The sequence below is a fragment of the Salvia hispanica genome, chromosome 5, assembly GCF_029641045.1.
Source record: "Salvia hispanica isolate PSC_SH4W2 chromosome 5, Shi_PSC_v1, whole genome shotgun sequence".
Taxonomy (NCBI): Eukaryota; Viridiplantae; Streptophyta; class Magnoliopsida; order Lamiales; family Lamiaceae; genus Salvia; species Salvia hispanica.
This window is the reverse complement of record NC_142696.1, coordinates 41,680,784-41,824,063: the sequence shown is the minus strand read 5'-3', so window position 1 is coordinate 41,824,063 and position 143,280 is coordinate 41,680,784. Positions and strand designations below refer to the sequence as shown.

The window sequence follows — 143,280 nt, the reverse complement described above, 5'->3', positions numbered from 1 at the left end:
GTTTGGGCTTAAAGTGTATTTATTTGTTATGGAAATAAGTGTAGATATCATTTTATGATTTTCTATTTGATGAGGGACCGAATAGAAAATAAAGAGGTTTATATTTTATATAAATATAAACTAGGGTTATGGTCCCCAGACGTCAGAAGAACATTTGATATCTCTGTATTCTCTCGGCAGACTATTGCGAAGAATGTCTCTGATCGTTTGGAAGATCCATAGCCGCTGCAAAGCAATTCCGCCCTTCAATTCATCATGAATCAAGGTATGCTTCCGCTTTACAGTTTCTGCTCCTTCTCCGTCGTTCTCGGTTAATCATCATAGAGAGCTTTATATAATTGTTCACTCAATTATTCTAAAAAAAAACATAAAATAATACCGTGCCCCTTTGTTCTTTGTTCGAAGCCATATCCAATCTTAGTATCTTACACCTCCACACGCCGTCACACAGACTCCCAATTTCCCATATTAAGTATAAGAGTTTATTAAAATAAAAATTTCCCGTATATAAAACTGTAGTGAAATAAAAAATAAAATATCGAAATTTAATGGTGCATTTTGCCTCAAGCACTCATGATATTATACCATATATACCAATGATACTGATGGAAAATATTCATATTATTTGAATATAAATGAAAAATATTTCAAAAAAATAGTAAGTACTCCATATGATGGTAGCTAGACTCAATTAATCTAAAGACCTTTTGCCTTAGATACTAACCACGCTATTACAAGAGATTAACATACCTGATACCATTAAACAAATACACCCACACACGTAGGCTGAGTTGCTCATTTTGTTTAATTTCGTTGGCACGGCATTTTAATCATAGTACTAATTACTTATATTATATATGTGTAACGACCCGCCCATCTAGGGTATAATAAATGCGGCGATCGTTAACTAGGCGGACTTAAATGCATCAAAGATCATGGGCTAGGGTTCCATTTTAAAAGGGATTTAGCCAAAGCATTTAATGAACAATTGAGTAGAAGAAGAAATAATGTCTTAGCAGTGAAATCCAAAAAGACTATCACAATAAATGCTCCAAAATAGCAAAGGTTCCAAAATAGACTCATCTGTTTCATGTTCAAAAATATTCCCACGTCCTAAAAGAGTTTATACCCAACCAAAGATCACAAGTTTTCATAATATAGCGGAAGCGATCAAGAGAGAAGTGAGGCCATGTATGGAGACACAACGACACTTTAAGTACCAACAGATCATCTTATTATTTCCTACTCAACACCGCCGCCCGCTCGCCACCGCTCAACCTGCACATAGGGAAAACACATGCAGGGCTGAGTACTTATAATCATACTCAGTGGACTCATTGCCGAAAACAGTTTTATCACAATTATAGTTATCATGCCATTCTCAAGTGTCCATCGGGATTTTAACTTTAGAAAGACCCGAGGCACCAAAATATTTTCTTTATCAAATATCACGGTCGCGCAACCATTTTTCTCATCGACGTTTACCATATCCTCATTCTACATGACAAGGACTGCGGCCGCAATCCAGGTCACTAGACCGGCCGACCCGTACGCCAGCACTCGGTCTAACATTGGTGTACACTAACCCAAGTAGAGTTTGCGGCTCTACAAGGATCCGAATTCGATTAAATCAATAGTGGCATAGCCACGAGGGATAGGCACGACAAAACAATTCAAGGCATGATAACACATATCTCATTCTCATCAATATCAGTTTAGGACAATGTCCTTATTTTAAAAGAAAGCCCACCTCGTCGGCTTATCTCGAAAGTAGTCTCTTCTCCTCGTTTATCACGCTGAGAGCGCGAAGTATCACCTTTAAATTAGGCGTATCACAAATCAGTTTCACTCATTGACTTCAAAATATGCATGTTTCCCATATTTCCCTTTTTCCCATCGATTACTTTCAAAATCATCAATCAAAATCAAAGTATGATTAGCATATCATTTTTATTCAAATAACAACTCCAATTCACCATTAAATCGTGTCACGCATGAGTGTTCCACACACACAACACACGCACACGAACACCACACTTGTGCACGCCGACCGAGGCGTGCACACACACACACACGGTCACATACACACACACATCCATGCATCCCAAAATTCATCAATTTATTTCCCCTTCACTCGATCTAAATGCATGTGGAAACAAGAACACCGATTGATCGGTAGAAGAAGAGGAGATCAATAATTAAAGTACCTTTTCCAAAAGAACGAACGGTAGAAACAAGGAATTAGTCTTGATTCTTCAATAATCTCTTGAATTTCACTTGAATTCTTCTCAATTGATGAAGAAATCTTGTAGAAAACTTGAAGAAAATATGGAGAAAGTGGGAGAGAGATTTTCGAAATTGTTGAGGAGTGGGGCGCCGGTTTTTGGTGTGCTAGGGTTTGATCTCTTTCTCATATTTATAGAGTGCCAATAATAATATCCCAATAATTAAATAAATAAAAGATTTGGGAGAGATATTGGGGAAGTGGCGTTAATTAGTTGAGAAGTAAGAGGATTTTCGAATTTTGTAGGCTATATTAATAGCCTATAATTAATTCAAATATTTCACGGAGTAGAATAATATATCACGGAGCATGAATAAAATAAAATACTCCCCAATTTAATATCAAAAGTGGCGTGTGATTTTCAATCTCAAAAAGGGATTTAATAATAATCCTAATTAAATTAGGATATGGTAAGATCTCCTTAGATTTGGCAAGATATGCTAGGATATTCTAGCATATTTATATTTATTCATGGAATAGAATAAATAAGGGATCAAATAAATAAATAATTCCCTCTTCTCCAATATATGAGATTTTCGAAAATCTCATGGGAAAAATCAAAGGTGGAGTTCGAAAATTCCATGTAGGAATTATAGAGTATTTGGACTTTGGATTTAATTTGGATAATTATCCCAAACAAATAATTAAATCCAAGAATAATATTATTTCTTCTCCAATAATCATGATGGCCGAAAATTCCACATGGTTTAAGAAATGCTCCTATTATTTTTCTCACTCATCCCTTAGCAAAATAAATAATAATTCCCCCACAATTATATTTCTCCGCATCAAATATTCACATATTCAGATCAATCATCTCTTCACTTCCACTCCCTTTTCTCAGTGTATTGACCTTTCAACGGCCACATCATTTTTTCCACATCTTTGACTATTCAATAGCCACGTCAACATTTCGACAAGTTGACTATTCAACTCAATCTCAATTCCCATACGCAATTAGGTCACATAGACACTATGCAATTAATCACTCATCAATTAATTCACATATCATAGCATTTAAGGCATTTAATGCAAAAATTTTATAACCCGAAAATTAGGGTTTAAAAAAGTGGGGCGTTACAATATGAATGCCGACTAAGTCAAAAAAATGTTATGTCACACATAGTGTTTGACAACCAACTTAAAGCAGTCTTCGAATAACTGATCAGTTAGCTAAGAGAATTTCCAAGATACACGAATTTGATTATTTGAGTTCGAAATCGAATATATGTCATGCATGTAGTATTTGATAACTAAATAAAAATTGTGGAATGCAATTTCTCAATATTAAGACGATATGATTCATGGATACGATAATTAGTTAAGGATGAGGTGAAGTGTTCAAATAAAAAAAATAATCAGACCAATTTCTTATTATTTTCCATCATATGCATATTGGGCAGGAGTAGTAATTTCTATAAGTCTACATTTATGTATTTCTTCAGTCCCTCCTTTAACCTTTCTATGTTGTCTACCTTCATATATAGAACTTGACTTATCTAAAGTTTAAAGAAGGTCCCGTTTGGATTTCATGGGGTTTTTGCAAGCAATAAAATACAAAAAGTAGAGGCGGAAATTGGAATAGACATATTCACATGGAAGATACTTCTTAATAATTAGACCTCATATTTCAAAGTTAATTAGTTGCTCAGAAGCTCAAGCATAATGCGAAAGACATTGCCTAAACAGGCACGTGAAATTTAAGTCGGCATTTAATTTAGTAGTTTTTTCATTCTTAAATTTTTTTTGTTTAGAAGGAAATTTTCAATGCTAGCCCTTAGTTGATTATTCAACCCCCTCATAATCCTTATACAAGTATATTCACCAAATCAACACACGCCACCTCATACAATTATACAAATGCATGACCTCACAATTACAACTACTACTACTACTACTACAATGTATCTGTGTGTGTGTGTGTGGGAAATCTCTTCAAACCTCCTAACCACACAGCCACCTCTTGACCTCAAAGAAATACACGCCCTCACAAAAACAACTAAAATGTGTCTGTGTGTGTGTGTGTCTCATAAGAGAGAGAGAGAGAGAGAGCCATGTGTATATTTGCATAATTAATACATCAATATAATACACCTCAACATAAGACCACAGTTTCCATGTTAAATTAGACCTTAATTTCTTAACATACTTCCTCTTTAAGTTCCACATTTGAAAAATAAATAGGTACTACTCCATAAACTCATCCTCTATAAATAGCAGGCACTTGAACCTATATCTCCCATCAACTATCCAATATTCACCATACAAACTATCAGTTAAATTAGCCGAATTTTGATACAAGGAACAATGGGAGACAAGAAACCAAAGAGCAGTTCAGTTATGGGTCATCCCATGGCCAATCAAAATGGTAGCAATAGCAAAACTAAGAAAAAAGGTGCAGCAGAGAACATCCTTCAGACAAGTCCAGCTTCATCATCAACAGCACCTTCCATCGACGCCAAAGATAATGATAAAAAAATCTTTGGAAGCACCAACAAGAACAAGAAGAAGTAATTATAGGAGTAATACCCATTTCTTATTACTATTTTCTTCCATATGCATGTTTGGTTTCCATTTGTTTGTGTTTCTTATTTTCACCTCTAATGTAACTTTTATTTCCTATTATTGTACATGTGATTATTATTCCCTGTGTTATTACAATTGTCTCTATCTCTCCCTATTTGTGTGTGTGTGTGTGTGTGGTGTTGGGGGATTTCACCAGAAGAAATACAAATTTAACAAGTAAAGTATTTGGTGAACAGAAAGATGACATGATGTGCATAAATTGAATGCATACAAAAAATAGCACCATGCTATATTATTTTTCAGTCATAGGATTCTTTGGATGGATTGACTTTGGGAATGATTTACAAAATATAATTTAGATTAAATTGGATCAAAATTGATGAATTTTATAATAAAGCATCAACTCTATACAATTTTGGCTGCCGATAATGTAGCTATCATCCATGAAGAACATTAGCATATACACAAAAGGTCGTTACTATATTTAGTTTGGGTGTCCCATTCCAAAAACGAAAAAAGGGAGTACCAAGTTTCCTAATTAGATATAGTGGTGGGGGCAGATCATTGATAAACATGTACTACCTATTATAAGACAAAATTATGAGATTAACCCTATTTTTAGTATGTTTCCAAATCTGAATCTCACATCCATTTTCATAAGACTCCTTCTGTAATAATCATTACTCAATCAATTTAATACTAATTGAGTACACGGTGTCATTAATTCGATTATATAATTAGTCCTAGTATATTACACGCCTTCCAAATCTATCTCTTACACTCTCTCTAGAAAATAAGTACACAACTACTAGTATAATCTTGGCTAGCAATTTTTCTCAGACCAATACAATGCTATCTGGTCATGTGAAGGGTGTTCAATACTATGTATGACATTTCAGACGTAAATATACAATGATCTTCAAACAAATTTACAATTTTTTTAAAAAAATAAACATTTCGTTAATAAGTTTCCATGCACGTGTATCATTAGCCATACAAATTGCGATATAGTAGCTAAAAGCACAATTAATAATTGCCTATAGCCCAACTAAAGTATTTTATTTCTAAGCCCAAATAATTTGAAGTTGAGCCCATACAGAATCCATCAACATGCACCCTCGGCCCTATCTTAGTGGTGGAGTAACTATTCCGGAAGTCTCAATTTTATATTTTAATAATGTCTCTATAAATTTAAATTTAAATATAGATACTAATTAATTGCAGGTTTCCATGAATAAAAAATACTATAGTGATATTTTTTGTAGATTTGAAGTGTGATTTTGGTTATTTAAAAAATAAATTTTATTCAAACTCAACATTTTATTATACATTAACTTAGCAATGAATTCCCCTTAGCTCAAAATTGAACTTTATAATGATTTTTTACATGAACTTCAAAATTTAACAAATACGCAGTTCTTTATTCTTCCTTTAGTAGCACCAATCAAAATGTCTTGCTAACTTCAAAGTGCTTACATTGGTTCTTCAATATTTTTAAAATGGCTTCAAAATGTTTGAAAGCATATCATCAATTTTTACGAATTAATTAGTGGTACTTGTCTACCTGATTCTTCTTAACCCCATTAAACTAAAATCTGAGTATATTCGATTTGTAATATTTTAATTTCATTGGTACTGTGTTTAATTAATTAATTGAATACTTGCTAACTAAAAAAAAAGTCATGTCGTAGAGTAATTTGAAAACCAACTCAATAGTTCACACCAAGTCAACACAATCTAACCACGTAAGGTCTTCGAATCTATGAAAGATGCACCAACAAATAATCAAACATACTGAAGTTTTATTATTCTGTATTTACTTCATTTCATCTCTTTTTCTCTGTCGTCTACCTTCAAAATAAATGTGAATTTTTCTAGCCCAACATCAAAATTAATCAATACTTTAAACATTAAAAAATAATTATACTGTATGATTTTGGCTAAGCAGAAATGGAGCTTCAAGAACATATACAGACAAAATGTCGTTACTTAGTTGGCTGGGACTTTTTTTATTGTTTAAAGTGGGTCCTATTTGGAATTTTACACACAATATAATAATACAAAGATTAAAAAATAGGATCTGACTCAAACTAATTTTTTACTAGGAAAAAAGACATCTTACTCGATTTATGGCTTCTAATTAATTTAATTGCAGGTTGTCTGGCACACTGATGGACCAAAATAACCAATAATATTGGAGTTAATATTTTTATTATAATTTAAGTAGTTGCTCAGAAGATCAAGCATACTATTAACGCAAAAGACATTGCCTAAACAGGCATGTGACATTTTAACTAAATCGGCATTTGTTTTTAAATTCTTTAAATTTTTCTTTTTCATTTAACAGGAAATTGACAATGCTACTTGTTGGAGTCCTATCTTGACTATTAAACTGGCTTATTATAACAAAATAGTACTAGTATTAGAGAAGTATATTTCAACATATACTCACGAAATTTCGTGTATTACTATATAACCTTATGAACTCCCTTCAAACCCCCAACCACTCAGCCACCTCATGGAAATGCATATCCTCACAAAAACAAAATGTATATTTGTCTCGTGTGTGTGTGCGTGGTGTGTGTGTTGGGGGGGGAGACCGCCATCTTTATATTTGCATAATTATACATTATATACTACACCACTACATAAGACCATAATTTCCATGTTAATTTCCTTATTTTCTTTAGATTCTTCCTCTTTAAGTTTCATAATACTAACCATTTAAAAATGAATAAGTACTACTACTACAATAAACTGGTCCTAACTAGATAGTATAAATAGCAAGACTAGAAACAACAATTCCCATCAATTACATATCCAATATTCATCGTCATATACTCATTAAATTAGCCGAATCTATAACTATCTAAAGGGGCAGTTGTTGAGAAATTAACAAAAATGTCATTGAAAAGTCATTTGGGCGGGAAAGTCACTTATTGGCCAAAAATAAGACGGATATTATTGGATGAAAAGTTGGTGCAGTGAAAGTGAAATGGTAGCTTCTCAGAGAAGATTAAACACTTATATATAGATATTATATATAGATACGTGATTAGGTAAATTTGGTATTGTTATGGAGTGATTTTGTAATTTCTTGATTGCAGCATAGGGACAGATGAGAGAGAAAGAAGGTGAGAAGAAGAAAAATTAGAGGAAGGAGGAAGAGAGCCAGCGACGCCGGTTTTGCGGTCACCAAAATCCTCTCCGCATCGCCGTCGGTGCGATTCCTACTCTTTGATATCCTTCAAAACCAAAATAACATGAGAGGATAATATAAATCCACAGCAACAATAAAATCGAAATTCCTTAAATCAATGGAAAAATCAACAAGGTTAAAAGATGAAAGCTTTATAAATGTGAGCTTACTGCTAATGCCTAATGGAGAGGAAAGGAAAGAGAAAGAGAGCAGATCCGGCGACGCGGCTGTGCAGGCGGGGCAGCGCGGCGATTGAGGCAGCGCGGGGGCGGAGTGGTGAGCACAGCGGCGGCCGGGTGGAGAAGAGATGTGGAGGCGTAGGTTTAGAGTATTAGGGCAGGAGGCTAATTTGTTGTATATCTAGGTTTAATTTTGGGCTTTTAGTACTCCCTCCGTCCCACTTAAAATGCAACATTTGGGAATCGGCACGGGATTTTATGTAGTGTTGTTTTGTGAGTTAATGAAGAAAGAGTAAAGTAAGAGAGATGAAAAAGTAGAGATATAATTGTTTCCATTTTAGGAAACGTTTCATTTTTAATGGGACAACCAAAAAAGGAAAACGTTGCATTTTTAATGGGACAGAGGGAGTATATTATACTAGGATTTAATTTACATTGTTGCTGTGTATTGTCCACATGTTTAAAAGTACATTTGTTAGTTAAATGTATTAATTAAAATAAATACGTTTAAATTACTAAGAGTAGTATACTCTCCGTATGGTTATAATTGAGTACATTTTGAGTTCTGTTTTATTTTAAGTTTATCAAAAATATTATGTTTATGAATATTATCACTTGAATTTAATTATGATGAAAGTAAACTTATTAATTGTGAAAAAAAAATATTATATTCATATGCTAATGTCCGCTTAATTCTAAAATACATGTTTTTAGCCGTGAACAATTATGTTGCAATTTCAAGAGTCACGAGAGTCTACGAAAGATTAAAAGTTTTAGTCTGTATAGATATTTAATGGTACTAACGATATGGAAAAGAAAATATTTAGAAAGTTTAACAAAAAGAACATATCTTAAACTGTTTATTATTGACTTAATTGGGACTAATGAAATTTTAAATTTGTGTTGAATAGGTAATCTTTCTAAGCACTCTCTTAGAAAGACCACCTACTCTATTTTTTTTAACGTGTACTGTACTACATAATAATTTTATTTTAATTATTTATAATTTGTGATCAAATATAAGTTTTTTCTACTTTTTTTTCTTATGCGCTTAAACGAGTAGTTCTCATGTATATGCTTAAATTTTTAAAATATTATATATATATATATATATATAAGGGTGCGTTAAAATGACAACACTTTTAAAATGACACTGTGACACCACGCTAGACTGCAATATTATAAACGTTAGACTGCAATATCCAATACACTAGACTGTAATCTATAGATTGCAGTCCAGCGTATTAGATATTGCAGGCGAGAAAAATTGCAGTCTTGCGTATTGGATATTGCAGTCCGCGAAAATTTACCCTTGAGCAATTTTTATGATTGCCACATAGCAGCTGATTATTCGTCCATGTGTACAAATGATTGGCTAGGATTGGTGGTATGGTGTTACCTTAAGGGGTGTTGTCATTTTTAACACAAACCTATATATATATATATAGGGATGTATTCATATCAAAACGCTAAGTATGAGTAAAACTTAAAACACTTGCAGTCCATTGGATCGTGTGATCTAACGGTCAGATTAATGTCACGTGTCATCTAATAATGTAGATTTTTAGCATAATAATGTACATATGATAATAATGTAACATTTTAGTCTAATAATGTACATTTCCATTCTAATAATGTACCTCGGCGAATAATGTACATTTTTAGTATAATAATGTAGCTTATCACAGCCATCCAATCTAAGGATCCAAGGGCTGTGATTTGTGCTGTGTTTTACACTGAGATGCTGTTATGACCCTAACATACCCCTATATATATATATATATAGGGAGATGTTAAAATGACAATGCTATTTGAGATGACACCATACCACCACTCTCAGTCGTTAGATCTTGGACAAGATGCATTTTTAACATGACACTTGGCAGACTCAATTTTCTTAAAAAAATAATTAAAAAAATGCAAAAGGTTATAACTGGGAATAACAATTCCAGCCGTTTCTCTCTTCACGCCAATTACGGTTTTTCTCTTCCTTCTCTCTTTCTTCTATTTTCAGCATTAATCCATCAAATCTTTAGCCAAAAACCGCCACCGCTATTTTCAGTCTCTGCAATTCTTTTTATCTTCTGCGCTATTTGCATTCTGTTCTCTGTTATTTTTCCTTCAATCTTCAGTCAGTAGTCAATCCATGGAGAAGATGTTCCCGCCGATATTCATTTCACCGATTTTGTAGACGATTAGTGTATTTACAGTTTTTGGTTTTCGATTTGTGATTCATTTTTATGCGATTGTGTAGTTGTGAATTTTTTATACCTGAACTCAAATTCACGAATTTGATATGTGGACTACCGAATATGCATCTTCCTAGTTGAACTCGTAAATGAAATTTATGAATTTTTCAGGGAGTTCACGAATTTGATGAAGTTTATGAATTTGTCATCAAATTCACGAATTTGATTTGTTATGCCACGTTGCTTTTTTTTTGTTTTTTTTTTTTTTTTTTTTTTGTTATGCCACATTGCTTGGTTAAGCATGTTGTGTTGCTTAGTTATGCCTAATTGCTTGGTTAAGCATGTTGTGTTGCTTGGTAAAGCATGTTGTGTTGCTTTGTTTTAAAATTTCGTTGCTTGGTTAAATATGGTGGGTTGCTTAATTATTGGGCTCCATTTGCACTTGATCGTTGTTAAAATATCTTTGGTTGCTTTCCTAAAATTAGTAGTAGATGACCAATTGCAATGCTTTAAATACCGTATTGCTTCTATGTTTGCATGGTAGTGCTTGTTGTGCTTTAATTCAACACAGATTTTGCATCGCATGTGCGCTTGACTGAATACCATGTATTGCTTGCCTCATTAGTAGCTATAGCTTTCTATATCCTACGCAGTTCCTTGTGTGCCCGATTGCGATGACAAATTAAAACCATTCGTTGGCAAGAAATTCTACACCTTGAACAACATAATTGCTTTCTATAACGCTTATGCTCGTGAATCGACACGCAAAAACATGGAACCAAATCTTTACATGAGTGTGTTACTTGGCGATATATTGTGTGTAACAGGGAAGGGCTGAAGTATGGGATTGAAATGGATCACATTTATGCACGTGAAGGATTCATTAAAAAGCGCAAACGACCACCTTGAAGAGGCACGGAAGAAGGGACCCGTTGATGTTGAAAAGATGGTGGCAGAGTCCCCAAACCTTGAATGGTGACTGTCATTGTTTTATAAAAATGATAATAACTTTGTTTTGATTTGGATGTGTTCAAAATATTGCTTTGTTTTGGTTTACGGATTGCTTGGTTTCAGAATTTGGTTTTCCGCTTTAGATGGTAAATATCAACTGCTTTATTTCAAGCATATTTATTGCTTGGTTGGCCATTTAAATTTGCTTATCTGTGGAGTATATACTGATTTTTGGTTGGTTGTACTTTTTTTCGTATTGAAAAATATGTTAAGACTTCAATATATGCAAGCAAAATAAATTAATGTTTTGCAAACCAAGCAAATCCATAAACATAGCCAACGGAAATAAACTTATAAATCCAAGGCAGTTGCAATGCTAACTCTATGTTAATTATGAAAGTACATCAAGAACTATTCGAATTGAAGTAATCACAGATGAGCATGCTATATTTGTAATGCTATTCTGGAATAAGAATCAAGCAATAAAATAAATGTAACCGAGCAATAGGTTATACATACTATCTAAAACCTTCTTCTAATACAGGTATTCCTTGGCACAAATTGTTTGTCTTAATCATAAAGCGGGATGAAGCAATAATGGCTAGTCAAAGTGTATCCATAGTATGCGACAAAAAATTATTGAAAAGCAATTCAGTATAAAATAGCATGCAATATGCGATCATTCATTTTGTATACACTCACTGCTAAGCAATTCTAAACGTCCAACCCACCAATAAATAAGCTTAAAGCAAAACAACTGATATTCTACATCCGAAATGAAATAATAAAATATACTAAAATACGATAACATTCTAGCGCAATAATATGCAACTGAGATCAGTGTTCAGCAATAAAAGTGAAGTAACACAACAAAATGAAATAAGTAGTTCCCTAGAATTACCAACTAATTTCCTATCCGACGGCGAGGTTCACCAGCTTGTCTTTTGGCATCCCTCTTCGGTTGTCTTTCTCACCATTGTATAATCGTGTCCTAAAATAAATAAGAAAAAAAAAGATTTTATTTTAGAACAAGCATATAATAACTTTTGACCAAGCAATTAGCCAGTCAGTAACAAGCAATCACAACAAATTAGGGCAACAACCAAGCAAAGATTTAGATTGAACAAAACACATCTCATCAGAATTACACACGGTGATGTATCTGTATCAAGACAAGCAAGAATTATATTAAAACAAAGCACTTACAAGGTAACAATGAGTCATTAATATGTATGAATCCCAATGGCACCCCGTTAATAAAATGTGTACAAAATCTTTTACCAACAAAATAACCAACACAATCAAAACAAGCAATTGTTTATGTTCATCACAACAATTCGCAGGAACCATGACTACAATGAAAGCAAGCAGTTCCTACTGCTCAACACAGCAATTCTTAATGCTCATCACAACAATTCGCATGAACCATGTCTACAATGAAAGCAAGCAATTCCTACTGCCCAACACAGCAATTCCTAATAACAAACAAACACCGATTCGTACAAATGCAATCTAGAAACAGATCAAGTATCAATCAGCAAAAGAACCCTAAGAAAACAGGGTCTATCATGAGACCAATCATTTTCTAACTCTAGAATAAGCAAAGAATTAATCTTCAATAAACAACAAAATGCATTTTAATAACACCCAGCATTTCCTAACTCTAGAATAAGCAAAATATCAATATTCAATAAGCAAACACGTACACTTTAATGATACCCAAGCAAACAACAACATAGAGAAAGCAACAAAAACAATAAAAACATGCAATTCTAAATTACCAAAAAAACGTAACAAAAACGTATGAAACAGGGTTTGTCATGAGAACAAGCATTTTCTAACTTTAGAATAAGCAAAGACTCAATCTTCGATAAGCAAACAAATACATTTTAATGACACTCAGCACTTCCTAACATTAGAATAAGCAAAATATTAATCTTCAATAAGCAAACAAATACATTTTAATGACACCCAAGCAAACAACAACATAGTACAAAGCAAAAAATAAACTAGATCAAAGCATCCAATAGAGTATTTCGGAAGATTAACCAAGCAAAAACCGATTCATACAAATGCATTCCAGCAACTGAGTACGATTCATTCAATTAAATAACTCAGAAAAAAATGAATATTCAACCCAGAATTTTGGAATAATGTTGGTGAAAACAGGTCCAAAATTAACCCAAACGAGGATAATCACTACTCAATAAACCCTCAGCCTTCAATAAGCAGTCAGACTAACCAATAATGAAACACAAAACGCTCGGATGGAGAAGACGGAGGTTGAAGAGACTGGCTGCAAACTTCAAGCGACGATTTTTGGGAAAAACCGCCGATGTGACAATCGCTCGCAGAGAAGAAGAGACACAAATCGCTGACGGAGAGTTTTGGTGAGATTTGGAGAGAGAAACCGTCGGTGTAACAATCACTCGAAGAGAAGAAGAGACACGAATCGCTTGCAGACTAGGGTTTGATTAAATATATGAAAAAAAATATGTAGATGATAGTATTTGGGAGATTTGAAGAGTGAAGCGATTCAATTTTTCACGCGTTATAGCTGAGTGGAAGAGAGAGAGATTAAATAAGCGCCAAAAAAACCGGGAGTTTCCTTTCTGTTTCGAATTTAATTCCAACAAAAAAAGACACAATTACCCTGGTAAGCAACACAATAATCACAACCAAGCAATCTAAACTCTATTTCTACAATCCAATCTAAGCCATCTATATAGGAGATCTGACGGTTAAGAATAGAGTTACATTGTCACTTTAATATAGGTGGCACCATAGTGTGCCCCTATATATATATATATATATATATATATATATATATATATGTATATATATATATATGACAACACTCTTAAAATGACACTGTGACACCATGCTAGACTGCAATATTATAAACGTTAGACTGCAATATCCAATACACTAGACTGCAATCTACAGATTGCAGATTGCAGTCCAACGTATTAGATATTGCAGGCGAGAAAAATTGCAGTCTTGCGTATTGGATATTGCAGTCCGCGAAAATTTACCCTTAAGCAATTTTTATGATTGCCACGTATATTATATATATATATATATATATATATAGAGTTGTGATCAATGTCGAACCAATTTTAAAGACCGAACTAGAGACCAAATCTGGGCTATTAGATCTAGTTTTTTGATGAGATGTGCTGCTGTGAAAATTTTTTCGGCTTCATTACAAGCCCATTTTACTTCATTATATAGGCCTATTACTTCATTCTGTACTTCAAATGCTTCTACACATACTTCATTCCAACAATTTATTACATTATTCCATGTGTTTATTAAACCATATTAGCGCCATGGCGTTGGTGATAGATATTGTAGAGAGAAAGAACGACACGTGACGGCGAAACCACATTTACGTACTGGAATGAAGTAAAAACCTACTGGAATGAAGTAAAAACCTACTAGAATGAAGTAATATATTCTGGAACGAAGTTAAATCTTCGTAACATGTTAGTATGACTTATTTACCTTCAGATGAATTAAAATAGGCTCGTGATGAAGGCGAAAATAATTTATAAATTTATGTATCTTATCCATAAAAAACTAGATCTAAAAGCCCTAATTTGGTAGGGTTCGGTGGTTCGGTCTTTAAGAGTGGATTTGTGGATAATAGGACTCTATATATATATATATATATATATATATATATATATAGGGATGTGATCAGGTCCATAACTGATTTTTTGTCAAATATCCAAGCAGATCTCATCCATTCAATTTATCAATCTAATGTCCTGTATTTTGCCATGTGGAATTGCTGGAAATTATTAAAAAAAAATAAAAAAGGGCATATATGGGAGATTACATATTGGACGGTTATTTGCAATCCCTTGAATCTCTCATTCTTTAAACCATGACGTGATTTTATTTTAGTTAACTTCTAGATTAGTTACCTTAATTAATTTATTCACATCATTTTATATATTTCAAATACAGATTGCAAAACATAGGCATTCTTTCATTTAATATTTCTTATCGTATTAATGAATTCTACATAATGATATTTTATACTGGTATCTTGTTATTCCATCATTGTTTAACCAAGTATATAATTCCACATGATTAAGTTGTAACGACTTACATTATTTATGAAGTAGGTTTACATTATTTAAGATAACAAACTTTTATACATGGTGAATAACATACTGAAACATAATTTGTTAAATAATGTAATATATTCCACGAATATTGTCAATATAGAAAATAATATATAGTACTACATTACATTTGCAATACTAAATGGAGTACAAAATTCTGATACACTGTTCATGTTCTCCTAAAATAGAGTACATCATCCCTTTTTCGACGACCTCCGTCCCGTACATCCTCTACATCCATCTCCTTAAAGTAATCATCAAAGTCATTTTTATAATCTACTCTTGTCCTCTTCGACCCTGTTTAAAAGTTCATAATAAAAGTGAGATTATAATCGTATGTTGGACAATATACGTCATATATGTGTTAAAATAAAGACATGCTAAAAATGAATAATGTTACATCACCAAATGAATAATGTATCTACATACCAACATGAGACTTGTGTCGTTTACATTATTGCCGTAGAGAGCATACATTACTACATAATGAATATGTTTTAATGTACCAAACTGGGGTAAATAATGTAAACTATAGCACAAATAATGTACACAACAATCCACAATAATGTAGTAGAAACATGGCCACTAATGTATGCTGACTATGAAATAATGTATACAACAACCTTGAATAATGTAACGACAACTACTACAAAAAATGAACATCAATAATGTACATAACCTTGCACATTTGTTTACATTATTGCTTTTATTATCATATATTACTGTCTAAGCACTGATTTAATGTACTGATTGGGCTTAATAATGTTACGTATAGCACAAACACCTTGCATTCCAGACCTTGTGCGGATGACAACAATGTTAACAAATATGCTATACATTATTCTGGATTGTGTACTGCATAATATATCAGTCTCTTATGAACAATGAAACAGAGCACATAAAAAAATATCACCACAATCCTTAATCTGTTACATTATTCAGAGTTCAAGATCACAATCCTTAACAGATAGACAAAGCTTACCATCTTCGGTGTTCGAATTGGTCTTGAATGGTCGCCCTCTTTTGACCATGTTCTTCCCTTTTTTCATCGATTAGAACTAAATGAACAAATCATTATGTTGGTATTAAAACATCACAATACTACAATTAATCTCAATAATGTAAAACAAAAATCCAATCTTGGTATTAACTCAGTCGAATCAATGGACTACAAAGCTATATAAAAAAAAACTCAATCCCCGCCGTCGTTTCAATTGTAAAGGCTAGGGTCGATTCTACCGCCGCCGCCGTGTCCCACCGTCGTCGTGGTCGTGCAAAGTGGAGAAGGATTCGCCTAGGGTCAGCGATGCTAAATTGAGAGTGAGGGAATGTAGTGACAAAGAAGACTAGGGTTGAATGTGTAGAGATTTTTAGAGAACTAGGTTTTGTAGTCAATTGGGCTGCTTTTGGAGTGAGAAATCGAGAGTGAGGAGAATGTGGGAGGTTGGTTGGAATGAATTGTAACAAATTTCGGAACTTCCATTTTGAAAACGTGTGATTTAGGTGATATTCCAAATATACCCCTATAATGTAATTCGGAATTGCCAATAATGTAACACGGAGAAGGATGTATATTATGAATCTCAACCATCCATCAAGTTAATCCTAAGGCTAAAAATACATTTGAACTTAACACTTAAGGTCCACTTGGACCATAATGCTCCCCTATATATATATATATATATATATATATATATATATATATATGGTCCTGTTAGGTTGAGATTTTTGGGCCTAATTGAGAATTGAGATGCAATCTCAGCCACCCATTCACAATCTTAGCGCGATGTCAACAACCTCTGGTTTATGTCAACAGGGGGGTATTTTTGTCATTTCAGCTCTAAAATGTTTCAGCTGTATTCAAAACACGCCGGCAAAACTCTCGAACATTTCTCTGAGTTCTCTCCCAAATTTCTTCTACAATTCTGCATCTTCTCTTCCCTTCGTCGCAATTCATCTCCTAATCTTAGACTTCGTTCAGTTTTCTACATCAATTAATTTCCAAAAATGGGGATCGAAGAAGTAGTTAGCACCGATTGTAGCTAGAAAAAGGCATTCCAAATCGGCGGTCGTTGAAGTGAATTCTACAGATTAAGAAATTGATTCAAATTTTAAGTATATTGCTTCGATTTTAGTGTATTAAAACAGATCTGGATTTGTTTTCTTCTGAATTCGATTTCTGCTAATTTTTTATTGTTGATTAGCGATGGTAGAATCGAAAGAGAGGAAAATCAACAAGGCTGCTGGAGAAAACGAAAGAGAACATGCATCTGCTTCCAGTTAAGGATTTGTTTAAATTTTTAAGATTATTGACATTTCATACAATAGCTATTGACATAGTTATGATAATAGACTTGTGTTTTCTATAAACAGCATATACTTGTCATTGAGATGATATTGTATACTGTTGACATAGTGTATGCTTGTTTGGATTGCTGTTGACATTATAAACTTTAACAATTAATATAAAAGTAATAAGATAATTATGTTTGCTTTAAACATGATATACTTGTTATTGACATAGTGTATACTTATTAGAATCGTTGTTGACATAGTCAAATTGACATAATAGTAACCAGATAATTATGTTTGCTATATATGAGATATACTTGTTATTGACATTGATTTATTATGTACTTTATCTATTGACATAATTTTAAGAATATACATGCACTTGCTGTCGATAGGGTATACTTGTTATTGACATAGATTTATTATGTACTTTATCTATTGACATAATCGTAAAAACATGCATGCACTTGTTGTCAACATGGTATACTTCTTATTGACATGATATCGTGTATAATTGATATTGATTTATTCTGCTTGATTTTAAAAATTTTAAGATTATTGACATTTTATATACTAGCTATTGACATAGCTATAATAATATATTGTTGACAGTAGTAGTGTATGTTTGTTTGAATATGTGTTGACATAATTATATTGACATAGTGTATGCTTGTTTGAATGGCTGTAGAAAACATACAAATGTTTCTAGGTCATGTTGTTGCTCATGGACCTTTTAGGGAGGAACGGCTCCCCTGTTTTGGTGTTGGTCTTGGATGGCTCTTGTAAGTTTATCTAGCAGTCATTGTCTACTTAATTATTTCAAAATTGCTTTTCTTAAGAGATAATGTATGCGGTGCAACTGATAGTTTCATGATAGTTGAATGATTTACCATCTTGTTCAGTGAAATAGGAACTTCTCTGATTTTGCTGCTTTTTTGCTAGGTTTATTACCAGTTTCTTTCTGGGTGCAATCCCTTGGTATATAGGAGCTTTTCTACTACTATGTGTTTGTATGGATGACAGGGAGAAGCCTGGACTCATTGCATGTGGCATAGCTGTAAGTCTTTTCAATCTCTACTAGAATCTCAAGTGTCAATTCATGGATGTTCCCAACAATTAGGGTCTTAGGGATGATGTGTAATCATATTTTGGTGTTTTATGCCTGTTTTTATCCAGTGGATTTTGTAATTTTATTGTCCCTGAATAAATATCTGAGGTTTCTCTTGTCGATCAATACCCCCTCCCACCAGTCATCATATGTGTTTTGCTTCTTGATGCAACTGCTTGAGTTGATCTGCACTTGAAAGCCAAACGACTTCACTTGAATCTATGGCCGACAAGTTTCTTCATTTGTCCAAGACGTTCCTTCAAGACAAGTCTGATACTTTTGATCACTGGAAAACAATATCTGAATCAATAGTTATTGCTGAAAAAGAAGAGGAAGTTCTTGAAGATTTGACTGAATTTCCAACTTTTAAATTTGGACATTTCTTTGATGAAGTAAGTACATCATTTTGTTTACATATGTTTCTCTGAGTTGACATTAGATTACTCCTACAGTTTATATACTAACATTGTAGAACTAATTTACAAGCAGTATGCAGAAGAAAGAAACAGAGAAAATATCCCTACATCGCCAGGTTATGATCCTAAAGGGGTGAGCCAATGAATCAGCCTCTCCTATCTCACCACCAACCGCAAGCCCAATGGATGACGCACAAGTTGAAGCGAACAAAGAAATGCAACAGGAGAAAAGAAAATAGAAAGTAGAGAATATTGTTAAAATAAAATAACTAAAACTAAGATTAAATAGTATATTGTTTTTATAAAATGACTGAATTGTTGTTGACATGGCTTGAAAGTGTAGTTGACATTTGGTTATAATTGTTGTTGACATGATTTGTACGTGTTGTTGACATGATTTATAATTGTTGTTGACATGGTTTCTATGTGTAGTTGACATGGCTTATAATTGTTGTTGACATGGTTCTATGTGTAGTTGACATGGCTTATAATTGTTGTTAACATGACTTATAATTGTTGTTAACATGGTTATATGTGTAGTTGACATAGTATGTAACATAGTTGACGTGGCTTGTACGTGTAGTTGACACGATATGTTCCGTAGTTGACATGACTTGTATGTGTCGTTGACACGATATGCACCATAGTTGACATAATTATATTAGTTGTTGACATGACTAGTATATATAGTTGACATGATTTTTAATTGTAACTAACCTTAAAAACATGAATTATGATTGAGCATAATTAAATTATATGTTTAAGTAATCTTAAATTATATGACTACATCTCCATGTGTAAGTAATCTTAAATTATATAGTTGGATGGGTTTTAAAACTATTATTGTGGATTCTGAAGTTTGAACTTAGCAGTTATATCAAATGTTAATCAGTTCAACAAATTGTATTGAAATGTCAACAACCTATAACCAAATGTCAACAGCTTGTATAAAGTGTTAACAACTCAGAAAACAAATATTATAATTAATAAAGAAAATTATAAGATAGATGTCATTAGAGAGCAGAATCAAATATCAACAACTAATAAGATAATGTCAATAACTTTTAGTATATGTTATCAACTAAGAAACAACTCTGATTGTTGTTGACATGGCTTGTATGTGTAGATGACATGACTTATAATTGTTGTTGACATGGTTTCTATGTATAGTTGACATGGCTTGTACGTGTAGTTGACATAGTATGTAACATAGTTGACATGGTTTGTACGTGTAGTAGACACGATATGTACCGTAGTTGACATGACTTGTATGTACCATTGACACGATATGCACCATAGTTGACATAATTATATTAGTTGTTGACATGGCTAGTATATATAGTTGACATAATTTTTTATTGTAATTAACCTTAAAAACATGAATTGTAATTGTAATTGAAATGTCAAGTCTGGACGCCCTCATCAGCGAGTAGCACGGAGGCAAGTCTGACTCCAACTTGTATTGAAATGTCAACAACTTATAACCAAATGTCAACAGCTTGTATAAAGAGTGTACAACTCAGAAAACAAATCTTAAAATTAAAAAAAAAACAAAATCATACAATAGATGTCAATAGAGAGCAAAATCAAATATCAACAACGGGTCTTGTTAGGTTGAGATTTTTTAGCTTAATTGAGAATTGAGATGCATTTTCAGCCACTCATTCACAATTTTCGCAATGTCAACTACTCAAACATTATGTCAACTAGGGGGCATAATTGTCATTTTCGCGATGTCAACTACGGAGACATTATGTCAACTACGATGTCAACAACAAATGTTATTTATGGGAACCACGATGTCAAAAGCAAATGTTATTTATGTCAACTATTATCTCAACAACAACATTTTACAAATAATTAATGTCAACAACGAATATTTTCATGTCAACGGCCTATATTATTTATGTCAACAACAACGTTTTACATATAATTCATGTCAACAACAATGTTTTACATATAATTCATGTCGTTGAAGCCAGATTTGACTGCAGAACAATACGGCAACGATCCAAGGGCTTTTGCTGCGAAGTCCACTATACGCTCCCTCACAGCTGCTTTAAACTTGTTAAATGTCACCTTCCCATAAAATAGCACCTGTCAACTACTCAAACATTATGTCAACTAGGGGGCATAATTGTCATTTTCGCGATGTCAACTACGGAGACATTATGTCAACAACAAATGTTATTTATGGGAACCACGATGTCAAAAGCAAATGTTATTTATGTCAACTATTATGTCAACAACAACATTTTACAAATAATTAATGTCAACAACGAATATTTTCATGTCAACGACCTATATTATTTATGTCAACAACAATGTTTTACAAATAATTCATGTCAACAACAATGTTTTACATATAATTTATGTCAACAACATTTTTCATAAAATTTATGCCAACGTCCTATAAAATTCATGTCAACAACAAACGTTATTATGTCAACGAGCTATATAATTCATGTAAAAAATAAACATTTTCATCAATTTAGTCAGTTGCAACTTCAAAACTGTCTACAGATATAGTATCTTACAAGATCCCAGACTTTCCATCGTTTGTGGAAGCAACAAAATCTATTCTAACAAAATCTATTCTAACAAAATTAGAAGAATATCTCAGTCGATTTTCAGTCAGATGCTAGTGAGTACTATTGTTCCAAAATTTCACAAACACAGATACAAGAAGTCATTCCAAAAGTTCCATCCAATAATTCGGTAACTACAAGTGAACAAAGATTCTAATGAATCAAACACCACATTAATCTGCATTTGTTAGAGCAAGGCAACATTTTCAAAATTGCAGTATACATAAGTAAAACAAACTATTGCAACGCATTTCCACATCAATCTGAAAAATCCAAAGCATCACACAAACAATTCGATTCATCTCCAACAAACTATCTTCCAATTCATGTTTCAACATCATTGAAGCAAGCCACGTTATCATAATAAATTAATACAAGAGTAAAATTGAAGCTTACGCAGTGGTCTCTTGTCCGCCCCCTTGAGTCCCGGTGCTGACAAAGAATCCGACAGGCTTGTGTAGTTGACATTATACGTGTGTAGTTGACATGAATTGTATATGTAGTTAGACATACATTATATATGTAGTTGACATGGATTGTACACATAGTTGACATTATATATGTAGTTGACATAGATTATATATGCAGTTGACATTAAAAAAGGAATATAGCTAAATCTTGAATCTATCTCTTAGCAACTAATTTGCATTTGGAGAATATCACAAAACACACCTGGAGTGCATTATAATTAACCTTAAATTTGAAGAAATGCTCATAAACCACATTGCTCTAATCAAAACAAAGCATCACATTCAACTTCAAAAAGGAACAAATTCAACCACAAAACCTGTACCAAGTTAGCGATTTCCAACCATATTATATTACAAATCCAAATTAATAGAGTAAAGATAAATGTTGCTAATATTCCCACATAGAACATCCAAATACTCTCATCTGATAAACAAATCGAAACAAATAAAAGCAGGCGTAATCAATCAATAATCAACACTGATTTAAATGTTAAATATCGAGATAAAAGTTCTGAGAATAAAAAGGAATTTCGGTGTATATAATTTATCAAAATAAAAATGCAGCAGCCGTTGCTGCGGTCAACCAAGACCATGAGATGCTATCTATCATCACTCTTGAATATCCTAATTTCCCCCAATTTTAATCGCCCTCTCCAAATTCTCAGCTCCAATTTTCTTTCTCACACATCTGTAAGCCAGGTAAGCATGTGCGGCTGTGTGGAAACAGATTTCTTCTCCTCAATTTTCGATCTCTGACTTCTTCTCACCAAATCTCCATCATTCTCGTTTCGACTGCGCTTCGATTAGGATACCGAGCCTTTGCGGATCGGCTGCATCAAGTAATTGGAGGGGATTCATTTCGAATCGACGTCGGAATTCAATTCGTTACCTCTCGAGGCCGATTTCGGTGAGACAGATCACTGAGACAGATCTGAAATTGAGAACAGCTGTTGCTCATGAAATTGAGATATAGTTAGATGGATTCAGTTGCTTCTAATCTCAATTAACAAATCCAGAGAGATCGAGATCGAGAAATCGGCTGTATTGAATAATTGGAGGAGCCTAGACAGCGGCGAGGGGAGGACGGCGCGGTGGGTGGAGTTCTGGAGCGAGGCAGCGGCGGAGGAGCTCGAATTCGTCGTCGCTGGAGAGGTGCATCAGATCGGATGCGCCAGAATCTGGTGGGAGAAGAATTGAAGAACGGAAGCGGCGAAGATGTTTGTTTTCATTTGTTTTCATTGAATTTACTATTATACCCTTTCATAATAAATTAATCTAAAAATATTTATTGTGTGGCAAAATCTGGACCACTCATTTAATAAAAATAAGTGGCTGTTATTGCATCTCATTTCTCAATTAGCCTAAATAATCTTAATTGATCACAATCCTATATATATATATATATATAAGTTTTACTCATACTTAGCGTTTTGATATGAATACATCCCTATATATATATATATATATATATATATATATATAAGGGATGTATTCAAATACTTTTCATATCTTTTGTCCTTTTTCCTTCTTAATCCTAGCCCCACGATTTTGTCATCTGACGGTTAGATTAATGCCACATGTCATTTAATAATGCACATTTTCATTCTAATAATGCACAGCGGCTAATAATGCAACATTATAGACTAATAATGCACATTTTTATTCTAATAATGCACAATGGCTAATAATGCAACATTATAGACTAATAATGCATTGATCACAACCATCCAATTCAAGGATCCAATGGCTGAGATTAAGAAGGAAATAGGACACTTAGGGTGCAAAGGAGCCTAACGCACCCCTATATATATATATATATAGGGTCTTGTTAGGTTGAGATTATTTAGCTAAATTGAGAAATGAGATGCAATATGGGCCACTAATCCACAAGATTAACAAAATGTCAACAAATACCACATTATGTCAACAAGGGGGTATAATTGTCTTTTCATTAAATTGTGTTTGAAATCATTTTCTAAAATTCTCTCTAAAATTCTAGCTACAAAGTCTTCAAATCTTCAACATTCAAATATTCAAATCTTCAAATCTTCAACATTCATATCTTCAAATCTTCAACATTCAAATATTCAAATCTTCAAATCTTCAATATTCATATCTTCAAATCTTCAAATCTTCAATATTCATATCTTCAAATCTTCAACATTCATATCTTCAAATCTTCAACATTCATATCTTCAAATCTTCGAATCTTCAAATCTTCAACATTCAAATCTTCAAATCTCTTCAATATTCAAATCATCAAATCTTCAAATCTTCAATATTCAATAAAATAACACTTATAATTCACATATCAATACCGAGAATATCGAATGTCAACAACTCGTATTAAAATGTCAACAACTAACAAATAACACTTACAATTCACATATCAATACCGAGAATATCGAATGTCAACAACTCGTATTAAAATGTCAACAACTAACAAATAACACTTACAATTCACATGTCAATACCGAGAATATCGAATGTCAACAACTCGTATTAAAATGTCAACAACTAACAAACAACACTTACAATTCACATGTCAATACCGAGAATATCGAATGTCAACGACTCGTATTAAAATGTCAACAACTAACAAATAACACTTACTATCCACATGTCAATATCGAGAATATCGAATGTCAACAACTCGTATTAAAATGTCAACAACTAACAAATAACACTTATAATTCACATATCAACAGCGAGAATATCGAATGTCAACAACAAACATTATTTATGTCAACTACAATGTCAACAACAAACTTTATTTATGTCAACTACGATGTCAACAACAACTTTATTTATGTCAACTATTATGTCAACAACAAATATTTTCATGTCAACGACGTATATTATTTATGTCAACAGCAATGTTTTACTTATAATTCATGTCAACAATAATGTTTTACATATAATTTATGTCAACAACATTTTTCATAAAATTTATACCAACGATCTATATAATTCATGTCAACAACAAACGTTATTATGTCAACGAGCTATATAATTCATGTAAAAAATAAACATTCTCATGTCAACAACTTATATAATCTATGTCAACAATACTATTTTAGGCAATATCACTAGGGGGTATAATTGTCATTTTCGCACGATGTCAACTACAGAGACATTATGTCAACTACAATGTCAACAACAAACGTTATTTATGTCAACTACAATGTCAACAACAAACTTTATTTATATCAACTACGCTGTCAACAACAAACTTTATTTATGTCAACTATTATGTCAACAATAACATTTTACAAATAATTAATGTCAACAACAAATATTTTCATGTCAACTACATATATTATGTATGTCAATAACAACGTTTTACATATAATTCATGTCAACAACAATGTTTTACATATAATTTATGTCAACAACATTTTTCATAAAATTTATGGCAACGTCCTATATAATTCATGTCAACAACAAACGTTATTATGTCAACGAGCTATATAATTCATGTCAAAGATAAACATTTTCATCAATTTAGTCAGTTGCAACTTCAAAACTGCAACATCTACAGATCTAGTGTGTTCTTCAAAATAATCATCAGTTTATAGAGACGGAGAATTGTAGTAATCAGCATCCTAATTCTATTGAGAAAACTAGCAGATGAAAACAAAACAAACAAATTGAATTGCAAAAACAATCTCAAAACTCACCAATTCATTTTTTAAACTTAAATCGAACAAACTTAAAGAATCATTTCTCTATCCAATTCAATCGAATATCATTCATATTCATAAATTATTCTTGTATTTCAACGACAATGCCAAGAGCAGAGGAATTCAAATGAAAACGTAACCTGAATTCGTAACAAATAAGAAAACAATCACCCTACATTGGTAACCACGAAATTCCTGGGGACAAACTCTTGATCATATTTAGCTATAACCAAATTTAAAAAGTAAATCTAGATTAACAAAATCCAATCTGAAGATCAATGGAGAGGAACCTCGACGTCTCCATCGGTGATCTCCTGCTGCAGATCCTTAGGATCCTGCAACAGTTGAGTATTCATAAGCAGTGTTAATTAGGTAGTAACAGTTGAGTATTCATAAGCATCCAAAGAGGCACAATCCGATGCATAAGCCCTAATTATGGTTGATAAACCACAATTACCAATTAGGCATAAATAAACAGGTAGATCGACCATCGTTGACAAAGGACCACCAAATATCCTCAACAAAACCAATCACAATCAAAGCAATCATACATCAAAACAAACCAAATCGAAAATTGAATACCTTGCTCTTGGTGACAGAGTCATTGACATTAATGGCAGGGAAAAGCAGAGTGCCATTAGCCTGCATCTGATACAGCCTCTTCACACCAGTCGTCGTCTCCTCCGAAATGCCAACCAATCTCTCATTCATCTTCCTGTACTTCGTCGGATCTCCCTTCAAGCCATCTCTGATCAGCGTCAGCACGATCTGAAACTCAGTATTGTCAGTTGAGCTCGGATCCGACAGCTTCCCCGTCTTCTCATACTCCAGCTCCGCCTTGAAGAGCTCCTTCGGCAGAAGCACCTCGTAGATCTTAAACACCGCGAGCGGATCGTCGATCAGAGTTCCGGTGATCGTCGCCGTCACGATCTTCGTCTTCAGCTTGACGTCGTCGCCGTCGTTCTGCACCGTGAAGTTGAACTTCTTCGTCCCTCCATCGCGAGAGTGTTCATCAATCCGTTGCTCGCTCTCAACATTTCGAGCGAGTTGTACACCGGCACGCCGCCGTGGTACAGCAGCAGCGACGATTTCCCCTCGACGGTGAGGTTTTTGTACCTAATTGTCAAAATCAGATCAGAAATCGAGTCGATTGAGCTAAATTAGGTCAATAAAATTGAAATTGAGGGAAAATTAAAGAAAAACCTAGGGCGGAAATCGTCGAGAGCTTCGTCGGAGGCGCAGAAGATGGTGAGGCCGCCTTGAACGCTACCGGAGGAGCTTCTCAAACAAAAACGATTTCAATTGAGGTCGCTTTCACTCACAAATTGTCCTTGACGGCGGGATTGAGCAGCGCGGCAAGCGCGGCGACGTTGGCGTCGGCGGATTGGCAGCAGAGCATTTGGACGAGCGGCGCGATGGAGACGGAGAACTGGCGTCGAGGAGCTCGTCGCCGACGGAGATTGTGGCAGAGATTTTTAGAGCGGCGGCAGATGGCTGGGATGGAAATCAGCTGCAGAGATTTGGGAAGGAGAGAAGAACGGAAGAACATAATTTAAACATGAAATTACCATTGTGCCCTTCTATAACTAATTAATCTGAAAATATTTTCTGCGTGGCAAATTATGGACCACTCATTTAATAAAAATGAGTGGCTAATATTGCATCTCATTTCTCATTTAGCCTAAAAAATCTCAATTGATCATGAACCTATATATATATATATATATATTTCCTCCGTCTCATAGAAAGATGTCATTTAGTTATAACGCAAGTTGTAATATGTAATTGGAAAAGTAAGAGAGAAGGAAGAAATGTAGTTGAAATTGTGTAATAGATGATGGAGTCCATAAATGATAAAGTAAAATAAAAGGAGAAAAAGATTGCCATAAATAAATATTGACTGTTTGTATAGGACAGACGAAAAGAAATACTCCCTCCGTCCCGCTTTAAGAGTCTCGATCGGGATAAATTAATAAAAAAATACCTATAAAGTGTTAAAAGTGGGTCCCAACATCCACTACAACTAATAAAAAAGTGTTAAAAGTGGGTCTCAACATCCACTAAAACATTTATTTATTGAACATTCAATTAAAAGTGGGTCCCAACATCCACTACAATATTTATTTATTACACACTTAAATATTTTTTTCTTAAAACATGTGCCCGACTCAACCGGGACTCCTAAAGCGGGACGGAGGGAGTATGAGATATTTCTATGGGACAGAAATAGTATATAATAATGTGTCGGTATATAAATTGGATATGTTTTATTCTAATTAACACATTTTCTGAAATGGAAGCAATTATTTTTACTTTATCGTATGTCTTACTTTATTCCTTATCCACTCAACTCAAAAAAAATAAAAGCGTTTAAAATCTTGTGTTGAATGAGTAGGAAGAAGTTCATTTTTCTAAAATGTACGTAGTGATATTAGTTTTTATTTTGTTGAATTATTCAGAATTTATAATCATTAAGTGCAAATCATATGTTCCGTGCATAGCACGGGTGTTAATACTAGTTGGTATAAAGAGAATGGGAGAGAACCTATATGGGAATAATAAATTCGATTATTCAAACCCTGTTGAGTCCAAATAAACTTAGATAAGACTCTTCTCAACATTATTATTCTCTCTCTTACATTATCTTTTTTCCACTTTAACTATTTATTATCATTTTTACAAAATGAGTGTGCAAAAGTGACCAGGACTCCTAATGGTGGACGGAGGGAGTTACAGAACGAAGAAACAAGTTAAAAGGCGTCACTAATACGGTGGTGGCATATCATTTATAAACATGTAGTACTACTAATTTTATTTGACAAATTACAAGATTATTATTCCTATATTTAAGTTATAATAAAATATAAATGGAATCTCACATTCATTATTTCCCATAAGACTATTTCCGCAAGGAGTAGTGATAAATTAACAAAAAAATGTATACACAAAATTGAATATTTTAGGTATTTTACGTTTGCTATAAATTTATAATCATTAATTAATTTACTGCATTACGTTATTACCCTTATGTGATCCTTTAGGAAAAAATAAGCTTTCTATAATCAACATTTTCACATTTAGGCATCTTCATAATTAATGCATAATTTCTTCTTCCATTTCTTCATTCCATATCCACAAAATTTCAATTGCAGACAAAACGGTGAGAGAAACATATATAGGGCGGGTGGAGGGTGATTCATTTTCTTATTTTCTTTATTTTTTTTATAATATGTATACTTTTCTTATTTAATTATATATTGGTTGTTCAAAATAATTGGACAAATAAATTTTTAATCATAGAATTGAAATTAACAGTTTCTGAAAATTAAAATATAATTACAATTAATGGATATATTGGCGGATACTAATTAAAATGAATTTATCGGTTGGTAAACAGTAATGATTTCATAATTTCTAGAAGTCTATGATTTTTTATTTCATAATATTTTACCACATTTGATATCACAATATTTACTTTTCAGTGATAAAATGACTACATGTAAATATAATTAATTTCTTAGTTTTATCATTCAACAATATATGAAATAATCTTATCCATTCGCAACCAAGTATTTTATTATTAAGTAGTGATTTAGAGACATAATGTTTTCAAGCCATAATACTCTTATGTATTTTTTCTATACATATAATTTACATTGTGACTAATTTACCCTAACATTATAGTATTAAATAGATGTATACCTAATTAAGAAAAATTTAACCAAATTAGTTATTCTTATCTAAATGCATATATGTTAATTGGAGATAAACTTAATCATACACTAGAGTAATGAATTTAAAAAATTTTCAATCAAAATCATTCTTGTCGTATAAATTTTTAAAACAATTAATTAAAAAGTCAGTAATTTAGATTATCAGTATTAATTAACACACTACATAACTAAGTTATTATATTTAATTGTACAATAATTTGATAACTTAAATAGCATTATATGATTTTTCAAATAGATTTTTATTTAATCATTCAATAATTTAATTTGTAACCTTTTCTTTATTCATTGTGCTATTCTTTCTTAACTTATTTTTTTCGTTAAATTTTCTGTATTTTGTCAATGTAGTAACAATGAAATCATTCATTTAATAGTATATGAAAAAATATGTAAAATATTAAACATTTATCTTATTCAGATTGGTTTATATAATAAAATAATATACTATTTTTTCATTATCTTTTCAAATTTTTTGTTATTTTTCTTTGCTTTAATTAAATTTAATATATTTTATTTAATTAAGCGAGGGAGTCTAATATTTTTATATAACTATCTAGTTTTAAAATATTAAATAGATGAATTAAGAAAATACAATTAATTTTTATTCAGATTCGAATGTATCGTTTTAAATATTAAAAATCAAAGAAATTATTAATTTAATATGGAAATAATTGGATGAATCTACTTTTCTAATTTTAGATTATTTTAATGTATCACATATCAACTAATTGATTAAGAATTAAAAGGAATAAAAATCATAAACTCTACTAATATTATAAGATAGTACAGAGTATTATTTTTTTAGAGTTAGAAATTCTAATATTTGTAAAAAAAAGAGAGAGGAGATATTAAATATGTAGCTTTAAAATGTTAAATATATAAGTCAAGAACATGTGTTTATATTTTTAATCGAATTGTAATATTTTTTTAAAAAAATAAAATTTTGGAACGTAAAAAATTAATATCAAACTTATGAAAATTTTAAATCAAAACCACATACTCAATCAGTATTAACACGTTATAGATAAAATTTTACTTTGTTCCATGATATAGTGAATTTAGTTAAAAACTTTAATATTTTATAAAAAAAAAAGAGAAAATATGAACTATAGCATTAAAATATTAAAGAATTGAGCAAAGAGCTATAAAAAAGAAAATATCAATTATATATATTTAAATATTAAATGTAGATGAGTTAAGAATATATTTAAGGATATATATTTAATTTCAGTATACAAATTTAAATCGTTGTTCCCTAACATTTTGAAAGTAAATTTTGAAAGGATAAACAAGTTCTGCTTTTTGACACCATGCAAGAATTTAATTTCAGTATACAAATTTAAATCGTTATTCCCTAACATTTTGTGCATTAATAAAATAAAAGATGTATAAATTTTAAATTTTAATTTTGATGCTTTAAGAACTCATGCAATTAAATTGATTTGTTACTTTTATAAATATAAATTCCAGATTTAATAATATTTTGTAAAAATAAAATTAAGAGTGAGTATTAAATCTATTAAGTACCTATAAGTTTAGATATTAAAAGATATTGTATAAAGTATTATTTAAATAAAGGTTAATTCATTATATTAAATTAAATTTAAATAAACTAATATTACGTGATTGAAGTTAGAAAGAATAATTTAAAATTTAGCATTGTTGGAGTAATTAAAATTTGGAAATTTATGTACACTTCCTAAACAAAAAATAAAATTAGTTATTACTTTTGTTTGAAGAATATCTACTGTCACACCCACCTCTAACTAACGAAACTACTTATAGTAAATAAATTCAAAATTTAAAATAAGCAACCCACGCTTCAAGTACAAAAACACGCATATTATATCATTTCAAAAATCTACATTTATCAAATACATATTTCAAAACTTTCTGAAAAGCAGTGGGGCCCTCTCACCACTCTATATATAACACATTTATCTACATGCAAAAATGATGAGGAGAAGAAGGTTGCCAAAATTTGTCAGCCGCCGACCCTTATAATAACTGTAACTCACATCAACCCACGCATCATTGATATCTTATTCCTGAAAAATATTAGTGGTTTATATGAGCCACAACTCAGTGCATATAAATCTTACCTTTAATTTCACGGCCCAAAAATCAAACATATTCTTTAATCAATATATATAACAATAACCAACAAATATTAGAAACAATTTCATATACATATGCATATGCCACTCTGTTCAGTTTATTATTCTGTGACTGGTCAAGCCTGGTATCTGTCCGGGATTTCCAATATGCCAGTATGATTTGACCCGAAGGTCCCACTATGATTTGACCCGAAGGTCCCACTATGATTTGACCTGTAGGTCCCACTGTGAATTGACCCGTAGGTCCCAATATGATTTGACCCGAAGGTCCCAATATTATTGACCCGAATGTCCCATTATGTCCACTGTGATTTCAGATCCAGGACAAGACTATCACAGATCCTCTTTAATCAAATGATTCAGTTAATTCCAATGCCATATGCAAAACATATCTAATCACATATTCATATCATATTCCACTACATAATTCCAATATAATATACTATTAATATATTTATTGCACCAAGCATACATCCCGATCATCACAATTAAACACATATCATATCAATATCATATTTTATAGTCCAATTATTCACTTTATATAAATACCTAGCAAGAAGCACATAAAACATGTAAAATTAAAAGTGTGATTTATACACACCTAATTGTGATAGATAATCTGATTGAGTACTCGTTCGGGTGTCTCACTCATAGCCTTGATCCTCTAAGACTCACTAAATAATTGTTCAAGAGCTCTCTTCATCCGTCTCGACTATTTTCTCTACGCTCTTCCTTCTCTTTCTTTTCTTTTCTTTCTTTCTCTAACTCTCGATTTTATTTCCTCCCCCCTTTTTCCTATTGAAAATTAATATATACTCCCTCCTCACACTTATTATATTTAAATGTTTTGTAGGATTAATAAACCGACTTACTTTTAAAAAAGGACGTGTACTTTATATATAAATTCCACCACTTAACTAGTATATTCCACTATGTTTATATTTCTACACGTGTTACTCCATGTCCTTATCTCTAATTTCATATTATACATGCATATATATAACTATTATGCATATATGAATAAATAATACATGCAAAAATTCACTCGTTCACATGTACACACTTAATATTCTATTTACTAAAAATATTCAGGAGTATAAATCATATAATAATTAATTATGAAAGAATTTCAATTTGTTAATCTCTATAATATCCAATTAATTATGAAAATAAAATTAAAATAATGCATATTTTGGTCAAGGATGTTACATCTACTGCAAATCTGCAATTGGGATGGAATTTGGAACATTTTGGTAGGGACGAGAGATTGGTGAGAAGATTTGAGTATACATTTGCTTAAATCAAGCCATCCATAAATATACTCACAATTTTCCTAAGCAAGTAATACTTAAATACAAATAAATGTTTTATATGCATAAAGGTAGTATGGTATATGTACAAAACATAAATTTAAATAAAAATCTAAAACAATCTAAAATGACTATTTTAACCTCATTATGGCATTATGTCTTGGAGACATTATGTCTCTAAAATATTTTTCTTTATTATTAATTCATTTTTAAAAATCAAAGTTACAAAAACTATTGCATATGCATATACTTCATTTCTAAACGTTATCATCCAATGGAATATTAATAGTCATTTACATCCGATTATTATTTTTAATTACTAAATAATTCTTAAAATTTGAAGTTACAAAAATGATGCATGTACTTAATTTCTAAATGTTATCATACAATAGAATGTTTGGTTGACGGGAAAGTAAAGTTAGCAAGGAAAATGATTCCTGGGAAAATGAATCCCGGGAATATGATTCCTAGTAACTTTACTTTCCTGTGTTTGGAAAATATCAAGATTTTAAATTTATATTTAATTTAAACACCAAACTAAAAATATACTTATTATTTTTTATTTATAAAAAAGAATAATAACATAAATACTTAATAAAATATTAATTACAAATAATAATTATATTATTATATTTATTATTACAATGGATAGTTTAAATACGGATTATTTATCATAATATAAAATAATACATATAATTATAGTTTGAAATATTATACTCATTTATAATAATAATAATAATAATAATAATAATAATAATTAGTATTATAATTATAATATTTAAGGATGTTATAAGTGAATAAATTTAATAACTGAAAATTACACTATAACTTTATTGATTAATTATAAATTTATAATAATAATAATTATTATTTATCATACGATTTATATTATATAATTATATTTAAATTATTTAATAAATTATTAATTATTATTATGAATTATTATGAAATAAGTTATAATTATGATAATTTTAATCATAGTTATTTATTTTCTAAAATTAAGTAGTATGATTATATTAAATTATTTTTAAAATATTCTAAATAATAATAATAATAATAATAATAATAATAATAATAAAACTATACTATATTGCATTATATATGTAAGAATCCTAAAACTGGGAAAAAGAATAACTAAGAAAAGCTAGGATTCAGAATCCTGGAAAATTGTACTAACTTTCCTTGTTCTCGGATTCTGATTACTTTCCCAGTTTGATTAAAAACTAAAACAAACACAGGAATTTAAAATTTAAGGAATCAGATTACTTTCCCAGACAGAATCCTGACAACCAAACATGGCCGTAGTGATTCATATTCAATTATTTTATTATTATTAAATAATTCTTACAAAACTAAGTTATAAAAACGACGGCATGTGTATGTACTTTATTTTCTAAAATATTATCATCCAATGGTATAATAATAGTCATTCACATTCAATGAATTTTTATTACTACACTAAATAATTCTTAAAATTCTAAGTTATAAAACCGACTGCATGTGTATATACTAAATTTCTTCACACTATCATCTAATGAAATAATAATACTACTACTAGTTATTCACATCCAATTAATTTTTTATTCCTAAATAATTATTAGTAAAATTTTAAGTTATAAAAATGAGTACTTGTATATATAATTAATTTTTTTAATGCTATAATCCTATGAAATAATAATAATAATAACAATAATAATAATAATAATAATAACAATAATAATAATAATAATAACAACAATAATAATAACAATAATAATAATAATAATAATAATTATTATTATTATTATTATTATTATTATTATTATAATAATAATAATAATAATAATAATAATAATAATAATAATAATAATAATAATAATAATAATAATAATAATAGTAATAGTCATTCACATCCAATTCATTTTTTATTAGTAAAGAATTATTAAAATTCTAAGTTATAAAGCAACTGCAGGCATATATAATTAATTTCTTAGTGTTAGCATCCAACGAAATACAAAATAATCATATCCATTTGCATCCAATTATTTAATTATTAATTCATTTTTTAAAAAATTATAAATTATAAATACGACTGCATGTACATATAATAATTTCTTAATGTTGTCATCCAATAAAATAATAATAGTCATTCACATCCAATTAATTTTTTATTACTAAATAATTATTATAATTCCAAGTTATAAAATCATTTACATGCATATATAATTAATTTCTCAGTGTTATTATTCAAAGAAATATAAAATAATCATATTCATTCGCATCCAAATATTTTGCTATTAATTCATCTTTAAAACTCTAACTTATAAAAACGACTGAATGTACATATACTTAATTTCTAAACGTTATCTTCCAATAGAATATTAGAGCATCCGCAGCGGTTTGAAATTGGCGTCCGTCCGCCAATGAGAGTTGTCCGTCCGTGCCAGCGGCACGACGCTGCTCTTAGCTAAGAGCACATCTGTGCCGCTGAGCAGCCATACGTGGCGTCTTCTTATTGGCCAACGGCATAGCCGTTGGCAAATTCGATTTTTATTTTTTTAAAAAAAAATCATAAATAATTCAAAATAATACAAAAAAAAAATATTTTTGGATTCCCAAAAAAATAGAGTCGTTTATAGACGTTTTTTTTGGATTTTTGTGAATTTTTTTTTTATCCCAAAATCATCTATAAATACACACATTCATCATCCACTTTTCCCATCAAATTATCTCTCATTCATACTTTTTCATACTAAATCATCTACATCTTCCTCTCTCACCCAAACTCTCTCTAAAAAATTCAAAAATGGATTTCACCAATCTCATTGCAGAAGCGGAGCGCGAAGAACAAGAATATTATGAACAATATCATGCCGCCTATGAAGCCTATGTCGCCGCCAATACCCCCGCCCCTCCTCCTCAACCAACTAGAGCAAAATGTCGCTACATCCCTCGTGATCGAGAGGGAGCCCATGAAAGGCTCGTTGCCGACTATTTTTCCGACCAGCCGCGGTATCCAGAAGATTACTTTCGGCGCCGTTTTCGCATGTCAAAACGATTGTTTATGCGTATTGTCAACACATTGTCCACCCGCGTTGAATATTTTCAAGAAGGTGCAGACGCAACCTGTCGGCAAAGTCTCACGGCGTTGCAAAAGTGTACTTGTGCCATCCGACAACTTGCTACTGGGCAAACGGCTGACCTCTTCGACGAGTATTTGCATGTCGGTGAGTCAACTGGAATCCTATGCCTCAAGAGTTTTTGCGACGGCGTTCGTTCTACTTTCGGCGAGAAATTCCTTCGGGCACCCACCACCGACGATTGTCAACGGTTGCTTCGTCTTCACGAAACAGTCCACGGTTTTCCCGGTATGCTAGGCAGCATTGACTGCATGCATTGGAAGTGGAAGAATTGCCCGACTGCTTGGTGGGGGCAACACTTAAGCGACCACAAAAGAGGCGGCCCAACGCTTATCCTTGAAGCGGTCGCCGACTACCGCCTATGGATTTGGCATGCATATTTCGGTGTTGCCGGATCCAACAACGACTTGAACGTGTTATATTCTACACCACTCTTCAATGATGTTTTGAATGGTGTAGCACCGGCGATCGACTTCACCGTCAACGGAAATGCATACCACATGGGTTACTATCTCGCCGATGGTATCTACCCAAGGTGGTCGACTTTTGTGAATTCGTTCAGCAATCCACAAGAGCAAAGACGGATTCTTTTTGCGCAGCGTCAAGAGTCTGCTCGGAAAGACGTCGAAAGAGCTTTTGGTGTCCTTCAAGGCCGATTCAACATTGTGAAGTCCCCTTCTCGGCTTTGGTACGTTAAGAATATCGCCGACATCATGTACACGTGTATTATCTTGCACAACATGATTATAGCTGGCGAAGGACCGATGGCGGCTAACTTTTACGACAAGGATGAAGCCGGAAGCTCAACCGCGACGTCTCCCCCACGCCGAGGTGTGCATACGACGGTGAACGAGAGGATGGAAAGAAGACACACAATGCGCGATACAAGAGCCCACACTGAGCTACAAAAAGATCTAATCAATCACATTTAGGCGAAATTCGGCAACGAGTAGTGTAATTTTTAATTTTTAGGATTTTAATTGTGTAATTTTTAATTTTTAGGATTTTAATTATGTAATTTTTAATTATTTTGTAATTTGTAATAGTATTTCGGGTATTTTTAATGCATTTTAAAATTGTGGAAATGTTTTTATTTAAATTGAATAATAGAATGGTGGGACCCTTGAGCTTGTCCTTAGCAAAGAGCACGGATGTGGGTGTTGTGCTCTTAGCTAAGAACAAGCAGTAAAAGTGGGTCCGGGCCCACTTCCGTGCTCTTAGCTAAGAACACGGATGGGGATGCTCTTAGTAGTCATTCACATCCAATTTTTTTTATTACTAAATAATTTCTTAAAATTCTAAGTTATAACTAATATCTTAGTGTTATCGTTCAATGAAATAACTATATTCATTCACATCCAATTATTTTATTATCAATTCACCTTAAAAAATTTAAGTTATAGAAACAAAATGTTAACATCTAATAGAATATTAGTCGTCATTCATATCCAATTACTTTTTATTATTAATTAATTCTTAAATTTTTATTTATAAAAACGATTGCATGTGTATATACTTAATTTCTAAACGTTATTATTCAATGAAATATTAATAGTCATTCACATCCAATTATTTTTTACTACTAAATAATATTTACAATTATAAGTTATAGTACAATACCTAATTTCTAAATATTATCATCCAATTGGAATAATAATAGTCATTCACATCTAATTAATTTTTTAGTATTAAATAATTTTTAAAATTTTAAGTGATAAAAATAACGTAATTAATTTCTTAATGCTATGAAATCAAGCTAATTCCTATATTCATGTTCAGTCGATAATCATCATTTCCTTGGATGCTGAGAAAGCACAACTAATTCCTATATTCATGGAAGGATTTGTATTGCATTTATCATCCAAAAGCATACCATTTACATTTAAGGTAAGTGGGGAGTGATTGAACTTTACAAATATACAAGAAAAGGGTAATATAGTAAAGAAATAAGTAGTTTTTTTTATAAAAAGAACCGATTTAAATAAAAATCGGTTTAAAAATTAAGGGCGCTTTATATATACAATATTTGTTAATTTATCTTTATTCTTCCGAAGACTACTTCCATTATAAGAACATGCTAAAACTATGAATAAAACATTAAGAACATGCATCAATCTAAGCTCAACAGGTTTAGATAATTTCTTAAAGTAATCAATACCATTAAGAACATGCATTAATAACATCACATCACATGCTATTAATACCACTACCAAAGAAAGGAAAACAATTGAAACATATAGAAAATTACTATGTGAAAATTGGTGTTTATAAAATTTCAAACCTTGGAGGTTAAGCCAGCTTCTTTGCACAACGGATAATAGAATAGTTATTTGTATAACACAGCAGAAATCTGGTAAACATGACAGACTTTTTGCTTAGCGTTGGTTCTAATACTATACCTATAGGCTAAGAAAAATAAGAATTCTAATGGCAATTATAATTAGCTCAAAAACTCACCTAATTCTATATATTTAGGATCCCTACCCAAGATAGGCAAAAGTAAAAATGCATTTTATAAAAGAAAGTGTGTACGCATTGTATTTTCAATTCGTTAATCATGAACATCTACGGTTATTACTCTTTTAAATGAATTTGTGGTGTTGAATTCAAATCACATCGGTGACAAAATTAGTTTCAATTTTTAAATACAATCATTATCAAACCTTTAGAATAGATGCGGATGCGATTTTTTTTGGGGTAACAAAGGTCAATAGTCCAAGCTCGATCCGCGTAAGCCAATGTGCATAACCTTTTACCCCCCAACAACATCCCATTAATTGCATATGAATATATCACCAGGTTTGCCATTTACATATAACATGAAATTGTATGTGTGAATATAACACGCTGATGATGTGCAAAGTCAAAAAAATATTTATAAATTGGATGGTGTGTGTGAGAAAACAAACAAAATTATGTGTTCCACTTAATTATACTCACTCAATAAATTATGTAAATATTTCAAAATATTAAAAAATTGGAAAAAAGTTAAGAGTCCCATAAACATTTATTGAATCAATTATGTAAGTTTTTTAATTTTAAAATTGGATGCTGTAATGTGAAAAGAAAATATATAAGCGTGGGACAAAAACATAAGATAATACCGTGCCCTTGTTCTTGTTTGAAGTCATACTGTTGGAAAATAGTGATTTTAGTGTAAATGAACAAATGATTTATAGAAATCAATTAATCTAAGACATTTAATTGGTCTTAGAAAATATAGACGCGCTAATACTAGGATACGAAAATACGTTTGCATACCTCATACTACCATTAAACCCAGACACGTAGTACATGTTGACTTTAATCTTCTTAGCCCAATTAAATGAAAATTTATATTCGATTGTACACGGTTTATTTAATTAAAGGAATCCTACAGAGTCAAAACAAAAGAGATGTGACATTTAGGTATATTTGACAACCAACTCAAAAGTTTGCTTCATAGTCTTGGTAGCTAATTGATTTCGAAATCGAATGTAGTATTTATATATGTATGTCATGTAGTATATAAAAATTATGGAACGTAATTTGTCAATATTAAGATGGTATGATTCAAGAATACGATATATAAGAGCACTCCCAATGGTTAGGCGATACACTCGGCGATTTTTCGCCGAGTATCGCCGAGTTTTCGCCGGGCATTGGGGTGGTTTCGGCATTAATTCTACCGAATTAACGCCAACTCCCGATTCATCGCCGAATTATCGCCGACCACTGTGGGCGATAATTCGGCGATAAATATATATATATATATATATATATATATATATATATATATATATAGGGTTGTGATCAATTGAGAACTTTTAGCTTAATTGAGAATTGAGATTCATTTTCAGCCACTTATTTTTATTAAATGGGTGGTCCAAAATTTGCCACTTGGAAAATAATTTTAGATTAATTAATTATGAAAGGACAAAATGGTAATTTAAACAATATAACCGCAATTCCCAATCTCCCACACACAACTCCTTCCACCAAAAATCCTAATTCCTCCCCAATTTTTCCGCCATGGCAACGAATAGAAAGCGCAGTCCATCCTGAATCGTTTCATCACCATGAAAGAGGAGAAGAAGCCGCCTAAGCAGCGCCGCCCTTACCTGGCATCGGAGTGCCGCGATCTGGCGGAGGCCGATAAGTGGCGCTAGCAAATCATGCGCGAAATCGGACAGAGTGCGTTCTCCGATCATTCCAGAGTGCATTCTCCGATCATTGCCTGTTAATTTCCCGCGCCGATCTGAGCAATTGAAGGTAAAAATCGTATCAATTGATCAAAATTCAAGCTCTCCTCATTTCACAATTCACATTCTCGAATTTCATTGAATTCCGGTGATTAATAGCTTCTGTTTATCGAATCAGTGCTTTAATATCTATTTGGATTGGTAGATACCGGTGTTGACGGAATGAGTATGGTGTATGATTTTAAGAAACTAGAATCGGCTGGTAGTTTAAAATTTGATCGGATCTCTGGCGACGAATAAAATTTGAGAAATGAGAATCTGTAGTGTTTAGGATTATTTAATTAATTTTAGAATTGAGAATTGTTGTTGAGGATTGCAGGAGATTGATGAGGAGTTAAAGGATGAGTCAAGTATTTGAAGGTTATGAGCGGCAATACTGTGAGATATTCTGACATGGTTGGAGAAGCGGCGGCAGGATAGAATCTGGAACGAGAAGCGGCGGCGGAGGCTGGAGAATCTTCTCGACGCGGCGGAGCGGCCAGAATCTAATGACTTCATGGAGCTACCGCCTCGATCGGGAGAGAAAGAGGCGAATTTTTTCTGCATACTTACAAATTAGGCTATTCCGATGGCGAGAAGCTGCTGAGGAGTCGGAAGCTGAAGAAGGCACCGGTGAAGGCGAAATCAGCGGTGGTTTCGGCGTTGGAATTTGTCTGCGGCGGCGCGTTGAGATCCTGCAATTTCAGAGCAGCTATTCAGGCTGCGTCTCCTCATCGAGCTGCTAAGTTTGGTGGATGAGGATGAATTTTTGGGGATGAATTGAGAGTTGGATTTTGGATTTGTTTGATAAATTTCAGGATAGAGAGAACTTCGCGACGAAGACATGGTTGGGATATTTGACAATTCTAGTTAATTTTGGGGCTAATTCTTCGATTGAGTTTGAAATTGAAATTAAGATTGAGATTTGAGTTTATATTTGTGGAAATTGGGATGCGAGCTGGATTGAAGAATCAAGCTTAATCATGATACACTCTAGGTGTTTGGTGAAATTCTCCAGTTGGAAATTAGTTGCTAATAGTTAGTTACAATTCATGTCAACTACATACATATAATATCAACTATTATATGTAATACGTTGTTGTTGACATAAATAATATAGAACGTTAGACATGAAAATATTTGTTATTGACATTAATTATTTGTAAAATGTTGTTGTTGACATAATAGTTGACATAAATAACGTTTGTTGTTGACATCGTAGTTGACATGAATAATGTTTGTTGTTGACATCATAGTTGACATGAATAATATTTGCTTTTGACATCGTAGTTGATAAGTGAATTGTAAGTGTTATTTGTTAGTTGTTGACAATTTAATACGAGTTATTGACATTCGATATTCTCGGTATTGATATGTAAATTATAAGTGTTATTTGTTAGTTGTTGACATTTTAATAGGAGTTGTTGACATTCGATATTCTCGATATTGATATGTGAATTATAAGTATTATTTGTTAGTTGTTAAAATTTTAATAAGTGTTATTTTATTGAATGTTGAAGATTTGAAGATTTGAAGATATGAATGTTGAAGATTTGAAGATTTGAAGATTTGATTGTTGAAGATTTGAAAATTTGAAGATTTGAATATTTGAAGACTTTGCAGCTAGAGTTTTAGAGAGGATTTTAGAAAATGATTTCAAATACAATTTAATGAAAAGACAAGTATACCCCCGTGTTGACATAATGTGATAGTTGTTGACATTAAGTTAATCTTGTGAATTAGTGGCTGAGATTGCATCTCATTTCTCAATTATGCCAAAAAATCTCATCCTAACAAGACCCTATATATATATATATATATATATATATATATATACATACATATATATATATATATATATATTTTAATTTCCCCCCTATAAATACACACCTTCTCTTCATTCTCTCCCCATCCTCATCCCTTTTCTCTCTTCATTCTCTCCTCATCCTCATCCCTTTTCTCTCTTCATTTATTTTCTCTCTCTCCATCTATATTTAATGAATTCTGAATCATCTTCTCATTCTCGGTCCGACGAGGAGATATCTCATTCTTCTTCCGAAGAGAAGGTACCTCCCGCTCCCACCGGATGGGATGTCGCGGGTTTCGCCAACAACCCAGTCAACAACTATATCTCCCGTTTCATACAAAGCGAGCTTGCTCGAATGCAGCAGCCACCCCAACGGCCAATCCGCAGGCGGCGCTGATACATCCCCCGCGACCACGCTGGTGGGCACGATCGGCTGTTCGCCGATTGTTTTGCTGAGGAACCTCGTTATCCGGCAGATGTATTTCGTCGCCGATTCAGAATGCGCCGCTCCCTCTTCCTGCGCATTGTTAATGCGTTGTCCGCGCGTTACCCCGAGTTTTGGCTCCAGCGAGAAGCCACAGGGAAGCCCGGTCTATCGGCCCTGCAGAAATGCACTGTTGCCATCCGACAATTGGCATATGGAGGGTCCGCCGACATGTTCGATGAGTATCTGCAATGCGGCGAGACGACTGGCAACGAGTGCCTGAAGAATTTTTGTCAGGGCGTGCGAGAGATATTTGGGGAGCACTACCTTCGCTCGCTGGACGCAGCTGACTGCCAGTTCCTGCTGGATTGGCACTGGAGGAGCCACGGCTTTCCGGGGATGCTCGGCAGCATCGACTGTATGCACTGGCAGTGGAAGAACTGCCCAACCGCGTGGCGAGGCCAGTTCACTACCGGCTACAAAGGTACGCATCTCACCATCATTCTTGAAGCCGTTGCCGACCAACGGCTTTGGATTTGGCATGCTTATTTTGGTATAGCCGGATCGAACAACGACCTAAATGTTCTTAATTCCTCGCCCCTTTTCAACGAGCGGGTCAACGGGTTAGGCCCCTCCATCGAATTCACGGCCAATGGCAATGTGCATAACATAGGGTACTACCTGGCTGACGGCATCTATCCGCAATGGCCCGTGTTTTTGAAGACGATCAGATGCCCAATCGGAGATAGTAGAAAGTATTTTGCCCGAGCGCAAGAGTCTGCGCGCAAGGATGTGGAGAGGGCGTTTGGGGTGCTCCAATCACGATTTGCACTGGTAAAGGGCCCGACGCGCTTTTTCTACAGGGGGATATTGCCGACATCATGTATGCGTGCATCATCATGCATAACATGATCATCGATGATGAACACGAAGGCGTCCTCAACGTCACCAACGACACCAGTGTTGCATCATCGAGTTACGGTGTCTCAACCCAGTCCGAGTCCGCCCGCCGGGGTGTACCGTACAACGAACATGAACGGTTCAAGGCGTTCATGGACATACACCAAAAGGAGGCCCATCGAGCACTACAACACGATATGATCGAAGAATTATGGGCAAATAGAAACCGTGCCCACCGCCCTTGAATTTTTTTACTTTGAATTTTTTTTTCCATTCCTGTACTATTTTTTTTAATTAATTTTCGTCGTTGTAATGTTTACTCGTGTTTAATACAACGAACTTTATTACTATTATTTGTTTTGTCTTGTAAATTAAATTAGCTAGCTTTATTATATACAAAAATAAAACAATTAAATTAGTGATGATGTAAAAATGAAATGTTGAGTTAGGGAGAAATAAGGGAGAAACCATTGAAGCAGTTGGCTAAAAGTTGGCTAAAAACTGGGGATAAATTATGGTGCTGATGTGGCGGGATTTAGGGAGAAATAAGGGAGTTTTTAGCCGGACCGTTGGGAGTGCTCTAAGGATGAGATGTAGGTGTTCAAATAACAACAAATAATCATAGTATTATTTTTTGTCAAAAGCATATGATACGTCAACTTCTATGTTGACTTTCATATTTAGAAAGTTTAAGGGCCCCGTTTGGATTTGGCGGCTTTTTGCAAGCAATAAAATACAAAGAAAATGATATGAGGTGATTTTGACCAGAAAAGGACATATGCACACTTCTTAATCACATTATGACTGCTAAATAACTTAATTAGACCTCATATTTCAAAGTTAATTAGTTGCCCAGAAGCTCAAGCATAATGCGGAAGACAGGCACGTGAAATTTAAGTCGGCATTTAATTTAGTAGTTTTTTCATTCTTAAATTTTTTTTTCGTTTAGAAGGAAATTTTCAATGCTAGCCCTTGTCGATTATTCAACCCCCTCATAATAAAATACAACTCCTTATACAAGTATATTCACCAAATCAACACACGCCATGTATTCAAATTTCTTTATATTACTCTCTAACCGTGTGTAATCCCTCCCAACCACACCCACCTCATACAAATGCATGACCTCACAAATACAACTACTAGTCTACTACTACAATGTATCTGTGTGTGTGTAAATTTGTATGCGTGTGTGAAATCTCTTCAAACCTCCTAACCACAGCCACCTCATGACCTCAAGAAAATGTATGCCCTCACAAAAACACTTAAAATGTATTTGTGTGTATGCGTGTCAGAAAGAGAGAGAGCGCCATGTTTATATTTGCATAATTAATACATCAATATACTACACATCTACATAAGACCACACTTTCCATGTTAATTTACACTTAATTTCTTAAGATACCTCCTCTTTAATTTCCACAATTGAAAAATAAATAGGTACTCCATAAACTCATCCTAGCTATAAATAGCATACACTTGACCTATATTTCTCATCAACTATCCAATATTCATCATACAAACTACTATCAGTTAAATTAGCCGAATTTTGATACAAGGAACAATGGCCGGTAAGCACCTACTAGCGAAGAACAAAGTCAATTCTCCATACCCTGGTGAGTCCAACCCCGATGAGAAAAAAAAGAGCAATGCAGCTATGGGTCATCCCATGCCTCATCAAAATGGTAGCAATAGCAATAGTTATAATTATGGTGCAGGGAAGAAGATCCTTGAGACAGGTCAAGCTTCATCTTCACCAGCACCCTCCACCAATGCCAAAGATAATGCTCAAAAAATCTTTGGAAGCAGCACCAACAAGAAGAAGAAGTAATTATAGGAGTAATACCCATTTCTTATTACTATTTTCTTCCATATGCATATTTGGTTTCCATTCGTTTGTGTTTCTTGTTTTCACCTCTTTTTCAACCTCTATCTTTCCTATCTTCAAAACTAATGTAACTTTATTTTCTATTATTATATACTGTATATGTGATTGTTATTCCATGTGTTATTACAATTCTCTCTCTATATGTGTGTGTGATGTTGGGAGATTTCACAAGAAGAAATACAAATTTAACAAGTAAATTATTTGATGAACAGAAAGATGACATGACGTGCATAAATTGAATGCATACAAAAAATAGCACCATGCTATTATTTTTCAGTCATAGGATATTTTGGATGCATTGACTTTTGGAATGATTTACAAAATATAATTTAGATTTAAATTGGATCAAAATTGATGAAATTCATAATAAAGCATCAACTATACAATTTTGGCTGCCGCTAATGTAGCTATCCATGAAGAACAATAACATGTACACAAAAGGTAGTTACTATATTTAGTTTGGATGTCCCAATCCATAAAAAGAAAAAAGTACCAAGTTTGCTAAGATATAGTGGTGGGGGCAGATCATTGATAATTGATAATTGATAATTGATAATTGATAAACATGTACCTATTATACGACAAAATTATGAGATTAGCCCAATTTTTCGTATGTTTTAAAATCTGAGTCTCACAAGTCACATCCATTTTCATAAGACTTCTTCTATAATCATTACTCAATTAATTTAACAATTGAGTAAATGATGCCATTCGATTATATAATTAGTCGAGCTAGTAAGAGGTATTAAATGACCTTCCAAATCTATAGAAAATAAGTACTACTAGCTAGTATAATCTTGGCTAGCAATTTTTCTCATACCAATATACTGCTATCTGGTCATGTGAAGGGCGTTCAATACTATGTATGACATTTCAGACAAGTAAATATACAATGATCTTCAAACAAAGTAACAATTTTTTTTAAAACAAAATAAACATTTCATTAATAAGTTTCCATGCACGTGTATCATTAACCATACAAATTGCCATATAGCTAAAAGCACAATTATTAATTGCTTTCAGCCCAACTAAAGTATTTTATTTTAAGCCACAAATATTTCGAAGTTGAGCCCATTCAGAATCCATCAACATGCACCCTCGGCCCTATATTTCACCACTTGACTTGAATATGCAGTAATATTTTTTGAACTCTATAGAACTCTAACTTTAAATACAGATGCTAATTGCAGGTTTCCATGAATAAAAAATATTGTGATATTTTTATAGATATAATAGTGCGATAGTGTGATTTGAAGTGTATTTTGGTTATTTAAAAAATAAATTTTATACAAACTCGACATTTTCTTACTCATTAGCTTATCAATAAGTTCCATTTAGCTCAAAATTGGACCTTATAATGATATTTTAGATGAACTTAAAAATTTAACAAATATTTAGTGTCTTTATTTTTCCGTTAATAGCACAAATCAAAATGCCTTGCTCACTTAAAAGTGCTTATATTGGTTCTTCAGCATTTTAGAAATGGCTTCAAATGTTTGAAAGCATATCATTAATTTTGAACTTTTGATACTTGTTTTTTTTTATACATATCATCAATATATACTTGTTTTTTGAGAAGGGTAAATTTATTTCTATTAAATAAATTATAGAAATGAATATAAGCTATATTTTTAATTTATTTAAACTTGCCAAAATAATCACCATAAAATTAAGTTTGTGCTATAATATAAAATAATTGTTTCAATATTAATTAAAATTCTAGTTATGTTCTGAGTCTTATGACAATTGCCTATATATTCAAAAGTACAGCCGAAATTGGCCCACATAGTGCGACCCAACCAAAAACCCTTAGATCTGGCCCATTTACCTTCGTATGTAAAAATAGTAATACTCCGTAGTTACTTTTATATATATTAGTATTACTTTTATTTATAAAAATCTTACTTTTAAAAATACTCTACTTTCACCTAAACAAATAGTCTTGATTCCGACGGTATGAGTTTTATCACAAAATAATGCAATCCACCTCATTAGAGAAAAAATTACTATAACTAATTTTGGTAGACACCCAAAATGAAAAATAGGACTTTATGATAGTATGTAAGACCAAATATTGTATTACTTTTATTTAGTATAATAATATGAATTTGTAAGAGTTACAAGGCACTGGAATATACACCACTAAATTATACGCAGTACAAAATATTGGTGTGCATGTGATTTGCTGCTTTTATATTTTTGAGCTGACTTTATGACTTTAGCAGCATTTGCAAAAAATGAGATCTTCAATAAAAGCAACTTCTTCCTCATGAAGCAAACAACACATTCAACCCTACTTGAAGTCAAATTCCTTTCTTCATTGATTTCTTTTCCAAAAAGCACTCTACTTTTCCAGTCTTTGTCTTTTGCTTTCACCTAACTCAGTTTTAGCATACATTAGTCACAAATTACACTCCTATGAAGACCTATAGTTTGGACAAAAAGTACTACTAGTATAAAATTAGGAAAAACTACATCTTCACATATATATTGGGATGAAAATATATAGGTTAATTTGATGTGCTTTACTACAACCTGTCCTAATTGTTTTCAATATAAGAATTGAATAAAAGAATTGGTGTTGGAGCATTGAACTTTAGATGTCAGCACGTCAGTCCATAATTTAAAATGACTGATAAGAAAGCCATCCTCACACATGTATTAGATAAATGCACAAAGCAAACAGAAAAGGTTGAATTGTTGGAAATCAATACTTCTTTTTTGTAGAAAAAGGTGACCAATCAACATATATAGTACTACTACCATTATTTTTATCATCCAAAATCCACGCTCAATATCTTAAGTTACTTAGCCAAAAAGAAACCAGTAGTTTGAATTTTATGTAACACTAGTCTCTCAATTCCATCTCTATATATCCGTCCATGCAACATTGCAACCACACTACAAACACTCTCTCTATCTCTAATGGACAAGATGAATTTTGTTAGAGATGGAGGGAGAAAATTGCCTCCTGGATTTAGGTTTGAGCCTACGGAAGAAGAGATCGTGTTCCAGTACTTGTCGCGTAAAACATTCTCACATCCTCTCCCGGCTCTTGTCATTCCAGAAATCGACGTTTTTAGTCTGGATCCATGGCATCTTGCAGGTAATTTTTTTTTTAATTGCATTATTTGCATGCATATATGTTTTTATATACTAATTCAATTTTATTGTGAAGGTGATTCGGATTCGGAGGAGGATATGTATTTCTTCAGTAATGCTCATGGGTGCGAAGATGAGAGTGGGAGAGTAACACCTTCGGGTGTTTGGAAGGTGAATGGATCGTCTAAACAGATCGCTAATTCTTCGAAAAGAATGCCAATAGTTGGGACTAAGAAATCTCTGGTTTTCTACATGAGATCAAGCACCAAGAATGTTGCAACTCATTGGATCATGCATCAATACTGCATTGCCCTTCCACAACAGGAACAGGTTCATATACTATAAAAAAAATATTTCCCTTTATTTCTCGGGCAAATTAAAATTAATTGTGTTATGTTTTTTACTTTGTCAGAATAATTGTTTGGTTCGAATTGGAGAGTGGAGTTTGTGCCGTATATTTATGAAGAAAGGAGGCAGGCAAGTTGAGGGTGATGATGATGAAGCAGATTCTTATTCTGCTTCATCATCTTCTCCCAATTATGATTCTACTATTTTCAATGAGGTCTCTTCATCACATAATTATTAAGAAAGTTTACCGTTTTGTAATGTGCTGCAACTTTAGACTAGCAAAAAATAGCACTAGAGGAAAAGGTGGTCTCATCTGATTGAGCTGTGTCTGTGTAAAGCTTCATTTAATTATTTGCATTGACTAGCAAGTCAAGTTACACAAGCAATCAAATTTATTTTAATATATTTCCATCAGTATTAGTGGTTTGATGATAATGCGGTATTGTTATATGATATCCGATTTGGTTCTTCGGCTAGAGCGTTACTATTAATTTACTAGAGTTGCAACCACCTGGTCTTATATTACTATTAATCAGTGATTAATCTAGTCAAGTGCTGATTTGTTGTTTTATAGTACTATTTAGTTAGAGTGTTACTATTAATTTATTGGTTATATATCTAATGCACGTGTTAATTTCCTTTAAAATTAGTGCTTATGATTACATTATACATTCTATCTGTGTATGTACGCTCTAATTAACTACTCCCTCCGTATACAAATAAAAGTTTCGTTTTTCCATTTTAGTCCGTGCACTAATAAAAGTCTCAGCTCATTTTTACTATAAATGATAATAGGGTCTCATATTTCATCGACTCATTTCACCCGCGTTTCATTTAAAACTAATATGATACAATATTGGAAATTACTTGTTTTATTGTATCTCAGTATCCCCTCCAATTATATTCCAAACAAACATAAGTACCTACTTTTCTGTTTCAGCTGTGACTATATTATATTGGATGCGATGATTAGAGATAATGATTTATCATTAAAGACGACAAACTTAATTAAAAATGCTTTCGTGAGAGATCGGCCTTCTTCTCAATTCTTATAAATTTTATTTTAACTAATTATTAAATTTGATTCGAGACATAATAAACTCTAGCGAGGGGAGTGATCAATTGCTAACTCATCATTTAATTGCTAACTATAACTAATTTAAGGCCATATGATTTTAGAAAACGTGTGGTCTACAATTTGCCACATATAATTTTTATTTTTATTAATTAGGATTTTGGATGAAAATGTCAATATAGTGTTTCGAAAATATCAACACAATGATTTAAGAATGTCAACACAATGCTTTAAGAATGTTAACTCATTGCTTATATTGACATTTTATATGTATTATATTGACATATTTTATATAGTATGTTGACATTTCTGCTGTACGAAAAAATTAAAAAATTTCAAAAAAAATTTCAAATTTTGATATCGGAACATATGCATGTAGGATACCGTTGGAATCCTTATAAAATTATCTTTAATTTGATATATGTTATATGAATTTAAAGTTTTGGAATTTCTTTTAAAAATTAATTATAACTAATTTTGTAGTTAATTGACATTAATACCCCTATTGATATTATAACACACCCCTCTCTAGCTAATTGAGGAAATTATAAATCTAAATTAAAACTTAAAAATTTAATCAGAGTTAATTGAGTTTTTCAATTGGATTTATTGGGATCAATTTTGTCAAACCATGAGTTAATCTAAATTAGTACTCGTACAAATTATTTTACAAATCAAATATAGTTAATTTAACATGTGTCACACCAAACACGCAAAATAAATAAACAGAGAAATGTTAATGATTTAGTCCACTTATTTTAGTAGTCCACGTAACTACTCAAATCAAATGTACATCGCCATACGAAAAACACGTAGTTTCTGTTCTATCAGTTTGCATCACCAAGGAAAGTATACAACAACGGAATACACTTCTAATATTTGCCCTGCTTCCAAATTTCTCTTCTCAATACGGAAAACAAATCGATTCTTTTCTGGCCCCATTTCAGGTCTGTTGTATGGTTCAAGATTAGATTTTTATGATGGAAAATCTGATTTTTATTAATTTGTGATCGTTTTCTGTTTGACATGATCAGGCATTTGTGCTGAAGAGGTTTTAAAATGTTGGGAATTTTAAGGCAAAGGGTAGCCGCCAAACTCAATCATGCTCTGGTAATATGCTGCTTTTCTAAGTATTGATGATTCTGGTTATTGAGAGATACAAATGGAGGGTGTTTATCATTTGCTATTTTCCTTTGATTTAGATGTACAATTCTATTTCATTTTTCTGATTTTTTTTGTCATGAAAGAATTTTGAGCAAGGGATTGGAGCAGTTGCGTTGAGGGCCTATTCTTCTTCCTCGGCCAATAAGGTAATGAGACTTTCTACGACTTTGAAATAGTGTATTTGATGAAGCATTGATGAATGGCTGGTAACTTTGATTTTTCTGGCAAATCATCACACATTCTGCTGCATTCGGTGATTTACGACAATATAGAAGCAATTTTACTGTCAATGTTCTTTTAGTCACCTTCTAAGGCTAGAATCAGAAAGTTGAAATGTGTACTAATGATGTTGTGATTTGAGGCACCATGTTCTTGTCATGTTAAATGATGGAGTATACTGATTCTTTGCCTTTTTTTGTAGATGACAGTGCGCGATGCTATAAATTCTGCACTTGATGAAGAAATGTCTGCTGATCCCAAAGTGTTTATGATGGGTGAAGAGGTACCGTTGAAGTTTTAACGGGGTTTATTATGAGTGGAAGAGGATATATCTATGTTTTTGGTTTTTACCTTGCTTGTTGACTTCCTTGATACTGCTTTCAGGTTGGTGAATACCAGGGTGCATATAAGGTTAGCGCTCGTTTCATTATTGCCTTAATGTTTTATGAAGAATCTACATGTTACAAACTAGCTTTGATTTATTGTTCTCTGTATTAGATCACCAAAGGCCTTCTGGATAAATACGGCCCTGAGAGGGTTGTTGATACACCCATCACAGAGGTTGGATTTTGTCATGTAGTCAGGATTCCGTTTGTTTTGATTGTGTTGTCATTATATAATGCTCGACCATGTACTCTTGTCTTAGGCTGGGTTCACTGGGATTGGAGTTGGTGCAGCATATCATGGTCTAAGGCCTGTGATCGAGTTCATGACTTTTAACTTCTCAATGCAGGTTAGATCTTTCAACTGTATGTGTTATGATGGAAACTGTATTTTGTCATGTAGTTATGTTATTCTATCGGTTAGAATAGAGGAGTCCATCGACCGAGACGTTTTATTTTTTCAGTTCGATTAATTTGAGTGGCATTTGTTGACTGATATGTGGATGCATTTTAAGACTAGCAATGTTACTAGACCTTGAAAATGACTGAACAAAGATAATTGGTCAAACTGTCAAAGGTGAAACTAAGAATGTAACCATGTTTATTTCAGGCCATCGACCACATCATCAATTCTGCTGCAAAATCAAATTACATGTCTGCTGGGCAGATATCAGTTCCCATTGTTTTCAGGGGCCCGAATGGTGCTGCATCTGGTGTGGGTGCTCAACACTCTCAGGTATCAATTTGGCTACTGCCCACTGCAGCTATGCTAAATGTACACTATTTAGGTTCCTCTTCTCAATGAGATGTAAGTTATAAGTGGCTCTGTACCTATGTCTTAAACTTAACTTGGTGTCACTAATCAGGAAAGTGGCTATTGTAGCTGCTGAAATTGGCTTTCTCTTGGTGCCTATGACCTAAAATGCAAGAAGTAATGTTTAAGAAATGCAGGAATTGGATACTTTCCCTTCCTTTGACAAAACAAGCAAGGGTCCAAAATTTCGAAAAACAGTGACAAGGAAAAGAATGTACTCCCTCCGTCCCAGAGAAGTTGGCATACTTTGAAAATGGCACGGGATTTTAGGAGGTTTTGTTTTGTGTGTTAAATGGAGAGAGAAAATATAATTTTTATATTCATGTGAGAGAGAACTTTTTCCAAAAAGGGAAATGTGACATCTTTTGTGGGACAAACTAAAAAGGAAAGTGTGTCATCTTTTGTGGGACGGAGGGAGTACTACTTATCAAAAAGAGAAAATAAAAAGAAGTGAGAAATGAATACATTTTATGACATTACTGATTATTAGTTATGCTGCTAAGATATAAGCTATAATCACTCAAGTTATTCTATAATGGGCTGGAAGAGTGGGCGCTGAAGGTCTTCTTTCTTGGGTAATTTTTTTTGCATTTACGGGACAGAATGATAGACGGAAGAATTAGTTGTCGAGTAGGCCTCTTTCAGCATATCCTGGTTGTGGAGATAAAATTTGGCACACATTAGTTCTTTCATCACAAGCTGAGTCTTGCACCCCTTTCTTTCAGTGCTATGCAGCATGGTTTGGTTCATGCCCTGGACTAAAAGTCTTGGCTCCATATTCTGCCGAAGACGCTCGAGGCTTGCTTAAAGCTGCCATAAGGGACCCTGATCCTGTTGTATTCCTTGAAAATGAACTGCTGTAAGTCGCACTGCATCATATAGTTCGTGTCAATCATGATATATGTTCATACGAAATTGACAGATATTTTTACCAATTTTATAAATGTCTTGTTTTCCCTGCGGATATAACTTTTCAGATATGGTGAATCATTTCCTGTCTCAGCTGAAACGCTTGATTCCAGTTTCTGTGTGCCTATCGGGAAAGCTAAGGTATATCGTTGAAGTACATTCTGATTTCTTTATATGTCTTAGATATTAAAAATAAAAACTTCTTGCCTGTAAAACATTGGTAGATTGAACGTGAAGGAAAGGACATAACAATCGTTGCTTACTCGAAGATGGTCGGCTTTTCTCTTCAGGTTTGTCATATATGGAGTATCTGTCAATTATTGTTATGAATTGTTTATATGCTTGGGTATGAATATAACTCTAAAAATATTACAGTATAATTTGTTTTCATCTATAACCAAATTATGAAAAGAAAAATATTTAAGGATGTAAAATTTTGTCTATATACTTTTGCCTCTTGAAGTGATTTTTCCTTTATATGTTAGGCTGCTGATATTCTTGCAAAAGAAGGGATAAATGCTGAGGTAACTTGGCCTTAACCTGTTCATGATTCCATATGCAGAGTTATAAACAGAAGTTGTTTTATTGTAATCTTTTTCGATGGTACCATCTGTTATTGCAGGTGATAAATCTCCGGTCCATCCGCCCTCTTGACAGATCTGCTATAAATGCTTCTGTTAGGAAAACAAATAGGATTGTGACTGTCGAAGAAGGATTCCCTCAACATGGTGTCGGTGCTGAGATCTGGTCATTTTCCTTAATATATATCCATCCTCTTTCTTCTTCTCTTTAGCCAAGCTTCCTCCCTCTCCATCGGTTTGTATTCAATCATCGTCTTTATTTCTTCAGTGCTACTGTTGTGGAAGATAGCTTCGAGTATCTTGATGCACCTGTTGAGAGGATTGCCGGGGCTGATGTTCCCACGCCTTATGCTGCGAATATTGAGAGAATGGCTTTTCCACAGGTTTGTGCTTCTTCTTTTCCACTTTTTCTACTTTACTAAACAACTTTCCAACTCGAACTTAGCTCACAATTTTGTATGTTGTCAGGTCGAAGACATTGTTCGGGCAGCAAAAAGAGCCTGCTACAGGTCAAGATAATCAGCTACATAAGGATTCTGGTGTTCTTCTGTGAAGATCATTATTTTGGCACGCATCTCTTTCGCAGGGAAATGTTCGATGATTCCCCAGTGTCAGGGCTGACAAGATCGCGACACGGACTACCCACGAGAAATAAGTTTCTGAGCCATGCTTTTCTTTTTTAGCAATTTTGGGGCATGTTAATCTGTTGCAACAATTTAATTGAAGGAAGAGGCAGATGCTTCTGCACACTCTTTTATGTAGGGCTTTATTATATTTGGAGACATTCTCTTATCCTTTTTCTTTGGTTTGTGTGTGAGTGTGTGTTAAAGTTTTGTAAATGATTTTCTGGTATATGATTATGCTGAAAATGGAAATGTTTGTTAGTGGCTGAAAGGCTAATTCAATGGCAGCCTGAGTAGTGACTTTTGGATATTTTCAGAAATTAACAGAAAAGTATTTCCCACTGATCTTACCATTTAAAAGGTGAAAAAAAAAACATACATAAATGCACAAGAGTAGTACAAATGATTCTCAATGATATGGATTTGCTATGTTGCACTTTAATATACATAAATCAAATAATGCAAACAGATGACCTTGAATGGAACATGATGATTCTGACTACACAAAAACACACAACATTCAAAATTTTGTGTACAAACTGTGACCTTCCTCTAAATCTCTCTACCTTCGATCCCTGCTATTGTCCAAAACTACTCGCCTCCGACTGAACCCGAAATCCCAGGCAAAGGAGGAGGGATACAACGCGTTCATGAAGCTCCGAGCAGGAGCCCTATGTGGCTCCTCCTTATCGTTCCTGCTTCTTGAAGTCGCAGCTTTTGATATGGTACTCCGTAGAGATCTTGAAGACCTCCGGTCAAATATTGAGGAGGCGAAAGAAGTTTCAGCTGCACTGAACGATAAAGGGCCGTTTCGAGATGCATCAAGAGGATGATTGCCCACAGCTGCATCCTGATGAGGCGGAGGAAATTTGTCGCTCTTGCTTTTGGCTTTGGCATCAGACATCATTCTCAACCTCTGCACAATATGTCGATGAATTAAATTTACAACTATTTGTTGTTTAGCCCGCAAAGAAAGAAAGACGAGTGTTTTGACATACATCTAAGTTTGGTTGCAGCTCTGCATTTGCTTCTGGAACTGGAATTGCTCGACTGGATTTGTCACGTACTCTAGTTCGTTTATTTCCCTCTGTGATGTGAGGTTTTTCACCTAAACCACGTTGCCTGCTCAAGCAGAACGCAGATGGTTAAAACAGTGTGAACAGTGGCTACAGAAAGGGAAGAAAGTGAGAGTACCTTCTAGATTCTTCATCTCTCAATTTTATATCCATTTCCTTGCTTGGAGGGAATTTAGGCAAGCTTGACGGCTCACATGCATATGGTTCGGTGGTGAAAAACTGGCCATAGACGGAATATCAGTTACGACTGAGAGAAAATGCCAATTTTAAATGCAAAGAGGAGTAACGAAAGAAGCAAAGAGTATTATCTGAAGTAAACAAAACAAGTGGTTTTGCTTAGATTGTAATATATTGAGATACCTTAACATTGAAAAAGTTGAGGTTACAGAATTTAGCAGCAAAGATAAAGATAACCCTTTTTTCGTTTTTAACTTCTATAATATGGTTGAAGGTTGCTTACTTCAGTATTTAACGCTTCAGTGGCACTGCATCGTGCATCGGGATCAATGGCAAGAAGCGTTTCTGTGAGAGCGAGAGCAGATGGTGGAAAATCCTTGAAGGTTTCTGCTAAGCAACGCTTGTAAGGTTGCTGGGGTTTATAAAGCGTCGCATTCGGCAATTTAGATTTCCTCCAGTATTCCTCGGGTGGAGAACCACATAGTTTAAATATCTTGTGCAGTTGTTCAACCTAAGTGACAAAGACAAATATGAAACTCAGAGTAAAATCTATCATTCATTTAGAATATGAACAAAGCATTAGATTAAAGAGCCATAACATAGAAATGACTATTTAACAGCTCAATAAGAATCATCATGCAACTAACGTTGATACCTCTGTACGCCCCCGCATTATAGGTTTGCCGGCAAATAATTCTGCTAGAATACATCCAGCGCTCCACAAATCAACACCAACACCATAACGAGTGGCCCCAAGCAAAAGTTCAGGAGGACGATACCAAAGGGTCACAACACGGCTTGTCATGGGCCGCTTGCTTTCAGGATTGAAGAAAGAAGCTAGTCCGAAATCAGCTATTCTTAAGGTTCCTTCATTGTCAATAAGCAAGTTAGAGCACTTGATATCACGATGTAGGACACCATTGTTGTGGCAGTGCTCTAGACCAGAAAGCAATTGTTTCATATAGCATTTCACCTGCACTGGAAACGTAAGTGATCAATAATCATCTATCTGTGTGATTAAAGCAAGCTGAGATTGGTAGAGAACTTGAGGCAAAGATAACATCAGATGACGATAGTCTTTGTCAAGAAAATCAGGAGAAAGCTATCAAATTGGTACATGCTTTTCTCAAACTTAGAGAGGTTTTGACTACCATATAAATTGGCATCCATTTGATAATTCATGTTCTTCAATGCATTTTTTTTTTTGTAATCATAGAAACGAAAAAAGGGTTCCTTCCAGGTATAGCTCATTACTTCAGATTATTAATATAGTACTATGCTATATGCAGATTTTCATTCTAAATTAGACCAACACGAATTATTTTCTTATGCAGAATGCATGTCTTTTTATCCAAGAACTACAAATGCTTAGGGCTACAGTAATGGAAAACTTACAAGTATGTTTTAGAAGATGAATTGAAAGTCAAAACTTCTTTCCCAAGAACGCCTGCCTATGCCAAGTTCAAAAATATTCTCACAAATTTTTATGAAACAACAAGAGATAGGTACTAATATTAGCCACTTATCTTGTTTTCCTTTAAGAAAGGCAAATTACAGGTTATTAACTGTATCAAATTGTTAGAAGCACACAATCCCAACACCAGAAAAAGTTGCAGTATTAATTGTATTTGAATTTAACTCATACTGTTTAAGCCATGTCATACCCCTATGCTCTAATAACCACTAAAAAGGAACTCCAAGGATTGGGACCAGTGATGGAGAAAGGTTTATCAGTAGCATCCAAAAAGCACATGATTCAAACATACAAGACAAATATGAGCATATAATCCAATCACCAAGGTCACACCACAACCCAGTAGTACAAAATCATCTGTTACTAAAACTATGCATCCTATGTGAGCCTAAAGATCCAAGAACAAGAGAGCTGCCCATATAGGACCCTCGTTATAGACATTTACAGACATGCCTCAGTCATAACTAGAAACAACATGTATTATTCAAAAATGCCAACCAGACAATGCCATAACCCACAAAGACACACATTCACTAGACCTGCAACACGAACATGTCATGATGGCCAATCATTCAAAAGCATTGCACGCAGGCTAACTCAAAAAGGCATTCAACTTTTCCACAAAACTAACTTACCTGGGGCTCAGTGAACTTGGCATTTTGGAATGCAGTAAGACCGGCAAGATCATGCTCCATATACTCAAAAATAAGGTACAGACTGCTCGACATCCTAGAAATCGCCACACCTTCAAGCTTAATCACATTGGGGTGATCCAGCCTCCTCAACACGAGTATCTCTCGCGCCATGAACCTTACGGTCTCGGGCTCTAAGTTATCGAATCTTACTTTCTTCAAGGCCACAATCTTTCCAGTGACCAAGTCCTTAGCCTTATACACATTGCTATAGGTCCCCTGCCCTATCTGCACAATTTCACCTAACTCTTTAATTCATAATCTAAACCTAGAATTCATAAAGCAAGAAAACCAATTAAACTCAATCAATTTACACAGGTGTGTGTCCTTCTTCAAATTGTTGTACCTTGTCAGAGAAATTGAGCACTATTCTACATTGGTTGCATTACATAGTTGTACCTTATCAATCTTCTCGAAGGTGCTAGCGCGTCGAGGTTTCCAATCCTTGATAGCGTGGCCTGCGACGTCGTTTAGCCACGAAGGCCACTCCTCGCGGCCGGTGGAGACACCCCTCTTTAGCCGGAACTCCAGGGGGAACGGTGCCGCCGTCGACGTCTCAGCTGGAGCCTCCACGATCTTCTTATCCTTCCTCCTCTCCGCCACGGCGGCGGCGGTGGCGGTGGCGGCGGCGGCGGCTCCCGAATCCCGGCCCACATCACCGTTTTTCCTCCGGCGATCTTCTCTTTTCCTGGAAACTCCTTTAGCAAGAACACACCCCATAAATTCGGCCCCTTTTCAGCTCAATTATGTAAACTAGCGCTGCTCATTATACCAGAAGCCGCAGAGGCCCTGAGAATATTCCGGCAAAGAACAAAATAAAAATCGAATCTTTGTAGTTGTGGAATTACTGAAAAGTTGCAAAGAACTACTCCGCAATTAGTGCTCACTGAGGAGCCACAGAGAGAGAGAGAGAGAGAGAGAGGGGATTTTCGATTTAGAGCGATGGATTGAAATAGACAGGTAAAAAAGGAGACGAAGCATCAAAATTGAGAAAAAATAAGAATGGAATTGAGTAGTCAATTCGGTTGAGTAAGAAAAAAACAGAAACAATTAATAAAGAAGTATAGAAGGAACCAATTGTGTCGTGGCTGTCTGCAACTCTGCATTTATTGCGCTGTGTTGTTGAAAATTGAGCTTCGGTTTTCTTTCCCCTTTAAAAAACACGACTTAGTGTGTGTGATTTGAGAGAGAGAGAGGGGTGAATTGCAGGCGGGAGTGATGGAGGAACTAGGAAGGAAGGATCATGGAAAAAGGAAACTCATGTAAAAAGAAACGAATTTTCTTCTCTTCATTCATAAAGTAGATTATTTATTTTTCAAATTAAAATTAATTTGATTTAGTTATACGTATATATTCTAATAGTGGTCCCTAACTCTAATGCTAACATACTTAACAAATTACTCAAAATAAAAGATCTACTTACGAAAAGGGGGTTTGTTTCTTGACAATGAAAAAGCGAGTTGATTTTTTACCATGTTTTGATCGTTTTCACAATATATTAATGAGAAAAAAGGAAATACTGCGGTTGAATTTCTGTTTTAAAAAACCCAACTACAAAAGTTCTGCCAACTACGTACAAAGCATAAATAATTTTTTATTCTTTTTATTGAGTTGACATGAACAAGGATTACATGTATATCATGTCAACGCTCATAAATTTATTATACTATAATTGAACTATGCAATAGCGCGCCAACTCGGCTATTAATGAATTTTGCAATTAATGTATAATTTAAAATACGAGTTAAAATAATCAAAATCATTCATTTTTATATATAGTAAATGTTTGCAATAGCGCGCCAACCTCGACGACAAATGAATTATGCAATTAATTTGTTTTTAATGTACGTATAATAAAAGAAAAATATGAGTTAAAAATAATCAAAATCATTAAAAATAGTAGTCATTTTTATTAAAAGAACCAAATACCATCTACCACATGAAATAAAAGAAATCGTTTGCATATGATTCTTTAGATTTAACACACTATGTTGCTTTTATTGTATAATAAGTGGGGTATACAATAATCTAATAAAAAATCATTGTCTGAAGAAAATTTTTGTCGTACTAATAAGGTGAATACACTCGTCAACCGTCATAATTACCCTGTTGTGTTCACTGCCCCCCACTTTAATTTTTCTGCATAATCAATCATTTGATACTCTTAAAACTTATAGAAAAGAAAATTATTCACTTTCCAAAATTGTTTTAGTCCATGTGATGATCACTGGTATCTTCAATTTCCATCGGCCGTCATCATTATCTCTCTTTTTTTTTATGAATCTATTCAATATATGGGTGAGAGTTTAATTAATCAATACAGATTTCAATGTAAAATGATCGAAATATTAATATTGATTAACATAAACAAGTTCTAGGTAATCGAGCTAGGGCCGCAAATCTAGAGCGGTTAAATTATCGGCATAGTTATTTACTTTTTTCTTATCAAAACAGTATTAATCTAGTAGTGTACTAAATTACTAAATCATTTCTTCATAAATGAAAGAAGTGGTACTTAATCTACTAAATTAGTACTTAATCTTTTCATAATAAACCTTTGTTAGTGGTCCCAAGTTGAGCACGTGTTAATGGGCACAAAAGGTCTAATCACACTATAATCAACTTTTAACTTCATATCATTAATTTATTAAATGAGTGATGCCCTACGTTTCCTTTATCATGATAATATATCTCGTATAATTAGTGGGGAATATTTATTTTACCCTGGTAATTACAACAGATTAGGATCAAAGCAAAAATTATTAAACTATTCAAACTCATTGCCTCCATACCATGCACGGTGCACCTTGTGCGAACTTTAAAGAGTTTAATTTTCAAGCCACAAAAGATTTTGTATTTTGCCTGAAGCCATTTGATGGCTGATTCAAGTAAAATGGATTTATATGTTATTTGTCCACCAAAATGTAGTTAGTGAAGCAAAATGATCAATCATATTATAAGCATATGCGATGTGTATTTTCTCATTAAGTAATAAGTACATGTATAATTTGATGGAGAAAGAGAGAGAATATTAGCAATATCCTCATTTTTTCAGAAGTCAGCCCACGTGTGAAACTATGAACTCCAAAATTCAAATTTGGCGTCAAACTACACTTTCTACTCCTTTTTAGGTGCAAATAAAAACATGGTTCCTGCTCCAACAATTTTTATTTCTAGAATAACAACGAATTATTTTTACAAAATCTATATGTGAGACTTAATGGACCATATCTGAATAATGGTGTCTTGGGCTTGGATGTGTTCAGCCCAATGACTTATAATTTCTGGGCCCAAAGACTTGAGGCCCGGTTGGTCGATGCCTTACTCTCGAGAGTGGCTGGATTGCTGCCACGTTGCAACTCCACGCGGATTGCCCCTCCTAGCCGTTGGATATTGAGTGTGTTTGTTTTGTGAGTAATATCTGATGAGTCTCTTCGACTCTCTCATTCATTCGAGACTACACACTCTCTCTCTCTTCAACTCTCTCTCTCTCTCTCTGGCGATTTTCTAGGGTTTCCTTTCTTCGTTTGAGATCTTCTCTTCGAGTGTTTCTCTGAGTCTTTCAGAGTGTTTCAACCGGTGAAATCACTAGCAAAGGTTACCTCTTCGGTGGCCTTGCGAAGTCCAACGCTAGATCTAACTTGTTTGTTGGATCTGCTAAGTTGGGAGGCGATTTCATTGGGTTCTTGTGAGGATCTGTGAGTTCGCGAGTATTAGAGAGGTTCTCTTGGTGTAGAGGGGGTTGTGCGTGTTGAGACGGCAACGTTGGTAGCAATCAGTGAGGTCTTGGTAGATCTCTGATTCAGACGGTTTCACTACGCTCCTTTGGATGAATCAGTGTGATTGAGGAGGTCCTTGCCCCAGAGCATAGTCACATTGTGACCTGAGCCATATCCGCATATCTCTGATTTCTTGTCTCTTATTCTGATTTGATCTAGACTCCTTGAGTCTTGCGTTTGTTAACTGATCTATCTACTTGAGTGTGCAGGTACTAATTGGGCAATGACTTGGATTCAAGATTGGTTGAAATCTTGGAAGTGTTAGGGCCTCAATTAGGGTTTGATACCTGTAATTGTTAGATATCTCAGTGGGTTAGATTACTTGTAATCTTGTATCACCATTTGTACTTGGCTTGTAATTTCTGAGATTAGCCATCTCAGAGATCAATCAATAAAAGAGGTCCCGATAATTAGCGAATCCCGAGTGATCTGATCCCTACACTATACATTTCAAATAAAGTTTGAATTTGGAAATAATTAATACAGTATGGTGGAATAAATTGTTACTAGTATGGATCAATCTTTGCATTATCAATGGAGAAACTAAATGTAACTTGAGAATATAGTAGCAATTGGGCCTACAGCATTTTTGGGAAAGCCCAATATCATTACTATTATAGACTAAATCCAGCCAACTATATAAATTAAAAGTCGAAAACCTAAATTTAAAAATTATTCCAATTCCGTAATTTTCTTCCGTCGTCTCTCCCAATTTCTCCCTCTGTAATCCCTTCTTCTCAAATTTTCCGACGAAACTCGCCGACCTACAATCACTACCGACGCCTCCGCTCCCGTTTCCACCCCTTTCGCTCGTTCGGTATAATTAAATCACAATTTCTCCCGTTTCCACCCCAGCTGCCTTGGTGGAGTTGTGAAGCCCTAATTCTATCTGTTCATCAGGTAAACTTCTTCTTCGCTTATTTTGCATCTTCTTCTTTAGCGACGCTTCTTATTTGTAATGAGGTTTCTCTGAATTCGAGCTCATGAATAAATTTGCGAGGTATTGAAATTCGAAGCTGACTTGATTGGAACTTTATTGATGTATTCTGTTGGAAACTTTGTGATATATACTGAATTCAGGGGGTTTTCCATCCTTAGATGGTAGAAGTGAGTGATAAAGAAAGGGATTTTGATGTATTTTCTGGATTTCTCTACTTTGTCCATCTGATTCCTGGAGAGATAAACCTATTTCGAGATGAAAACGCTTCAATCAGTCAATGATAGTAGTATATGATTGTAATTATGCTCTCTCTGTTTTCTAAACTGAATTTAAAATGTGCTCTGTCTGCTGGAATAGATTGAATGGTGTGTATTTTAAAATTCAGTTGGAGATTTTAATGAGGAAAACGGAAATACTACTAAGAAATATGTCTAGTCCAAACCCTGTCATTTAGTTTAGTCACTAGGAAATCTGTTCATGTTGAATAATCTTCCAGTACTAAATGGCTAGCCTTTAATATCTTATTCTTTTCCAGTGTCATGGAGCACGGTTCATATCAGGATCAATCGCAAGCAACATTCACATTGACAGATGAGGACCATACTCTAGCAAACTCAATTAGATATATTCTTAATCAAGAGTAAGTTCTACAACTCTTATGTCTCGAATGAGTGAAGGGTGATATGGTGTATGCATTCTTCATGCTGGCATAATCAGTCATTTTTTAAATAAAATGATCATGTTTGATTGGCCTTTATTTTTCCTTATTCAATATCGGGTCAGAGCACTCTAACGAGCAATAAATGTCCTTGCAGCCCCAGAGTATCATTTGTCGGTTACAGCATACCACACCCTTCTGATGCTCGGGTGAACATAAGAGTGCAAACTACTGGTAAAGCTTGCTAACCTTTCTTTTTGGTGATATAAAGCACCCTTGCTTAATAATGCTAGCTAGAATTCACAAGTAATTGCATGCTTGAATAGTTCAAATAGATGCTTATAATGGTATAAAAATTCTCCCTTTCTATGTTCAAATTGTTAGGAAACTGCCACTCATCTATCCAATAAAGCATTTTTTTTTGTTCCTTTGTGTGTGAATATTCATATTTCTGCACAATGGCTGTGTAGGTGACCCAGCACGCGAGGTGTTGAAAGATTCGTGTGAGGATCTAATGCTTCTATGCAAGCATGTTACGAACACCTTTGATCAGGCTGTTGCGGAGTTCAAGAGTAGGCCAAAAAAGCCAGTCACAGAATCCATGGATACTTCACCTTAATACATAGAGTGATCTTTTAAGCAGATTTTTCTGTCTTTTATTTATGTTGTTTTCAGTTGCTACCTTTTGTGATTATTTCCAACTCTTCAATTTAGGAGGAGGTCATTTTCGGCAAACAGATTTTAATTGATCCAGTATTTTAGAACCATTGCAAAGTTGCATTCGATTATTTTGTGGTTGAAGTTGTAGTAACAAATAACAAAATCATTATTTGAGTAATATTTGTTTTTTAATTTATATTCTTATCTTTCCTCTATTGTCTTTTTTTATATGAAAATGAATTTTCTCTGTCTTTCTTTTTTATATAACCTCTTCAAAAAAACAAAAAATTGATGCTTTTTCTTTTGTAATATTCAAAAAATATCATGTTTACAAAGAGATATACACACCCACAGCCATATGATTTCGCGTATCTGATAAAAAAAGGTTAAATAGGTGGACAAAAATATAAGCTCATACAGTCATAGGGGTGTGATCAAGGTTAAATAGATGGTCAAAAATATACACTCCTATAGTCATAGGGGTGTGATCAATGACTAACTTTCTTAAGTTGCTAACTTGCTAACTCATCAACGCATTGTATTAAAAATGTCAACATTATGATATGAAAATGTCAACACATAATTTTGTTGAACTTCAATATAATAGGTTTGATATTATGTGTTGAGGGGGAGTGATCAATTGCTAACTCATCATTTAATTGCTAACTACAACTAATTTAAGGCCATAGGATTTTAGAAAACGTGTGGTCTACAATTTGCCACGTGTAATTTTTGTTTTTATTAATAAAATCAAAAAAGATAAAAAAAAACGCCAAATTAGGGTTTTAGATGAAAATGTCAATATAGTGTTTCGGAAATATCAACACAATGCTTTGAGAATGTCAACACGATGCTTTAAGAATGTTAACCCATTGCTTATATTGACATTCTATATGTATTATATTGACATATTATATATAGTATGTTGACATTTCTGCTTTACGAAAAAATTGAAAAATTTTCGATTTTTTTTTCAAATTTTGACGTCGGAACATATGCATATATGATATCGTTGGAATCCTTATAAAATTATCTTTAATTTGATATATGTTATATGAATTTAAAGTTTTGGGATTTCTTTTAAAAGTTAGTTATAACTAAACATGTAGTTAATTGACATTAATACCCCTATTAATATTTTATGGAATTAATCCTATGGCTTTATTGACGTTTTTTGTTGATCGTATTGATATTTCTTGGTTAATGATCTAGACTCTTAATTTGAATATCTAATGACTATTATTTAGTTGTAGTTAGCAATTAGTTATTGAGTTAGCAATATAACACTCCCCATGTGTTGAGATTTTAATGTCACTGTGCAACTTAAATAGTTATATTTAAATAGTTAGCAATATAACTCACCCCCTATAGTCATACATACTAATTTTATAATTGTGTTAATAGTAGTTGAATATTTACTTCAAATTCATTTTAGAAACATTTTAAGTATCATCTGGATAGTTTAGCTGAAAAATCCTTACACGTATTAGCAACAATAAAATTGTGTTAACGTTATGTAAATAAAACAAATAATGCTAACAATAATCAACTGCAACTTCTTCACCGTGGAATAGACATTAAAGTGTAAAATTTTTAGTTCACAATTTTGTTTTAGTAGTAGAGTAGTATAATATATAGATGCTGAATCAAGTGATCAGTAACTTATGGCGCAGCTTCTATTAACTGGAGCAGAGCTTCTCCAGAGCCAAGTTCTCGTCACCACCAACACTCTCGAGAGCACTTCTCACCAAAGCTTCAGAAAATCCCATCTCCACAAGCTTCTGCACCTGCGCAGATTGCAGCGAATTTGGAACTGTGTTCGTTTAATATGCGACAAGTATATCATCTAGAATATACATACCTTTTCCTCGACACCATATGTTCTGGCGAATGCGTTTGTCCAGTAATGAGCCGTCCCAACAAACGTCTGATAGTCTTTTAGATACTGAAGTGTGCAGAAGAATAACGACCAATAAACAAGTAGGGACGGTGAAAAAGAACTTGGTACCAAATCGGTGCTCGAGCAACACAAGGTTGCCATAAAATTGAAGTGTACATGGGAAGAGCAAGCACATGGTAAAATTTGTAACATAATATCACCAAGAATAAAGATGAAAGCACAATGACAGCACCTGTTGTGCTACAACAGCATCCTGGGGATCGTCAGGTTCGGGAGCAGATAATAATGCTTGAACAGAAAGAAGTGCTGTTTTCAAAGTCAGCGCTGGGCTCCATTGGTCTTTCAGGATATCAAGGCATATGGCACCACTTTGACTGCTAATATTTGGGTGCCTTTGTTGTAAACAAAGCCATTAAAGAAGTGAAAACATAAGTAACTACGCAAAGCATGATATCAAAACCTAAAATGCTACTGATAAACAATGGAAAATGAAATTGGCAGCCGCACAAAAACTATTTGCAAGAAAATTTATATATCAGATCCAACTCGTTAAAAGTCAGCCTTGAGTTAGTTATGAGACAAGTGTGAAGTTTCCGCAGCAAATAGAATTTGGTTTATAATGAAATGTGATTTGCATGCACTCTGGGGGGCCACATATAGTGACGGTAACGTGTTCAATTTAAAATAAGTTCAATCCTCATTTTAAAAAATTGAGACGCAACTCACTGAACCCAGACTCAAAATTGTGAAGATTTTGGGAACCCACTAAACATCAATCAGCTGAATTAGATTTCTCAATTCAAAATTGCAAAACAGAACCAAAAATATATTTTCCACAAAACATTACTCATAATAGTCTTGTGGATCAGATTTTCTAATACAGTCATTTTATGTATCTCCTAAAACACATGCCAAGACAAGCACAATATCTAAAGATAGTCTAGAAACTAAGAGCTGAGAAACAACTAAAAAATAACTCATTTAAATAAGCATAATTCCCACATAATACAAAATTTAATTAGATAATAGAGTGTCTAAATTGACACTCTCAGTTGTTTCTATTATGAGGGAATCACAATCACAGACTACCCTCACCATGAATGTAGTAGAAACAGACAAAGTACGTACTTGAGTCTTTTTTATAGCCTTCATTCATTTCATACTAGTATTTTATCATCAAGAAATAAATGTACATATCTAATTTATAATTTTACATTTGCTTATCTAATCCTACGTCAGCCTAACAGTTGTTTTTTTCCCTATGCCAAGGCACTACAAAGCAATTTATAATTTCACATTTGCTCATCATAGTTCAGCTTGAGGTCTAAGTATCTCTAATTTATGTTTGAGCCTAGAAAGTACATATACAAAATTACAAACTGAATTAGCCATGGTGAATATTGAATTTAAGGAAATCGAACTGGCAAATAAGATGGAAAACAATCCATACACAAGATGGGAGTCCTGCCCACACCATATTTTGAAAACTACCCATATGTTCCCAGTAGGTTTTTTTAGCTCCTAAATATGCTATCATTCATTACATTACATATCCTTGAAAGTTTAAGAAATCATTTGCTACCAGAAAGTTGAACTGGAAAGATCCAATAAGCATAACCTCAACCTATTCCATTAAAATGTGTATCCCCCTCAACAAGTTCAATGAAAGAAAACCTAGTAACTGAATGCATCATATCGTTTCACTTTCATAGAGACGTGATATTGTTATATGCATGGGTAGACCAGTACAGGTGGAAGATTCAGATGATCGTTCAAATTCAGTCGTTCCGTAACAAGTAAAACAGCAGTTCAGACTACATACTTTTACATGCAAACATTAGGGGTAGAAAGAGCACAAAATATAGGTTTCACCATACCACACTTTAGTTACAAACCGCATTTTGGGAGGCTCAAAAGGGTAACCATCTGCAAAGAGGAGGAAAAAGAATGAAATTGCAAATATTTGGTAATAAACTTAAGATCAAGAGTTACATTTCATGAAAACTTAAGAATGCAAAGAAGTTCCCTATTTCAAAGTTTCCAGCTATCATGAAGGATAGTATGTAACATACACCTAGGAAGTAGGAATAAGAAGATAGTATGTGTCACACTCTTGAAACTCAAGAGTTGATTCCAAAGATAATCAAACAATAGTACCATCTTTTATTTAATACGGAGTATTTCTCATTAATGTGAAATCTTCAAAGCATCAACCAGCCATTTAGAGACTCAGATTAAAGCTTTGAACAAGATACCTGTTCAAAGATTAAGATTTATGCATAATTATGCCAATCATGAATCAGAGTATAAGTCCATGAATTAGTCAACATTAAGCTACTTATCATGTGGACTAGGTAAAATAGAAATACTATGGCTGATCTATCCAGTTGTAGTTTGACATGAATCGTACACTGCTTTGCAGAGGAATCAATTAAACTTCCTGTTAGTTGTTTGTTTATAAAATCAAAATTCGGATCAACAAAGCTACTGTTGAAAGGTGAGCCATTTTTGCAAGAAAAACTAGTAATAGCTCTAATAGCTGTTAACTAGAATACGAGAAACGAGGAAGAGTGCTGGTCAGATGACAACTCGGTCGCATCCAACCCAAGTAATAAATACACATTGATACAGAATGAAGTTGCAAGGGACCAAAAAGAAGCAAGAAGGAATATTTCTTGCTTATATATGCACTCCAAGGGAGGGGAAAGTCACATTAGTATGTTTCATGATAGCAGGAAATCTCAACGGTCCAAGAGTTTTCCTGAAAACTTAAAACAGTTTATGGTTCGGAACGAAAGCGCAGTCCAAAGGGGTTGGACACAAAGTAAAACAAACCAAAATAGTCATCTGTAGTATTGTAAAAGAGTAAAGAAGGGCATCCCATCATTGGCTTCAAAATGACTTTAAAACAATTTCAACTAATTCACAGAATGTAGCAACTGCAATGGATTTCACCATGATCATAAACCAATTCCTAAATGAAGGAAAATTCTTGCATCACTTCATGTATTGAAAAACAATGAGGGGGCATTATGCAAATAGAATCAATTTAATGCATGCAACCATAGCGGGAACAATAGGTAATATGGACAAAACACAAAATAATATAATCACAGCACATGTTGATGTACTTGATTTAATAAAAAACAGAAACGTGATACAACATGAGCAAACACTTACCGATGTCAAAAACATAACAGCAATAAAGCAATTCAACAATTCGTTCCTAAATTCGATACACTCTAACAAAGGGTAGTGCAATATTACCAGGCAGAGTAATGTCTATCTTGAAGGTGCCGCCTTCATAAGGTGTAGCAACAGGACCAGTGATTGTACCAAGCAGGTGGGAGAGATTAGTGTCACCCTTAGGGCTGACCTTTATCCCACAAACCTCAAAGTCTTTATTGCATTCCTGCAATTCCTTCTGAACCCTACCGAAATCTACCATTTTCCGTAAAAAAAATTCCCCAAATCAAAATGAAAAATGAGAAATTGAGGCCCTAGAGAGGTGTTTTTGTGAAGGTTTTATGCTCCACCGCGGCTTCTATTAATATCCGCGGTTTTGGTTTATGTGCCTCTTTTTTAGTTAATTGAATTATTATATTCTTGATTATAGAGTACAATCCTTGTTTGAATATTCACAATATAAGAATCAAATGTTCCGATTTCTGTGTAGTAATTTAAATCAAACCTTATGCTATCATTTGATTACAAAAAAATTAATCCATCGTAGGAGTATTCATTATTGGCATGTACTTGACATTTGACAAAGTTATGGAGAAAATATTCGACGCAATGGCTAATATTGGTTTGGTTAGATTTAGCTTTAGAGGTTACTAACTTTTTCTTTTTTCATCGTATTTAAGAATATAAAATTAAAGTACAAATAAACATGGTCAAATCATCAAATAATGAATTGTCATACAAATACCTCTAGCAGCAAGAAAACATCATTCAAATTTGTAATTATGAATTGAACCCATAAGGATACAATTTGGTTGTAAAATTTTTAAATCCATGCACTTTGAGCTAAAGTAATGTTAAAACAGAAATCTTATACGACAATTGCTCTTAACACGATGATGAAACACAATTTACGTAGTACCACACTTTTTTTTTCATCCATGATTAGGTTAAAGGTTTGAGTTACTACGGGTTAAATGGACTAATGGAGTATTATTATTCATCCTCTTTAAATGAGAAAATGATACTCCTACTATTTTTTCAATTGTTTCTAAAGATATCAACACATGCAACCAAATTAAACCATGGTTTAATTATATCCAATTAAGGATCATATTAAGTTATACTATCCCTTTCTAGTAAACACAAATGAGAGAATCGAACAACTAAAATAGCTTCAATACATTTCAAAGCCTATACTCGTTAACCTATAGATTGTCCCATAGAATCGTAGTAGACGACAGCTTAACTTTGAACACAAATAAACACTATTGTTCACAAGAGATTAGGGTTTTAATCTCATCGTGTCAAACGTGCAACTACGAAAGGATGTATTTTTTTTTTAGTTTTAAGCAAAATATTAGTCAAATATTTTTATTATTAGATTTTCGGATATATTTGTGTACCTATTTGCTTAGTTTTAAAAAATAAAATAAGAAATTATTATTATGTCCAACAGCTACACCTTCTATAACAAGTAAAAAATTAATTTTCGAAGTTAAAATCACATATTTTATCCTTCAAATTTTTCGGATTGTTATAAAAGCAGACATAAATCACGTTTATACATACTTTAACCCTAGTAAAGTATTAAATAAAACATAATCTCATTGAGTTATGCTTGAATGTAATTACAAATGAATGCATATTACATTTATATATATATATATAAAATCGTTGAAAATGTGTGAAATTTATTTAGGGTTATCATTTTCGTCGAGACTTCGTAATATCTTGCTATTTAAAGGATTAAAATCACTGCTTTAAAAACCAGACCACACATGCCGTATGCTATATTTGGACACAAACTGACATGTTGTCGTCTATTCCACCTTGGCCATAGAAACAGTTACACTATTCGACCGGTGCGAATCGAAAAAACTAGCTGATTCAACTGAAAGTTGATTAAACTTATTTTTATTTTACAATGACTCGTTAATTTTTCTTATAGCTGTGATTACTCGAAATTTTAAATCTAATAAAATTTGAGCTTAATTTCTGATCTATAGAGTTGCATCTGAAATAAATAGAAAAATAAATTGATAAATACACATACATACGTCATTAGACAGTAGAAGTCTAGCTGTTGATACGGTGAGTTCCCATTTGGCAAGTTCAGGTGCGCGGACTATTTATAGGCAGACGTTTGGAATAAGAATACCCTTCGCCCCGCTTCGCTCATCTTTCAACTCCACCGCCCGCTCTACCGCTTCCGAGAAGACCTACAATGTTTGGTGCCGGAGGAGATCCACGGCAGATGTCCTTTGACATTGATCCAGTACATTCATTAACTTCAATTTTTTCCCCTCAACATCGGCTATATGTTTATTAATTTTTCCACTGATTTCATTTTTGGACCGTCTATACCAGTTATGCAACAACTGAGCTGACGAAACCCTGTCAATCTAGAGTGAAAATTGCTTTTCGGTTTGAATTGTGTGATTCTATGCTTTTTTTTCAACTTTTTCGAGTCATAATTCAATGTAGTTTTTTAGGGTGGTTTCACTAATAAGTTAAGTCGAGATGAGGAATGTTATCTGATGATTTTCCATTTATGTGTCTTAGGGATTGGCTTCATTCTCAGTGTGTTGTTTTAACATTTATTGAGAACTTTGTACTTGAGGAGTTTGAGTCGTCTTGAAGAATTTAATTGGTGGATTGTTAGGTCTCTCTAGGGCTCTCTGTGTCACTCCATTTTTTTTGTGTCAAATCTAAGGCTGTCATGATGTTGAATTTGTATATTGTTTGGTTGATACTTCAGCGGTATATGTTGAAACTCATGGTTATGTCGTATAGCAAACGGTTCACTAGGTTGGATCACTGATATGAGCTTGCGTAAATGTAGCTTGTACAAGTGTTGTTTTCTAGGAGTGTGTCTGTAGTTCATATGTTTGGGACAAACTTAATGCTCCTTTGTTTGTCATGTTATTATGATATTTGGTAAATCTGCAGTAATTTGTTTGTTAGAGTAATACTATCTAGCAACGCAAATTATCGTTGAGTTATCTATTTTTCTGATTTTTGTGGCCCCGATTTAAAACAACTGAGCAGAATCCGGGAACTATGTATTGAATTCATTATGAATATTTTCTTCCTTTCCTTAAATCTTAATCTTGACAGAAAATTTTTACTCATACACCCTATCCTACCTATCTTTGTGGACAGTGACAATTTGCATTGACGTTGGTAAGCTTGCACGTGTTATGAATTTATGATATTGAAGGTAAAAAATATTGTTTCCGTGACAGCTGTCAGTTGACTCAAATGCATTGCTGGTCACTTACCCGAAGCCTGACCCTGTTGGAGGGAATTTGCCTTTCCCAATGGAGGATGTACAGCAATATTCCCGTGAATCAAATGTTGAATTGGTTGTTCGCCATTCTAAGGTTTTCCAATAGCTTTCTTACTATGTGTGGATGTACCAATTAATTGTGACTGATTGACTTGCTTTTTTTGGGTTTAAAAATGAAAATACACTTGTTCAATTCTTTGTGTAGTTCCTGGAAAATAATTGCATGAGTGTATGTGACTTGTAGAAACTTGAAGATGATCTGCAGCAGCTGGGAGAAAAAATTAAGCATCAGGAGGAAAATGTCAGCTACTTGAAAACTTTGAGGAGTAAGTTGGAAGACTCAATTTTTGATATTCAAGGTATGTGTTCCTATTTTCCAATGTTTTCTTTCTAACAAACATGTAAATGCAGTGCCAAAAATCATGAAGTATTACCAAGCTTCTTCTTACCAATAATAATAATTACTTATTTAATATTCATATGAAAAACATGTGGTTCCTCTCCCTCAAGACTCAAATAGAATAATTATGAAAACAACTTTTGCAAAAGAGTGCATTGGTAATCTCTCCTCCAACCAAGATAGAGATACCATTAATGCGGGCAATCTCACGCATATATGGATATCTGGTCACAAAAATTGTGCAGTATCTCATGAGATCTCCTACTTGAAAATCCAAGAAACTCAAAGATCCGGTAGTACGATACTTAAATTATCCTAGTAACTGGCGATGCCACTGTAACTCTCATAAAAGAATAAAACCTACTCCCCACAATGTGCACAGTCAGGGGTTATATAACTAATAGAGTCATACTACTATTTAAAAGAAACCATAACAATAGGAAATATATCAAAACTAAATGAACTCCTAGAATTTGCATCCACCATCCCCTCATGCTCTTTCTCCAATCTCTGCTTCTGTTCCTTTTTCTTCTAGCATACACCTTGTTTGTTGGGTTCCGATTGTTATCCTAGCTACTCTAGGTGTATCATATAATCCCCCGGGAAAGTTTCTTAAATATACATAGATATTCGGTATCATCATCCATTCTAGGATATGTCGTAAGACCAATAAGCTGGTTCTAGATGCTGCTATGCTATCAAAAGAATTTATATAACACATTCACCAGGATGTACATGTTGCCTCTTCCTGTACCCTTAGAGCCTTTTGTTGTGAAGATTATTGGTGTTTCATGCATTATGGAATTGTTCAAGTGGGATCCTCTGGATACTTGCCCATGAAAAATGAAATAAATACTTTATTCAAGCTTCATCATGGGTTATTTACCATCTAACAAGAAACGAAGGGTTCAAGTGCAGCAGGAATAAACAATATTGGGTCAAGAGATTTTCATTCCTAGATAAATAAAAATTTTGGATCATAATCATCCACAATGGGGCATGTCCGTTGAGTCCCATGGTAGCTTTCTCCCACACTGTTTCTGATGAATTCGTACCACACATTCCTCTAATTTGGAATTAGTGTGGAATTGATTATACTATGGAATCATGAATAATCATTGCTTCAGCTGTCCATTGATATCACAACCTACATTATTGGTACACACTTACACTTTTACTTTTGTACTATCTTCTACTCATGCTTCACTTGATGGCTACGATATAGGTCCTGTTAAATAGTAAAGCATGCTCATTTTGGAATTTATTTTTTTACATGTGTTTTCCCCTTTATTGTCATGACAGTTTCTATAGGGAAACATCATCCAACTTTATATAAAGAGGAAAATGGAAAGGCTTCATGTGAAGAGAGTGAGGAAGAAACAACTCAGCATATTATGAAGTATGAGAACTCTGCAGCTGCCCTTTTGTGTAAGATTAAAACCGAAGTTCAGTTTTCTGACGATCTATTGATTAAAGATGTGGTTGGGATTGTTGCTACACTTGGAAAAGTTGATGATGCTAATCTTAGCAGGTGGGTTTAATATGTCCGAATGGTCTTTTTTCCTTCCAACCATATCATGCTGACATCATTCATCTGCAATTTCATGGGTCATTTTGCTTGCACCAGCTGAAGCTCATAAATGATGAACAAGGCTAGTCGATGTTTGTCATGTAGATTCTTGTACAAAAGTTGCTGGATACCATCACAGCAGTATTATCTTTTTAGGATCTAGGAAATCAGCATTTCTCAATAAAGAATGTGCATGAATCAATTCACTTGCTATAATTGAAAAAGGAAACATGAAATGGTTGACTTTTTTAATATTCAAATTTCAATGTGTTACTTAGGATTCTTTCGGAATACTTGGGCCTACAAACAATGCTAGCAGTGGTCTGCAAATCCTATGAAGGTGTTAAGAACCTGGAAACATACACCAAAGACGGACTGATGAATAAAGGCTCCGGCATCCATGAATTTGCAGCTTCTAAGGGCAGACACCTGGATGACCGATTTCATGTTATTTGTCTTGAAAATCTTAGGTATGTCCTTGTGTGCTTGATGTCGATGTCTTGAAATTTCTCCCTTAGCTTCCCATCATGAACCAACCTAACCTAACATTCTATGTTTTTTTTTTCCAATCTGGATTTCTGTTAGACCGTATGCAGGTGAATTGATAGCTGATGACCCTCAACGGAGGCTCAATCTTCTAAAGCCAAGGTTAATCAATGGTGAAACTCCTCCCGGGTTTCTTGGTTTTGCCGTAAACATGATTAAGATTGATAATAGTTACTTACACCCTATCTTCAAATCTGGGCACACTCTACGAGAGACACTCTTCTATAATCTCTTCTTGAATTTGCAAGTGTATATATCAAGAGAAGAGATGCGAAATGCACGGTCTTGTATAACAACTGGAGCCATATCTCTAGATGGAGGCTTGATTAAAAGTCCTGGCATATTCACCTTGGGCCATTATCGGTGAGAAGCTCCGCCTTCAAATCAGATCTGTCAAATTCTTTCCAGTAGTCTGCACTGTTCTCAATGCTGTTCATTCACATTACACAATGTTAACAAGTAACAATCATTATTTTGAAGCTTTCAATTTATTATTCTTCTATTGGTTAACTATAATTTCAAACAATCACTTTATTTCCTTCTTCAGCTTATTTTGTTTAAACTTTCATTTTTATCACTATAGGGGAGATATAGATGTCAAGTTTCCCTGTGATCCCAAAAAGTTTGTCAAGTCTGCAAACGATTCTGAGCCTCAAAATCGGCTGAAAGAGATGAAATGGAAGAAGGACCGGGCACTAGAAGATATGCAGAGAGAACAGGATTTATTGGACCAGGCAAAGTTCAAATATGAAATCAAGAAAAGAGAACTTGTCCGCTTTATTGCTGAAAGCTCATCATTAATGACTCAAGGTAATACTGAACTATGTACCATTATTTATTCAACGAGACTTTTTTTTCTTTAATTTCCTTTGTATGAGCTGCTCAAGTAACTGATTTTGCTTGTGCCTACACATTTTTTAACTGGTCACTGCTTGAAAAAACACGAAAACAATCCACCACGTAGAAATGAGCCCCAGCTTTCATGACTTCACTTGTTGGCTGTTTCGAAGCTCTAGTCATTGCAGCTCTTCAAGTCTCACATCTCTTATAACAGGGGCTTTATGCTTTGTTTTTTTAACCGGAATGCTCATAGCAATTGTTGCTTGGAGAAGATAATTGAATTTGAGAATTTTACATTATTTTTTCATGACTGCCACTTTGCCAGATATTTGCATTTCAAGTTCTAATCAAAGTTTACGCTTTTTTCAAAAACATTATCACTTCATATGCATTCTGTTTTCCTTTATATACTTAAAATATGATTCTTGATATCATCAGTATCAGGTGGGATGGGTATCAACCCCTAGATGATTTCATGGAGGCATGTACGGACCAGTGGCAAAGGAACTAGAAGAAGAACTTAGAGATCCTGCTAAATAAATTCAGCTTCTATTGTTTATTGAAACAATGTGCACATGAATTATTTTTTTACGCTTGCAACATTACCTATGTTAGGTTTTTCCAATTACATACGTAGGTTTTTCCAAAACCTACGTATTACATAAAATTATTGTCAGTTGTAGTGCCATTTGGTGAAACCTATTCTTCAAATTTGGAAGTCTTTGACGACACCAGATTGTTTTTATCTTAAAGGCATATTTACTTGTGATATAGTATTTGTTTTTCAGTGCCCTGGGTTTGAGTGTTTTTCTTAAACAGTACTAACATTTTTCTTCTTGAATATGTTGCATTACATAGTTACAGCATGTTCTTTTATCCCATGTTTGGAGCTGTTTTCTGAAAGACATTGAAAGCAAATGTGTTGAGTTACGTAGCTTTATGAAAACATATGCTCTTTCCCTCAAAAGTCAGAAAGAACATCCTCCCTGAATACAGCCGCCCCCACCCCCACTGTTTGCATAAGGCCTACGCCTCGGTTCCCCACATTGTTTTCTAGGCTCGGCATTAAAGAGTTTGGTCCTGGAATTTCTTCTAGTATACCTTGCAATGTGAATGCGAAGTTTACCTGGTAGCATCCTTGAAGCTATGGGGCCCTTAGTAATCCCTCACCATGATGTTCAACTTTCACAAATCCCCAGCATTGTTGCCTGAAGTCAGTGCTTGGCTATATGTCCAATGAGCATGAAGGCAGACATTTGGGTAAGAACTCTATACTCTAAAATGCTTATTACTCTGACTTAGATCTATACCTTGCGCGTAATGATCGGCATATGATCTATTAGTTGTGAAAGATTGATTTTTGGTTTACTGCATGGACAATGTTGTAAGACCACTTATGAGGTGAAGATTATGTGTGAGCATTGTGGAACTTGCATGAGAAGTAAATACACACGAATTCATATTAGTGTGTTGCGCAGGATATAGTTATATGAATGCCATAGGATTGATGTTTATGAATTATGATTCTTTCCTTTCTCATTAATGTATCAACATTTATAGTTTTAATTATAATATCTTATTCTTTTTTTTCTCTCTCTTCCATTCATGTTACTTCTCATGGAACTAATCCGTGAAGCGGTTTCAAGAGGGAGAATTGTCGTCACCAAGCTGTCTGGAGACCTTAGTATGAAGAATACTGCATCGCGGGATGCAGTGCTAACCTTCCCTTGTGGTATTTGGTTTTTGATTTTGCATGGAGTACAATTTAGTGTAATATTAGTATAATTTAATACTAGGAGTACTATTTTAAATGTGACATATCAAAATAGAGAAATGCCCAGACATTGTTAGTCCTAGACTTATAGGGATGAGGTTTCAAGATAATTCTTTTTATGGAGAAATTTCAGGATAATTCTAGAAATGTACATGAAGCACCAGCAGCCACTAAAGAAGGATAATGCATTTGTCGTGTGTTAACATCATAGTAAAAAGTCCCGTGCATTTGATGTAGACTGACGTTGTAAAGGCTATGCACCCTTCATTCCAAAATACTCCATTTTGCTATTTTAATCCCATTTATCAAAATTAATCCAATTATAATAATGAAAACTTGTTTAAAATTAATCGAATTCGAGTTTTGGAAACTTATTTTTATCTCTATACAAATTATGAAAATCCATTCTATATAAGCAATTTTTGAATAATTCAACCAAAGGCTCTGTCAATTAAGATTAGGACTATACTTTTTGAATTCATTGTATCCGACCACAATTTTGATAGATGTGATTTTAGCACACGGTATGTGTCACGCTTAATTCCATATCACTTTATTCCAACCATTTGTCATCTATATTCAACAGAAGCAATCTTAGAAATTGAATTAAAGTCGACTGGTTTAAATCACAATCACATAGCATATCAAAACACACCCCATCATAATTATCCTCAATTTCCGAATATAATATTTTGCGGTTAGAATAAATACAAGTAGTAGGAGTAATATTTTAAGGATTGATACAGGGGAGGACGTGTATGTTTTGGATTAGATTAAATGGGTGGTCACTGTCTATGGAAAATTGGAAATACAATGAGTGCTTGTGCACAAAAACCTTGCCCAAAATAGTCTATTTGTATTTTGTGGCCTCTGTCAAGCCAGACACATTATCATAAATGTGTGTGTCACAGTGTATGTGGTATGATCTAATCCTATCATGTCAATTAAATCCTTCTCTTACAAGGGTAGACTATTTGTCTACTTTCCGCCATCCAAGCAATCTACATAAGAAAAAAAAAATGTTAATACTATAGACATGGTAACAGTATGTGATTAAAAAAGTAGTTATATACTACTAAGGAGTATTTATTAAAAAATTACAGAAAATTTTACTAAATATCTTTTTACATAAAGGCCTAACCATGGATAAAGATCATCCTTCCAACCAATGTCAGCACATAGATTTAGCATTGCCTATCCAAACATATGATAAATTTCTAGCACCAAACTGATTATTGGTAGATAAAAAATTAATAAGACGGCCAGACATATTATTTATTTCAATTAAATCTTTGAGTTATCATTGGTTATGTGAGCTCGGATGGGAATGACAATTGTACAACCCATTAATCATTCCGAAAGAAAAAAAATATATTTCAATTCTGAGTAATCCATTTTTGTCTAAAACAAAATGATTTGATTGCTTTCTAACTATCTAAGCATTAAATTAGGCAATGCTTTTTTATAATAGAGAAATAGTAATATGTTTACTATTTAATGAATTAATTCCGAATTTCATAAAATACAAATATATTTACGCATTTGTCACACAAGTGAATTAAAAAGTACAGTATAGTTAATGCTTTTTTATAATAGAGAGAATATTGTAAAATTACTTGCTTTTAGTTATCATTAAATACAAAGTGCACGCAACTCAGAATATATATAATAGAGCACAAGCATACCAATTAAGTAGTAGTACTAGTACTACAGTATTTGATAAGAATATTGTAGCTTCCATGTATATTGAACATCATATCTTGTATTGTACATAATATCTTGTATTTCCTCTTGGTAAAGTCCAAAATTGGTCCATTATATTTGTCCTAATAAAATTTTAGTTCTATACATTAACGCTGTTATCTTTTAGTCCCAAATGATATGCTTTAATCCGAAGTTAATAATTCAATTGAAAACTTAACGGTCAAACATGATTTTACCGAATTAGCGACTAATTTTGAATCTAACCTGATTAACCTTATTATTTATCATTAGATTAATCAGATTGATACTCCATATTTAATCAGATTAATCAGGTTATTTAGATTCAAAATTAAGTCACAAATTTTGGTCAAAATACGTTTGCTCGTTAAATTTTAATGGAATTGTTAACTTTGAACTAAAATATTTTTTTATGACCAATTTAAAGGGCAATTTTGAACTTTAGTCTTTCCTTTTTAGAAAAAAGTAATGTAACACATTTTCCAACGCTCTAGTAATTTATTATCTCTATTTTTTTCTCTAATACTTTATTATCTTTTTATTTAATATATCATACACTTTTTTTTTAATTTCCGTATCAGCAAAAAATACCTCCATTAATATAGCTCGGAGGAAGATATTAAATTGAATTCCAGGTCATAAGAGATTTAAAAAGCTAGTATACCGTACAGCTTGAAAAATATTTTGATATCATATAGTATTGCATAATGTTATGAATGAATGATTAGTACTACTAGATACTATAAAGACACTCTATTATTTATTCTTTTGCATAATTTTTGTTTATATGGATTATGTATAAGTGAACCACGAGTCTACTGCGAAAATTATAGGGGAATTTAACTGAAAATGAAAAAAATGAGGGTGAGGGATTAATATAAATTGATAAGTACAGAAATAGTAAAAATTTTGCAAGTGTTATTTATTTATTTATAAAATGATAAGTACATTTTTTAAATGTGGATCCACTGCATCTCAACTTATCCAAATAATATCGTAAGACAACTTTAACTAATTTAAATTAGTAGTAAGTTATAAACATTACGCATTTTTAAAATAATATATCTATTGAATGAAGGAAGATGTATATGAATACAGAATACATTACCCAAATGAACATTTCTATACAAAGGAAAGAAACAGATAGAAACGCGAGGCGCCGCTGCCAGATTTTGTGATTGCAAGATTCACTGCATTTTATCCGTTTCCATTTTACTTTCCCGAATATAAAACCCCCTTTCGTAAATTTGTTCATCCAATCAAAGTTTTCGTGGTTTCCGATAGTTTGCAATTTCAACTGGTGGGTTTTTCATCATGTTTTTTTGCACAAATTCGATATATTTACTGGATTCTAATCACTTCTGGTTGCGTTTCAGACATTTTGAGTTTCTGGGGTTTTATTTTATTTTTAATTTTTTTCCATTTTGCATCGTATGCCATTTATAGGAGCTTGATTTTATTTGTTGCAAATGAATGTCTGATGGTCTTACCTGAAAATTTTATGGGGTTAATTGTCATCGTTTCCTCTTTCTGCAGTCACTAAAAGTTGAGATTTTTTTCCTAAATTGTTCGAGTATATAATTTCTACTGTTGTTCAAAATAATGCTTTCTCTTTCAGTCTACAATTGAGCTTTGGATTGATTTTAAGATAAATGACTGTTAGGTCTCTTTGAGGAAATCTGATAAGAATATGTACTATACTATATTGGTACCTTTTGCACTAGAAAAATTGAGTTGAAATTCCTGTTTTTGTCTCTATTTAGTTGTCATTCAGTAAATAAATTACATGATTAATCAGCCCTCCTTGCTTCTTTGCAGGATAGGTAGAGATTCTGCTGAGTGAATAAATGATTTCGTGGTTTTTCTCCTTGTATGATAGAGAAGGCAATGCATACTATGCTACATGTTCTGCTTCTTATTTTGCTTTGCGTCTGAGTTTGGCTGCTGGGCTATTTGAAGGGACAACATCGGGGATGGCCTTGCGGCGGGTGGATAGATAGATAGCCGTTTAGCCATATAATTGAAGTTTATGTAGGAATAATGTTTGCAGTTCTTGGAAACTGAAGAATATGATAAGCACGTTCTTCGGCCTTTTAGTGATATCAGGTTATTGGTTTCCTAGTTTTCTCTTAAGAGGATAAAGACTGCTATTTAGTTTATCAGTTTCACTCTATTGCTAGGTAGTTAGTACATCAAATTAGAGGTTGTGGGGGTTGAGTAAAGAGTAAAACAATCATGGGCTTGCCTCAAGTTCCATCAGGAAACGTAGTTGACGAAGTGTCAACTTCGGTGAGCTCAATGATGCAGATAGCCTCGCGGTTTGGAGCTGCAGGAAGCTTTGGTGTGAGTGAGAGGTACATTAGGCCGTGTAACAATCGGATGACTAATGACTTTCCGAGCTCTTGCTCTTCATTTGGAGATCAAGCAAAGGAATGTGGTACAGTTAGTTTGCATCAAGATGGTGTGCCCAATTTGCAAAAAATGAGGATTGAGTCCATAGACAATACTAGCTTCTTGTTGCGTCATGGTGGCAAGAACGTTCAGACTCCTGCTTCGAGGATTGTGGGTTTTCAGCCTAACAATCTGATTAACTGTGTCAATCAGTATGAAGACAAGCATCCTGATAGCACTCATTTGTCTAATGGAAATAGTGTAACTTGCAATACAAATGATAACCCGAGTGCAATGGTTAGGAAAAGACTACTGTCGCCTTTGAATGGCATGGTTCTGCCTGATGGATTTAGGGGCGAGCGTCTGGAAATTGGGAACACATTCTACCCCGAGGATTTCCACTTAAGAGGTGGTAGTTACAGGGTTACCGTGAAAGAGAATAAGAAAGCTCACATATGTAACTTGGACCATGGCAGTCCTCCTAATTGGTCTATACCTAGTCCATCTGAAGAAGATTGTGATGCCAACTGCAGGATCATCACCGATGGGCCCTTGTTCAGTAATCATGGATGTATATCTCAGAATCTCCTCTCATCATACAATGGTCTTACATGTTCTAATGGAAAAATTGAAACACCCTCTAAGGATAGAGCAGTGAGTATATCACGGGATGCTTTTGTCTCCACTCCATTGTCTCTATCGCCTCTTGGACCGAGATTTTATGGGAGAATAAGAAATTCTCGAGGATCTAGGGATCCCAAACGAGAGTCTGACGAGAGCTGTATAACCTTTAAAGACGTTGAACAGTCTCTTGAAGGAACTATCTCGAGCTTTATGTCGTCTCATAGGGATGAGAATGTCATCATGACAAGCAGAGGGCCTGGCGATGATGAATATTTCTCGTTGAACTTTGATCAATTATCACCGGAAAGTTTGATATCCATTCACAGCCATAATAAAAAGTCTACTTCTCAAAATGCAAAATTCGGTAGATCCCTGAGCGGGTTATCAGTCAGAAGGTCGTTAGTTGGTTCATTTGAGGAATCACTGTTATCTGGTAGGTTGGCTTCCGGAATTTCCAACCAGGTGTGTTTTGTTCCCTGATACTACTGATTCTCATAAATCTGAATATCTGATCTAATATAGTCTGAACGCTGTCTGAATTTCACATGACTTTGTCACTTATCTTGTGCAGAAAATTGATGGTTTCCTTGCAGTACTGAATATTACCGGAGGAAAATTCTCACCTCATCCCCAGAAACTTCCATTTTCTGTAACTAGTGTTGATGGTGATAATTACTTACTATACTACTCATCTATAGATCTTCCTGGGCATTCATCTTCAAACAAATGTGAAAGCCCAATATTGAAGAGAAGCCTCAGTGAGAATGGCTCCTCTGATGACAAAGCTCGATTGAAAATACCTATGAAGGGCCGGTTGCAATTGGTATTCTCTCTGTCTGCATCTCTATCATTTTGTTCTTTTGAATTGTATTCTGACCATGGACTCTTTAAGATGCATATACATACATGATGAATTTTTATTTTTGATACTTAATGTTTTCAATATTTTATAGCTATTGCCTGTTTGATATGTTTTGCATTTTGATAGGTTATCTGAAAAGAATAACCTATCTTCATTGTGGTTCTAGATTGGTATTTATGTGACATGGCGATATCTAATATCCAAAATGGCATTTTTTTCTAGCAGATATTCCAGCATATTGCATTCTAGGGTTTAGTGCTTGAAACTTTGGCTCGTAGTTTCTCAAATGTGATGGTCACACTTCCATTTGAGTTAGCAAATTTACCTTTAACAAGAGAGCTTCAATGCAGGTCCTAAGCAATCCGGAAAGAACACCAATTCATACATTCTTCTGCAACTATGATTTGAGTGATATGCCAGCTGGCACAAAGGTGGGTTTGAAGCTTATGAAAACCAAAAGGTCTTCTTTGCTGCTCCTTACTTCCTCTACAACAGCAGTATCTGTTGATTCAATTTTTTTCTTCAGAAAAGGACTATTTTTGTTTTTTCCTTTTTTCTCCTCATATTTTCCTAGGTATCAGCTGTTGGTTAGTGATTTGTTTACTTATCTTAGCTACAAGGGCTACTGTATTCTCCCTTCTGTTTGCTGTCCTGATCAATGTTAAAACATATATTAAGAATGATGTCAGATCATTTTCACTTGACCAACAGTTGCTCGATATCTAATGTGTTCTCTTTCAACTTATAGACTTTTCTGAGGCAAAAGGCCACTTTGGCTGTGGATAGAGGTGGGCAGAGAGACACTGGTGCAACAAATGAGGGATCAGTCCCCACGTTTTCGGTATCAGGTGATTCCTTAGAGCAGAGGGCACTTTGTACTGATGCATGCAGCTTGTTAGAGAATAATTGCAGGAATATAGATAACATTGCTTTCGGTTTGTCTGGTGAAAAAGAAAGTAAACCTGTATGTTGCCACCCAGAGGTTAATAAGAATACTACAGGTTCTGGTGTTCTGCGGTATGCCTTACATCTCCGTTTCGTTTGCCCCCACTCGAAGAAGAGCTTAAAAAATTGTATGAAATCTAAATCTGGTGCATCCCCCCTACCGTCAAGTGACAATATGGACAGTCAAGGAGAACGCAGATTTTACTTGTACAATGAGATGAGAGTTGTGTTCCCTCAGCGCCATTCAGATTCTGACGAGGGCAAGGTATGTGCATTTCTTTATTGCAATATTAAATTATCATAGTAGTAATACAGAACGAGTGAAAGCCTGCCCTGTGGATAAGGTTTCTTATGTATCGTAAGTTCGTAACCTTGTCTTGGCATTTTCCTTCCAAAACTTAGTTGAACCATACTGTCTTACATTGCATATCTGTCGATGCTCATTATCTGGATATATTACTACCAACCAAAACAAAAGCGCGTTACTGCCATGTGAGTTGTCTGTTTGATCTATATAGATTAATGCTGTCTATGATGATCTATATATGATTGGTTTGCATGTTGATATGGCAAAAATCTGCAGATACTATACATGCTTTCTATGATTTAAATTCTGGGTGATTTCTTGTTTGGCATGAATGCTTTGTGCTGCTAGATTCTCCGAAACATGCCTTGATAGTCTATGTTAGCTAGCTTTTATCTCGTTTTTCCATGTATGGAGCTCTTGTTATAACGAGTGACTGAATTTGATGATGCAGTTGCAAGTGGAATACGACTACCCCTCGAATCCAAAGTATTTCGATATCAGTCAGTAACGACCTTGGTTCGATGATTTCCCTAATTTGGTTGTTTTGTATATATTTGTACATACATGTCATGTTGTAGATGCTGATAAATGGGTTATCAAAACCCACATCACATGTAAATTCATGCCAAAAACTTGTTGATTGTGTTGTACAGATTGCACATTCAACATCTATTTATCCACAAAATAAATTAATCATCTGGCGTAGAAACAAAAGTAATGTCTTCCGGGTTATAATTTGCTAAATTGATGCTCTCCATATTTTTTATACGGTATGAATTTGCTTCAAATTTACATTAAATATTCAACAAATTATCATTAAAGTAAAGATAGAAAATAAGTTACAGAGAAAGATGGAGAATTGGATTTTTATGTGGAAATAGAGAGGAATGAGAAGAGAGAGTTCTCATGTTGAATAGCCTCTCATCTTAATGTGAAGTCTTCCAGCTTTAAGGTTAATTAGCAAATGTATAGTTATTCTTTTGAGAGTTATATTAAGTAAAATGGGGGCTATAATTATTAATAAGTTTTATGAATTTTGATATAGTATGATTTCATAATAATTGATATTTTTTTAAGTTGATCAATAATGGTTTTTCATCTATGATGATGACTCAAACGCCCTACTTATTGGGTAGAAGAGAAACGTCTTACAAACTAAATGCACTCCATCGTCGTAATAATTGACATCCTTGTTGTTATGGCATTTCCATAATTATTTGAACATCACCATATAATTACGAGTTAAGACAAACCTAATTTCACATCTCATATGTCAGTGTCAGGGAGAGCAAAAAACAGCTTGCTCGGACCAACTACACTAATTAACTTAGGTAATCACTTAACTAATTTCGGATAGATTCACACATGTTCTTGATGTTTGGTTTTATATTTTGGATTTCATCCACATTTATATATATAGGGATCGGAGATAACATCGATGATGATAAAACATTGATCTTCTTCGAATAAAATAGAAACATTCAACAACAAAATGAAACATTGACATAAGAAAGCATTATTGTACATTATAGAAATGCATTATTCGTATTTCGTAATTTTTACACGATTATTGTTATTATAAGTAACTCTTATGCATATATATACATATTTATATGAATCTAGAATGAAATTATAAATATTAAATACTAATGTGCAATCGGATGAAAGGAGACAGCTTTGATGAGAAGACCATCCAAACATTTAAGTCCCCGATTTACGTCTATAAATTGTACTACTCCTATTATTTCTTTGTCCATATTTTATACCACCTCCGTCCCATAAAATATGTGTATTTTCCATTTTCATCCGTCTCATAAAAATATGTGCATTTCATTTTTGAAAAGTTATGCTATCAATTTAATCTTAATTCTCGTGTCATATCCATTGTTCATATTTTTGTGGGACGGAGGGAGTATTACTAACATGAAACTTATTTCGCTATTGATGTATAAATAAACAGTCTAAAGATAAGAAATAACATTACTAGTTTTTTTGTAACAACCCTAAATATATACTTCCTCCGTCCCGCTTTAGAAGTCCCGATTGAGATAAATTAATAAAAAATACCTACAAAGTGTTAAAAGTGGGTCCCAACATCCACTAAACTAATAATAAAGTGTTAAAAGTGGGTCCCAACATCCACTACAATATTTATTTATTGGATACTCAATTAAAAGTGGATCCCAACATCCACTACAATATTTATTTATAACACACTCAGACACTTTTTTCTTAAAATATGTGCCCGATAATAATATTGAGATAAGTGGCAAAATATTGAATCTCATTTCTCTAATTTGTTAAATGAAAAATAATAATACTACGTACTATAATAAAAGAAAATATTGACAAACTAATTTATTTTGATGCCTCGAGGCTCTGGCCAGCCATGAGAGCCAATAAGACTTTATGTAATGGGACATTAAGAGCAAATAAAAGGAAGCAAGACAGGCTCATAAGCCTAACATTTTAATTAGTACTAGTAGTTATTAAATGCACGACAATTACTTGGTTTGATTTAATTACCACAAAAATGTTCGAAAGTAGATTGATAGCAATATTTTGTCCTATTTAGGTAAATATAATTTTGGAATGAAAGGGTAGTGTAAAATAAATTATTTAACATTCCTTTTGGAATTAATTTTATATGATTTTTTTTTTCAAAATTAATCACGTCCATTCACTCCAATTCAATAACCGGTAGTATTTTTTTTTCTTAATTGTTGTCTCGCTTTAGGATGAAATTGATCCTCTAATGTATAAAACTAAGACCTACTCCTATTATAAGATTTAAGATTAAAAAAAAAAATGAAAGCACATATATCAAATAACACGAATATCATCACAACCATTTTGTAATGTTATTACATATTATAAGGATATTAGTATTGTATTTTAAAAAAATTTAAATACAATTATATAAAATTAAAAATAATCACTTTCCCTTTCATTAAAAATATCTTAAAACATTAAATTCAATGTAACTCTCTCGATTTAAACTAGTGGAGTATTTTTTTTTCACAAAATATAAGATTCTAACAAAAACCAAATTGAATATGTTCACATGAATTTTTTTTCCGCATGGTTATTATGGAATGTGATCCAAATAGGTGTGAAAGACGTCTCGTATTGATAATTTTGTATCGGTACAATAATAGTATTTTTTTTTATTATAATACTAATCAATGGACTCCACAACTTAACCACGGAAAACTAATGACGACAACCCACGTGATATTAACGGCAAAAACTTGCGTGCATTGATATATAAGGTACATTTATCTTAATCTAATTAAATTTAAAAAATCTTTATTATAATTAGTAATTATAATTATAATTTTGATTATTTTTTGCATTGACATATAAATTTTATTTACAAATTACAAATGAACTATTTTTTGAATTAAAATCTTTCTATAATTTTCACGTCAAAACTTAAGCTAGTAATTAAAAGGATATCAACGACGTCGATGAGTAAATTTTTGAATATTAAACCTTGCTAAACACATACCACCACAAGCATTAAAAAAAAGGTTAATTTCGAACTAACTTTCTAAAATCAGTATGAAAGTTTGAGAGACAAGTAACGAGACCCTTAAAGGTTTTGGGCTTACACCATTGGCGATATTAATGCCATAAATACATTGAATTTGTTGTGAAATTATTTTTACTTTTAAGGATAAAAAATTTCATCACGTAATGTGTAAGTTGGTGATGCGTGTTCAAATCAAAATCAAATCATTTTCAAGTTACACATAATTGGTTACTATAGTCACATCGTTTCGATGGCACATAAGTACATAATACTTTCAAAAAGTTAGATAATTAAAATGTAATCTTTTTTTTCTCTTTATTCTTGTTCCGAAAAATTTACTCTTTAAATAATTTAAATATTTATAATCCAAGTCAAGATACATTATATGTAATTAGTATTGAAACAAAATTGGGTCTATAAATTTTGGCTAGGTAGGTTACTAGGTTGAAACATTCATACTTCTTATATATCCACAGAAAAAATACAACAAATTCCATTCCATTTCTTCCATTTTTTCTGTTCCAATAATTAATCCCCCAATATCTCTAATTTTAATTAGTACATATCTCCAAATTACCAACCCAATTAAGTGCTATATAAATACACCCCATAGTTTCCATTTCTTTCTTCATCCAGAGAGAAACAATATATATACATTAATACATAGTATTTATAATGGCAAACTCCATAGCATCTTCAAAATCTCACAAAATTCAAATATTGCTCAGAATTTTGGCCATTGCAACAACTCTCTCTGCAGCATGTATTATGATCACTAACAAGCAAGTGAAGGTCGTCTACGGCATCCAAGTCGACGCCCGATACTCCTATTCTCCGGCTTTCAAGTATTATTCAAACCCAGTATACCAACTATACTATAGTATTTTTTATAAAAATATTCCATTTTGTTATATGACATTATTATATTTCAGGTTTTATGCATTTGCAAATATCGTTGCATCTGCATTGGCAATCTTGTCACTGATTGTGGTGTTATTGATGGGGAGAAAGGCCGTGCACTCGGCTCACTACTTCGGCTTGTTCCTCCATGACTTGGTACACTTAAACAACGTCGTTTTAATTATACTATAGTAAATATTAATTTCACCATTTATATAACATTTTTAATTACCTTATTTTCATCAGATTGTTACGGTATTGTTGATGGCCGGATTAGGGGCGGCGATGGGGATTGCGTATGTGGGGAAATATGGAAACTCACGCTCCGGTTGGATGCCGATTTGTGACCATTTTGGGAAATTTTGCAACAGAGGAGTTGTTTCTGTAGTTCTTGGATTTATGGGATTTTTTGTTTATTTATTCCTCACTATCATCTCCGCCAACCAATCAAGGAAAATCCCAGCTTGAATTTCATACTCTTTTCTATACATATGTAAGCTTTATTTATTACTCCACTAATTTGCATTTGTGAGAATATGTACGTTGTGTGATCAATTTATTGTGGTTTAATTTGGGCAGATAATCCAATTCGTTGTATGATTCATAATTAATAAAATTGCTGTTTTCTATTAATTGTTTTTGTCGAACTGGAATTTCAGTTACGCTGAAAACCACATGAAACTAGAATATCTCATTCTGTTAATGCAAGTTACGTCAACTCATCTACTATTAGTTTTAATATCTATCGTTTCATACTCCACATGCATCCACACGTGTGTAGCGATGCAGTAAATAAAATACGAATTTAAATTAAGATACAAATTGCATTGACGGGCGCCAATTGCCACTTTATATAGTAAACAAATTAAATGTCACAATATTGTTTTATTGTGACATTAATTATTATTTTTATTTGATTTTGACTTGAGATAATTGCAAAAAGTTGAATAGTTATGATTATAATATTTTAATTTCAAAAGTTATAAGATTGACATATGTCAATTGAAATTTGAAAGTTATAATTTAAATAATAAATACTCCCTCCGTCCGTCATTAGGAGTCTCATTTCTTGGTGGCACGAATTTTAAGAAATGTTAAAAAAAATGAATGGAAAAAAGTTAGTGGAACAGAGGTTCCACTTGTATATATTAGTTTTAAATGAAATGTGAGTGGAATGAGTTAGTGGAAGGTGGGATCCTATTACCACCTACGGTAAAAGTGAACCGAGACTCTTATTTGTGGACGGACTAAAATGGAAAACAGAACTCCTATTCGCGGGCTGACGGAGTATCCCTTTAAAATAAGAAGAAGAGTTTTATTTGTTTTGGTCTTGTTAATAGACGGAAAAGGTTGCTATCAATGTGGTTTTGGGGGAATGAAAAAAAATTGTGGGTTGTGCATTAAGTGTAATAGACAAATTCAGGATGCAATTAATTGGCAACATGGTTTGTGCAATATACAATTATGAATCCGATATACATCGCTTTAAAGTTACACCTAAAGTTACACCTTAGCAACAACTAAACGCTGACAACAAGCTAGTCGATCCATCGTTTCGAAAACCATGAGGAACCAAATAATGTTTTTGTCATCGTTAAATAAAGCCTACTATAAAAATCAGATTATGTTTTATAAAATAATCAGCAGTAGATCTGGTTTACGACTTTGAGATGGAAGCATGATAATATTTCGCATTTAATAATACAATTACCAAAATCCCACTTAATAATCGATCTAACAAATTACTCCATATATCTTTATTAATTTCTAATATGAAAAACTAGTAGTACTTCATATATAAATATAAGTACGTAATTTTTAAAGACACGATAAACATATAACATAATTTCTAGTAGTATAAGTTATTAAATGCACATACAATCATCATCAGCAAAAATATTTACACAAAAAATGTGTAACATCGTACCAATATCTAAATCCAAATCCATATTTTTAAACTTTTTTTTATATATATTTGGTCATGTGTAATTGATATTTACCCATCTTTCAAATTCAAGTCTCACTAAAGATTTTTGGAACGCTTAGAAGCTCGATAAAGTGGAAAAGAGTTTTGGCATTGTGGAAGTCAAACACTCTTTACAAATTTGTCCTGATTAAGGCAATTCTAAACTTTCGATAGCCTATTTAGATTACCAGATAATATGACAATACATGGAGTATTATCTAATTATCTATTTATAGGGGGTGCTTAATGTCCTAGAAGGTTATTTAGAAATCAATTGATCAAGGTGGGCTTAGGCCATGAATCACATATAATTACACTAGACCAACCATTGGAACCGAATACTATCTTTTGTGCAATTATTCTTTGCCCACTAGACATTATATATAGTGGATTGGAATATAGAAAAATAAATTTAACGCATATCATTTTAACATGCTATGAAATGGATTCATACCAAAATATTTGATGTATAACTATGGCTCCATTGTACCATATGGCTCCATTTGGTACACGGAATTGGAATTGAATTGGAATTGGAATTCTATAGAATTGAATTGGAAGTAATTCCAAATCCTTTGTTTGGTATAGTTAAAGAATTGATAAAGAATTGTAATTCAATTCCAATTCCTTTGTTTGGTGTAATTATGGAATTGATATAGAATTGTATTATAATTTCAAATATTTTATTTAATATCTCAAATAATTGATATTGACTTAGAACTGGTACGCACACACAACACCAAGTAGCAAATCAAACTGAAACTTATGTAATTAAGCTAGAATATGCGTAGTAAACTCCAAATAAAGCGTTCACACAACATGTTTGATAGAGCTTCCAACTTTGTATTTTCTCCTTCGTTGGAGAATAGTTGAAAAATAAACAGAAAGTTACAAATAACTATTGATGCATAAGTGTTTGTTAAACACATCTACAAAAGTCAAAACTAGCCTTAGACATTGAGAAGCTCAACTCGATTCCTCCTTGTCTTGCCTTACAAATATTAACTGCTCCATATAAGTATGTATGAATGCATTCATACTTAACTGCCATCCCCCATTCATAATCTGCACCATTTATATTCATCAAGTTTTTATGATTCTGCAATCCTAACCAACCTCACTTATCAAGTTGCACTTTTAGCCACTTGTATTTCATCTCTACTGGTATTCCAACAAATGTATGGAATAATATGCTATCGTGCATCATCAAATCCAGAGCCTTAATCATATGCATCTCATCTAATTCAATTGTCTTCAATGCTGCTAAAATTTCTTGGGGGTCCATCATTTTCTGTTGCACCATAAGAGGTTCCTGATATAAATCAAGTGACTCATTGTAGAAAAACAGAAATATGAGTAAGGAACTGTTCATTTTCAGAAGATAAACATCAAACTTATGCTAGCAAGACAACCAAATAATCCAAAATTCCATCAATAATCAATTAATTCAGTTGAATGAACACAAACCCAAGCTGCAAAAACCATTAATCCAACTAAAAACTAAACTCATAACTTCTGAATTCCATTACAAGATAAAAATATCAAAAATCAAAACTCAATTTATCCAAAACACTCAAAGTAGATTAATGAAATCATAAAGACATAAACTTACCTTTAATCTTTCATTCCACACATTTTCGTCATGAACCATAAGTCTACCCGCTGTGTAATCCCACGTGATTGGGTTGCCAGAATTGCATGATACTAATAGTGAATACAAGATATCATAGTGTTTCTCCCAAGTCTTTTAAGTGAGCTTGTATATTGTTTTTATCAACTTTGATATTCAGATTTACCATAAGCGCGTGTATAGCAGCCGTCCAAGAGGTAGACTTCCAAGCAAATTTTCAATCTAGCTTGTTTCCTTGATTCATGTGTTCAATGAAACAAGCTCCGTGTGAGGACTTTATCCATCTCAATAGTCCAAGTGATATATTTTGATTTTTCTTTTGCTTGTGAATCAGAGGCCATCTACAACAATTAAGAAAGTAATAAAAAAGATATTGGAATGAGTCAGAATCACAAGTTGGGCAGCAAACATAGCTAAATATCCATGCCAAATGCTAATTTCAAAATCTTCCCATACAAATTCAATCCTCAATTCCTCATAATTAATTTAACTAAATTTCATAACTATTCTATGAATTTTCCCAATAAATAACAATAGCTAAGAGAGTTTTTATGAATAAAAATAGGAAACGAGGAATGTAAGTAAGAATAAGAATCCTCAAGAGTTTTTATGAACAGAGCCCAGAAAAGTACACTTTCGTGGAGTTTGCAATCAAGAAGGTGATCAAGAGGAAGAAGACAACGGAGATGGCTTGTAACTACAATCAATATGAAAAAAAATTTGACAGATCTTAAAAAATAGAAATTTGAAAAAATTGGCAAAACTGAAACAAAATCAAGCACAAACACAATAAGAATAACAAATTTTTGATGACTAATAATACCTGATCGATTGTTGTTAGATGAAGAAAGCTCTCCAGAGAGGGGAGGGTTTCCGTCGCAGAGAGAGAGAGGGGGGAGGAGAGGGAGAGAGGAAGCGAGAATGTTGTTTGACCCGTTTTTTGTTTTTGACCCAGTTAGGATCCGCGCTTTTTCAATTTGACCCGTAGAATTGAGATGTTGGATTTGGAATTCTTCATCTAAAATTTTGGAATTGAAATTATGGAATTCAAAATTTTGGAATTACAATTCAATTCCAAATCTACATATATTTCTAATACTAAACAACAAATTTGGAATTCAAGCCTCCAATTCCAATTCCATGAGTTGAATTCTGATTACCAAACACAGCCTAACAGTGGTCCAAACCATCAAATTGGCAAGAAAAAGGTCCAAGATACAAAACTAACAGTCAAAACCTGTCAACGAAAAGCAAAGTAGTATCACTCTAATTTATTAGATAAAAATTTTATTTAATACTCCAATAAAGTTCATATATGGGTTGTTATTTGAAACAATTGAAAACAATAATTAAAACTATTAAGTATGCCTACTAGGAAATTTTGTTGAAATGGTTGCATCGTTGGTGTCATTTGGTTCAAAAGAAATCATAATTGCATATGTTTACATGGCACAACAAATGGAATATGTAAATATCCATTGTATTTTCAGCACATAATAAATCATACTGTATCACAACTGGATATTATGTTTCATTCGTACTGAAGTATGATTCATTGCTGTGCGGAATTATGTCAAATCGGTACTGAAATACTCCCTCCATCCATGATTAAGAGTCCCATTTTTAAATGATGCGGGTTTTAAGAAATGTTAAGAAAAGTGAATGGAAGAAAGTTAGTGGAATAAGGGTCTCACTTGTATATATTAGTTTTAAATGATATGCGAGTGGAATGAGTTAGTGGAATGTGGGGTCTCTTTACCATTTATGGTAATTATGAACCGGGACTCTTATTTAATAGGAAAGCAGGGGATACATGAATAACGCACAAAGAGAAGCTAAGCTTAGAATATCAATATTTGATTTCATTGAATTGACTGATCATTCGTGAAGTTACAGGTGCAATACACCTCAATCCTACATATATAGTGAAGCTTAGAACATACTAGAATATGGACACATATGCCCGACAATGTTCTGCAAGCAACAAACAAGAGAGAGAACAAAGATCTGAGCAGCTGATGAGCTGTCTCTTGAGTTAGCTCTTATCCAAATTGGTTCTTTCTTTCATCAGAATGTCTTTCCAGCTGGGAATGATTTTGCCACGTTTCATACTAGAATCAGACGTGGCTTCCACATGGTTTGCATCCTCCTCAGCAAGATTATCATTTAGCATACACAGGTTAACACCTCCCCTCAATTCAAGGGAGGCTAGGGAACAGACGCGGAGCTTGTTGCGGAGCCTCGCGAAGAATTGGTGACTCAGAGGTTTTGTTAGAATATCTGCAACTTGGTCGAGGGATGGAACATGTCGAAGGTCTAGTTGATTAGCTGCAACCTTATCTCGAACAAAATGAAGATCAAGTTCAATGTGTTTGGTCCGAGAATGAAGGACTGGATTTGATGCCAATGCTATGGTGCTTAAATTATCAATCCAAATAACAGGGGAAGCCTTAGGATGTCGACCCAATTCGGATAGCAATGACTGAATCCAAGTGATTTCAGAAACAAGAAGAGCCAAGCTGCGATATTCCGCCTCGGTGCTGGACCTCGATACTACTTTCTGCTTTTTAGCACACCAAGAAATTAGGTTGTCACCATAGTACACACAGTAACCTGAGGTTGAGCGGCGATCATCAACGTCAGAGGCCCAATCAGAATCAGAAAAACCAGAAAGAGTGGATGAAGAAGCAGTTATATGAATCCCTAAATCAGTTGAGCCAACTAGATAGCGAAGGATCCGCTTGACAGCTTTCCAATGGTGGTCCAAAGGACAAGACATGAACTGACTAACTTTGTTGACGGAGTAACTCAATTCTGGCCTCGTGAGCCCCAACAACACTACGATATAGTTTTCCATCAACTGTTGGTTCACCTTCAAATTTGCTCAGCTTAAGATCAGAAACCATAGGAGTAGGGGAAGTATTGGCAGCCTCCATCTTCACCTTCTTTAGAATCTCCTTGATATAGGAAGCTTGAGATAAGTGAAGGCCCTGAGAGGTTTTAGATACTTCGATACCCAGAAAATGTTTAACCTCTCCAAGATCTTTGAGAGCAAATTGGTTATGAAGTTGGTTGATCACACGCTGAATGCCAGAGGGGGAATTTCCAGTAATAAGCATATCGTCCACATACAACAACAAATAGATAGTTTCAGATTTTGAGTTGAGGAAGAACAATGAGTTATCTGCCTTGGACTGAATAAAACCAAGATTCAAGAGTGCTGAACGAATGGTGATAAACCAAGCTCGCGATGCCTGCTTGAGACCATATATGGCTTTAGAAAGTTTTCAAACCATACCTGGAGCACCCTGCTCAAATCCAGGAGGCTGACGCATATATATTTCCTCTTTCAGATCCCCATTCAAGAATGCGTTGTTAACATCAAGATGGCGTATAGACCAGCCAGATGAAACAGCCATGCTCAACATGATTCGTATAGTGATAGGCTTCACTACAGGGCTAAAAGTTTCAGTAAAATCAAAGCCAACTTCTTGAGAAAAGCCTTGGGCAACCAACCTAGCTTTGTGCCTAGCCACTGATCCGTCAGCATGTTTCTTAATCCGAAAAATCCATGTACAACCAATGAGATTCTTTCCGGGAGGAAGAAAAGTGAGTGTCCAAGTCTTATTTCTCAATAAAGCAAGAAACTCATCAGTCATAGCACATCTCCACACGGGAATAGCAATTGCAAACTTAGGTGGATGAGGGATGATTAGATGGAGCTCATCAGGCTTGATGGAGGAATGAGAATGGGTTTTGGCAGTGAGTGCTTTAGGTTTGTAGATGCCTCGCTGAGCCCTGGTTACCATATGGTGTTGTCTGACTAGGGCAGGAGGGGGGGAATGAGTAGGTGAATGAGAGAGAATAGGAATGGCAGGAGAAGATGAAGTACCAACAGGAGAGGATGAAGTATCAGCAGAGGAAGCAGGTTCTGTGATCAAAGGTAAAATAGGAGTGTTGATGGTTGGAGTGGAATTGGTAGAATTTTGATTATTGTAAGCATCATCAGTGGAAATAGGAAGAGAAGAGGGATAAGAAACTGATTGAGGAATGCTAGGAGCATGATCAGTGGGTGTAGGAGTGGAAGTGAGAGGAACTTGGTGGATATGTGAAGAGACCTGAGATTGAAAGGCAGGATAGATTTATGAGGAAAAATAGATTCATCAAAAACTAAATCCCTTGTAATTATGACTTTTCCATTACCTAAAAGTGCTTTGTAACCTTTATGAGATGAGCTATAACCTATGAAGGTGGCAGAAGCAGACCTAAACTCAAGTTTGGACTTGTTGAGAGGTCTAAGGTGTGGATAACATAAACAGCCAAATGTTTTCAGATCATGATAGTTAGGCAAGGATTTGTAGAGCTTTTCATATGGTGAGGAGTCATTGATGATGGGAGAGGGAAGCCTATTGATGAGATAAACAGCAGTTGCAAAAGAATCATCCCAAAAATAGGAAAGAAGACCAGACTGATCGAGGAGAGCAAGACCCATCTCAACAATGTGTCTGTGCTTCTTTTCAGCCATGCCGTTCTGTTGCGGTGTGTAGGGACAAGAAACACGATGATGAATACCTTCTTGAGTGAGAAATGAAGTAAGGCCCCTATATTCTCCACCCCAGTCACTTTGAAGTGATTTTATTTTGGAACCAAACTGAGTTTCAACAAATGATTTGAAATGTTTGAATACAGCAGTAAGCTCATCCTTAGTTTTGAGGAGATAGAACCAAGTGAAACGACTAAATTGATCAACAAAATTGACATAATATCTAAAGCCATTTCTAGATGTGACAGGAGCCGGACCCCATAGATCCGAGTGAATAAGTTCCAGCGGTGATGAGTAAATGGTATCAGATGGTGAATATGGTAACTTATGACTTTTGGAGACACAACAAGAGTGGCAAAGATTGTCATTTTTCATTGAATAATGAGGGATATTACACTTTAGCAAGATCTTTTTTACAGTGGGTAAGGCACAATGGCCAAGTCTTCTATGCCAAAGATCTAGACTAGAGGAAATATTACAAGAAGCACTAAAACTGGATGGCTGAGAAATTGAACAGACATTGGATGAAGAATCCTTGATTGAAGAAGCTTTGATTGAATCAGGAACGATAAGATCAAATTTGTGCAGAAGGATCTTGTAAAGACCATTTTCAAGGGTGCCCTGCAGAATGACCTCCTTGGATTCCTGGTCCTTCACAAGGCAATAGGTAGGATGAAATTCAAAAAACACATGGTTATCCTTAGCAAAGTGAGAAACACTAAGGATATTTTTGGAAATATTAGGCACATGAAGAAGATTTTTGAGAAGAAAAAGGCTAGATGATGAGTTGTGAGAAGAACTATAGACTGATGAGTTACCAATATGAGCAATTTTAACTCCAGAATTATCACCAAGATGTAGAGCAGTACCTCCATGAAATTCCGATGCAGTGTTGAGGTTGGCAAGATCATTGGAGATGTGATGGGTAGCCCCAGAGTCTGGGTACCAAGAGGATGAGTTATCAGTGGTGAACTCAGATGGAGAGTAATAATTAGGAGCACCTCTGGTGTGAGCAACATTGGCTGAAGGAGTCATAGAGCTTCATGGTGGAGGCTGGTGTGAGTGTTGAGGTGGGGGTCGTTGCTGAAAATTCTGCGATGGCATGAAGGATTGTTCAAAACGATACCAGCATCTTTCAGAAGTATGGCCAGGTTTTTGACATAACTGACATATAAGTCTGCCTCTCCCTCTGAAGTTTCTGCCTCTGCCCCTAAAGCCACCAAAACCAGCTCCTCGACCACCTTCATTCCTTGACTGTGGAGGGTGGTTGTCCCTCTTTATTCCAGAGGTATGAGTCAGATTTGCTGAAGGAGCTGAACCATCAACATTGGTTTTTGAAAATTTGGGGTTATCATCCTCCAATCTAGCTTCAAAGCTGAGAAGTAAGGTTGAAGCATCCTGCACACTCCAAGTGTCAGTTCTAGCAGTAATCATAACAATAACTGGGTCATAATCATGACTTAGGCCTCCAAGGATATAGAGAATTTGATCCTCCTCCGGCACACTGCAACCCGAAGCAGCTAGTACATCACAGATGCCTTTAACTTTGTTGAGATAATCACTCATTGAAAGAGTGTCCTTTTTGATAGCCTGAAGTTGAGACTTGTGTTGCATTACTTTGGCTCTGCATTGGTTTGCAAAATTTGTCTCCAGAGCTTTCCAAATCTGATGAGTGGTATTTAGACCTACCATGAGAACCATGATGTTCTCAGTAAGAGAAGATTGGATCCAACTAGCAAGCAGTTGATCTTGCCTGCGCCAAGCGAGATAGGCTGGATTCGGTCTGGACGAGCCTCCTGCTCCTTCAATCATTTTAGGAGGTATGACTTGATCCTCCATAAGATATGACTCAAGCTCATAACCCCTAATGGTGGTCATGATTTATTGTTTCCAGACAAGAAAATTGGTGCCATTGAGCTTAATAGCTATAGGATGGCTTTGAGATAAGAAAGGGACAGTGGTGTAGGCTGAATCAGCACCACTTCCATTAGTATTTGAAGAGTTCTCTGCTTCAGCCATTTTTGCAGAAAGAAACGATCAAAGAAAAGAAAAGCAAGAGGCTACAGAACCTAGGATTAACCTAGGCTCTGATACCATAATAGGAAAGCAGGGGATACATGAATAAAGCACAAAGAGAAGCTAAGCTTAGAATATCAATATTTGATTTCATTGAATTGACTGATCATTCGTGAAGTTACAGGTGCAATACACCTCAATCCTACATATATAGTGAAGCTTAGAACATACTAGAATATGGACACATATGCCCGACAATGTTCTGCAAGCAACAAACAAGAGAGAGAACAAAGATCTGAGCAGCTGATGAGCTGTCTCTTGAGTTAGCTCTTATCCAAATTGATTCTTTCTTTCATCAGAATGTCTTTCCAGCTGGGAATGATTTTGCCACGTTTCATACTAGAATCAGACGTGGCTTCCACATGGTTTGCATCCTCCTCAGCAAGATTATCATTTAGCATACACAGGTTAACATTATTCGTGGACGGACCAAAATGGAAAAACGAGACTCTTATTCGTGGACGGAGGGAGTATAATTCATTGTTGCGGTGAAATTTATTTTAAATTGTTGATGATGCCAATTCGTTTTTAGCAAGGAAGGAGAGGGAGACAAAAGACGATAATTGAATTTTACCAAAATTTACTTTATGTTGTTGTATCAACAGTTCAACACAAACTATATTGTTGTAAGTATTTCAAATCACTGGGTTAATCTCGCATATCGATTTTTCCAATCATACTGTCCAAATTTGATCTCGATTATTACTCCATATAAAATGGTGATATCGCACCTAATACAACCCTATATACATTCACTTTTTCGATCATACGGTTCAAATTTGATCTTGGTTATGACATAAAAGGGGATATCGCACCTAATACAACCCTACATATATTGATCTCACATTGTTGACATTGTAAGTTGGCAACAAAAAGATTTAAAGTGAGAACATTTCCAAGCATCGCATGCGAAGTAGGAAAGATGCAAAATGGCAAGTGCCATATAGTTTCAACTTTTGCATAAAGAAGCTTGGAATACTGTTAAAAAATTCATAAAGATGTTATCCCAAATACTACTTGGCAATACCTCATCAATTCAAGCCTAAAAGTATAATCATGCAGTCAAACCAAAGATAATGAATAAATCATTATTGAAAAGATGTTATCTTATTAAGAAATCATTCTTAAAAATAATTCAAAGTTATTAGACCTAATTTTGTTTTTGAATTATATTTAAATTTAAAATCTTTTGACTTTGTCGCTATTTTCACTTTAAATGATTTACAAATCAATCATTATATTCTAGTCAAACCAGAACCAAATCAGCGCTTGACAATTCGGTCATACTAGAATATTTTCAAGTAATTGTGACATTTGTGTTTTTTCTTATCTGATTGTGTTTTCAGTAATGAATTATTCTTATATACACAGAGTTTTCAATATTTTCCTATCTTCTAATTATTCTTATATACACAGTTTTCGATTTGGGATTGGTTCATAGCTAATATGGTTTAGGCTCTAGTCCATTTCATGCGAGCATGAAATAAATAAATAAATATTTTCTATATTATGTATAAGGTCAACTTAGAATATGCTTATCTGAAGTATTTCGTCTTTACAAAACAGTGGGAATATTTAATTAGATGGTCCATACAATGATAGAATGTTGAATTGATATAGCTGTTCGATAAGGAATACTCATATTTCATGTGCGGGTATATTAAGTGTGTGCATATTTTCAAATAAGAATAATAAGTGTTATGGATTAATTGTACTTAATTTTAGGTTTAGTAGTGTGCAAATTTAACATATGGTACTATATGGTAGTGATAAAATGCAAACTCATATATTATACAAACTCTAAACTTTTCAACATAGTGTCAACACAGTATAAAATTTCAATATTTTGGTGTCAACACACAATGTCAACATGGTGTCTAACTTTGTCACTGTGTTGATATTTTATGTTTCTGTTATTTTGTCATTTATTGATATTTTTTAACAGTCCAGATCATAGTTTGGAGTTTGTACAATATTTAGAGTTTATATTTGATCACATTCTTAGTACTATATGTTTAAATTTTGCGGGAATAAAGTTACTATAAATGAATCACGATTTTTTCCTAAATAGCCCACAAATAAAAGCATGAAATTACTAGCACATAAAGATGTGAATGATTTCTATATTCTGGAACCACTAAGATGCAACTGAATTATCAAGAAAGAAAAGAGTGACAAAGATTTGAAGGAAAGTCAACTGATCACATAGCTGGCTTATTCACCCATGCACAATCCATTTAGAATCTCATCTCTGTCACCTTTTCCGATCTCCACATTTTTGTATATATATGGGGGTATTCTTAGTGAGAAATTGTAAGAGGAAAACTTAAGAGATTATACAGGAAGAGAGGCCTTGTATGAAGATGAAGAGCCTTATTTGGTAGCCAAGGATGACTTGCCTAAATCTAATTTATGGCTTCTTAATTATCAAAAGTTAAGAGCCCTAATTAGGGTTTTTAGGCGTCATCCGAAGCTAGCCGAATAGGTTCTTATCTTTCATGTAAGACCTCATCTTTCATGTATGTAATCCTTTTTTTAAGATCATAAAATTGTCTTGTATATACGGTACAAAGTAGCAATTGGTTGTTTTATTCTTTAATTTATGACTTCTTTTTTTTGCAAAGCAATTGGTTCGTTTTATTCTTTAAATTCATGAAAATTACTATATATCATGTTATCATGCTTTTGTTTGATTGATGCAATTTAGCCAGATTATTGACTTGGTCATAATCAACTAAGATGTCCACTTTTAGAGCAAAACTTACATGTTCATTGATGTGGAAGAAATATATACTCCATTTTCAAATACCGTTTTCAAAATAATTGCTCCATCTATCCTACTGAAACATTTTTTTCGCACTTATTTTAAGAAAATGATATTAATAAATAGTTAAAGTGAAGAGAAAGTAATATAATATAAAAAGGACTCTCATCTATGTTATTATTTCTTTTTTCCTTTATTTTTTTCTATTTTAACTATTTATTACATCCAATAACAAATTTAATGCACAGGTAACTGAATCCACTTTTAGTGTATTTTGTTGTGAATAAATCACCTATAGATTAACATATTATGAGTATATTAGTCATGTCATTTCGTCCATTAATTAGCATTCATTGAGGATTGACCTTGTTTCACAAAGGGATAGAAATACTTAATCGAATTAACCAACAAATTTAATACAAATTTCCCAAAATAACAAAATCTCGCCTAGCACCTAATGCTTTAATTTATTAAATTAATAAAATTAATACACCAAGATCACGTAGAGAACTACTGGGCCATTCAGGCCCATAGTTACAGTATTGGGCTTGGTCCATTTCAAACGATATAAAATAGAAAATGGACTTGATGCCGACCTGTCCGTACAAGTCTGACGACTGACAGTGAAATCTCCCTCAGAAAAACGAAGGAATACAGTTTGAAATTGAAGAATCAATGGCGAACTATTTCACGTCTCCGATCGTGGCCGTCGCATGCGCGATCTCAATTCTTTGTTTAACTTTAGCGGAATCTGCAAATTCACCGTTTATCGTGGCTCATAAAAGAGTTTCTCGCACGAAGGTGAATTCGGATTTGGAGCGGTTATCCGTCTCCGTCGACATTTATAACGCTGGATCCGAGTAATCCCCTCTTCTCTCACTTGCCTTTCTTCTAAGAGTTTGTGTATGAACGTGCGCTCATTTTTTTTTTCAATTTGGTGATTGATTGCTGAAATTGCGCCTGTTTTAGCATTTCTTGTTGCTGATCCTTTTGTTATATACTCTGTAAATTTTCTAATCTTTGTTTGTTTATATGATGGATTTATAAGCTGCATTTTTATTGCTGTTGAATTTGTTTTTCTTATTTTGGTGAATCTAGATTCTAGACGACGTTAGTTTGCATTCGAAACTGTTATAAATGCTGTTGATATAATGAAAAAGAAGAGATAAAGATGTTATCGAAAATCAAATCAATAGTTGCTCTTATACTTTGTTTCCAAAATTCACAAAATTAATCTTTGGCTAAGAGAATTCGGAAAAAAAGAATTGGATCTTGAGAAAATCTTATTTATGCAAATCAATTGATCATGTTAAGTTACTTTTAATTTTTTATTTACTTCTCAAATTTCATCATTTCGACATGGATTTTGGCAACCTGAATGTATTCCCTTACTCATTAATTGGTTTGAGGTGTATGTGTATCCTTTATGTTTACAATTTCGTCATAGCTCATTAGTTAGATGATGCAGTTTTGCTGCTTGACACTCCAAGAACAATGTCCAACCTAATAAAATCTCCAGTTGTTTTGTTTGTAAAGATTAGGGATATTTTGTTCTTACAATAACCAGAAATTTGTTGAGCCTTATGATGTACACCTGATTGAGACATTGAATCATCTAGAAAATAATAGGATGTGTAACATTGATGCAGACCTGCCTATGATGTTGCACTCTATGATGATAATTGGGCTGAAGAGGTTTTCGACACAGTCATTGGAAATACATCCAAGACTTGGGAAAAGCTTGATGTGTAAGTCTCTAACGTGTAGAACTTACTGCATATGTCAACAGTTTATTCGTCAAACTTTTCTTTTTACTGATTCGAGGGTTGTTTCCATTTTATCTCAGTGGTTCCCTTGTGTCTCATTCATTTGAATTGGAGTCGAAGGTGAAAACGGTGTACTATGGGACGCCTGCTTTGATCACTTACCGTGTTCCCACAAAGTCGAAACTACAGGTATGCTCTCTTCAAAATTGAATTTATCAGAAACAGTTCTTGTAAAGGTTTGTTTGATCTGATTATTTTTTACACAGGAAGCGTATTCAACTCCTATTCTACCATTGAGGATTCTATCTGAATCAGCTGCTGAGAACAAATTTCAAATTGTAATGAAGCTTTATTTTTCAATACACTATCGTTGGTGATTTCCTATGATACTAACTTGGTTTTTATCTTCTTATGTATCATCATCATTTTGGGATGTGCTAATGCTTTCAGGCAAAGGTAACAACTTTCTTTCCTCATACTAATTCAAATACATCTTGGAGGATTGTTGATATATGCCTATTAGACAAATTTTAGAAGCAATGTGCTCTCGAATACATTACACGGATATTGGTTTTACATGTCATGTGCTAAGCATATCTTTCTTGATAGTGAATATGTCGGCATTAGAGCTTTAAATTTTCTACCATTTTCATAATTTTGGAAAATTGCAGCCTATACTTCAACATTTCCTTCTTTTGATCTTGTTGTATCCATGTGTGCAGATGCTGTTGGCGAAATACGGTTCACTAATTTCAGTGGTGCTTATCGTCACCATTTTCGCGAACATCATCACATCTCCAACAAAAGCCAGTGCTGGGAGGAAGAAGAAACACTGACTTGCCCACATTATATTCTGACTTTTTCAAAGGCACAGAATCTTTAGATCGGTTATACTTTTAAGAGGTATAGGGGTGGCCACATTGAGTTAGGGGTGATATTTATAAACAAGTAAATCTTAACATTTACGAATTTTTTCACCGGCAATATTGATCATTTGGTAAGACAAGAGATATTCATTGGTGTTGTGTTATATGCATGAAACTGAATCTTATTTACTTCTCCATCAGCTCGATCTGTTATGTTATGGAGTATATATATAATGGTGTACTAAGAAAAATAATTTTAAATTGTCACATCAGTGCCATGTCAAAATTGATAGAACTTCAATACTAGTAGGAGTACTACTTAGTACTGTAATAAAAATATAAATTTTTTTTAAAAAAAGCAATCGTCCAATAATAAGAACTGATTCGGGAAGTTTTGAATTACAACCGGCCCACTTCTTGTCTGTTTCGGCCCAAACCTTGGGAAGCAATTTATGCATATGGTCTCTTTCCCCTTTTTTCATTTTTATGGGCTAATCTTATAACCCCATGAAGAGAGAAATACCAAGCCATTAATTCGATTCAAATATAAAATGAATCATAGTAGTATTAATTTTCTCAAATTTAAATTCTTAACGGCTCTTAAACTAATTGTATGGAGTATTAAATTCTTGCTAACTATTTCTAGACTTCTCCAGAGATTTAGTTTGTTTTCTTTTTCATATTTGAAAAACACATACTATATACGGAGTAGTTGTTTTTCTTTTTAAGATAGTACAATACAATACATGTATCATATTTTATTAATAAACTAAATATTATAAACAGTTACAGCAATTCGCACATGATTAGGTTAAAAGTTAACCTAATTATTGAGAAAAATAATTACACAAAATCATGTGTTTTTGAATCCACAAATTGGCATTCATCTTAAAAGCCAATTTTGAAACATTCTACTACAAACTTTGAAAATAATCTTATAAATCACAAACTTTGAAAAGTGTTCAATTTTTCCACCTTGACCCGAATAGAAAAGTTTTAGCAGACTATGATCCTACAATAGGTAGCCGTAAAATCCATGTGACTTAGTCTGAATTATAAATAAAACGAAATCGTTTCAACGCCCTAATTTTTGAATTCAATGTTGAATAATATGTGTCATAAAATATGCCTCGTATATCTTTTTGTGATTTTTAATACTATTTTCATAGCTTTTGAAAAATATCCGAATTAATAAAAATCTCAATATTTAAAACTATTAAGCCTCTGTCAATGCAATTGAAAAGTAGTATAGATTATTCAGAGGAAGAACAATCTATGATTTTGAATACTTTAAACATAAATAAAAAGAAAAAGAATCCAAAATTGACTAAAAAATAGTAGTATCAGAAAATGGGTAAACCCAAAACCAGAAAAAATAGGAAATTTAGAAAATGAGTGCAAAAGAGGTAAGGTCAGAACCGATCTCCTCACAATACTTTTCTCTTTCCATTGAGATCTCATCCAAAAGGGGACTCCGATCCTCTTCTCCTTTCCACGCCGCGGGACCAGATCGCCGCCGCCGCGGATTGCAAGATGATCACAATCCCTTACATCACCGCCCTTACCACATACTTCAGCTACGGCCTCCTCTTCGCATTCGGCCAGCTCCGCGATTTCTTCCGCAAAATTTTCGACTGGTGGTCTAAGAGCAGCCTTCAGGTATTCCTACTCTACACTCAACCATTTCAGCGATTTGTATTGTATGCATCAAATACATGTTTCTCTCTCGGATATGACGTGTCCTTCCTGGATTTTGATTGTGGAAGGGCTACGCGCCAATCTGCTTGGGGCTTGAGGACTTCTATGTTCGGAGATTGTATCTACGGATTCAGGTTCTCTCCACATGTCTCTCTGTGTCTGTGTATTATGTACTAGTATCTGAAATTAGAATCAGGATTAATTTTCTATTTGGTTTTTGGTGATCTATAGTGACACACATCTTGACCTTGTGAGTAATGCTACTTCTACAGGGTTTTTGTTTTTACTTTCACTTTGGCTTAGATATTTCTATTTCTCTTAAATGCAAATGCCTTGTCCGAACTAGATTTTGACGTTCTCCTTCAATGGAGAATGCTAGAATGTTTCATTGCAAACCGGTGAAAAATAAGAGTAGAGTCTATATGAAGTGTAAACTAGTAACAAGGTTAATAGTACATGACAGTTTATCTCCATCAATTGGAGTTGATATTCGCAAAAAAAACGATTTTGTTATTGGTGTAGAATATGAATGTTTTTAAGACATCATCAGAAGTTCAAAGCAGTGGTAATATTCTTGTAATTTGCAGGATTGCTTTAATAGACCAATATCAAGCTCTCCTGATGCTTGGTTTGATTTGGTGGAGCGTGTTTCGAATGACAACAACAAAACTTTAAAGTAAGTATATGTTTGATGGTGTTACAAACTATGGCCTTTTCTATTTCTATTTCCATAATTTTATTTTAGAAAATCTATCCTTAATACAACAACAATTGGCATCAACTTGTTATGGCACCATATGGAGGTTAAATTAAAGAAAATCAATTACATGGAGTATATTTTTGAAACATGATTTCTGCATGTAAAAGCTACTTTATTTTGTACAGCCATTCTGAGTAGAAACTAATTTATGCAGGCGAACCACAAAAGTGAAAAGATGTCTGAACCTAGGATCTTATAACTATTTGGGGTTTGCGGCAGCAGACGAATACTGCACGCCACGCGCAATTGAGACATTGAAGAATTTTGCCCCTAGCTCATGCAGTGCACGGGTTGATGGAGGTAAATTAATTTATTAGATATACTGTGACTTATATTGCTCTTAACATTTATATTGACATGTAACTTACGTGATCAGGCACTACCACATTGCATGTTGAATTAGAGAAGTGTGTAGCTAATTTTTTGGGAAAGGAAGCTGCTATAGTTTTTGGCATGGGTTATGCCACAAATTCTGCCATTCTTCCTGTACTAATGGGGAAGGTACGCCAGTTTGTTGAACTGGTATAATTTGATGGTTCTTGATTATCAATGGCATTTATTTTATTTCAAATTTACAGGGACGTCTGATTATCAGTGACTCTCTGAATCATAACTCTATTGTTAATGGTGCTCGTGGATCTGGAGCCACTATACGGGTTTTTCAGCATAATAGTATGTCTAGAATTCCTCATTTTTTCCTCTAAACTGAAATATCTGGAAATATTATTGAATAACTTTTAGTGGTATTTTTTTTTCATCATCCTTCCTTTAGCACCGTCTCATTTGGAGAAAGTTCTTAGAGAACAAATTGCTGAGGGACAGCCAAGAACCCACAGACCTTGGAAGAAGATAATGGTCGTAGTGGAAGGAATCTACAGCATGGAAGGTGAACTGTGCCAGCTCCCTGAGATTGTTGCCATATGCAAGAAATACAAGGCAATTATCTAAGCAAGCCAGCTTCTTCTCTTTGTTCAATAATCACCAATCTTTTATTTCAACTTAATATGTTTTGATTCAAATGATGTCTGGTCCTTCAGAGTTGTGAACGACCTGTTTGTATTAGAATCATTCTAATTTGGTATTACGGTAACTTAAATAAGGTTTCTTTTTTCTTCTTAAGAAAGAAATTCGAAACTTCAATTTCACAGGCATGCTAGTATGCTACATTGGAACTCGTTTTTTTTTTTTTCTGTTTCCTAAACTGCCTTTTCTCTGCATATCCATATCTAACCTCTTCTATTCATGTGATTTTGCTTTGTAACAGGCATACGTTTATCTAGATGAGGCACACAGCATTGGAGCTGTTGGAAAAACTGGAAGGGGCGTCTGTGAGCTGTTAGGTGTTGATACTGCAGATGTAGATATTATGATGGGAACTTTCACAAAATCATTTGGATCATGTGGTGGCTATATTGCAGGATCTAAGGTGCTTTCCATTATAACATAACAGTTTTTCTATGATGTGGCTGCGTATTTAAATCTTAAACATCATAGTTGAGAGCTAGCAATTTTGTTCAGGCTTCTGACTATGTACAAATGTATAACATATGATAATATAAAATTCTTGCTTTATAAGTGCCTTTCCCTTTTGTTTTCAGATATATATTTGGTTTATTTGGTTATAATCTCTTGATTTTGTGTAAAGTTTCCTTGTACTGGGGATATTCAGTAATGATTTCCAAAATCACTGTCATTTCATAATTGCCTGAACTTATTCTTATAAAGAGAAGGAACCCTTAAGTTATACTCCATATGTTATGCATACCATCATAGTGAACTCTGTTATCATTGTTGTGACCAAATTGTACACATTGTTGTTGTTTTCTGCAGGAACTTATTCAATACTTGAAGTATACTTGCCCTGCTCATCTTTATGCCACCTCAATATCGCCACCTGCTGCGGAGCAGATCATTTCTTCCATTAAGGTTGTTAATGGCGAAGATGGCTCCAGTAGAGGTGGAATTCAATCTCCCTTTAGTTGCTTGGATAACTGTAATGTGTCACTGCTCTCTATTACCTGATTGTGACCTGATCGAGCATTGTTTTTGACAGGGGCTCAAAAACTTGCCAAGATACGGGAGAATAGCAACTTTTTCAGATCCGAATTGCAGAAAATGGGTTTTGAGGTTCTGGGTGATAATGATTCTCCTGTGATGCCCATTATGCTCTATAATCCAGCAAAAATTCCTGCATTTTCACGAGAGTGCCTGAAAAGAAATGTAAGCCTTTTGATTTTTTCAGCTTTAGTGTTTCCCTGAACCATTTATAAACATTGGTAACCTTTCTCGTAAAATTCCTAGGACACAATAAATATAGATATTTTCTTTCTAATAGATCACATTTTCCAGTACAATTTTCTTCCAAACTATCCAAAAGCTGGCAAAATATTCCCTGCATTTGCTTTGAGTTTGTTTAGTTTCACAAGCAAGCTCTTAGATGGTTTATTTCTAATGTATTTTCTTTAATATGTTTTTCCACCATGTAGGTGGCTGTTGTGACTGTTGCATTTCCCGCCACACCTTTGCTTCTGGCACGTGCGCGCATTTGCATCTCTGCTGCTCATTCAAGGGAAGACCTTGTTAAAGCTTTGGAGGTGAGTCTTTCAACTCCCAACGTTTAGTAGTTGATGGGAAACCACTATATACTCAATTTTGCTCTTTCCTTTCTCGTGTTTCCTCATTCCTGTTTCTTTCAGCTACCAATGTTTAGTAGTTGATGGGAAACCATGCTTTTCATGTACTTCATGCCCAAATATTTCGTGTCTGTGATTGGATTTATTATTTGACTTCTCTAATTTAGTGGCTATACATCAAATGTCGTGGTTCCTAATTCATACTACCCACTTGGATTTGCTATCAGGTAATCAGTGAAGTAGGCGACATGGTAGGTATAAAATACTTCCCTGCTGAGCCAGAGAAACAGCAGCTGGAAGGAGACAGGGTTAAGCTGGAATGATAAGAAATCTTCCATTTTCTGTTAGTTTCCTTGGTGTCATTTACTACGTGATTTTGTTACTAGAGATAGGTGATTTCCTACGGCATGTGACCTGTAAGTTTTATTTCAATTTTGTGTACATAAAGGTGTATGTGATTTTGTTACTAGAGATAGGATAAGTGTGCTAAGTACTACTCTTTTGTATCAGAAACCTACAGCTCTCTTTGTTTAATTATCTACATGTATAGCCTTACTTCTGGAAATTGTTTGATAGTACTTGCTGTCTGAAAATCAGTATTTCTTAATGTAGCAATTTTTGGTATGTCAACAATGTTCTGACATTTGTTAACATTTTTCCGCTATCCTTAATCCCATAATATTGTGTTAGAATGAAATAAATTTTTCAACACAAACAAGATGAAGCTCTGTTATCTGGATTTCCTGAGAATTCTGGTTTGCCATTAATCTTGGTAATTGCTTTTTGTTTGATTTCGTATCCTTTCCTCAATTGTGGTTTTGCTGGCTATTACAGAGATGGAGGTAACGTCTCAAAAGGGTACTGCATCATAGTGCTCGTATTAAAAGGGGTATAAAATGGGCTACCAAACGTAAAATCAAAATTGAGAACAATGCAATGCCGTAGTTACATTTTATTTATTCTGAGAAATGAAAAATATATATTTGTGGCCTTATCGGTTATGACTTATGAGTGAGAATAATACTCCTTTCATTCTTTGTTTTTTTAGGGACTTTCCAAGATAGAAGTTATTCCTTTTTTTTTTTTCAAATATTAATATTTTTAATATTTCTTATTCTATTTTCTTTGTACTTAATTTTTTCTCCATTTGGAAAATTTATAAAATGAAAAGAATAAAATAAGAGAGTGAGAATAAAATAGAAATTAAATTATTTCCATTTTTAACAATCGGTTATCTTGGTTGGTTGGGACAAAAGTGCATCATTTTTGGTAGAGTAAGAATAAAATAGAGATTAGAGTATCCTTTAGTAATCGTTTATCTTGATTGAGGCAAAAGTAGATCATCTTTGGTAGGATGAATATATAATTTATATATATATAATATTTTAATCAAAATCAGCAAAATACTCTTGATGCGTATTTTAGAGTATCTGATTCAGTTCACACAAGATATCAAGTTTAATTAATTAGCTCTAATAATACTACGATACTGCAAGATTACAGCGTCATTAGTAGTATTTCAAGTGTCGATCCACAGGGAGGTAGAAGATTGTTTAAAACTTAAAAACTTAAAAAGATGTAGCATAAAGATTTGATTTTTGGTTTTGAAAGATGTTGACAAAATAAAGCTACAAGTTAACTAAAGAAAGACTATTCAAACGGGAAAATATGTCACTACAAATTGCTCACTAGGCTTGTATTTTTACACCTTTAACAAAGAAATATATGAAGGGATTAAAACATCAACCTAATCACATACACTGAACATGTACATGATGAGTAGTTCACAATTAGCTGAACACATAACCGATGAACTAATTTTCAATGTTTATAAACTCCTGCGGAAGCGCTGGGATATATAAACATCTACTATGATCACCTACTTAATCCACTATCAAATTATCCTCTGAACGATTCTAATTCGATAGCATACCAACAATCAATCACTCATAAACTACGTTAAAGAGACAATAGCAAAGGAAAGAACAACACTACATTATTAGCCAAAAACATAGTGTATAAATATTGAGCACATTGTATGGGTGTGGAAACATCCATACAAAGCCTAAATTACAACTTGGATCAACATAGAGAGTTTAGCCTAAACATATGGTGGAATTTGCAACAAAAACCATAGGAAACATGCTCTCGTTTAGTGGAATTGGGATTTGGAGATGGATCATCGGAATGTTGGACGGAATTTCTTCCTTTTCTTCTTCATCCTCTCTTTCTCTCTTTTCCTCTCCCTTTTCTCGTGTCTGAATATGTCTCAATCTCCTCCAAAACCGCCCCAGAAACCAATTTGAAACCTAAAATTCGGCAGTTTTCGAGAAAAACGCCGCAAAATGGTGCCAACCCGGGCGTTTCTACTAGAGCCGGACGATTTTGATGCCGAAAACGCCTGACCCGGGCTTGTTTGCCGGATTTAACTGCTTCCCACAACCTCGTCAAATGGCCATAACTTCTTCACCCGAGCTCCGATTGAGGCGTACAATATACCCACACGAAGCTATTTCAAAGACGAAGATAATGGTGGTAAGATAAAAGAATCTGGACACCATCTTGATAGGCAACGAACAGTTTCAATCAGACCCCACTCCACATGTACATCTATCAACTACTAATATATAATAATCAAGCTTTGAGTACAAAATGTTTCAGTTGAGTACAAAATGTTTTAAGTTAACAAATATCATACAAAAAGTTTGATTAGTGTTGCAAATTAGTACTCCATTCCGTTTAAAAATCACTAACATCGTTACTTTTTCTTATCTTTCATCATTTCGACTCTAAAATTAGCTACAAATATTAGCCGAAAGTTAAATGTGAATTCATTGTTTAATAAAATGCCCATATGACAATGCATAAGGTATTATTTAGAGAAATAATATTATGTTTTATAGGGCACAATTTTAAAGAAAAATAAGAAAAAGTAATAGTGTTAGTGATTTTTAGATGAAATGTACTAATTCATAACACTAATCAAACTTTTTGTATGATATTTGTTCATTTAAAACATTTTATATTCAATTCAAACATTAGTGAAATATTTTATATGTAGATATCTACTAGATGATTTTAATGTACAAAATAGGAGAAATCATATAACAATCATTATTTCATTCACATCAACTCTTCATATAACAAGTTACAAAATCAAAATGGCGACTAGCCTTTGCAACGACTACGTAACTAAAAAAATTATTGAAGAAAACGACACTAATAAAAGAATTTTATTCCAATAATTACCAGAGAAAAGGAACCATGTTCGATCACACCATAGAAACGAAATTGGTTCAAGAAGTGGTAGCGCAATTACTCATCAGATCAGCAGCCATTATCCCAATGCAACCTTCTTCCCTATCTCCACACCTCATTCAAATTCCCCCAAAAGTTCACACGTGATATTGCTTGCCACTGTTGCATATAATTTGATTCAATAATCAGAAATTCGCCGCAATGACGACTCGTTACTGGACGGCATCTCTCCCCGCTGGCCAAGGCTCGTCGGCATCTTCTTTGTGGAGTCGCCTTCAAGAATCCATCTCCAAACAAGCATTTGACACCGCTCTTTATCGAGTAATGATTTGATTTATGTGCAATTCTACTCCTATTTGTCTGCTGTATCCTGTGAATTGTAGTTCTGATTTGGGGAAATTTTGCTGTTTTTACCACTTAATTTGAATAAAGTTGGTTTTTTGTTCTGATCACGGATGTGGTTTTTATTGGACTTTGCAGTTCAATATTCCGAATCTGCGCGTAGGCACCCTGGATTCTCTGCTGGCATTGAGTGATGATCTATTGAAAGTGAGTTTTTTAAAAGAATTTATTAGTTATTGTGTCTATTGAAAGTGAGTTTTTTTAAAGAATTTATGAGTTTAATTTCGCAGTCGAACAACTTCATCGAAGGGGTGTCACACAAAATCCGGCGACAGATTGAGGAATTAGAGAGGGTGTCTGGAGTTGTTAGTAGCTCTCTTACAGTTGATGGGGTTCCAGTTGACTCTTACCTCACTAGGTGATTGATCTTTCTTCAAATTGTTAGACCGTGCAATGTTCGACTAGGTGAGTGATTGAGATTTGTAATATTTTATGATTTGCGTAGGTTTGCATGGGATGAAGCAAAGTATCCCACAATGTCACCACTCAAGGAGTTTGTCGATGGAATTCATGTACATATTGCTAAAATTGAAGATGATTTGAAGGTACACTTGCTCGTCCAAAGTTCAATATTTATAGGTCTCAGTGGTTTGGTGAATTAAAAAATGTTATTATTCGGTACTAATTATGTTGAAGTGCTTCATCAGTTAAGATAGGAGTTATATGATGTATCTAATCAATGGTTGATTTCTATAAGTTGTGACTCGAGGATATATATAATCTTAACCAGTGATCCTTACCTCTTAGAGATAGGCTTAAGTTTCAGATGAAGTTATGAACTCGATTTCGTCCTCTTTCCACTGTTTGTCATCTTGATGAATATTAAGAACGGAACCTATTCTACAAGGGTGAATTTGAGTTAGTCAAATTATGTACTGCATTCATTGTTTTGGTTACACTCAAGAAGCTATTGTCCATGGACTAAAGCACATTCTGAGTATTTTAGAAATTCATTCACTAAGCATGTTACTGTTGGGATATTATCTCGCAGGTTCGGGTTGCTGAATACAGTAACGTGCGCAGTCAACTAAATGCCATTAATCGAAAGCAGGCTGGAAGGTATTTTGTTGACATGAATCATAGTGATCTGGAATTTTGGCATCAAGTTCATGTGTTTTAGCTAGGTCATGGTCTTGTTGTGGATATGTGCTGTAAGTGGAAAGCGAGGTTATTTACATTAAAACCAAGTAGAGCTCCCACTTCTTTAGAATAAAATTAAGGGTAACATATAAAAATGTTAGTGGTGGATAGTTTCCAGGAGTGGAATGAGAACACTTTTGAGGGACAGGCTAAAGTGATAAAAGGAGAACACTTACAAAATGGAAGGAGTATTTCCTTGAAAATCTAGATGCATAAATGAATCTTATTAGTAGATCATGGATGCTCTTATTTTTGTTATATCTCCATGTGGTTCAGTTTAAACCTTTATAGAATTTATAGTTTTTGACATGATAAAAGGTGATAAATTTATTATTGTATAGATATGAAGATATTTGAAGGATGTTGAGTGTTATTGTGTATAAAATATTAATAGAAAGAGCCTGAGATCAATTTGTAGTTTAAAGGGACATTTGTAGTTTAAAGTTTCTATAATATGTGGTGGTTATCAGATTTGGTGTCAAATAAAAACCTTGAAATATGTCTTACGTTTGATCTTTTCTTTTTTTGTCGGATGAAGTGTTTGGATAGTTTAGTTACAGTGCTCTCTCTCTCTCTCTCTCTAACAAACACTCATTCTTATGCATGAATATACTATGCTTTTTGAGCTGGGGGTGGAATTTGAAAATTATCGGCTTATCCAAACAGTTTAATCTTGCAGCTTAGCTGTTTGTGACCTTTCCAATTTGGTGAAGCCACAAGATATTGTTACTTCAGAACACTTGATCACTCTCCTTGCAGTTGTTTCGAAGTATTCTCAGAAGGATTGGCTATCAAGCTATGAGACACTCACAGATTATGTGGTAAGTGCTCATTTAATGGTTATGAAGCTATAATGTTCTTCTCTTTTGGTTTTCATTCTAGGGACCTCTTGACATTTCAGCAGTTATTGCCAAATTAACATATTTGGTTGCAGAAATTCTAAGTCTTAACATTTCTATTTTGTACCAGAATAAAATTAGCAATTTGTTTATTTGGTGACTGCTGTAACTGTACTGTTATTTTTCTTGAAATTGAATTTCTATTAGTAAATCACACCTTTTGATGGAACTACTTTTTTTAGGTTCCCAGATCCTCTAAGAAGCTCCATGAGGACAATGAATATGCTCTATATACTGTAACATTATTCAGTCGAGATGCTGACAATTTTAGAACTAAGGCGCGAGAAAGAAGTTTTCAGGTGAGGTTGCAAGTTCTTATGCATTCTGTTTCATCTCATGCATGCTGTTTTCAGCATCACCTCACAAGTATTTGTGACGTTGAGAACCTGTGAGGTCTGAAAGGATTCTGCACTGAATCACATTTTATGCAATATAGGTTCGTGATTTTGAATATAATCCAGAGACACAAGATTCTCGAAAGCAGGAGCTTGAAAAGCTGATGCAAGACCAAGATACATTGAGAAGTTCGTTGTTGCAATGGTGCTACACCAGTTATGGGGAGGTATTTATTTGACCATCTATTAGGCTAAGGATTTTAATTTTTGTTTCCACAAAGGGGAATGGGTCCGAATCCCTACACTTTTCAGTACTCCTAGGTTGATTTATTTTAACTTTTTACTTAACTAGTGATTTTTTTTATTTAATTTATTTTAGGGATAACTAGAATATATTGCTCTACTAGGTTGAGAAGAGCATGAGCTACGGAGATTGCTCGAACATATGTAAATCTAAAATACTCATGTTTCAATTGTTAGTTTGTTACCTTGGATTTAGTGAATGAGCCAATCAATGAAGGGGGCATTGTTTTTGTTTCAATGGCTTATTAACATTGCATTAACGACACCATAGAAATTAGACGACTTATGGATTTCAATGCCCTTCCCCAGAAATTTGCAGCGTGTCATTTGGTTGCATCGCTTGTCGCTTGTGATATTCATGGCCTTTACTCCTATCACACTTTCTTTTGGCTCTTCCCCACTCTCGTCCTCTGCCCTCCTCCGCCTCAAACAGCCGCAACAGCTCCGCTTCACATGCTAGAAACCCCCAATATCGAGCCCCAATGCTGGAAGCTTTCTCGTCTCTTTCAGATCTGGTCGTTTGCTGCAGACAGCCAACATCGCCGTTCACTGCCCTTCCGGTCCCCATAGCCTCCTCCTTTGTGCTCGTCCTCTCTGATCTGCACCCCACGCTAGAGACCTCCAACATCGATCCCCTGTGCCGGAACCTTTCTCGTCTCATTGAGTTGTTGGATCCATCAGTGACAATACTAATTCCTATGTAAACTACATTTGATCCTCATGTATCTTCAGTGCAGATGATATGCTGCTCTCCTTATGAAAGTTAACAATTACAATAGCTTCACTTCACTAATGACTCTGGATTCCAACTGGCAATAGCTATTCTGGAGTGCCCTAATATCACCTATTATAGTTACCAGCTAGTTATCGACCTCAAGTCTTCAAGAGCTACAAGAATAAAAAAAATAACCAGGTTGATGGGTTGGGTAGGGAGGATTAGGGAAATCCTACTTATAGTAACTTTGTCCAGACCACCGGGAAAAGCATGAAATAAAACCCAGCTCGAATGGCATGATCTTTCCGTCACCCCAGAATGAAGGGGGTATTTTACTAGCTAGTTATGGACTTCAAGAGCTACAAGCATCAAATAAAACCGTGTTGATAGGGACTATTATATTAATCTAGATTTATATTTCATATATAGGCATCATATGAATGAAGATATTTAAACTATGCAAGTTCATTTTTTATATATTGTGATTGTCCCTCTTCCTAAGAGAATTCAAATTTTTTTATTGCATTCAAAGATACTTTCTAAACCCAAGGAAGGAAAAATGATCTTTATACTTGAATTTCAATGGCTTTCTTCTATTACCCACAAATATAATACATAGTATTTACAACATGCCCAAACAAAAATGGGAAAAAGCTAGTACCAAAAATATGCTCCATAATCATCCAAGATTATTGGCCTGTTATTTGGATTCTTAAATTGAATCTTTATTTGTTTGACAGGTCTTTAGCTCATGGATGCACTTCTGCGCTGTACGTGTCTTTAGTGAAAGCATTCTGCGATATGGTCTACCTCCATCATTTCTGGTATATAACCTATCCCTTTAACTTCTGTATCATGTTTCTTTTTATCCATTCATTTCCCTTGGATGGCCTTGACGATTTAATGTATTCTTAGTGGCTCTCTAAATTTTTTTATTTCAGTCTGTTGTGTTGTCACCATCTGTTAAAAATGAGAAGAAAGCTCGTTCCATTCTGGAGGGACTGTGCAGCAGCTCAAATAGGTACTACTTTCGTTCACCACTGAGCTTTGCAAATTACATCATTTCTTGGCAAGGTTATTGGAACTTACGAATCATGTGGTTTTATCTGATATGGAGAAAGTTTTTTCGCATAAAATGTTAAACCGTAAATCCATCAACAGTTGCATCTTCAGAGTCAGAATGTTCGAGATTAAGTTCATCTGACCTTGTCTTCATTTTTTAAAAGATGTAGAGAAAGGGACAAATATAACACCGTTGCATGTTTTGAGCATGTATAGCATTTACTACGAAACGGTTTAGCACTGGTCCACCTCTTGAAGCAGATGCATTGTTTCTTGTTTTACTGACTCCAATATGCTCCTTTCAGAATGCACATGTTTGTTATGGTCCCGGGATCATATCATACTGAGCCCTGATCCATATCTAACATATTCACTAGAGAAAATGCTTCTGTTGATATGCTATTTGTCTTGTTTGTGTGAGTGCAGCACATACTGGAAAACAGAGGATGAAGGAGGGATGGCTGGTTTTGCAGGCGACGCAGATGCTCATCCTTACGTCTCCTTCACAATTAATCTCATCTAAGCTGAGTCACCGGTGTTGTGGTCCATTTGACTGACCTTCCCAAATAAGGACTGATTCTACACTTGTATAATAGAGTAAATTATCTAATCCATCCCTTTAAGAGCTATTCGTTGTCCGTTGAACATTAGTATGAAGCTTTTTCTTGTCCCTTCTCCTATGTTTGCGCGAGAATCTGTTATTTTAGCAGATGAATCTCCTCTGGTATTTATGCTGTGAAGTTTTGTTGGACCAAATGTACTATCTGAGAAATTATTAGTGAGATGAATAAACAAAATATCCGACCAAATTGTTGATGTTGGCATTTCTTTCCTGTCTTCACAGTTATTATTGTCTCAATAAAACAACAACATAAATAATGTTGAACTCTATCAGATTGTGACTTGATGAGGTGAATGTGCATTAGCTATGTCATTAGATGATACCAAGGCAAAATGTGTTCACATTCTCAACTTGGCAAATTGCTCTCTATTGTCATTTTATGTAGTAAAACAAGGTGAGCCCAGAAGTCAAAAGTGTCAACTCTTCTATTTCAATTTTTTTGTTATTTTTGACAAATCAAATGATCAAATTCATTACTAGAAGAAAACATGTAACTATAGTATGATTTTAATTGTCTAGTCACCCTAACATCAAATATACTATTCCTAATTGCTTATGTTGAATGCAATACACACACAACACTAGATTTTATTGATAATCATTATGACATAACTTTAAATTAAAACGCTTAGATGCATGCATAGTCAAATACTGGTACTATTGTAAAACAAATGTAGAAGGAAAATGAAGTAGTACCATATTTGTAGAAGGATGAGTGTGATAAGGCGGCGGTAAGGGAATGGGAGTGGCCCTCACAAGCCAATAATAGAGTGGTCCAAACACACCCTTAGGCATTTCCACGTTTTTCAATATTCTCATCCCATTTCTAATTTACCCCACATTTTTCTAGTATTAGAGTTTTTTCATCTACATCCAACTTCCAAGTGTTAATTTATGTATTTTTTTTTTAAATTCATGTATTTTTCTAAAAAAATCAATGTGTTGAAACCAGACCGCTCTTTATCTTTTGTAAGTGAAAGGCCACGATTTTTGATAAATTATATCTATCCAAGGTAAATGTGGTTTAAAATGAGAGTCACTAGTTTTAAGAATATATGTTTGAGTGGGAAGGTCCACAAAGTGTGTTAATAGCCATATTTCAATTGATGTTGTAAATCACACAATTCAAAAGCAATATATTTTATCCAAAACTAAAAATTGTCAATCAACAAAGTTGGGTATTCTTATTTACCTAGTGTGCCACCATCTAAGTGAGATGGGCCTAGTGCCCAATAATAGGCTGATTTTATTAAGAATATACTATGCAATATATTACCTGCCCATAGTTCCAATTTTGATGATCATATTTACATGATGTACTTTGTAGTTATCAAGTTTCTTTTTGTATAACACAGAAGAGAATGGAAATGAAGAACGTGGTGCATGTTATTTTGACCACTGAATTATATGTTCATAGGGAGATTGATTTTGAAGTCATTAATAGGATGAGGGACCATTGTCCTAACAAATAGTGAGCAAGAAAGGTTTCAAAGGGAACATTACAAAACTCATAAAATAGAGTTGCGAGAGAGAAGAAGACATGAGCAAGTGGGGTTGCAAATCCTAGTGAAGATTAGGACAAGCCCATATGGGTTGGATGCATTACATGAAGACATTAACTTATAACATCAATTGTCACATTCTTGCATATATATAGTCATAAATTAAGGAGACAACACAATTTCATATCTCAATGCTACCATACCGCCCCAACCAAATGTATTGCCTTGCCCCACGCGTTACCGTTTACTAATATATTTTCAAGTTTATAGTATAATTTTAATTTTATATATAATCCATTTATTTTTTTTAAAATATTGGACAATCTGGTGATTAACCATCCAAAGTTACTAATTAATATGAATTATTGTATAATCAAAAAATACTATATAATTACAGCACAATATTCAAATGAGTAATATTTTTTCTAAACATTTTTTAGAAAATTTGTCGATTTTCAACAAACCATAATTTTGAAATTTTGTCAGTATGCTTCTCCGGAAATAGGGCTAATCAAGCGACCTAGGCACTAGGGCAATTTACGTCTAGGCTTTGGCGTTTTCTTGCCCCTTCTTTTGGTTTATTATTTCATTTGACCTTAGTCCGTCTCAATAAATAGAAATATTTTTTTATTTTAGGATGTCCATAAAATTGTCTTTTTCTATAATAAGGTGATTTCATTTTTTACTAACAATACTGTAATCACTTTTTTTTTTTTTTTAATTTACCAATTGTGCATTAATTTTTGTATAATTTCAAATGTCTGTATTTGTGTGCAATGGAAGGAGCATTATTAGTGCAACTCAGTCATATTCATTTTTTGTCTAATTTAAGATGATGATACTCTTTTTGTAATACAAATACTTTTACGTACAGGGATAGTTTTGAATTTATTTAGCGTCAATAATCTCATAAAACCTTTAAAACAGTATAATTAAATTTTGGAGATAAACTCGCTTGGAGTGAGAGTTTAGAGTAAAAAAGGACTATATATATGTCGACCAAAGACATAGAGCATCTAAAATTTTATATCCACTGTATTTAGTTGAAGCCCACCTACCAATTATAATTGATTTGACGTACAAATAATAAAGAAGGTGAAATTAAATATAAAACATATTTCTTCCACGAAGAATTATTTTCTTCTTTCTGTTTATGTAATACTATTTCATCTGTCCTATAAAAATATATGCATTTTTTATTTTTGTTCGTCCTATAAAAATATGAGCATTTTCATTTATGGTAAGTTATCCCTTATTACTCATATACATCAAATTATTTATAACTTATATCTCCATTAAACACTAATAATAATGGAGTCTCGATATCCACTAACATTACTTTAACTAGTCTTCTCGTATTTTCTCTTACTTTACCAATTTTGTTTTAATTCACATATCATATCATATGCTCATATTTTTATGGGACGAGAGAGTATTACACCAGGTAAAAAAAAGTTGATCTCGAAGGCACATATATTACTCAATTGTTAAATAAAATCGAGATAAATAAATTAAACGAACACGTATTCAAAATAAATTAGATAGAAATTAATATCATAGCCAAATAAATTCTAGAAATTAATGTTTGTTAGTAGTTTATTTATAAAAATTGGAGTTAATTAGGGGATATCGTGGTAAGCGACATGTTGAAAGAGACAAGATAGGCGGAGTTAATGCAGGAAAAGGACAAACGGATGGGAAGAAGAATCTTTTTCTCTAAATTAATTCATTCATACAACAAAAAATAATTATTTGTATATAAAATTGATAGAATGATAGTGATGTCACTATAAATTCTTGTTGGGATAACAACTTTTTATTTCGTTCAATCATATTTGCATTAATACTGCATTTTTATGTTGTGTACATCGATTCAACAAAAACTATTCGAGTGAATATATGTGTAAGTCATCGTCTATTTTACTAATTATACGAGAAAAGTTACTACTAGTAAGATAAATAGTTACGACCCTAAGAAAATCAATTTTAGGAAGATACTTGGTTGTATTTATTCTCTTAACTTCACAAGTGAATATCGAAACATATGTATATGTTTAAAAGACAATTTCTTAGTATCATAACTCAAACAATAAAGTGCAATTTAGTTGGTACGCTTTATTCTTCAACATTATAGATTGAGGGTTCGAATTTTCTTGGAACAAAGTCATAGATTCCTTCGTGTTCACATTCAAAGTATGAAGCAATTGGATGATGTAAATTCGGAAGAAAGCTTTTGAAATTTGAGTTTCGAAGAAGCTAACTAGACATGTGTGGTTAGCCTTGGCATTTTGGCACCAACGACAGTAGAATAATACTATTGAAGAGAGATAGATGATGCATTGACGCGCACAGGAGAACTCTTCCATTATTAAATCCGAATACTTAGGGGACTATTAATTTCCAAAATCAACATCATCAACAATGTATATGGACATGGTTTTTGTCCAAGTCGAAGGACAACCACCTCAAACAACCTTAGAAGTTAGTACACAAAATTCAATAGTACATGTGAGCAAAAAAATAAATTAATAAATACAAAGAACATATTAAATGTCACTACTATTCATTTAGAAGTATTCACATGCATGCTTAGTTATATAAAGAATAAAGCTTACTTCACCGGGAAACATAGTCTTTAAGAGTAAACATATATAGCAACATCATTGTATACGAGAGTATACACATTCCTAACTAGTTGCATCCTTCTACTCAGTTTTCTGTTTTCCTATAAATATAATTATATAAATCATGAAATAAATAAATAAATATATATATATATATATATAAAAATTAAGACATGTATGCATCGAATATGACCTTACGTGTTACTAATATAACTTTAGAGAAAGTGCCATATTATTGGAGTTTTGGTCATATAATATGAGGCCACGACTATATATATACTTTAAAAACCATTGGCTTAGCACAAACTACAAGGATAAGTATTGGTGGAATTTAAATAGTCATAAACAACGGATTATTGAATACATCAACTAACCACAATTTGACACCTAGTAATAACCACAATCTAATTAATTGCGACATTTTTCTCTAACAAATAGTAGTAGTAGGGAAATTAAAAGGAGCCCTTATCCCAAAACGATATCAATTTATGCATGATCTAAAAATCATTGATTTTTTTTACGAAAGCTACGTTCAATATACTTTTCCACCTCTCATCTACGCATGAAAACAACATGCATGTATGTTCATGAACTTGACCCTCGATGCACATACATAATTCGATGCAATGATGGAGCCATTTTTTAGGAGTCAACAATTTAATCATAACATAAATAATAGGTATAAATTAGTAATAAAATATAAGAGAAACAATGTAATAAAATTAAATAATGAACATTGACTAAATTCCAGCTAGAAACTACACGAACTATAAATCTTAAAAATCAATTCCCACTAGAACCTAATAACGTACAAATATATGGAAGTAATTGTAATTATTAAATTGATTTCACTATATAATAATAATAATAATAATAATAATAATAATAATAATAATAAAATTTAAAATAAAAAAACATGGACCCCTACGACCGTATGTGACTGACTTGACATGAACTTAATCCTTTCCTCTCCAAATATGCTAGGTGTCTAAAATCAAATGTGGCATAGCCTTAATCGTTAATCTTGTCTTGGTGGGAGCAACATGTATGATGTATGAGTTGATATTTTAAATTTTTAAGTAGTGATTTTTTAATTCATTAATTAATTAGATTGTTTGTTTGTTCCGTAAAAGAGTAAGGAACATGTGTAAATCGGATTAATTAATAGCAGCAACAAAATATTGTGGGAAGCAAAAGGAGTAGTATGCATGGCCATGGTCCAATGTGGATGCATCCACGTTTGCAAAATGCGAATTGAAATAAAAGTGATGGGTGAGGACCATACCTGGATGGCCATGTCACATCCAGATTTTATGATGAGTCATGCCATTTTGAGCAATCATATTCATCATTAATGTGCCTACGTAGAGAGGGCCATTCAGTTTAATGGCTTAAATGTGCTAGCTACATCAACTTTACTTTCATTGTTGATTAGTAGTAGTATTATTGGAATTGATATAGTACTACTAATAATTATTTAAAAAATCAAGATTAACCCTTGCAGAAAATATGATTTTAGAAGGTGTTTTGATATGATTCTTCATTAGGCCTTTTGATATTTGCATTTCATGCCTCTCAAACAAATAAAACGGTTAATCGATCATTATGGAGAATTTAAGTGCAGAGATATATCTTTAAAGCATTGATTGATCAAAGAATTTGGGGGGTCGTTTCTTGGAATAGATCATTCGGAAATTAAAACCATGATTTTTTTTCCCATTTTATTCAATTAATTGCTTAGTTAATGACCAGGTACGAAACATATTATGTGTCCTATACTTATCATGTTCATGGACCACTGGTTCAATATGGACCGGACTGTCTAGTTTGACTAATTAAATCGTTTTTCTAATATTTATTCTAAATAATTAGTGGTATGGTGACAAAATTAAGTAATTACTACTATTACCCAACTACTTTTAATTGGACGATATAGGTCCTTCTAACTGCGGCTTACTAAATCACAATTACACATCGTTAAATTATAGAATAAATAAAAATTATTCGAATGTCCGCACGCAAAGAGTCAACCTATTATTATATGATATGAGAGGTCATCAATTATTAGTTTATTACGAAGATACTTTATACTATTAGTCTTAATTTAATAGTTTCTGAGACAACAATTTCCTGTTATTTCAAATATATTTATCCAAAACTTGCCGACACGGAGGCCAAAATCACTGGAACAAAAGACTTTATATGATAGAAATTCCGATAATGACTAATATATAAATATTTAAGTGAATTAATATTATAAACATAATTAATAGGCATATGATTTAGCATGCGAAATAGGATTGATTGATGAAATCCAACAGACATTTATGTTTGAACCTGGCATCTGTCTAACATTTATGACACTAAATTATTAATCTTGTTTGTTTGTATTTGGGTTTATATTAATGTCGAGTATTCATTATTCAAGTGCTATATATATTGATCCATTTATTGACATACACCAATTTTAAGCCTAGCTAGCTAGGTCTAGGAAATACATTTCACAGTTTGACCTACGTTAATATTGTATTGTTGAGTTTGATAAGCATTGGAATTAAACCTTACGGCCATGGATAAATATAGTCAGTCAGTTAAGATTAATTTTATATATTATGGTCAATAGTAGAATGCATCGTATTCTCATAAAAATTGGTCCAGTGACACCCTTCTTTAGCATGACCTCAAAACGTGGTCCAATCGAAACGAACTGGACAATCAATTTGATTTTCTTCATTGTTTTTCGTGATTGTTTATGTTATTTTTCCAATAACTGATATGTTGAGCTCTAGATTTAGAGGGACCAATCATGGCGATAGCAATGGAAAGATTTCACTCTAGAAGTTTGTTGGGTTGGATTTTGGTTTCTTGAGGATCCAGATCGAAGATTACCTCTTCAACAAACACTTATAATAGTCCCTGAGGGAAAAGTCGAACAAAATGGATTCTAATGAGTGGGAGTTACTGGACATAAACACGACGAGTGCCTTGATGTCCTAGAACATGGTCTATCACAATTTTAATTTCTCATAGTAAAATAGTAAAAATTATGCAAGATTGATGCATATGCACAATAATCATCATACTTTCATAGATGATCTGACATCTTTATTTTAATTTAGTAAATCACTTAAATATCTACAACTTTAAAACAATTATGTTGGACTATACTAAAATGCTTCAATTTGCACAGAGTCATGGGTTTTCAGTGTTCAAAGTGTGTGAGGTGAGAACAAATTGATTAGTCGGTGGAATGGCTACCAAAGCCAAATATTAGTTGCAACAAATTGTGGATATATATAATTACAATGATCTCTATTTGATATTATCATAACATTTCTTTTGGCCCTTCATGAAAAACAGTGTTAGACAAGACTAAAACCCATGTGACACAGAGATTAAATTGTCTGCCTTTGGAATGCACTCTTTTCAGCCAAGTATTACAAAATGTATTTACCTTTTCCATTGAAATAAATTGAATATAGAATCTATACACCCCACCTTAGATTTGTCTTTTTCTTTCTCTTTTGGGAAAAGTCGAGTGCATTACTGAAAAATGATGTTCGTGGAGAAAATGATACTAGGCGGAGAGGCATGAATAGTAGGCCGGAAATATTAAAAAATTTTAAAAAAAACTAATAACATTAATCTCATATACTATTTGATTATAATGTAGCTTAAACTATCTACTAAGTAAATTAGGGCAATTCTAGGTGTGAAAAGTTCAATCAACCAAAACTAAAGACGAAAGTCACGAAATGTGGTGCATTCTCTTTGAAAGTTGACAAAAATGAATTACACAAACTTTTAGACAAGGATTGTGACAAGGCGAGTGATTTACTTTTTGCATATATAAATGGATATGTTGCAACAACAGTTCTGACTAATTCAATTATCGATTATTGAAATTGAAATTATAGAATGCAATAAAAGAAAAATATTTTTTTAATGGTATGACAGATTGTTAGTAATAACGATGACAATAAGTATTGAATCTATTTGTACTTTTGCATGAATATATAGTTATGAAAAAATAAAAAACTGAAGCATAAAGTACTTGTATATATTCAATACTTAAATTACTTAAACATTTTTACTATAGTAATTTTTTTTACTGGTGGATGAGCAATATAATTGGTTTAGTACTTGGAAATAGATATGTACAAATTTATACCTCAACCTATACATGCTTATCTATATATGTCTCCCTCAATACATAAAATAGATTATACAAAAAGAGATAATACCCACATAAAACTAGACACGTATCAGAAGTCATGTCAACAGTAAAACATCAAATCAAAGACAAAAGACAGGAAATGGGCAAGAATAGAAACCCATAACTGTAAGATTAACTGTAATAACAGACTCACCGCAAAGTCATAATTTCTTGTGAAAATAAATGGAAGTAATTAAAAGTGACATCCACATCCAAAAATATTCCTGCTATTTTACAATATTAGTAGTACAATATTCTTGATCACTAAAATCCTAGACACCCACGAACTTAATCATGGGTGCAGAAATTAGTTGGAAACAAAGGATCTCAAAAGAGAAAGATTTGGTGATATCTGGTCGGTTCCACTCATTTCTGACTCTAAGCTTTCGAATTTCTTTTACCACTTCTCCTCATTTGGAATTGATACGCCAGACAAGAATAACCACCTAGCCTTTCATTTAATTACTATCCTTTGCTACTTTTTCTTTGTTCAAAACCATCTGAAAAATTGTATAAAACAAAGCTAAGTGAGAATTTATTAATCATCAATTCAATATGATGTATGAGTGTGACTCATAAAATAAATATATTAAATCTTGAAATTGTTTATAATTGGGAGTGTGGAACAATGATTAGTAACTATCATACGTAATATGTAGATATTAAAATGATAGGTTGAGACAAATGAATGATATGAGTTCTTACCAGATGGTTGTAGTAGGACAGAGGATGTTGGGTTTTTACATCAATGGGAAAGAAAACAAGTTGTTGATGATTCCTGACTGGTTAATAATTCTCTGTCTTTGCTCATCCACTTCCCACAAAACCTGTCTATCACCCTGAAAATGAAATCAATTTTGTCCGTGTCATACATAATTAATCATGCCATAAACTATAATTAATTAGTAAATATTTTATTATTATTCAAGAAAAATAAAAAATAGTTATGTACCTGGGGTAGAGCACTTGGAATTTGGGTTTGATATGAGAGAAGAGAATTATCTAAGACAGGATATGTATTGGCTGTTGTAGGACTGCATTCTTGCATGCCTGCTGGCAATGGTGATGCCAAACTATTTAAATTCTGCATGCATTTATTGGGCAAAGAAATCAAATGTAAGAGTTTAGAACATTTAAATTATCAAATTTATGGAAATTTATCACTCCCAGTAGAAGGAACATTCTACATACCTGATTATCAGGTCCTACCATCAGTAATTCCATGTCCATACCAAAATCATAGAAGGTGGGATTCACAGATGCAAGCTTCATTGAAAGAAACTGCAATAATAATACAATTAATATATTTATCCAAAAAATGCATATATAAATATTGATATTTTTATGTTAATCACCTCAACTTGATTTTGGAGTGACTGGACATAGTTTATAATTTCATCCAACATGGGGGCCTTTCCAGTTACCTGTTCATCAATCAAATCCACATCAACATGTCAGGAGTGAAAAAATAAAAAAGATAGAGTAACTTTATAGTATATGTAATTATAAAAAAAAGAAATAGAGACAATGATATTAACACAAAGTTATTGATTTTGACCTTGTCACAACCGGGAACTAGAGCTTGTAGTAGCTTCATTCTCTCACTTATTCTCTCCCTCCTCACCTAAGAAAAGAAACCCATAAATTCTCATATATAGTTAAAAAAACAAAGTTCACTGTAACCAAACAGTAACTAATTCCAAATTTAGTAAAACTTGAAACATTATCCACTCCAAAAAATAGTTAGATGAAAATTATTTACATACCCTCTCAGCAAGACTGTGGCTATCAGTAGCTTGGCCCCTCCTTGCTCTTACATGAATGTAACCTTTATCTTCTTCACCTTCTTTCTTCTCTTCTGCTTCTTTCACTTTCTTCTGCTTCTTCCCTTTCACTGATTCTCTCATATCCTGCAAAACCAAATCAATTATTTTTTTAAAAAAAATCCAATTGAAATTAAAATCAGAATTGAAGATATTAGATAATTTGAAATAGAACCTTGGATTGGGCAGAATTGGATTTCCTCTTGTTGTTGGAATTGGGGGCGAGGGTTTGGCGGTTTTTATGGGTGACGACGGAGATGGAGGAGGAATCCATGCTGTTCTTAGCATTTAACAGAGAGGAATTATTGGCATGGTGGAATAAGGCATTGTTTGGATCATGGAAAAGGGCACACATGTTATTAATGGTGGTGGAAGAGGAGGAGGAGTTGTTAGTCTTTGCCAGGAAGACTGATGATGATGATGATGCGTCGAAATGCTGAAATGATGATGAAAAAGCTGCCATGATTTTCAATAAAATGAAGAGAAGAGAAGAGAAAATTAAAGAGGATTGGAATTAGGGTTGAAGAAAGTGATGGGAGAGAGATTCTTGAAAATTGGGGTTTTGATTGATTTGTGTGGTGAGAAGGAAAACAATGATGATGGGTCTGAGGCAATCTCAAGAGGGTCAGGTATATATAAGAGAGAAGACAGAGACTTTGCTCAAATCCTCTTTTCCATGCACTTACTTTTTTCCTATTTAATTTGACTGGTCTCTTCAATTTTCATTACTTAATAGTAGTAAATATTAATTGATGGAGTATTATTATATAGTAACGTTATCCAATAGGAGTAGTATTTTTAGAAGGAGATGGAGGATGTTTAGATTTTTCTGCCACAAAACATATCACACAGAAAAATTCAAAGTTATGGTGGGAGGGGGTTGGGGGGCCATTGGCCATTGCCACGGCCCCTCTAGTTCGGCCATTGCCGTAGGGCCACTACAAAGCAAGCATCATTTAATACCCATGTCCTACTTATTAAGTTTTTTCCTCTATTTTATATCAAACCATTCATACATGCAGGCTTAATTCTTCTACCCAAATACTAGTAAATATATGCAATTAAATGTACTCTAGTAGTACAATTCTGATAGGAAAACCCAAATAACCATTAATTTCACTTCTACCCAATCAAAATAAATAAAACAATTATATATATTATTAATTACTCGTATGATTCAGGGTCTGTCCTGAATGGAAATACTATAGAATAGAAGCGTCACTTCAAGAGAAGGCAATACATTTATTAGTGAAGACTAAATTGCTAGAAAGCCTACAATCTTTTGTTGGTGTCGACATAGGAAATCCCAAATATATTCGGAGAGAGATGGAAGGGCATTAAAGATGTGGAGATTTTGTCTGAGACAAGTCGATGCCATTCTGTAGTGATTAGTTAGTGAGTGAGTAAATAATGAACACTTATATATAGAGAGTTGAATGCCAGTTTGCTTTTTTCCCTCTAATTCACTGAGCCCTATCATTCTGGTAAAAATCACTTGTTTCCTCCACCCTTCTTCTTCCTTAATTTTCTTCATTTTTCTACCTCTTAAACCAATTTCACATTCAACATAATCCAATAAATAATTTATAATAGTAACATCATTTTCATTTTATTCAAAAATTTACACCATAGATTTTTTCTTCAACTTGATTCTTGAAAAGGTATTAAATTTTCTGTGCCAACATCCAAAAGTCATGTAATGGAAACCAGAAAATGAGTCAACGTGATACACTTATGAGTAATAATTAATGAATCTTAGTAGTATTTATTTATCACAGAATAATGTCCCTAGCTATGTAGAGACGTAGTACAACTTCTCTAGTCGTTATACGTGTTTAATTTATTCAACTGAGTGTCGAAATAGTTATGAAAAATATTTACTTAACTTAATTTAAAAAGGGCAAAAATAGATATTTTGGCTTTAATTATATACACATTTTTTAGATAGTATTTGCTACAAATCAAATCAATTATATCCCGAATTATATTAATAATATTGTTACGATTGAGCAAGTGTTCAAGCACAAGCACTCGAGCTTGATTAGATATTAATTATCATAATTATCAAGTACAATGATCACAAGCTTGTTTTAAAGTGACACAGATCTATATGGTCCCCAAATTGAAAAATGAATTAAATAAATTACTAGAAATCAAGGGCGGTAAAAGGTTAGGTTCATATTCATCATAGGAGTAATAATTAATTGTTCTACTTTTCAAGCTCCTGAGACGTAAGATCGATTTCGACGTCTCATTACTTGAAAATCAACTAATTCGACAAATTAAAGATCTTTTTTCCCTATATGGTGCGACTTGTCAACTCAAATATTTAAAGTGTGCAAAATCTTGTTGATTCCTAAATATTTATCCTCATGTCAGCATATGCACATTAATGCTAAAATCTCATTAGAAGACTAAGTATGCATAGATAAAGCAACTCAAAAAACATGTTTCGAAACAAGGAGAAAACTATAGTAGTATTTACAAATTACTGAATGCATGTTTAATTTGACTTGAAAATGATAAAGATTTGGAGAAGCATATCATGATATATATATATGTTTGTTCTTCAGTGGGAAATGATTCCTACATGCTGTTCAAACTCATTAATCTTTGAACAAGATTTACTTTTTCAAAGTTGCAAAGCGTGTGGATTGGATTAGCATTTTATGTATATTTAATAATCAAACTACCCTTTAGATCAGAGAAATTTTTTTTGTGAGAACAGTGAATTTGCAAATGTATCTACAATTGACATCCCTGAGAAGATCAATTGAAATGCTTAATCGTCCAATTGGACCAAAAATTAATTGAAATATCTAATTATTTAATTAAGTATAAAATTAATTCAATCTACAAGAGAATCCAAGTTTCGTTAGAAATTTTAATTGCTTAGTTGATTATCTAAGTCCCATAGTACTTAGCAATTTTTATTTTAGGAATTTTTTTTCTCTCTATTGAGGTGTGAGCCCCTATGCCTATATATACACTAACAATACTTCAATCACTCTTTATTTCTATATCTTTCTTATTTTACTAATTATGCATTAGAATTTAGAACTCATGTTGTTTCAAATTAAAAGTGGTCTATTTTTATGAGAATAAGGTAGTAGTATAATTTATCATCGATTCAAATTCACAATTTGGTGGACTGAACATGGTCACTTTCTGCTCTTTGTGCTCTTCGGGACACGTGGACTCTCGGCATAGTTAATTTGTGTGGATGTTAGGTGGTGGGTAGTTTTAATATGACCGTCTGAGGCCAGTTGATAAGATTTTCGTGGCTTGATCTGGACAATGTGTTTGATGGTTCTTTTGTTTTCGCTGATATCCTAATACCTACTTTGTTTTGGTGAAGTGTTTTGTACTCTTTTCATGTTTGTTTTGTTTGTGTTTTTCTGTTTTACTCTGTACTCTGCAGCTCGCCTATCTTAAGACTCGAACATTTTGATTATAAAAAATTGAGCAATTAAAACCTTTAAAAATGCTCAGTCGTATCCTTAACTACATGAATTAGTCGACTCCTAAAAACTATATGTTTTCAACATGGCCAACGTTATTGGCAGAAAATTAATTGTAATGCCATGAAAATCAAAATAGCTAGGTAAAAATCGGAGTTACAATAATTACCATGCGATATGAAATTTGGGAGCCCAAATTCGAACTTGCTGTTGAGAGACATTTATGTGAATGTTATTCAATTCAATCCAAGAAATCCACTATGATCGTTCACTCCAAATTTCTTCAGGTCAAATTCGTTCAAGTCATTACAGAGATTCCCTGCGTACGTGTGAGAAACAAACAAACTGGAATACATGTATGTAAGTTCAAATGCAACAAAAAAGTTGAAGAAACATAAATTAATAAGCAGACAAGGAAATCTTACTTTAAAGACCAAGATATTGTATTAGATGCACAATATATATAAGATGTTTGTTTTAAAAACGCTGTAAACAATGAATGAAACGCAAGAATTTAGTGCAATTTTGTTCTTTACAAGAATACTCCTAGATATGGCTATGAAAAAAATACTTAATATCTTGTAAAAAAGAGAGCATACAGAAGAATTTTTTTTTTTTTTTTGATAAGTTTAGATGAATTTTGTAATATTGAAACTGTTATGTTGTACCATAAAAAAAAATTGCTCCAAATTCTTGGGTTTCATTTATTGTTTACTTCGGTTCGAAAACATCTTCTAGTATCGTAGTATACTTTAATATAACCGAGGATCTCAGCCTAATTAATAGTTATAGTATCTATTATTGCATATCTTTTCCAACCACTATATATGAAGATAAGTAATTCAACTTTTCTTTTCTTCAAAAAAAGGACGGTTGATTAGCAATTAAGCAATGCAAAATAATAAAATGATAATAAGAATGTGTGTTACCTTTATTGTAGTTTGCAAGAATAATCATTATTGAAAAAAATTAAATATGTCCCTTTGAAAATAACCATACAGATATTTAATTATGATTCTATCAACACCCCACCAATTTCTTCCCCAAACTCAAAATAAAATTAAATTAAAACCGTAGCGTCACCTTCCCATCCCTTGTGATTTGGACTTGATAACAAATAAAAATATGACATGTTTTATGTTTATGCTGCCCATTCTCATTTCAATACCAAAAAAAGCAAAAGAAAATCTTCTATGATATTTTGTTACAATTTTTTTTTATTAAGTCTGGATTTTTATTTCTTTTTCGTTTTTCGTTTATTCTAATTTTCCTCATTATCTTCGCAAGTGTATTCCATCTTTAATTTAATATAGGGTGGTTCATTACTTTTTACTTCATTTTTTGCATGTATAATTAATTCATATGAATCTTATACGTGTAACCCATCTGTAGTTTATCATACAATTATAAAATGTAAACACAAGTTTTATGGAGTTCATTAATTTGAAGAAAAATAAATTGATGCTATTTTATGCAGTTCGTAATAAATGTTGGGCCGGTTTAATTATATTGGAAGCATATCAAAGAAAACAAAACTGACTTTTTGGGCTTAAAAATAATGGCCCATTCTGCTAAATAATTTGGGTTGGCCATGTTTAGAAATGTGTGCTATGAAATGTGAATTGACTATTCAAATTAGATTAATATTTTCTTCTTTTTTATTGTGTATTTTCTTACAATATTAGCGTCGACAATTGGTGAGTTTGGACGCAGTGAAGTAAAATATCATCTTATATATGCAGAATTTACTTTTCATCAATCAATTAACATCAGTAGTTCATATAGTAATAGGTTTCAATTTTCGTATTATGAATAAAGATTCATAATACTTGAAAACTAAATCGATTCTCTTCTCCCTAGTCGACCTTTCTCTCTCCAAATCTCCTCATCCGATCACCTACCGATTTCATTCACAAATATTAGCAAATCCTAGGTCGATGCTTGTTTCACTCAATTGCAGCGCTTTCTGCTACTCATCTCTCGACGCTGAATGAGCATGGTAGGATATACATCGCTAGTTTGACTTCCATCACGGTTAAGGTCTACGTTTTTTTTCCGTCGCGTGAAGTTCAATGCTTGAAGTTTGCCGCTTGGCATTACTGCCTGCCACTAATCTTTTGGTTCGATTTCCAATTCATTATTGCTGCTGTGATTATTTAGGTTTTATTGCGATAGTGATTATTGAGCTCTTGCTTTTTTTTTCGGATTGCTTAAGCATTCCAAATTTTCGAAATCACCACCATGCCTCCAAAATTCTGTTTGCATTGTTTCTGTTGATTGGTTCTTGTTTCTTGCCCCATCAATTGCTAAATGCCATAACCGATTGTTGCTGCTTTGCATTTAACGTATTCTAAATTCATTGGTTGCTCATTTTAGGTTCTTTAATTGATCAATAACTAATCACTTTTTGGAATGCATTTGTATGAATCGGTGTTTGCTTGTTATGTCTTTGAAAGTGCCTGATAAATTGATTGGCACTGTGCTGCGAATATTATGTCTTTGTTATCAGATATATGTCGCTTGTTATGAAATACGGGATGATGTAGACCATGGTTCCTGCGAACTAGTTACGATTTGTTGAGCATTAGGAATTGCTTGTTTTTATTGTGTTGGTTGCTTGGTTGGTAAAAGATTCAGTACACTTTTTATTTACCGGATGCCGTTGGGATTCCTACACACTAATGACGCATGATTAAGCCTTTGTAATTGCTTTGTTCTATTTTTATGCTTGCTTGGTGTGCAACAGATACAGAACAATGTGTAATTCTGGTGTGACGAGGTGTGCTTGGTTCTATTATTTTCTTTGCTTGGTTGCCAACTGAATTTTTAGTTTGCTTATTAATGACTGACTTTTTGCTTGTTCTAAAGTTATAATATACTTAGATTAATAACGCATACGTGTGTAATAATGGAAGGGTTTGCTGTTTAAGGATTTGTCAATTGCTGCTTAAGGGATGATTAATTGCTACATATAGATGGTGTAGTTTCGAATAAGCCCATAGGCAAATAGAAGTTGATTTATATTTTTGATTTTACAATCTTGATTTGCAAGAATTACAATTAAAAATACTTCCTTCTATATACGAATTGACATTCTATTCAAAGTAATTACTTGCTTCTCAAACATCACATTATAGTTTTCCTCTAATTTGCATTATATTTTGTATAGTGATCTTGCTTTCCAAAGTCTATTTAATTGCATATTACTATATGTGTGAATGCAGTTTAATTAATTCGTAATTTGCATTATAAATACTTGCATGTTCCAATTAAAATATTGCTTGCTTCTTTGCAGAAATTTGCATGGTCTGCAAAGCGTTCTTTTATATTATGTGACTAAATATACTCTTAAATGGAGCACAATTATTTTTCAAAGTAACTTCCATTGTAAAATACATGACATTGTATCAATGTATTTGAGTTGCTTTTGAAAGGAGAATAAATTGCTTTTGAGGAGGGGCGAAAGAAGTGAAAACACGATGAGTACCACAAGAACGAAAGCAAGTTAGGGACCTATTGACGTTGAGAAGATGGTTCCGGACTACCCCAAACATTGAATGGGGAATGACATTTTCTTAAGAATTAACAGTACATTGTTTTGTTTTGATGTAGACGAATTGAATGATGGTTTTTTTATTATTAACTAATTCCTGGTCATTGAAAACGTGATGGTTTTATTTTAGTGTAGATAATGATGGTTTTAGAAGATCAATTATGTGTTTGTCAAAGTTGAGACATGTTATTTTTTTCAATTATGTTCTTTTGTTTATGCTAACATGAAATTGAATGTAACTGGATACATGTAATAACGAAATATCGGCATCGTTAAAATGCACGATGTGTGGTATTACATGTATTAAACATATATAAACTTCAATCTGAGGTCTTCATAACTAACATGCAAACATTCATTCGTGATGAAGCAATTCTAATAGCAATACAATGCAATATGGTACTCATATTACCTACGATAATAAAATTTAGTAAATATGGTAGTCATATTATCTACGTAGTATGCAAATCCTAATTTAGTAGCAAGCAATATCCAAGTCATTGTTCTACAATCTGGTAGCTATCCGTGTATGTCAATGCCGAGGAGTCTCTCTCAATACTTTGCCCAAGCAAATATAATATCACTGTAAAGCAATATTTGATGAGTTACAAAGCAATCTGATAGAAATAAATCAAAACGAAATATATTAAATTACACATATGCAACAATGCAAATACCTTGTCTTTGTAATGCAATGTATATTGCTAAACCAAGCAATTTGGAATTATAATTCGTAACACATAACAAAACCTAGCGAAAAATAAATTGAAAACTAAATTGCAGAATCAGCATAACGCATAACGCTGACAATTTGCAATTGTCGACCCAGAATTGAGAACTAAATTGTAGAACGCTAGAATGACAATTTCCAATTTTCCATGGTTAAAAACTAAATTGTGGACGTTGATATGCGATTGTCGACCCAGAGACAAGCAATACAACAAATGTAACCAAGCAAACCGAGACACGAAATCAAATCTCCATGATAGATGCTTTCATTCCTAAACGAAAGTATATTATGTAAATTGAAGATTGAAGACTGATTGCAGTGGGAGAGAAAGCGATTATACGGAAGAGATTGTAAACATGATTATGTGAAGATATGCCGTGAATTGAGGAGTGAGAAAAATTAGAAACTGTAACGTGAATTAAGGATACCAAATAGCTGCCAAATTTGTGACTTCCCCCTATACCCTTTTCACGCTGAAAACTAATATTTTTAAAATAATTTTGCTTGCCACATGGCAGGATATGAGCCTTCAGATCCAAATATCAAACGGTTATAATTGGTGGCACATTGTCATCATATATGTAGTTGTCATCTTAGTATGTCCCTATGGATTACTATTAATTTGTGTTATGGCTATTAATTAGAGAGTGGAGCGAGATGTAGAGGGCAACGTAATTTTATATCACCATTAATTTAATGAACTCAGTTTGATTCTACATTAACATTATGAAATTCAAACTAACTAATCACACATCCTGGTCTGACAATATTGTGAGGGGTGTTAAATCATGACACGCATTGACCCGTTAAGGGGGGGGGGGGGCTAGCCCACTGCCTGCCAGAAGCCCATCTCCCAAGGCCCCATACTTGTGCCTAGAGCTGCCCAAGGTTTACCGAACCGACGGTTAAAACCGAAATCGTAACCGACGGTTACGGTTCCGAACCGAAACCGCAAAACATATCCCGAACCGAAAATCGTGAATTTTATAACCGTGGTTCGGTTCAGGTTCCAAAATTTTCGAACCGAAACCGCGATCGAACCGCCGGTTCCGGACGGTTTCACGGTTCCGAACCGCCAATGCAATGATAAATTTAAACATAGTTAATCCTTATATTAAAACTATACTCCATTCAATAAAACATTGCTGAATGATCCGGTTTATGAGTTTTATACTTATATAAGTAACTTTCATTTTTAGATTTGGTAATATATGTAGAAACAATAATGTGGGACAAAATTTTGTAGCAAAAATAACTTTATAATACTATTTGGTAAAATTGGATGGTAATTTGGAAAACATAAGAGAAAAGATAATAAAATAAAAATAACTAAATTACAAGATGGAGTCTATGGAGTATGGTTATGGTAATAACTTTATAATACTATTTTCGATTTTATTAATTAACATAGTTTTTTTACGTATGGAGTCTATGGAGTATGGATCATTATTAATAAATATCTATCGAACATTTTTTAATAAAATTTAGAAGAATTGATTACTTTAAATAAAGCATAATACTCAAATTAACATTGGTTAATGAATTTGTAGTCTTCAAAATTGATTAGTTGAGTCTTCAAAATTGATTGGTTAGCCGTGGGCGATGGTTGCACTATTCAAAATTGATTGCACAAAACACCATTTCTTTTATTTTTATTTATTTATTTATTTTGTTCTTAAATGTTGATTTTAAATTCAAATTGGATCTCATTTCTCTCTATTTTTATCTATAAATACTCCTCTCTATCCTCACTTACACTCGCCTCATTTTCGTGTTAACAAGAATTTCTCTCTTCAATTAAAACTATCCATTTCCTTGTTCCAATTTATTTTATAATTTCAAATTATATGGCAAAAAAAAAATTAAGGAAAAAAACCGTAAAACCGCGAAACCGAACCTAAACCGCTACGAACCGTTCAAAAACCGGCGGTTCGGAACCGAAACCGAAACCGCCGGTTTTCGAACCGAAACCGAAACCGTGAAACGGTCTCACGGTTCGGTTCCGGTTCCATATTTTCCAAAACCGGAACCGGCGGTTCCGAACCGAAACCGGCGGTTCATGAACCGTGGGCAGGTCTACTTGTGCCTGAGAAGTATTGGCGTTGCAACTACACGATAGCAGTAGAATTTGATCCTTGGCCAATTATATAAATCCGCCCCTCCGGAATCAACTGCGCTCTGCAATGCGTACACAAGCTAAGTAATCACATAATGGGAAGCATAATCGATGAAAGTTGTGCTATTTTTTAGTATGATATTACTACATTTCATGCTAGTTTGGTTGGTAGGAAATTTGGTTTGAAAAATTAATCTAATTCCTATGATGGTTAATTATTGCATTATCATGATCACGGTGTAACAGATGTATATGAATATATCATATTGTTGTGATTATATGATGATTATTTTGTAACAATATCATGTTACACTATGATACTCACCTTGTACTAGCAACCTACTCATTTCGATCAAAATCTTCAAAATTCATATATATTCGGATCTGCCGACCCCTACTTATAAGATTGGATTTTACAAATCCAAATCTAACCTTAAACATTGGATTTTACAGATCCAAATATAGTCCTTTTTTCCAGTTAAATTAGATTTCACAAGTCCAAATATAGTGTTTATTAAAAGTCACGTGCCTGCCTTGAATATGTCGCGTGCGTACAGATCATCAGCTGACCTGCATATCATCCATCTTCTATTGAAAAACCTAAAAAAGAAAACTGGTAAGGCTTAAAAGCAGCAAATTTCAATAAATTTTTATAACCGTAATATGTTAATTTTGCTTTGATCCTTCAGAAATTTACCATTCTGCGTTTCATTTTCCTCCATCTCTCAATCTCGACTTCGATCCGTAACTGTTACCTATCGATCGGAAATCACTATCTCCAAAGCTGTAATGCAAATTTACGCCCAAAATTAGGTTCCTCTGGCTTCAATCTGTTGTTATATGTTGATTTGTTTCTGTCGTTTTGGCTCCAATTCTTTTCAATAATTATAATTTTCTGCTTTTTTGCATAGTTAGATCGGAATCTGGTCGGAAAGCGGTCGGTTCTTCCTGTAACGGACCGGTATTTCGGCCTTCACCGTAAGTTTTTTATACTCCATAATTTTATTGTTTAGTGTTTCTTTTTTGTTACGTTACTTGTGTATGTGTGTGATTTGGCTAAAAAGATTGTTTCTTGGTTCATCCGCCTATGTGGTTTTTCGATTTGTAGGCTTGAATTGGATTGGATTGGGGATAGATTTCACTCTGTGGAGGATCTGTGCATATTCTTTGGTATATCTTTTTGTAAGATTTCTGAGTAGGTGAAGTGATGGCAACTACCGGAGGACCTAGGCCAGGGAATTTCCCCCCGAATTTTAACCCCAATTCCCTTGCTAATAATATGCAAAACCTACAAATTAATCAGCCTAATCAGCAGCAACCGAACAATGCTGGTGGTAGTGCCCCTAGACCTCCTCCGAATGCTACACCATTCGGTCAACAGGCTCCGCCTTTTGCTGGCAACAGACCAGGCCCACCTCCCCCTGGTGTATTTCCAAGGGCTCCAGGACCACCTAATGTTCCTTCTCAAACATCACTGCCTCCAAATATGGTTTCTTCTAGACCCACTGGTCCACCGCCTGGATCTCAGCCTCCTCCCTTTTCATCAAGACCGCCACCACCTGGGGCAATGCCATCATCCATTGGTAGACCTGTTGCTCCCACACCTCCTGCACCGGGTCCTCGTCCTGGATCATACCCGTCTTCCCCTCTGACATCAGCTCCCTCCACTCCGTCTCATGCAAGTGCTTCTGGTCCAGTTAGTAATGGACCGCCTACATTTGCACCAGGTATGACACAAAGTGGGTCATCATTCCCTCCTGCTATGGGTGGTATGCCGAGGCCTTTAGTTGGACCTCCGCAACCACCAGCTATGTTATCATCTAGGCCTTCTTCTCAGCCGCCGCAAATGCGCCCTACTTTTGGTGCTCCACCTACTGCTGTATCATCTGCCTCTGGGCAACCTGCACCGCCATTTTCAGGCCCGCCACGGAATATGATGCCTCCGATGGGTTCATCCCCATTTTCAGCACCAAATACAGGCATGCATCAATCTATGAATTCTCCTTATGGGATGCAGACATGGCCAGCACAGCCACAGCAGGTTAGTTTTATCATTTTTACCACTCTTCTATGATTCTATCATATTTTGAATACTTTTATGCTCCTGCTTAGATACATTATGTCTGACCTGCAAATCATGGAGATATACACGGTTCTTGCCCACTTGAGTTTAGCTAATGATAATTTTTTGTTTCTGATTTAAGTGCTTTGAATCACTTACATGTGTAAATTTTTTCTGCTATAGAAAGGAGGAAATAAACCTGGCAGATTTTAAAGCAGATGCTAACTTTTATGGAATTAAACTATTTGCACTATACATGTGATGTTAAAAAAACAGATTCTATTACTGAAGTGGCTTGAATAGTTTCGAGAGCATAATATTGAGTAACAAAAAAATCAGCTTTGATTGCCTCTTTTATAAACTGTAATATTAAAATCAGCAATTCAACATCTTAACTGTGGAGCTACGTGATCCATGTCCTGTATATAATGGTGCAATATTTCAATCAAAAGGTAGGATAACTAGAGTTTGAAATTGAAGCATAAAGATTTAGTTTTTGCCTTTCTAGGAACTTTAAAATCATGAAGATTTGTGTTTTTCTTTCTAAGAACTTTGTTGAGTGTGTACTTTGCATCCAAGATTCGTCCAACAAGTTATGAATGAGGGTTATGTAAATTGACAACAAGTCAACAAGCCATGACCATGATTTAAATGACAAGTTGATCATAGTCATATGCATGTATTATTCATATTCTGAATTCTTCAATTCATGATAGTTTACTTTTATAGCTAGAGGAGTTGATAGTCCAAACCTGTTTGAATGCTAAATGAAGGCTTTGAGGGGCCTATGCTGTTTAGATGTTACAAAAATACTTTCTAAGGGCTTGTGGTTTTGGTGTGTTTTCCAGCTTGACAATAGTTAATATAAAACCGGAAGTAGGGATGTTTTCCACTGTGCCTCTAGTATATAAATTCCAAGTATGCTTTTGCATCCAACTATTATCTCATTTGTGCCATTGACATACAACAGTGTATTTGAGAAGTTATCATCGCTATCATTTGATGATTGTTTTCCTAGAATGATATTTTGGGGCAGCCTTTTGCTTCTACCTTTTTAATAGGAAATGATTATTGAAATTCTTGCTGAACTTCTCTTATTTTTATCAATAATTTATTGGCATAAAGTGTATAAGAGTTGTGCATGTGTGTAATTCATCTTTATGATGATTTTAATGTGAAAATATAAAAAAAAATTGAAGAGAAAGGGACTCATAAGAAGTGAGTGAAGGAAGCTAAGAAAACTACCCAGTTTTGCAATTACCACGATGACAGTATGCATAGCTCTCTTTTAATAATCTTTTCTTGCCCCAAAAGAGCCTAAGGAAGAGTACTTGATTATTGACCTCTCCAACTTTAATTTCATTCCCTGTTTCTAGGCAATCCTTGAATTTATATTTTCAACTGATTGTGAAGTGAATCGCATAGAAATGGCTCTTGTTTAATTGAAGTGGTATTTTATATCACAGATCTAGGACTTGGTGCAATATCATTCTTCTTGCTTTTAGAGCATGTAATGTATGGGTGAAAGTACCATGATCTAGTTTTTTTTTTAAGGCTCTTGCTTGCAACCAAGTAATCCATACATTATATCTTGCAGTTTTAGGTTGTTTGAACTTCTAGATGGAATTTACTCCAATATGGTTCTTGTATATACTGCACAGCCACTATGCTGTCTATGTTTGTGTTAATTTTGGGGCCAGCTTTATATTTTTGTTAAGTTTGTTTGAAGAAAGAACTTACTCTTGGTTCAAGCTAATATATATGCCAGGTTAGAATAATGTACTACAGCCGTTTCTTGTTAATAGAGGCGTTTCTTTTCGGCATGGAGATTAAGAGAGAAATGCTTATTGTGTTAAGTGGAGGGATAATAAAGTAGGAGAGAGAGTAAAGTAGGAAAAAGAAAATGTGTTAATTTTTGCCAAAATGGAAACGACTCTATTATGATGGAACGTCCCAAATGGAAAAACGAATCTATAAACGAAGGAGTAATATTTTTTGGGCTTGAAACCTGAACGGTCTTGCCACACACTGTAGAGTTAAGTATTATGACATAGATTATTATACATTTAAACAAGCATTGAGGAGGATGTTGCATGTGAATTTGGACACATCTAGCTTCGACTATGGCCTTTTGGTTTTTGTTAGTGCTGCAGCCTGCAGCTCAATAACACCATTGGACCACTTAATCAGCTACTTCATTTTACACACTAAATATATGCCAATGTCTAGGTGACTCCACCTCCTCCTATTCCTGGGTCTATGCAGCAGCCTCCGCGGATGTTTGGATTGCCACCAGGTGGACAATCACTTCCAAATCAGTCTATGGCTCTGAACCAAACAGGGCAATCTAAAATTGATCCCAACCAGATTCCCCGTCTTTCTCAGAGTGGATCTGTAATTGTTCATGAGACCCGTCAAGGCAATCAGGCGAACCCTCCACCAGTAATGATATTCTTGCTTTGGTTTAGTTTAGTTCTTGTATATTTACCTAAAGTATTTCCTTTCCAAACTGTTAACCTGACGAGAGTTTAGACTTTCTTAGTCCTCTTTTTACTCATTCATTTCTTCTTGTGAAGCCTGCAACAAGTGACTATATAGTTAAAGACACTGGAAATTGCAGTCCACGCTACATGAGGTGTACTATCAATCAGGTTTAAGTATTTAAATGCATCATTAGCTGTTTGGACGACTATCTTTTTCCCATATTGTTTCAAACTACTTTTCTACCTTTTGTGCGTGACTTCCTCCTTAAG

At 33.7% G+C, this 143,280-nt stretch overlaps 13 protein-coding genes and 2 long non-coding RNA genes across 22 annotated transcripts in view; 11 read left to right on the top strand and 4 right to left on the bottom strand.

Moving 5' to 3' along the window:
* Window positions 1-26,143: 26,143 nt before the first annotated feature.
* LOC148926855 (uncharacterized) lies at window positions 26,144-27,525 on the bottom strand. Its single transcript, XR_016130225.1, has 2 exons — window positions 27,225-27,525; window positions 26,144-27,137 (listed from the first exon to the last, which is right to left on the bottom strand). It is a non-coding gene; the product is annotated as an uncharacterized LOC148926855 (long non-coding RNA).
* A 12,669-nt stretch (window positions 27,526-40,194) lies between these two features.
* LOC125190753 (uncharacterized) lies at window positions 40,195-41,452 on the top strand. Its single transcript, XR_007170954.2, has 2 exons — window positions 40,195-40,549; window positions 40,859-41,452. It is a non-coding gene; the product is annotated as an uncharacterized LOC125190753 (long non-coding RNA).
* Window positions 41,453-48,349: 6,897 nt separating this feature from the next.
* On the top strand, window positions 48,350-49,463 carry LOC125188924 (NAC domain-containing protein 41-like). Its single transcript, XM_048086024.2, has 3 exons — window positions 48,350-48,643; window positions 48,716-48,969; window positions 49,052-49,463. Exons 1-3 carry the CDS (start codon window positions 48,463-48,465, stop codon window positions 49,223-49,225), a joined length of 609 nt encoding a protein of 202 aa, XP_047941981.1. The 5' UTR covers window positions 48,350-48,462; the 3' UTR covers window positions 49,226-49,463.
* Window positions 49,464-50,852: 1,389 nt separating this feature from the next.
* On the top strand, window positions 50,853-55,042 carry LOC125188922 (pyruvate dehydrogenase E1 component subunit beta-1, mitochondrial-like). Its single transcript, XM_048086023.2, has 15 exons — window positions 50,853-51,009; window positions 51,097-51,172; window positions 51,310-51,372; window positions 51,648-51,728; window positions 51,830-51,856; window positions 51,944-52,006; window positions 52,092-52,178; window positions 52,439-52,564; window positions 53,368-53,501; window positions 53,620-53,692; window positions 53,776-53,841; window positions 54,037-54,075; window positions 54,174-54,298; window positions 54,401-54,515; window positions 54,601-55,042. Exons 2-15 carry the CDS (start codon window positions 51,122-51,124, stop codon window positions 54,649-54,651), a joined length of 1,101 nt encoding a protein of 366 aa, XP_047941980.1. The 5' UTR covers window positions 50,853-51,009; window positions 51,097-51,121; the 3' UTR covers window positions 54,652-55,042.
* Window positions 55,043-55,203: 161 nt separating this feature from the next.
* LOC125188921 (putative serine/threonine-protein kinase At1g54610) lies at window positions 55,204-59,429 on the bottom strand. Its single transcript, XM_048086022.2, has 8 exons — window positions 59,249-59,429; window positions 58,574-58,963; window positions 58,118-58,402; window positions 56,664-56,981; window positions 56,292-56,519; window positions 55,950-56,050; window positions 55,754-55,877; window positions 55,204-55,671 (listed from the first exon to the last, which is right to left on the bottom strand). Exons 2-8 carry the CDS (start codon window positions 58,892-58,894, stop codon window positions 55,318-55,320), a joined length of 1,731 nt encoding a protein of 576 aa, XP_047941979.1. The 5' UTR covers window positions 58,895-58,963; window positions 59,249-59,429; the 3' UTR covers window positions 55,204-55,317.
* Window positions 59,430-62,618: 3,189 nt separating this feature from the next.
* On the top strand, window positions 62,619-64,407 carry RPC14 (RNApolymerase 14 kDa subunit). Its single transcript, XM_048086025.2, has 4 exons — window positions 62,619-62,853; window positions 63,429-63,533; window positions 63,709-63,785; window positions 64,022-64,407. The coding sequence occupies exons 2-4, from the start codon at window positions 63,433-63,435 to the stop codon at window positions 64,168-64,170; spliced, it is 327 nt and encodes a 108-aa protein (XP_047941982.1). The 5' UTR covers window positions 62,619-62,853; window positions 63,429-63,432; the 3' UTR covers window positions 64,171-64,407.
* A 1,340-nt stretch (window positions 64,408-65,747) lies between these two features.
* LOC125189317 (ubiquitin-conjugating enzyme E2 27-like) lies at window positions 65,748-69,677 on the bottom strand. The gene is made up of 5 exons (XM_089057913.1): window positions 69,379-69,677; window positions 67,989-68,037; window positions 66,344-66,503; window positions 66,073-66,156; window positions 65,748-65,998 (listed from the first exon to the last, which is right to left on the bottom strand). The coding sequence occupies exons 1-5, from the start codon at window positions 69,557-69,559 to the stop codon at window positions 65,891-65,893; spliced, it is 582 nt and encodes a 193-aa protein (XP_088914039.1). The 5' UTR covers window positions 69,560-69,677; the 3' UTR covers window positions 65,748-65,890.
* A 1,714-nt stretch (window positions 69,678-71,391) lies between these two features.
* LOC125188593 (protein DEFECTIVE IN MERISTEM SILENCING 3-like) lies at window positions 71,392-76,713 on the top strand. Of its 2 annotated transcripts, none has more exons than XM_048085536.2 (8): window positions 71,392-71,572; window positions 72,543-72,680; window positions 72,831-72,945; window positions 74,289-74,517; window positions 74,835-75,026; window positions 75,142-75,465; window positions 75,686-75,912; window positions 76,387-76,713. In XM_048085536.2, exons 1-8 carry the CDS (start codon window positions 71,522-71,524, stop codon window positions 76,407-76,409), a joined length of 1,299 nt encoding a protein of 432 aa, XP_047941493.1. In that variant the 5' UTR covers window positions 71,392-71,521; the 3' UTR covers window positions 76,410-76,713. The 2 variants fall into 2 exon arrangements, with proteins under 2 accessions (XP_047941493.1, XP_047941492.1); XM_048085535.2 differs by having other exon boundaries at window positions 71,393-71,572; window positions 76,381-76,713.
* Window positions 76,714-80,506: 3,793 nt separating this feature from the next.
* LOC125188243 (uncharacterized) lies at window positions 80,507-85,263 on the top strand. 5 transcript variants are annotated; one of them, XM_048085008.2, is made up of 7 exons: window positions 80,508-80,738; window positions 81,257-82,915; window positions 83,025-83,276; window positions 83,666-83,746; window positions 84,064-84,163; window positions 84,317-84,525; window positions 85,019-85,263. In XM_048085008.2, the coding sequence occupies exons 2-7, from the start codon at window positions 81,674-81,676 to the stop codon at window positions 85,073-85,075; spliced, it is 1,941 nt and encodes a 646-aa protein (XP_047940965.1). In that variant the 5' UTR covers window positions 80,508-80,738; window positions 81,257-81,673; the 3' UTR covers window positions 85,076-85,263. The 5 variants fall into 5 exon arrangements, 4 of the variants coding, with proteins under 4 accessions (XP_047940963.1, XP_047940962.1, XP_047940966.1 ...); XR_007170716.2 differs by lacking the exon at window positions 85,019-85,263 and having other exon boundaries at window positions 80,507-80,738; window positions 83,666-83,775; window positions 84,317-84,365; XM_048085006.2 differs by having other exon boundaries at window positions 80,507-80,738; window positions 81,262-82,915; window positions 84,064-84,525.
* Window positions 85,264-88,728: 3,465 nt separating this feature from the next.
* LOC125186161 (CASP-like protein 1F1) lies at window positions 88,729-89,635 on the top strand. The gene is made up of 3 exons (XM_048082498.2): window positions 88,729-88,947; window positions 89,035-89,158; window positions 89,249-89,635. The coding sequence occupies exons 1-3, from the start codon at window positions 88,778-88,780 to the stop codon at window positions 89,468-89,470; spliced, it is 516 nt and encodes a 171-aa protein (XP_047938455.1). The 5' UTR covers window positions 88,729-88,777; the 3' UTR covers window positions 89,471-89,635.
* Window positions 89,636-101,556: 11,921 nt separating this feature from the next.
* LOC125190468 (uncharacterized) lies at window positions 101,557-104,802 on the top strand. 2 transcript variants are annotated; one of them, XR_016130623.1, is made up of 6 exons: window positions 101,557-101,717; window positions 102,621-102,841; window positions 103,631-103,729; window positions 103,828-103,936; window positions 104,014-104,203; window positions 104,470-104,802. XR_016130623.1 is itself a non-coding variant. In XM_048087787.2 (6 exons), the coding sequence occupies exons 1-6, from the start codon at window positions 102,657-102,659 to the stop codon at window positions 104,581-104,583; spliced, it is 585 nt and encodes a 194-aa protein (XP_047943744.1). In that variant the 5' UTR covers window positions 101,557-102,656; the 3' UTR covers window positions 104,584-104,802. The 2 variants fall into 2 exon arrangements, 1 of the variants encoding a protein (XP_047943744.1); XM_048087787.2 differs by having other exon boundaries at window positions 101,557-102,841; window positions 104,014-104,085; window positions 104,198-104,203.
* A 1,192-nt stretch (window positions 104,803-105,994) lies between these two features.
* Window positions 105,995-110,328, top strand: LOC125190196 (long chain base biosynthesis protein 2a-like). Its single transcript, XM_048087419.2, has 12 exons — window positions 105,995-106,272; window positions 106,380-106,445; window positions 106,899-106,987; window positions 107,226-107,371; window positions 107,448-107,572; window positions 107,650-107,743; window positions 107,844-108,007; window positions 108,336-108,497; window positions 108,902-109,028; window positions 109,125-109,291; window positions 109,558-109,665; window positions 109,932-110,328. Exons 1-12 carry the CDS (start codon window positions 106,147-106,149, stop codon window positions 110,025-110,027), a joined length of 1,470 nt encoding a protein of 489 aa, XP_047943376.1. The 5' UTR covers window positions 105,995-106,146; the 3' UTR covers window positions 110,028-110,328.
* A 2,628-nt stretch (window positions 110,329-112,956) lies between these two features.
* On the top strand, window positions 112,957-118,627 carry LOC125186975 (V-type proton ATPase subunit C-like). The gene is made up of 11 exons (XM_048083468.2): window positions 112,957-113,283; window positions 113,443-113,511; window positions 113,595-113,722; window positions 113,810-113,909; window positions 114,356-114,423; window positions 115,184-115,325; window positions 115,586-115,702; window positions 115,840-115,965; window positions 117,497-117,580; window positions 117,698-117,777; window positions 118,245-118,627. Exons 1-11 carry the CDS (start codon window positions 113,164-113,166, stop codon window positions 118,339-118,341), a joined length of 1,131 nt encoding a protein of 376 aa, XP_047939425.1. The 5' UTR covers window positions 112,957-113,163; the 3' UTR covers window positions 118,342-118,627.
* Window positions 118,628-126,972: 8,345 nt separating this feature from the next.
* LOC125190577 (transcription factor BC1-like) lies at window positions 126,973-129,219 on the bottom strand. The gene is made up of 8 exons (XM_048087907.2): window positions 128,781-129,219; window positions 128,549-128,692; window positions 128,341-128,406; window positions 128,138-128,206; window positions 127,974-128,063; window positions 127,735-127,866; window positions 127,488-127,621; window positions 126,973-127,282 (listed from the first exon to the last, which is right to left on the bottom strand). The coding sequence occupies exons 1-7, from the start codon at window positions 129,066-129,068 to the stop codon at window positions 127,523-127,525; spliced, it is 888 nt and encodes a 295-aa protein (XP_047943864.2). The 5' UTR covers window positions 129,069-129,219; the 3' UTR covers window positions 126,973-127,282; window positions 127,488-127,522.
* A 9,868-nt stretch (window positions 129,220-139,087) lies between these two features.
* Window positions 139,088-143,280, top strand: part of LOC125188189 (protein transport protein SEC24 C-like) — a 12,669-nt gene continuing 8,476 nt past the window's right edge. For both annotated transcript variants that reach the window (XM_089058709.1, XM_089058708.1), the window contains exons 1-5: window positions 139,088-139,278; window positions 139,381-139,443; window positions 139,574-140,506; window positions 142,757-142,969; window positions 143,104-143,178. In XM_089058709.1, coding sequence (XP_088914835.1) covers window positions 139,673-140,506; window positions 142,757-142,969; window positions 143,104-143,178 — 1,122 coding nt within the window. In that variant the 5' untranslated portion in view covers window positions 139,088-139,278; window positions 139,381-139,443; window positions 139,574-139,672. The remainder of the gene's footprint in view (window positions 139,279-139,380; window positions 139,444-139,573; window positions 140,507-142,756; window positions 142,970-143,103; window positions 143,179-143,280) is intronic.

What these genes read in the sequence shown, in the direction of transcription:
- LOC125188243 (XM_048085006.2), top strand. Translation starts at nt 81,674, where the DNA reads ATGGGCTTGCCTCAAGTTCCATCAGGAAACGTAGTTGACGAAGTGTCA. An exon ending in CTTCCGGAATTTCCAACCAG is followed by an intron (nt 82,916 to 83,024) that starts GTGTGTTTTGTT and finishes TATCTTGTGCAG; the next exon opens with AAAATTGATGGTTTCCTTGC. An exon ending in TGAAGGGCCGGTTGCAATTG is followed by an intron (nt 83,277 to 83,665) that starts GTATTCTCTCTG and finishes GCTTCAATGCAG; the next exon opens with GTCCTAAGCAATCCGGAAAG.
- LOC125186975 (XM_048083468.2), top strand. Translation starts at nt 113,164, where the DNA reads ATGACGACTCGTTACTGGACGGCATCTCTCCCCGCTGGCCAAGGCTCG. An exon ending in TTGACACCGCTCTTTATCGA is followed by an intron (nt 113,284 to 113,442) that starts GTAATGATTTGA and finishes TGGACTTTGCAG; the next exon opens with TTCAATATTCCGAATCTGCG. An exon ending in TGAGTGATGATCTATTGAAA is followed by an intron (nt 113,512 to 113,594) that starts GTGAGTTTTTTA and finishes TTAATTTCGCAG; the next exon opens with TCGAACAACTTCATCGAAGG.
- LOC125188924 (XM_048086024.2), top strand. Translation starts at nt 48,463, where the DNA reads ATGGACAAGATGAATTTTGTTAGAGATGGAGGGAGAAAATTGCCTCCT. An exon ending in GGATCCATGGCATCTTGCAG is followed by an intron (nt 48,644 to 48,715) that starts GTAATTTTTTTT and finishes TTTATTGTGAAG; the next exon opens with GTGATTCGGATTCGGAGGAG. An exon ending in CCCTTCCACAACAGGAACAG is followed by an intron (nt 48,970 to 49,051) that starts GTTCATATACTA and finishes TTACTTTGTCAG; the next exon opens with AATAATTGTTTGGTTCGAAT.
- LOC125190468 (XM_048087787.2), top strand. Translation starts at nt 102,657, where the DNA reads ATGGCGAACTATTTCACGTCTCCGATCGTGGCCGTCGCATGCGCGATC. An exon ending in ACTTGGGAAAAGCTTGATGT is followed by an intron (nt 103,730 to 103,827) that starts GTAAGTCTCTAA and finishes ATTTTATCTCAG; the next exon opens with TGGTTCCCTTGTGTCTCATT. An exon ending in CCACAAAGTCGAAACTACAG is followed by an intron (nt 103,937 to 104,013) that starts GTATGCTCTCTT and finishes TTTTTTACACAG; the next exon opens with GAAGCGTATTCAACTCCTAT.
- LOC125188593 (XM_048085535.2), top strand. Translation starts at nt 71,522, where the DNA reads ATGTTTGGTGCCGGAGGAGATCCACGGCAGATGTCCTTTGACATTGAT. An exon ending in TGGTTGTTCGCCATTCTAAG is followed by an intron (nt 72,681 to 72,830) that starts GTTTTCCAATAG and finishes TGTGACTTGTAG; the next exon opens with AAACTTGAAGATGATCTGCA. An exon ending in CTCAATTTTTGATATTCAAG is followed by an intron (nt 72,946 to 74,288) that starts GTATGTGTTCCT and finishes TTGTCATGACAG; the next exon opens with TTTCTATAGGGAAACATCAT.
- LOC125190196 (XM_048087419.2), top strand. Translation starts at nt 106,147, where the DNA reads ATGATCACAATCCCTTACATCACCGCCCTTACCACATACTTCAGCTAC. An exon ending in CCATATGCAAGAAATACAAG is followed by an intron (nt 108,008 to 108,335) that starts GCAATTATCTAA and finishes GCTTTGTAACAG; the next exon opens with GCATACGTTTATCTAGATGA. An exon ending in GCTATATTGCAGGATCTAAG is followed by an intron (nt 108,498 to 108,901) that starts GTGCTTTCCATT and finishes TGTTTTCTGCAG; the next exon opens with GAACTTATTCAATACTTGAA.
- LOC125190577 (XM_048087907.2), bottom strand. Translation starts at nt 129,068, where the DNA reads ATGGCAGCTTTTTCATCATCATTTCAGCATTTCGACGCATCATCATCA. An exon ending in CCAATTCTGCCCAATCCAAG is followed by an intron (nt 128,693 to 128,780) that starts GTTCTATTTCAA and finishes TTGGTTTTGCAG; the next exon opens with GATATGAGAGAATCAGTGAA. An exon ending in TGGTAGGACCTGATAATCAG is followed by an intron (nt 127,867 to 127,973) that starts GTATGTAGAATG and finishes AAATGCATGCAG; the next exon opens with AATTTAAATAGTTTGGCATC.
- LOC125186161 (XM_048082498.2), top strand. Translation starts at nt 88,778, where the DNA reads ATGGCAAACTCCATAGCATCTTCAAAATCTCACAAAATTCAAATATTG. An exon ending in TCCTATTCTCCGGCTTTCAA is followed by an intron (nt 88,948 to 89,034) that starts GTATTATTCAAA and finishes ATTATATTTCAG; the next exon opens with GTTTTATGCATTTGCAAATA. An exon ending in GCTTGTTCCTCCATGACTTG is followed by an intron (nt 89,159 to 89,248) that starts GTACACTTAAAC and finishes TATTTTCATCAG; the next exon opens with ATTGTTACGGTATTGTTGAT.
- LOC125188921 (XM_048086022.2), bottom strand. Translation starts at nt 58,894, where the DNA reads ATGGGGTGTGTTCTTGCTAAAGGAGTTTCCAGGAAAAGAGAAGATCGC. An exon ending in CCTTCGAGAAGATTGATAAG is followed by an intron (nt 58,403 to 58,573) that starts GTACAACTATGT and finishes GAAATTGTGCAG; the next exon opens with ATAGGGCAGGGGACCTATAG. An exon ending in CTGAAGCGTTAAATACTGAA is followed by an intron (nt 56,051 to 56,291) that starts GTAAGCAACCTT and finishes GTCTATGGCCAG; the next exon opens with TTTTTCACCACCGAACCATA.
- RPC14 (XM_048086025.2), top strand. Translation starts at nt 63,433, where the DNA reads ATGGAGCACGGTTCATATCAGGATCAATCGCAAGCAACATTCACATTG. An exon ending in AGATATATTCTTAATCAAGA is followed by an intron (nt 63,534 to 63,708) that starts GTAAGTTCTACA and finishes ATGTCCTTGCAG; the next exon opens with CCCCAGAGTATCATTTGTCG. An exon ending in CATAAGAGTGCAAACTACTG is followed by an intron (nt 63,786 to 64,021) that starts GTAAAGCTTGCT and finishes ATGGCTGTGTAG; the next exon opens with GTGACCCAGCACGCGAGGTG.
- LOC125188922 (XM_048086023.2), top strand. Translation starts at nt 51,122, where the DNA reads ATGTTGGGAATTTTAAGGCAAAGGGTAGCCGCCAAACTCAATCATGCT. An exon ending in CTTTTAACTTCTCAATGCAG is followed by an intron (nt 52,179 to 52,438) that starts GTTAGATCTTTC and finishes TGTTTATTTCAG; the next exon opens with GCCATCGACCACATCATCAA. An exon ending in TGCCTATCGGGAAAGCTAAG is followed by an intron (nt 53,693 to 53,775) that starts GTATATCGTTGA and finishes AAACATTGGTAG; the next exon opens with ATTGAACGTGAAGGAAAGGA.
- LOC125189317 (XM_089057913.1), bottom strand. Translation starts at nt 69,559, where the DNA reads ATGGTAGATTTCGGTAGGGTTCAGAAGGAATTGCAGGAATGCAATAAA. An exon ending in CGGTTTGTAACTAAAGTGTG is followed by an intron (nt 66,504 to 67,988) that starts GTATGGTGAAAC and finishes TTTACAACAAAG; the next exon opens with GCACCCAAATATTAGCAGTC. An exon ending in CATATGGTGTCGAGGAAAAG is followed by an intron (nt 65,999 to 66,072) that starts GTATGTATATTC and finishes CAATCTGCGCAG; the next exon opens with GTGCAGAAGCTTGTGGAGAT.